Genomic DNA, 144,179 nt, shown 5'->3' with positions numbered 1-144,179 from the left:
CCTCATTTTACTTGGTCAAGACTGGTACCCTAGAGTCCCATACCTGTCCATGGTGCCAGAAATAAGGGGTGCCTTTTGGAGTCTGCTCAACTGGCCCCTGAGTTCCCGTGAGTATTTCCGGGACTTCTGAGAGCATTCCTCAGATAGCCACCTGTGGGAGATAACCATTTCCAGGCTCCCGGCCAGCCACAGAACGGGGAGAGTGGGAGGCTCCTCTGCTGGGGTCTTGTGTCTGTGTGTCTGTGCACCTCCCGGGAAACAGCTAGTCCGAGGCCACCTGGTGAGCAGGCTAGGGGAGCTGAAAGGGTCTAGGACCTTTGGACTCCAGCTAAGATTCTACCCTGAGAGGAACTTCGGGCACCGAGCCTGTGCCTCACTTTCACCAGGACGCCAGAGAAGCTGGGGGTGGGGGGGAGAGACAACCAGCATCAGATGACAGGGTGGGGCCAGCACAGCCTGACAAACCTGTGTCTAGAAGTTTGGCTTAGCGAGACAGCTGCTTTTAGGCACTCGTTAAGGCTGAGGGCAGTGCCTGTAAGAACACAACACATCCCTCCTCAGGATCCCAGTCTCTCCCTGTCTAGGAGAGCGGCTGGACAGGTTGATGTCTGGTGTCCGATAAGTGAGCCAGAGGAATTCATGGGAATGGAGCCTTGGGGCAGGGGTGAGGGTGTCTGAAGGTACCAAAAGGCTAGGAACAAATACACTAAGTCTCTAGGTTTACACAGATTATGGGTCCTTTTCTTAACCATTTGATCTCCACACACTCCCGTCATTGCTACCTCTGAGGCCCACAGTGTTGGAGACCGTGGACCACCAGACCCTGAATTTCTTGTAAACAACTTGCTTTCTTGTGCTCAGAGTTGTGCTCAGAGCAGCTGCTCTGAGCATGAGACCCTGGCGAGACCCTGACGGCAGGCTGGTGGGTCTGCAGCTGAAAGATCCCGAGAGCTGGGGCGTGGCCAAGCCCTCTATAAGCTGCCCCTGAGCACAATAAAGGGGGCATTCTTGGCATTCTTGTCTCAAGGATGTCCCCCGTGCACCCACCCCCATCTCCATCTGTCTCTCTGTCTGTGTGTTTTTAAATTTTCAGCCTAGTTCCCATCGCGCCTAGCAAGTAGAGTGTGTGTAGTCTGACACACATGCCCCCAGATCCAATCCCCACCAGGCAGGGGTGGCAGCCTCAGCCTCGGCTCGGGCCACATCCCCGGCCAGCTCCATCCTGAGAAGCACTTGTCTAGTTCCAGAGTTACTCATAGGAACAGCCAGGACACCCTAGGTAGGGGGACCTTCTCACGCCAAAGGCACCCCCAAAACTCATTTGGGGGACCAAAGTCCCTCAAAATGTGAGTTTCTTTGAAAAAGGGACCTTTGCGGGTGGGTGAGATCCTGCCAAGGTTTTTCATACTGGAACTTCTGGCATCAAAAGTCTAAGGACAAGTTCTTAGAAGAAAAGGCAGAGAGAGGCAAAGACTCAGGGAGGACCTGGAGCTCGGTCGCTGTGATGCCTTACGCAGCCCCATGTCCCTTTATGGCCATCAAGTCAGTAGGAAGGGCCAGAAAGGACAGGGGGCAGCTTGCCTTCTCGGTGGACTGCAGGACAAGATTTTCCCAGTCTTTGGGTCCTGGTGTGAGGTGGGACAGCAGCGTGGAAGCAGAGGGCACAGCAGTGGGGTACAGCAAACCCCAGCAGCTCAGACCCGCAGCCCAAGTTCACGCCATGCACAACCTGTCTCCTCCCTGCTGGCTGCAGCGAACGCCAGTCCCCGGCATCCGTCTCCCCATTTGTGTACCTGTCTAACCACTTTCTCTCCCAGTGCTTGCCCTGTCCCTTTCTTGGCAGTGACCGTTCAGTCCTTAGCAGTGGGTCACCACTTTCCGGAATGTGTTTGTCCATCTAGGCTTCCTGCCCCATGCGGGGTTGTTTTGACTTGCATGGGGCTTTCCGCCTTTGCCCTGGTTATATAAGGAGCTTTATGTAACCGCCAGATTAGCAGAGCCAGGGAGGGTATGGTAGGGGAAGCCAGGGCTGGCCACAGCCACACCACCTTTCCAGGTGTTGTTTAAAGCCTCCAGTGCTTGGCTGACTGGGTGCCAGGAGGACAGACCCCCTACCATGCACCACCTCCCCTGCTGTATGCCCATAGTCTTTGAAAGACTCCAAAGTGGCCAGTCCAAGAAGCAGGTTGTCCCTCTCCTCTCTGAATGACAACGGCCACAGGTGCCCAGAGACTCATGGGTAAAGGGACAGCTGACAGACAGTTGGAGCACAGACAGCACTTAATTGCTAGGGTAGATCCCTTACCCCCTGAACAGACCTGGGGTGGGGTTCAAGATTATGCAAAGATCCCTGTCCCTGCCCCTGCCCCACAGAAAGGAAGTAGGGAAGGACAGAACCAGGTTCCCATCAGAGCCTCAGAGACACTAAATAGACACACTTCAGGTTTGATCCATGTGGGGAGAGGAGAGAAATTGGGCCACTTCTCCAGTCGCCATCTGTCAGAAGCTCCAAGGGATGCTCACAAGCAGTGTGTCTGCCTTACCCGAGAGGCCCACGTGTATGTCCCCAGTGGTGAAAACCAAGGGGCCCATAGTGCCTGCCCTCAGGTAGGGGACAGAGGCTAAGGCTGCTGCTCATGCCCCATGCCCAAGGCTAGGGTCAGCTGCTAAAGACGGGGAAACGTGGCAGGAGGCAGGGTGAGAGAACCATGCGCAGCTTCTCCAGACTCCTCCCTATGGTAGTCATTGCAGAGTGGTCCTGGAAGCCGCAGAACCCACCGAGAAGGGCAGAGAATGCTGTGGCTCACAGTCCTCACAGCAAGCAGACTCTGCCGGGCACAGCAGCCTAGGCATCTGGGCTGGAGGGCTGGACCTCAGCTTGATCAAGGCTTCCAAGTGACCCCCAGGAAGAGCCTTAGCTTTTCATATCCCCATGGATTCACTGGCCTGTCTCTGTCTCATAAGGTCGGGACATCGCGAGTACAGCCGCAGGACCAGACCAGCCAAGTGTCCGTGTCCCAGGCGGCCAGGCTCTGACGTGTTCCTCTGGGTTTGGAGTCAAGGCCCGTGTTTGTTCCCTCTCACCAGGAAGCCAGGGCTTTCCTTCCTGAAGCTAAGGAGGCCACGTTCCTTTTCACTCCCTAAAGAGGAAACCTTCCCTGTCCTCCGGTCAGATATGCCGAGCGCTGACTTCACGGCCCGAGATGAATGCACGGGAAACGTTCTTCCCTAAGAACCCCAGGAGCCGATAAGAGGCAGGAGGAAGCCTCCACAGGCCCCACAGGCCCCTCAGGAAGCACAGCCACGTCACCCTCTCCAGCAGGGAGGCCAGCCCCTGCCTAGCGTCAGCCCACCTGACCTGGCATCTGCCCAGTCCTCAGGCCCTTAGAAGTTTCTCTGTTGGCCTCCTCAGACTCCTGAGCACACTTGTGAATTTATAAGGGTCCGAGAGTCCCCAGAGATCCGAACCACTGTTCCCCCCCACAAGTGCACACTTATGTAGTCTCTCAGTGTGATCCCCGAGGCCCTGATACGTGGCCTTTGGTCCCAGGTTGGACAGAATCCCAACAATAATGACACTGGTGTCAAGGACACTAGGAGCTGGTGGACATGAACTCACCAGCAAGCAGAAGGATCGGGAGGAAGGGGCACAGGCCAGAACACAACGTGGGAAGGCTGCGGGGCATCCTGAGGACAAAAGTCCCGTGGGGCAGGCGTCACTGGGTTCAGGATGGCAGCCACTGAGGCAACAGTGACGCCATACAGAGTTAAGGGAGGTGGAGGAACAGCGGTAGACATTCTTACAGGGGACTGAGCCACGTACACTGCTCATATTCCCCTTCTGAAAGGGGTCTCCCAACAGCTCACCATCGTGTCCACAGTGGGGACAGTTCTAAAACAAAGTAGGCGGGGGTGGGGGAGCAGGGATGGGACTGGCTTGGTGGATAAAGTCATGTTCTGTAGGTATGAGAACCAGAGTCCATAGCTCTAGAACCCATGTAAAAGCTGGACATGTATGTGCGGTGGCCACCTGTAAATCCTAGCACTCAGGATGCGGCGGGGATGGGGTATCCAGAGCAAGAGAGGTAGAGCAGCTGATGGGCGGGGGAGCTCTGGGTTCAATGAGAGTTTCTGCCTCTGTAGAGAAAGTGGAGAGACTGAGGAAGATACCCACTGACGTTATCTTTGGACTCCATCCCCACATACATACACCCATATATTCAAACATACATGCAACACCTCTAATGTGGTATGCCCCTCTGTATGCTGTGAATATGTTTTATTATCATTATTATTTTAAAAAAAGCTTATTTTCCCAATAGCTAAGCAGAATAGAGTCAGGAAGGAAGAAGGCAGAATCGGGGAGATGCCAGGAACCACTGGAGAAACAAGACATGAGGTAACAAAGCCATGAGCCTTGTGGTAAAATATGGAATAATAGAAATGGGTTAATTTAGTTGTAAGCACTAGTTAATAATAAGCTTGAGCTAACAGGCCAAACAGTTTGTAATTAATATTAAATCTCAGAGTGGTTATTCGGGAACTGGCGGGCAGAAGAGAAACCTCCAGTTACATACAACATACACACATTCCCCCCGAAGCTCTTAGATAAAAATCTTATAATGCACCTAAAAAGGCTAGCTTCAGTGATCACGGCACTGTGGTGGCATTGAAGGGGACAATAATTTGTCACCTGTATCTGGGATTCTAGATATCTGGCCCTGCAGTGGGGAGAGGAGAAGCAGTCACAGCTCCGCATCTACCCACAATGGGCTCTCCTCTGCTCAGGAGAGGTCTATAGTGTCCTTACCGGGTCTAGGGCCCTTGCGCTCAGAGAGAGCCAGGCAAGCTGATCTACACAGAGCTGAGAACACAGGTTTGCTGTTGAAAACCATCTTCACAGCAACCCTTGCCACTTGGTCGCAGACTCCCAAAGCCGGTGTCTGCACACCAAGGAACCCCAGGTCAGGGACCTCACTGCAGCCTCTTTCAGCACCCATGATATCACAGCCCTCAAAGCAGAGTCAAGAAACATAAACTCTGAAGCCAGATGCCACTAGAAATAAGCACAGACACCACGGGGGCCTGGGAGACACAAAGGCTTCTCCAGCCAACAGGCCAATTCTACGTGGATGTGGAAGTGCGGCGCGGCGGGGGGGTGTCTTCCTAGTGGTCCCTCATTTATGGAAGAACTGGGAACCTCTAGCAAGGGCCGTCTCTCTGTCTGAGCACCGGTCCCTCTCTCTGTCAGAACACCAGCCTCTAGGCGCTGATTCACGATACCTGTGTCAAGGAGATCATGGCTAGGGACAACCTGGTGAGGGCAGCTGTCACCAGGAAAGGAGCACACAGGACCAGGACAGAGTCACGAGGCCTCTTCAGGCACAGCCAGTCTGGAGGAGGTGAGGCCTGAGCTGTCTTCTCTGGATGCAGATGGGGTGGTATCCACCTGGGATGGGGCTACCCTCTGAGAGGGCAGAGGAGAGGGCACGGGTACACAGAGAGACCCCGTGACTCAGAAAGAGCACCCAGTGAGCAGTGAGAATGGGGGCTCCTGAGGGTGGGGTTTATTTGGGATGACGGGAAACTGACTCTTCAGCAGTGTTCCTGAAGGATGCAGACAAGCTCGTGGCCCTGTTCCTTCCCCATGCAGACAAGGAGTTTGCTTGGGACCCAGGAGAGCCAGCTTGGACCCGAGTCAGAGTACCCACTGTTGTGGGAATTCATTCTGCCAATAGCTTAGGGGCACCGGCTTTAAGGCATGGCTTCTTGTCTGCGGATGTAATCTCTTAAAAGGAGAGAGACAGAGGGCCCGAGCTTTCTTGGGTTGTGAAGACTAGGTAAGGCACCATGAAACTGTGTGGCTGGTTCCTAGCTCCTTGGTACCAGCTTCGTGAGTCTGTTCTCCCCATAGCACCCCTTAATAAATAAATAGATAAATAAAATATAAAAAATTATATATAATATATAAAAAGCATATATATATATATATATATATATATATATATATATATTTGCATTATAACCCTTGGTTAAGTAAAGATCCCTGTTGAAGGTCTGCTTCCAAGCCAGTGTCACAATCCCAAAGTCTGTCCCGGTGGCATTACCTACCAAGAATCTACCATAGCGCTCCTTCCAGAGCAGTTTTCCTCTCATGAAGGACACCACAGGAACAAGGAAGGGCCGGCAGATTGGTATCAGCGTGGCCCAGACCAGAGATGACATGAGGACTCGCAGAGGGGCATGGACGGGCCAGCGTGGTGGGGGCCATAGGTGACGTTTACACTGACAGCAGAAGGAGCAGCTGAGGCAAGGTAGTTCTCCAAGTCTCTTGCCCGGTCTTCAGGGCTCCAGAGTAGGAGCTGTTAAGGGGAGGTAAACTGAGGGGCAGATGGAGTAGAAAGGAGGCTGAGGCCAAAGGGCTCAAAGTGGCAGCTGACCAACCACCCCTCCCTGTCCGAACAGGCTCAGGCACCCAGGAGGACCTGCCTTGTACAGTAGATGGCTCCTTCCGTGTCCCCACGTGGTGCTGAGCTATGGGTGCTCTAACCCCACGCATGTGGGCTCCATCCTCACGATCTTGACATGCCCCATCTTCCACCACCCTCAACTTGGGGTGAGGTATTATTTAAATAAATGAATTTGGTGAACAGGTCGTAGCTCTGCTCCTACCGATGCCCGCAGCAAACCGCGTGTCCCCAGCCTGATGACTCACAGGGACGGAATAGGATTTAGACCCTGGAAGGAAGCTCAGTTCACAAGTCCAGCTTAGCTCTTCAAATCCCATAGGCCAACTGGGAGCAGGTGCTGTTCACTAAAACAGCCAGCGGCAACAGGTGCCCCCAGTAAACCCGAAACCCAACATAACTCAGGGCCTGTCTGGCATTCGGTGCCCTTGGCTGAATCCATCTCTGCACCTGCCCCTGGCACATGCGGAGCCCTTTCTGGTCCTGTCCTCTGGGGTGGCTGCCCTACTCCCCTCCAGGCAGCCTCTTCCTGGACATGCCCCCAGACCTGGGCATGGACCTTGGAATTGGCAAGACTGACGTGGCTTTTCAGAGAGCCCTGACATTATCCAGGCTAAGCACTGCCAAGCTGGTCCTGGCTCCTGCAGCTTCTGCCGGATGAACCCTTTCACCCCTGGGCCACTGCATTCCACAGGCAATACCAATGCCACACAAGGTGCATCCCTCTGCCTCTTCTTTCTTTTCTCCTGTTCTCCTCCCATCTGCTCCTCACCTCCTCGAAACCTTGTGCACCTGGATGAGCCATCTGGCTCACCAGCCTGGGAAAGCATCACCAGGGCCGCACACCAAAGCCACAGGGGGTGGGGTGGGGGTCACACTCAAGTGTGGTACACGGCAGACTTGAGGGCAGAACTGTTCTCTGCCGGCCTTCCCAGTCTCTGTGGGCTTCAGACCCTCCCCTGTATACAGGAGTGCTCACAGGGGCTCCTGTGCACGGAACCCATGTGGTGGGGAGGGCTGAGTTTCGTCACTGAGGACACCTTGATGTACACTAAATTAAGGAGCTTACACCTAGCAAAAGCACAGCCAGGGAGGGCAGGTGTGGCTTCTAGAAAGGGCCCAGGGCTCAGCCATCAGAACTAGATGTCCCATGGGCTCATTGGCCCAGAGGCTCTTCTTCAGGGAATGCAGTCCAGGTTCCGCAAGCACAACCTATCCTGAAGTCTGAACATCTCCTCTGTAGGACCTCTGTCACTGGATTCCTTTCAGGTGGGACTGAGAGCTTCTCCACCCTTACCTGTCCAGGGTGAAGCTGACAGACACCATGCCCCACTGTGTCCTGGCTTACAGCTTTCACGTTACATGATGACATTCCTTTCTGTTGGTGACAGGTGACTGGGCTCAGCACTTCCTCCATAGGATACCCAGAATGAGACCAGAGTGTCCTCTTTAAACACTGGCACCTAGTCATTCAGGACAGCATTCTACCCACATTTTACTTTCAAAATTCTTCGTGTGTGTAGCAATGATAAACAATTACTCAATATATACCCACTCCTGAGATATACCACTCAGTTCATTCATCACGTGTCTACCCACAACTCCATCCATCCATCTACCCACCCATCATCTACCCATCCATCCGTGTATCCCCCATCCATCCATTCATCCATCTACCCACCCATACCTCTACCTACCCATCCTCTACCCATCCATCCGTGTATCCCCCATCCATCCATCCATCCATCCATCCATTCATCTCTCTTCTCATCCAACCAGCCAACCTGATACATTCCAAAGTAAATGACTGCAGTGTTACTAAGAGATAAGCAGAACAGCGATGTCCCCTGGTAGGAGATGGGATTAACTACCGCGTGCTCTTGCTTAGGACATCATGATCCTACCTCCAAAACACACTTTCCACTAAAGTCACCAGGTCCCGATATCTACCTAAGAGAGAGGAAAGCAGAGCCACTTAAAGACTAGCTCAAGAATGTCCCAGAAAGGTGCAGCGGCCTCATTTACAATGGCCAGAAAGCATGAGAACCTGACCGGCCACTGACTGCTGAATGGAGAAACACCATTGGCTCGCTCGCACAATGGTGTTACTAATCACACAGGACTGAAGCAGTGATCCCTGCACAGGGCGGACAAGCACCCAGGATGCACCACTCCATGGAGGTGACAGTCCCATGAATATTCAGAGCAGAGTCTTAGGAGTCGGAAGCAGCTCTGATGGTTGCCAGGGGCAGGGCAGGAACGGGGATTAACTGCAGACAGCACAGGGGATCACTCGACTGTCCTAAAGTAGGTTAGGTGGGGCTTTCGTGACTCAAGTCTGTTTATAAAACTCACCAAGCAATCCACTGAAAACAGGTGACTTTTATGGCATATAAATTCTAGCTCAGTAAAGTCACTTAAAGACAAAGCCAAGGCCCGAGGAGATGGCTTGGTGGGTAAGGTGCTTGCATGCAGACCTGAGTTCAGATTCCCAACACCTACAAAAAAGCCTGGCACGGCAGCCAAAGCCACAAGCTGCAGGCCTAGGTGCAGACCCTGTAAACACATGTGCACATAAGCACACACACACACGCACACACACACACACACACACAAGTGAATAGTACACCAAGAGGAATCCAGATGGAAGGGCAAACAGGCTCCAAAGTATTTACCTAGGCTGTGGTTGGCAGCCACAGACACTCCTTCCTCAATATCACTTCTGTACTCAAAGAAGAAAAACTTAAACAAATAAATAAACAAAAAGGCAGCCAAGCAGGGCAGCCGCACCCAGCGTCCTGGCTGTGGTGGGAACATTCTGTCTCGGAGCCCCCGTGGGTCTCTGTTTGTGCAGGGAGAGCTGTCTGATGCCATTGTCCATAGCTGGCATCTCTGCCCTGGGGCCTCAGCACTATGGGCCCAGCCCTCCCTCTGTGGGCTGTGACCTTGGGGGCATATCTGAGGGCATTGTGCTGGTAAGCTGGCAGAAGCACAGTACCAGGCTAGGCTGCATCCTTCATCCTCATAAAGATGTCACTGTGCCCCAGCCCCAGAGTAGCAAGGACCTGGGAGAATCCCCCACCCCGCAACACCCGGCTTCCTATCCACAAGGCTTCCTCATCTTGCCTGCTGCCTGCTCTCCCTTCAGTAGAGAGAGACAAAGTCCCTACCACATGCCACAGGGTCCAATGGAGACTTGAATGGGAAGATTAATGGATTGATAACACCGTGGGGAAAGTTAGGATAAATGGGGATGTTGGGAACATCCTTTGTCTTTCTGGTGCTTGGTTTACTGGGCTTCATGCAGAAATAAAGGGGGGTGTGAACACAGCTGCCTGGGCTGGTTACTGGCTTGATTATCACTAAATCCTCTCAGCTATGATCACTGCGGGGTGAGCGGCTCTTCTGAACCTCTCCAGCGTCTGGAACAGCCTGGACCAGCAGAAACACCCACAAACGTAATTAGCTCAGGAAGCCGCGCTGCGTCACCCTCACATGGTTCTGAAGCTCCGGCGTTTGCTGTGCCTCCTTCAGTCCCACGCTTCTTCTTAAGCCTTCCTGCCTGGCTGCCTGTCTTGAGGCGTCCCTGGGGCTCAGGTGATATGCACTAGCACTCTCTTGAAGTCCCAGTAGTCCTTAATGATTCAAATTGAAAATATCTTTTCAGACAGAGAGACGGCTGGCATTTGAGTGATCTGCTTATGGACTGAACTGACTCAAATTAAATTTGACCTAAGGAGGCCTCCATAGGGGCACCTGGGTCAGAATATGCAGCCTAGTGTGGTCAACTAAGCCCCGTGGCTGGCTCTACAACAAAAGCTCACCCCAGCCCAGGCCTGGTGGCTGCTGACCCAATCAATCACAGGCGGAGGCTGGGCTCAAGCCAGCTCTAGAGCTCCTGCAGGCCCTGCACCGCCCCCATCCCTGTGCCTCCAGCCTGCTGTATTCCCACAGCATGTTGCCTGCCAGAGCAGAAAACCTTTCTAGCCTGAAAGCTACCTGGGCTAGAATCAGAGGAGCCAAACCCACCAGCTCTCCTTTTGTCTTTGGGAACTGATTTGTAACTTTCTTTCTTTTCTTTTCTTTCTTTCTTTTTTGTTTGGTTTTGTTTTGTTTTTGGAGAGAGGGTTACACTGGAGCTTTGGAGCCTGTTCTGGACTAGCTCTTGTAGATCAGGCTGGCCTTGAACTCACAGAGATCCACCTGCTTCTGCCTCCCAAGTGCTGGGATTAAAGGCATGCACCACCACCACCCAGCTCTCTTTCTTTTTTGTACCTGTGTGTGGTGTGTGCATACATATGTGTTCAAGTGCAAGAAGCCAGAGGAAGCCCTTGGACATCCTGCACTGTAATTCTCTGCCTTATTCCTTTGAGACAGGCTTTCTTACAGACCCTGGAACTAGGCCAGAAAACAACTCAGCAATCCCCATCTCTGCCCCACCCCCAGTACTGGGGTTACAGCGTGCATGGCTTTTAGCTTGGGTGCTGGGGTCCAGGTTCAACTCTTCACTCTTTCATGGTGAAGGGCTCTACGGACTGAGCCATCATCTCTCCAGCCCTGATCTTTAACTTATTAGGAAACTGTCTTACATTATCATAAACAAGCATATCACAACAGCACTGTACCTGCCTCCCCAGCAACCTTCAACACTGGCCAAGGACCAACAGCCTCTCCTCTATAACCCTATGGCACCCCGCCCCCCTCTACACCCACATTTCCTTCATTTCCACGGTCGCTGGGCAGAAGCATCTTTGACGGCAATTCCTTCTAAAATAATCCCAATACCGTGATCACTTCCAGAAAGGGGGCTGATAATTCTCTAGATAATTCTCTAGAACTTGACACATACACCCAGGCTGTCACCATTGTGGCTTCTGTCTATTAGCTGACTGGCTTCACTAGAAGCTTGGGGTCCAGGCTGTGCCCAGGGCCGCACATGGCCACCAGGTTTCCTTCATCTGTTTTGCTTTGTTTTTTCACATGTGTTTGTTGAGGAAGATGGAGTACTAGCCTCACCCCAGGTCTGCCCACGGCTTGTGGTACTGTTCAACATGGCCTTCCATCCTCTGAAACCCAGACCTATGTGCTGAATGCTTGGACCTCGGTTGGTGCAAACTTCAGAAGGTAGGGCCTAGCTGGAGGAAGAAGCTGATTGGGACACATCCTTGGGGGTCTGTCTCTTGTCCCTGATCCCCTTCTGTCACATCCGTGAGTGTGTGTGTGTGTGTGTGTGTGTGTGTGTGTGTGTGTGTTCTATGTACTTAGTGTAGGTGTACACACATTGCATGCATGTGGAGGCCACAGGTGATACTGGATGTCTTCCCTTGCTTGCTCCCCACCTTATGTTTTGAGACAGGCTCATTCATTGAACCTGAAACTCATCTATTTGGCTAGGCTGACTGGCCAATGAGCTTCAGGGATCTGCCTGTCTCCACCCCCATCTCTAGGGCTACAGGCTGGTGCCACCATGCCAGCTTTTTCCATGGGTTCTGGGTATCTAAGCTGGGTCCCTGTGCGCATACAGTAGATGCTTCATCTACCAGGCCATTTCTCCGGGCGGGAGGCAGGATTGCAAGGGTGAGTCAGACAGGTGGGGTGTGACTGGATGAAGACAGCCCCTGGTCTGTGTGAACTTCTTCCCTCCGCCCCTGAGAAAACATGAGGCACACTCTGGCTGGAGAACAAATGGAAAACAGTTTGATTCAGCCTGAGGAGACCAAGAACCAAATATTTCCTTCCTGAAAGGGATCCTGGGTGGGTGGGGGTGAGGACCTGGGGGAACACCTGAGGGGATTAGACTAAGGCACAGGCTTCAGAGAATAGCAAAGCATTATGGGTCCAGTCTTTTAATAGTCGCCAGCGTCGACACAGGTATAACAACAGGGACACTGGTAGGGGTCTAAGGAAATTCTCGGAGTCCTCCCAGTAATTTTGTAAACTGGAAACTCAAAATCAAAGTATTTAAAAGCATCCTGAACAGCCAGGGCCACACGGAGCAACCCTGTCTTGTCCCACCCCACCCCCCACAAACGTACCTGAAGCAAAGATCAGCTGGCAGTGTGGCTCTGTGGCAAAGCCTGCTTAGATACAGGAGGCCTGGCTCGCTCTCCAGCACGGACACATCAAGACAAAACACAGCACAAGCAGCATAGCCGAGGTGGTTATTGAGGGCGACGTCAGGGCCAGGGTGCCAGCAGCGGCTCAGGACACTCTGAGTAGGGCTACTGGCTTGGGATGGGGAAAGAGCTGGAAAGAAACTAGCCTGTGAGAACCAGGACCCCTCGGCTCCCCAGACAGATAGGAGGTCTGGTGGTTAGACTCTGAACTTGAAAGCCATGTTTCTGAAGGGATGCTATCTTAGCTAGGATTTCTATTGCTGCAAAGAGATAGTGACCACGGCAACTCTTGCAAAGGAAAATATTTAACTGAAGTGGTGGCTTACAGTTTCAGTTCATTGTCATCATGGCGGGGAGCATGGTGCTGGCTCCACCTTGATCAGAAGGCAACAGAAAGTTGACTGTGACACTGGGTGGTATCTTGAGCAAAGGAAATCTCAAAGACCACCCCCACGGTGACATACTTCCTCCAACAAGGCCACACCTACTCCAATAAAGCCACACCTCCTAATAGTGCCACTCCCTGAGTTTATGGGAGCCAATTACATTCAAACTACTATAGATGCCCAGAGGTAAAAAGCAGAAGGTCAATTCTGGATACAAAGTGTTCGTTCGTTCCACTTATGAAACTGGGTAGGAAGGTATGCTGGGACAGCCAGGAACAGGCATGTGGATGTCCCCGGAGAAGAGTCCACCCCCCACCCCCCACCCCGCCTGATAGACTTGGACTCTCTGGACCAGAGGGGTTCGGAATGAGTGGAGGAGGAACACAGGAGGCTGCAATGCAGACTGCTTGGCCAGGTGCAGAGAGCAGGTCAAAACTGGGGAAGCATGGAACTGATGGCCCTGGGGAGGGGGGAGGGCCCAAGAATGGCCATCAGGAGGGACTGATGGAAAGCATGGGGCAGCAGGCTTCAGTTTCATGGCCCAAAAGCGGTAGAGCTGCTTTCCGTGAGGTGGCCAGCCTGTTTCCCTAGGGTGGTCCATGGTGGCCTCCCCTGGCCCTTTTGGAAGCCAGAATTTAAGAACAACTTTTGCATTTAACTGGAACATCCTTGAGTTGACCCCTAAACAGATAGTAGCAATTGTCGTGAGCCTCTTGCCATCCTCTGGGGTCCTCATGAGACTCCTCCGGCCTTGGGATCCTGGCCCACTGTTGGCCAGAGGCTGGCTGAGGGAGGCCTGGCTTGTGGACTGGCCCAGAGAGGGAAGGATTTTGAGACCAGGAGAAACCATGAGCAAAGCTGGCCCCTCAAGCACTTGGTGGCACTGGCTGGTTGGCTGTGTCAGAGCTTGGATGTCGTTCCGTCTCTCTTTGCAAAATGGAGAGAGAACGGTTTGTTTCCTAGTCTCTGAGCGTGCTGAGGGACAGGTGTGTGTTTCACCTCAGTGATTCGGCCGCCTATGGCCACTGGGTGGCTGGTTGGGTTCGTGCTGAGCTGTCTGGGGGGACTGGCGCAGAGGATAAAGGCATGACTGCCCAGCTATTTGAGGGATGTCCGGCGTGGGCGACTCCACCCAGATGTCAACACTGCGCCCTGAGCTGCCCTGACAGGTGCCTGAAGTGGAAACATGTGGGTGCGAAGAGCCTCTCAGAGCTGAGCTGCCTTTAAAGGTGGGGGAGGGGTGAAGGGCATAGGCCACTGGGGTCCATGGAGACGGGCAGGAAGGGCAGGGGATGCTGTGAATCTTAGGCTCTGGAATCCTTTAACACATTCCAGACTCAAAATGAGAACCAGGAGCGGGGCACGCTGACAAGACATGGTCTCATCAGGTCTGAGTCCTTAGGCATCGAATAATTGGTGTTCCTGAAAGTTCCCCAAAGTGTTATGGACACACTTTATATCCAGAGGCTTGAGCAGTTACCCCTGCCATCCACAACCTGCCCTTGGTTATACAGGAGGAGAGGCCAATGAGACTGGGTTCTCTGCGGGATAAGGGAGGTCAGACGCTGAGAAGCAGGGAAATCACCCAGCAGTTTAAATATGTCCCCAGTTTTGTTGGCTGCTGAACACAAGAAACACATCTACAAATACCCTTGCTATGAGGTTAGTGGCTCCAAGTCCAGCTAATTCCTGTCTTGTGTATGTATAGCAGGTACTTGCAGTGGCTATGTTGCCCAGTGGGCAGTCAGGACCCTGCCTTTCCCCACAGAAGCCCCAAGGCAGTCATTATACACATTCATGTACCTGAATGTGTACTCACTGCACAAATGTGTCACACATGTACATGTGTTTCCTGCAGTCAGGGGTCACACATACTCATGCATGTGTACCCACCCAGCACATCAGCGTCCGTGTACGTTAATCACACACCACATCACTGCCATACACTCCACGCAAACACATCGGCTGTGAAGTAAAGCAGCATATTCCATGCGGGAGACTCCAGGACCCCAGTGAATGGAATGATGCTTCAGGACACAGCATACAAACACCAGCTGCATGTCTATACATCCGCAGTGAGCAAGCTGAAAGCGGGCTAAGGAATAATTACATATGTGATTGTATCAAAATGAGTAAAATACTTAGGAATTCAGGAGGAGGTGGAAGATTTACACTAAAAACTACAAAATGTTGATTAAGGAAATTCAAGATGTGGAAAAAGACATCACTCTACATTCATGCCTTGGAAGATTTTCAAGACAGCATCTTGCTATGTAGCCCAGGCTGGCCTCAAACCTGTAATCCCCCTGCCTCAGCCTCCAAACACTGGGATTATAGGCATTAATTAGAAGTCTTAACACTGTCCAGGCATTAATGCTATCCAGAGCAATACTTACTAAAAAGTTCAATGGCACTGTTTAAAGAATGAAGAAACCATCCTAAAATTCATATGGAATTTTACAAAATGGGCCATGGACTTGAATAAAAAAAGCCCCCCAAAACCCACAAAAGACATATGACTGACCAATAGACACAGGAAAATATCGTTAATCGGCAACGAAGTGAAAACCAAGGTCATGAGAAACCACCTCACCTCCACAGGGTAGATGCTATCAAAGACACAGAAGGCAAGAAGCACTGGTAGGGGTGTAAACGCCTTCTGCGGTGGAAAACACAGATCACACGAAGCCTGGCAATTCTACTTCTGGGTCTGTACCCTAAATGCATTCATTCTTCCAAACTCAGAATGTGTTACTCACAACAGCCAAAAGGTGGAGGCAACCCAAGGGGTCAGCATCACATGAACAAGAAACCCTGGTGTGGCAGATCCACAGATCGGAGTCTTAATCAGCCTTAGGAAGGAACCAAGTGCTGCCACCCAGGCAGGAACAATGGGCCCTGAAGACACTGTGCTAAGTGAAGTGAGCCAATTCTAATAGGACAAGGCTGCGTGGACCTACTCAGATGAGTGAGGGAGAGCTGTGGAATTGAGGTGCTGGGGGCTGGGCAGTAGCTGGGAGGTAGTGGCTAATGGCTTTGACAGTTGTGGCGGTGGATGGTGGTGGAGGCTGTCCAGTGTAGACGGTGTAACTGAGCTGCGCAAACTCGGAAAGATGGTGACCTTTATGTCATGCCATTTCACCGTGATTTTAAAAGGACATCCCACAGAGGCACAAAGTAAAGAAGGATGGACACTGTGGCGCACACAGTGGAGGGGCGTGCGCACCGGTATGTGTGAACAAACGGGATAGTTACCTCTCGGGGATGCAGACCCTTGGAGCACGTGCCATGGAGACTCCACCTCAGCCAGGCTTCTCCAGCAGGGGAGACACTTCCTGAGTTCCTGACTCACAGGTGCTTCTGGGACCTCTTGGGGCCTCAGTCCCTGGCATCAGAGAAGTGTGAAAAGTCACCCAGGCAGAGCAGCCAGGAACCGTGGAACCTTCTGGAACATGGTGTGAACAGCTCCTGCTCAGGCTGACCTCTACATACCACTAGTTCCTCAGGCACCAGAACAGGAGTCAGTGGAAACCAGCTCAGAACTCCCTGCGCGGGGAATTTCGCAGTCCTCCCAGGAGCTGCTGGGGTCTGAGAGACCACTGTTGGGGAGTCAACATGAAGTTAGTGGGTTCGACACTGTGCGTCAGAGGGTAAAGTTACCACAAATGCAGAGACACCAATTTTAAAATTAATGTAGTATAAGGACATGCATGACTGTGACAGAGGAGAGTTCTACACATTTCACAGGGCTGAAGAAGCAGGAATGGTGGAAAGATGGGATTTGAGGTACAGGGTACCTTAGGTTGCTTTTCCTGGTCACGACTCGACCAGGGGAAACTTCTCTGGCAAGCTAGTGACACCGGCCTGCTGGGGAAATGTGGCTGTCCCCTCCGCTTCCTGATTACTCAGGTAAGGCAGCAGCCTAGATTCCGTCTGGTGAGGTAGAACTTGAGTGTGGGGCTCTGTCTTCAGTTTTAGCCTGGTCTTCTAAAGCCCTGTGCAGGAGACTAGAACAAACCCTGCCTTCCGAAACGCTTTATCTGACAGACAAAAAGCCTTCTGGGAATGCGAATACTTTCCATCAAGAGGGACACGACCAAAAGGCCTCTGGACTGGAAAACAAAGTCCTTTGGGTCAGGGTGAGTGTTAGGTTCAAATCTGCAACCGAAGAGAAGGACTGAAGCCCCTCCCAAGAGCCAAAAGCCAAAAGCAAAACAAACAAACAAACAAACAAACAAAAACAAAACAAAACAAAACCCAAAATACCTGTGACAAGCATCCAAACCGTCGTTGAGGGCCGGGAAGGACGGCGTTGAGTTCAGAAGTCTATTCTTGGCAGCCACTTGCTCCTGATGATTGCTGGGCTTGAGGACATCACTGGACATGGCCAGGTGGGGCAGAGGAGGTGAGGTGTGTCCACAGCAGCTGTGGCAGACGTAGGGACAGCATGTGGGACAGGTGGCTGTACCTCCTGCCCACCCACTGAGCCACAGGAACGTTCTGCTGACCCAGGGCACTGGCAGAATTACCAGCCTCCCCTGACTCTCAGCAGCCTGCTGCAGGCATGGTCCAAAGGCAGGAGGGGGTGTCTCATACTGCCTCCCTGCCCTCCTCACTTTCTAAGGACTCCAGAGTTCATGAAGCATCCTGCAGTCTCACCCAAAAGTGGTTCTTCCCCAAATGGGCAGTTCTTAAGACGGAAGGTTGAGTGGGACTAGAAAGGGAACTGGATGCATGAGCTCCTCAGCAATAGCTTTCCAAACTTCTCTAAATAAAATAAAAATAAGAGGAAGACATGTTGGGAATAACGAATGCTTCCGGGAACCCAGGAAGAGTATGGGAGTGGGCTGGGCTGAGAGTTCTGATGGTGATGGTGTTGGGAGTGACCAGGGTGAGGGTTCTGATGGTGATGGTGTTGGGAGTGACCAGGCTGAGGGTTCTGATGGTGATGGTGCTAGGAGTGGGCTGGGCTGAGGGCTCTGATGGTGTGGAGCCATTGTGAAGGGCTCAGTAGAGCATGAACTTACTAGGAACCTGCAAGGGTACACCAGCATTTTCACATGCAATCAAGGAAAGTGAGACACACAAGGCTCTCCGCATGGAGCAAACAGGATACTGGAAACATGCAGCTATTTGCATGCATATGTGCTGTGCCCGGCACATAGAAGGCTCTGTCTGGGTGAGAACACCCACTACAGTAAACAAATCTAAGCTCTCTGACATACAGTTGCCCATTTTCCCACTAACCAAACCCAGTTCTGGTGGAGATCGATGTCAGTCTCAGCCAGCCATGTTATCTGCTCCCCGTAGTGGGGAGGGCCTCCTGTGCTTTCTCGTTATTCAGCAGCACACTGGGGAACAGCGTGGCTGTCCCTGGCACTAGATCAGAGCTTTCAAGAGTGAGCTGGATCACCCACCCCAGCTCATTAACTCACATTCTTCACCCTTCCCTTAGTGTCCCAGACCTTTCAGGCATGGAACTTGGGACCAAGATACTTTCAAAGAGCAGGAAATTCTTAGCCTAAGGTGGAGCTTCCCTGCTGTTCCCAAAGCCATGGCCAGCCTGACATTTGCATCATGGAGGAGGGCAGAGTCAGCTCACCCCTATGGTTTGCACACAGCCAGACAGAAGTGAGCATTCTTTATTTAATTGATTTTATTGTGTTATACATTTTTCTCTGTTCTCCTTTCTTCCTCTCCCTTGCCCTTCAACCCTCTCCCATAGTCCCCATGCTCCCAATTTACTCAGATCTTGTCTTTTTCTACTTCCCATGTAGATTAGATCTATGTATGTCTCTCTTAGGGTCCTCATTGTTGTCTAGGTTCTCTGGGATTGTGATTTGTAGGCTGGTTTTCTTTGCTTTATGTCCAAAAGCCACTATGAGTGAGTACATGTGATAATTGTCTTTCTGGGTCTCACTCAATATGATGCTTTCTAGCTCCATCCCATTTGTCTGAAAATTTCATGACATCATTAATTTTTTCTGCTGTGTAGTACTCCATTGTGTAAATGTACCACATTTTCCTTTTCCATTCTTCAGTCAAGGGGCATTTAGGTTGTTTCCAGGTTCTGGCTATGACAAACAATGCTGCTATGAACATAGTTGAGCACACATCCTTGTGATATGATTGAGCATCCTTTGGATATATACCCAAAAGTGGTATTACTGGGTCTTGAGGAAGGTTGTTTCCTAATTTTCTGAGAAATCGCCACACTGACATCCAAAGGGACTGTACCAGCTTGCATTCCCACCCACAATGCAGAAGTGTTCCTTTTACCCCACAACCTCTCCAGCATAAGTTGTCATCAGTGTTTTTGATCTTGGCCATTCTTACAGGTGTAAGATGGAATCTCAGAGTTGTTTTGATTTGTATTTCTCTGATGGTTAAGGATGTTGGGCATTTCCTTAAGTGTCTTTCAGCCATTTTAGATTCCTCTGTTGAGAGTTCTCTGTTTAGGTCTGTACTCCATTTTTTTCATTGGATTATTTGTTCTTTTGATGACCAATTTATTGAGTTCTTCATATATTTTGGAGACTGGCCCTCTGTCCGATGTGGGGTTGGTGAAGAACTTTTCTCATTCTGCAACCTGCCGTTTTGTCTTGCTGACGGTGTCCTTTGCTTTACAGAAGCTTCTCAGTTTCAGGAGGTCCCACTTATTGTTTCTCTCAGTGTCTGTGCTGCTGGGGTTCTATTTAGGAAGTGATCTCCTGTGCCAATGCGTTCAAGTGTACTTCCCACTTTCTCTTCTGTGAGGTTCAGTGTGGCTGGCTTTATGTTGAGGTCTTTGATCCCTTTGGACTTGAGTTTTTGTGCATGGTGATAGATATGGATCTATTTTCATTCTAGAAGTGAGCATTCTGCTGAAGCCAATGACTGCTCCTGACCTGGGGCCTGTGTAGATGCCAAGCAACTGTGGATATACAGAACAATTCAGAGGATGCTGGGCACAGATCTGTAAAAGTCCTCAGGTGGCATCTGGCCCCAGGACTGTCTACCTGTGGCTTCCAGGATATGCACCCAGCTGATCTGTCTGCCATGCTAGTCCTGAGACTTCACACCCGCCTTTAGTCAATGGCAGACTGTTTGTCTGATATTCCCACCAGGCAAAGTCCCTGGACTTCTGTGCCGCCCAGAAGGTGCCCTCAGAGATGCCCTTGCCACAGAGTCGAACTCAATTTGCTCACAGCAGGCCCTCTTTCCGAAGGGCAAAGCCTCAGAAACAATGAAAAGTCCTTAGACATACCACAGCCAAGTGGCAGCCAATCCCAGTTCCCACTCATGGCTGCACAGACAAACGAAGATGTCTCCAACAGGTTAGGGGAGCCTCCCTTCCTTAAGGCCTCGTTGGCCCAGAGGATGAAGATGTGAGGAGGAGGGAAGGAAGAGAGGAGAGGCTGCGGAGAATGACTATCCACACTTCTTTATTAAATGTTGGACCATGCTTATGTTGGAGCAGGTTTTCCACATACATGTAATATTTCCAGACACAGTGAGCCAGGGCCTCTGCATACTGGTGGAGGAAGGAGGTTCTGTTCTTTCCTGTGAACCCCTCAGGAGCAGAAGCCTCCCTAGATCCTCACCTAAGGGGGCCTTGCTGCTCCATCCTCCATTGTGGGCTATTGAGTCAAGTGTATAAGCTCCCCTGAGAGCTGCCAGAGACTCCGGAAGGAAACCACCCATCTTGAAAACCACCACCACTTCTGCAGCCCAGCACTCAACTACTTGTGTGCCCACAAAAGTGAAATGCCACTCAAGCTGGCCCGTGGCCCTGACCTGAAGGTAATAGATGGGGGTTCTCTACCCTTGACTGGTGATATCTGCCAGCTTGAGGGATTCTGCATTTGGTTCAACCACACTAGTAAAAGATCCAGCTCAGCAGCTGCAGCAATGGAGACTCCAGGCATAGCTGACTCCCAATTGCTCCAGAGATGGAAGTCTACCTCACCAAGACCATGGGTGATGCAGTGTGCTGAGAACACACGGAAGGTCCTTAGTACACTCAGTCTGCACACTTGTAGCCTCCTAGGCTCACTTGGGCAGGGGATGAAAGGGTCCAGATGACAAAGAGATATGCTGCTTGCTGCCTGTGCACACAGCCAGCTGCACGATAAAGTACAGACAAACTGTCTTACAGAGCTGGAGGCTAAAGTCTGGGCAAGCAGGCTGGCTGGCTCCTCCTGGGGCTCAGGGAGTCTGCCCCAGGCCTTTGCCCAGATGCTGGGGATTTGATGTTGACCTCACGCAATCAGGTGGCTCGTAGGGGAGTTTCTCAGTTCTCCACCTTTGTCTTCATTTGACCATGGTCTCCACGTGTATAAGTCTGTGTCCAAATCTCCAGCCCTTGCTCTCTGCTTCTCTCTCTGTCTCTCTCTCTCTGTCTCTGTCTCTCTGCCTCTGTCTCTGTCTCTGTCTCTCTCTCTCTCTGTGTGTGTGTGTGTGCATTGTTCATGTACGCAAAGGGTTTGTGTACCACAGCATGTGTGGAAGCCAGAGGAGGCCTTTGATGTTGGGTCTCCCTTCCATCTGATTTGGGACAGGGTCTCTGTGCTGTGTTAACCAGGCTAGCTGACGCCAAGCTTCTGAAGTCTCTACCTCGCATTCCTGGCAGGTATATTGGGATTACAGATGCTATCACACTGTGTCCCAGTTTGCATGGGTTCTGAGGATACAAACTACTCAGACAACAAGTACTTTACCAACTGAGTCATCTCCTCAACTCCCCCTAGCTTCCCTCTTGAAAAGCACACTGGTCATGCTGGCTTCAGACCCATTCCACTGTAGTTGAATTTCATCTTAACTACATCTGCCAAGTGCCTCTTTCTGAATACGGTCCTTCTGAAGTCTGAGGGGTTCTCACTTAACATCTTTGAGAAGAGGACATGATTCAACTCATGCCAAATTCCCAAGTGACTACATAACTTTATGTTGTAACAGGTGCTCAGAGAAAGCCTGGGGGTCACCACGGCAACCTATTCAGGTTGCAAATATTAGGAGTGTGCTATTTCCAGAAGACTGCATTCTGCCCCACCCAGGCTAGCTTTTGTCCCTTGACATATCTTGTTGGGACATGACATTTCATTCCTGTGGCCTATGCATAGCTGCAGGGGCCATCTGTCCTGCTTCTGGGTCTTGCCTGGATTGTGAGGGAGCACAGTCCCAGCAAGCCAGATGGCAGAAGTCCCACCTCCCTAGCAACCAGTCATCCTCAGGCTGCTGCCTCCCTCCACCTGCCTGGAGTGACTCAGTGGGTGCAGCCGAGGCTTGTTATTCACCCTGGCAGCCAGGCTGGCTCATTCAGACAGAGGAAAGCACAGATGACAGAGCTGCCTTTTCCTGGTCACTTCTAGCCCAGCCACATGCCACTTGGGAGAGCCCATTGCATTCTGTCTGTGCTCAGCATATTCAGAAATTTGAGGGTTTTGGTGCAGAGCAGGGGGGGACCTCTGCCCTGTTCCCTTCTGCCTAGATCCCCCTTGATCACAGGTCTGGCCCCCAAGACTGCAGGGCCCTGGGCTACTGGGAGCCCTGATCCTCTTCTCAGGGTCAGGCTTTGGTCATCCCATCTCTACCTCAGCTCCTTCTATGACCCATTTCTTTTTCTTTTTTTTTCTTTTTTCTTCTTTTCTTGTTTGTTTTTGTTTTTTCGAGACAGGGTTTCTCTGTAGTTTTGGAGCCGGTCAAGGAACTAGCTCTTATAGACCAGGTTGGCCTTGAACTCACAGAGATTCACCTGCCTCTGCCTCCTGAGTGCTGGGATTAAAGGAGTGCACCACCACTCCCCCGATCTATGACCCATTTCTAGCAACTGTTGAAAAGGAACCTTCTCTGGGACACATGGCTGTCTCTTTTGTGTGTGGTGGAAGAGGGAGAAGTTGGAGGAAGGGAGGGAAAGAGATAGGGAGAGACAGAGAAAGACAGAGATAGAGACACAGAGTGAGACAGGGAGAGTCTACCTACAGACCTCGCTAGTCTCAAACTCACTATGCAGTTGAAGGCAGCCTTGAACTATTGCAGCGCACAACACCTGTCTGAGCTCTATGCGCTACTATACAGTTAGCGAGCTTCAGACAAGGGGCTGGAGGCTGAAACACACAAACACACACAGACAGAGAGACAAGGACCTCTAGTCACTGGTAAGAAGCCCTTTATTCAATAGCACCATGGAGGCTTATATGCCCAACAGTCAGGTGAAAACCTTATCCTCTGATCCTCAAGGCCGAGACAACACGTGCTCGTGAAGCAGAGCTGGTAAACAACTTTGACACAGCTTTCAGTAACTCAAATCAGAAGGAAAGTAAAGCTCTCTAGCAGGGAAGAGCAGCTGGAGGCCAGGATTCCAAATGGTCCCAATAAACTCTTGCCTTCTCTCAAAAATTGGGATCGCAGATGTGCACCACCGTGCCCAGGTTCATGTGGTGCTGGGGACAAACCCTGGGCCTCATGTGTACTAGACGGGCGTTCTGTAAACTGAATTACATTCCTAGTACACTTTTTCTTTTCTTTTAAAGACCAGGATAGCCTAGAATGCAAAGGGAGTTCCAAGTGCTAGCCACGAGGCAAGGAAGCATCCTGCCTCCTCTAGACCAGAGGAAAGGAAGGTGGTGTGGCAGGTCCCAGTCAGTGTTGAGTGAGTAGCTCTGCTCTCAGTAGAGCCGGGTGGGTGACCATTTCCAGGGGAGAGGTCTTTGGCTAGAGGAAGCTTTAGTTTGTTTGTGTGGGCTCTTGCTGTGAAGCATGAGTTGGCCTGAAACAATCATTCTTCTACCTTAATTCTAGGAGTTCTGCAACCTCAGGCTAGACAGGGAACTGAATACACCTAGTCAACCACACGTGAGTTGCAGAGTGTATCCTCTACAAATCCACGCACTAAAGGAGAAGGGACATTTCTAGAAAACTCTGTAGACATAAAAAACCACCATGCCTTCATATGCATACACACAGGAGCATTCTTTGGGAAAGTTTTCTATCTGGGGTTTTCCTCACCTGGAGGTTTAGTCATTACGTGACATTTAAATGACCTTACTGAGCCATAATTGACATACAGCAATTTGCCCATATTTAGAGTGATGTTTGATGCATTGTGACATAGATGTATGGAGAGACTAGCCAAAAAAAAAATGAAGTTTGATTCGTTTTGCTATAAACCTAGGGGGAAACTCTTGGCAACAATAAGAAAATGAACTTGCCCATCATATCCAAGGATCCTGGGATCTCCTGCTTCTCCTCAGGCTCCATCCCACCACTGGTCCTACTCTCCTTCCCTGCCTCCCTTCCAAGCAAAGCTGACAGCCACAGCTGAGCTTCTGGCCACTAGAAGCCAGCTGGAACATTCCAGAATGACCAAAGGGACACACATAGGCACTTTCCTGGCTCCTCTTGCTTAGCAGCTACACAAGCAGCTATGCTGGATGCTGACCTAGGGGCCCATTACCTTATCAGGAATAGCATCTTATCCACACACTTATTCGCGGGTGTGCTTCTAGGCAGCTACGGTCAAACACAGAAAAGTCTCTATAACCTGGCATGTTCATTTCTCTAGCACTAGCCTGGCTAGTTCTCTTGCATATTTTCTCTTGCCGTGTCAAATACCTGAGAGAAAGAAGCTAAATGTGTGACGAACTATTTTGGCTCACAGTTTCGGAGGTTTCAGGGATTCCCATCTGGGACTGGCTGGCTGTGCTCTCACTCGGCTATAAATGAGGCAGGTGTGGCCACAGATGTGGAAGTAAGCAGTTTACCTCGCTACAGCCAGGAGGTATTCAGAAAGGAAGGGGCTGGGGACTCCGTGCATTTCTGGGGATGTTTCCAGTGACTGGTTTCCTCCAGCTGGTCCCACTTCCTAGATGCCACCACCTTCCTATGCTGGCATCCTTTCATGGATGCGCCAGGGATTAACCTCCGGATCCACTCTCTTCCCCAAAGTGCCACCTCTGAACACCAATGGACTAGAACCAAGCCAACATGAGCCTTCCAGAAGTCACTTCATATCCATACTCAAACAGCACACACTTAGCTTCCAAAAAACTTCCAGACCATTTGTGTGTGTGTGTGGGGGGGGGTAGATATGTGTTTCTGTGCATACTGATGTGACCAGTCAGTCTTCCTCAACCACTTGCCACCGTATTTTCGCACAGGTCTCTCACTGAACCTGGAGCTCACTGATTCAGCTAGGCTGTGTAGCCAGCCTCTTGTCCCCATGTCTCCTGTGCTGGATCACAAGTACATGTCACTATACCTGGAGGTTTATGTGGGTGCTAGGGATCAAAAGCCAGACCCTCATGTGTCTGCAGCAGGTACTCTGCTGACAGAGCCATTCCCCCAGTTTCTCCCTCCTACCCTGAGACGGCTCTCTGGAGCGGCTTTACCACGCTTCAGCCGCGCTAGCACGGTATGACTCTCAGCTTCCCACAGCTCAACGGCTGACACAGAGCTTACTTGGAACACTCGTCTGGGTGGGGCTCTCATCCGAATCTTCCTGATTATTGACGGTGCTGATGTATTCTGATGCAAACTTGTGGGGGAAACTCTTGACAACAATAAGAAAGTGAGCCTGCCCATCACATCCAAGGATCCTGGGATCTCCTGCTCCCCCTCAGGCTCCACCCCACCACTGGTCCTGTTCTCCTTCTCGGCCTCCTTTCCAAGCTAAGCAGACAGCCACAGCTGAGTAAATGTCACTCAGTACCCATTTTCATGTTGGGCAGTTTCAGTGTTGTGGGATTGAGGAATTCTAGATGTAAGTGTTATTTTTTTTCTTTGCAAAATCTCCCTATCTGGGGTTGTCTTTTTAGTTCCTCTTCCTCTCCTTTTTTCTTTTGGTTTTTCTTTGTTTTTGAGACACAGTCTCACTACAAAACCTTAGCTGGCCTTGAACTCACAGAGATATGCCTGAGCTGGGATTAAAGTTGTGCACCACCACACCTGGTCCAATGTCAGATTTAAAGTCTTCTCCCCTGAATAGCCTTTGCACCATTGCCAGAAACTGCCTGTACATTTGTACATCAGTTCTGTTCCAGTAATAGATTGCCTGCCCTCCTGCCAATGTCATGCCTTCACCATTGTGGTAAATTACATACTAAGTTTCAAAGTCAGATCGTATGTGTCCTCCAAAATTGAATTTTGTCTATTTTTCCCCTTTCAGCAGTGGGGATTGAACCCTTGACCTCGAGTCAGCTAGGCAGGCCCTCCTGTCTCTCACCACCTTTTTTTTTTTTTTAACTTTTGAGACAAACTCCCACTCAGCTGCTCAGGCCTTGAACTTCCAATCTTCTGACTTCAGCCTTCAGAGTAGATATGGTCACAGGCCTACACCACCAGACCTGGCTACTTTGCACTTGATTTTATTTGGTCATTCTAGTTAGTCCCTTTCTATTCCCCTATGGAGTTGAGAGCTATTGCTCTCACCACCGAAGACCCTTAGAATCTTGGGTGGACTGCTTCAGATGGCAGCTTAACCCAGAGACTAGATACTTCAACACTTACTCGGCATTTCTCTCCATCTGTTCTCTCATTTACTGATCCATCTATCTACCTGTCTATCTGGAGTAGCTGAGTCATCTATCTATCATCTGTCAGTCGTCTGTCTATCTGTCTATCCATCTATCTGTCTATCTATCTATCTGTCTGTCTGTCTATCTATCTATCTATCTATCTATCTATCTGTCTATCATCTCTCTATGTATCTACCTATCTACCTGTCTATCTGGAGTGGCCGAGTCTATCTATCTATCTGAAGTGGCTGAGTGTGTCGCAGTGCATGTGTGGAGGTCAGAGGACAGCCTGCTCGACTCAGGTCTCTCTTGCCACTTTGTGGGTCTTGGGAATTGAGCTCTTGGCAGCAAGAGCCTTGACCTGAGGAGCCATCTCACTGGCCTGCATCTCCATTTAACTTTTATTTCCTTCACAAGGGTTCATACTTTTCAGTCAATCTGCATAATTTCTGTAATATTCAGCTCTAGATACTTTACATTTGCTAGTGGCTTTGCTTTAATTTTGACTTATTTGCTGCTAGTGAACAGAATATGATTAATTTCTATACATTAATCTTGTATTAGCTTAACTAAACAGTTTACTGAGCCAAGGAGGGTTTCTTTGTATATTTGCATCTGATTTTCTCTGCAACCAATGATGTCACCTGAGCATTGCAGCTGGCATCCACTCTTCCAGCAAAATGTCTCCTCTTCCACTTTCCTGCCTTGTGACTCACAACAGGATCCGGAGTGGAGGACCAAGTGGAGAACCAGGTATCTTTGTGTTGTTCCTTCTCTTAGAGGGTGTTATGGGTTGACTTGTGGTCCTTTTAATTTTGTTGTAGATCTGCCCATTTGGAGATGAAGCCATTGCAGATGCAATTGGCACAGATGGAGCCATATTGAGCAAATCAGGCCCCAGTCTGATATACATGGTATCTTTATAGAAAGGAGATGCTTGGACACAGATGCACATGGAGATCATGTGAAAGTGGAGGCAGAAGTCAGTGCGGTGCTTCTGCAAGCTAAAGAGTGCCGAAGACTGCCAGCAATGGTCTCCCTCAAACTGAAAGCCAGCCTGCCTCAATTTCAGACAGCTCCAGACTGGGAGAAATTCCTGTGCTTGAAAGCACTCAGCCTGATCCTTGTTGGGCATCCATAGCAAATGGAGGGAGGGACAAGAATCTGCCCTTCAACTTGACACTGTCATCAGATACCTGACAAGCAACAAGGAGGAAGGGGTTCTTTTGACTCAGAGTTTGAAGGTACAGTCTACTGTGGAGGGGGTGGCATGGAGACAGGGGATATAGCCACAGTCAGGAAGCACAGAGTAATGGGTTCTGGTGCTCAGCTCACAGGCATGGCATCAGGGGATAAGGCCACACAGGAAGCACAGAGTGATGGGTGCTGGCGCTCAGCTCACTTTCTTTTGATTTTTTTCTTCTTTCCCTTTGCTTCTTTAATTCCCTAGCGCATGGGATGGTACAACCCCAAAGCAGGGCAGGTCTTCTTCCTTCAGCAAGTCCTGTCCAGAAACATGCTCACAGACACATCCGACGTGTGTCCCACTGATGTCCTAGACCTTTGTTAATCCATTCCAAGTTTACTGGGAAGATTAACCAACACAGCATAGGGCATCAGCTATGACTGCCTCTTGGCCACCCTAAACATGCTGAGATCATTCTTTGTTGCAATGAGAACATTGCAAACAATGAAACAAAGACAGCACTCGGTGCCCCAGGCCCTGGCCAGATGTGCTTGGCCACTGCATTTGCTCCCGTGGCTCCTATTCTTCCCTATCCTGGCTTACTGCAGGAGCCCACCCTTCCCTCTGAGCTCCTTATCTTGGGCAGTTTGCTGACTCTGCCATGTCTCCTGGCCAAGGGATGCAGGGAGAGGGTCTTAGACTAGCATGAGTCCACCTGCAGCCCAGCTGGGGCAGACAACAGGACAGCCACGGGCCCTGATACATAGTCAGCTCCTCCGGCAGCACTCAGTGTGGCTCCTCTGTGTACCAGGCGGACAACTGAGATGTGGGCAATGGCTGTATGGAGGAGCCATGTCCACAAGCCCCACTCTTACCCTAGCTCTGGTAGGGTCTGGCACCCAGTGGAGTTTGGCTGGGGTGGGAGTTGAACAGTGCTCGTCCTGGGCCTCCTAAAGCCTTTCTCTTCCCATAACTTCATTCTTATTGTATCTCTGTCAACACTAACCTGGTGCAGTGCCATGAAACACTGGTGATGTGGCAGGGCAGCCTTTGCTATAGCCTCCTACCAGGCCCCCACAAACCTTCCTTCAGCCTCAGGGCCTCCTGCAAAGATAAGTACTCATGGATTTCCAGTCATCGGGGTGTCCTGAATCTGGCAAGAAATGCACACAGAGTCATGGGGCATGTGTTGGATCCCAACCTGGGGCTCCACCCTCCCCAGAGCTCAGTGCCTCTGACGCCAGCATCGCTATGGCCCGCACAGCGTCTGCCACCTCTCCAAATGCTCGAGAAACAGGTCTGGGGCAGCGCCCTCTGAGTTGTTGGTCTCCCGCTCCCAAATCGGCGTTTCATGCTGAGTAGCAGGCAATGCAGTGCAGCCAGGAAGAGCTTCCTTCTAGAATAGGAGAGTCTTGGCTCCTGCCAGGATCTCATTGCAGCCGAAGCCACAGCAATGGAGGGGCTGGCCAGAGATGTCCTTAAAAGGGCAAGGGCCAGTCAGTCTCCAGCTCCCAGGAGGGCAGGTGGGGCCATGGGGCTTTTGGCTTTGTCACTCTGGATGCTGTGGCAGCAGCTGCTCTGGTCCCTTTATAACTCCCAGATCTCTGAGACCCTGGACAGCAAGCAAACAGTCCCACCCCACTCCCTTCCCATGCTTGGAACTGCCGAGGGGCGGTGTCTCTGTTCCTGGAACAGTTTCCTAGAGACCACCTCTACCTACCATTGGTCACTGACTAGGGCCACCAGTCTCCTGCCAATCACATGCCTCACCGAGGGACTGGGTCGGTCAGTCCACACTACGCTGGAGCGGGAGGTCACTGACCCAGCCCGCTGCTGACCACCTGTCAACTAAGCAATGAGGACAGCCGTGGGCTCCAAACCCCACAAGGCAGCCTGAACCCTCCCTACCACTTTGGCACAGTCCCCCAAGGCACCTGGCTTCCCAGGGCCTCCAAGCCTTTGCAGGTGGTATCCCTAGCCTGCCCCTCTTCCTGTCATAGCTCTCACCTGGCAGTCAAGTACTACCGAGGGACTCATTCCGTTGTCATCTCCATCCCAGCTGGACTCTGCCTGTCTTTCTCTGTCCCCTGGGTCTATGTGGGTGCCTGGCACAACTAAGAATGAGAGGTGGCTAGGGGAGGCAGATCCCTACACGCTGCATGGCAGGCAGCGATCTGGCACAGCTGCCCATATGCAAGTTGCCTTTGAAGTACAGGCACTTTGAGGCCAGCTGCTTTGGTCCTCACAGGTCTAGCTGGGTGGGGCTTGCTTCTAGGAGTTCTCAGTCCCCCTTTCCTTCCTAGGTGACCTGTGCTTTGCATGATGTCTCCCAGGCTCTCTCTCCTCTCTCTTCCTCAGTCTCAGAACCTATAGCTGGCGGATGCCCCTTGGTCAGGCCTCGCCAGCACAGCCTCTCCAACACCGACCACAGAGCAGCATCCACTAGCAGACAGCAGAACCAGCACCACGAAGTCAAAGCTCTGGGTTATCTGATTAGGGCTCTCCTGCCTGGCACAGATGCCCAGGTGGCCACCAGAACCCAGGTGGGGCACACTTTTGGGCAGGGACCCAGCTTCCCATCCCTCTCTACGGAAACCTCATGGGAAAAGGGACAGTCTCATCTCAGACCGGGATCAAAGCCTAGAGGAGACAGGAATCTATCTATCGGCATACCCACCTCCTCCTACACACATGCTCTTCCTGTGGGGAATTGATCTGTGTAGTTGATTCTGGCTGGCGAGCCCCACACAGAAACAGCCCATCCCCTGTCCTGCCAGAGCCAGAATTTCATCTTTCCTTTGGAGGTCAGGGTTTTACCAAACCTTGGTACTTGGAATTTTCTGGAAGACTCAGCATCTCTCCTGGGGACCAATAGGGCCCCTCCGCCCATAACCTCAGTTTAACCCCAGGCCCCGAATGAACACCTCTCCTTGGACTAGTTCTCCTTGGACTAGCCTGGCCATTGTCCCGAGTGCTGAGGGAAGCTGCTCCAGGCAGTGGCTCTCTGGGGTGACTCAGCTGGTCACTCTGCTCCTCAGGCTGCCTGCCCCCCATTCCACAAGGTCATCTCCAGCCCAGGAGAGCAGTTCAGGCTGCCCCCGCTTTACTTCTGGCATGGGTCAGCATTTCCTGAACACAGGATACCTCCCTAGAGGACTAAGGGCCTCCCATCATTGTTCCTGAACCACAGGAACACAGGCTGGAGATAGGAAAAGCGCCTTGGAAGTGGCTTCAGCCTCAGGCAGAGCCCAGGCTCAGCCTGCTGTGCACACTTGAGTTTTCCCAACCACAGGCAGGGACGAGCCTTGTCTTCCCGGATCTTGCTCTCTCCCAGACTGGAAAGCCAGGTTCCCAGCCTCCTGCTCTTGGACACAAACTTCTAAGAAAGGCGGGCCAACAGCTCGTGGACTGAGTCAGCTGAGATCCTCCACTAGCTGCATTTGAGGCCTGATTGTTCCTTGTGGGCTACATCTGAGTGCTTTCCAGAATTCTAACCCAACCTCGCACTGAGTCCCACCCCGCCCACCCCAGAGGCAGACTCTCCTGTTCCCAGGTTCCACCACACCAGTGCAGAAGGAACCAAGCCCAAAGCGTAGGGTACCTCCCTTGTTACAGATTGTTGTGCCTGGGTGGGTACATTCCCAGGGACCAGGCACACCTGGTGTTGTGGGGGCAGCCAGACCTCAAGGAAGGTCCTGGCACGATCAGCCCAGCCCAGCCCCCAGCCATACAAACAGCCACAGAGTGTCCCTCTCTGCCAGGCTCATGGGGCTGTGTCTCAAGCAGCTTGCCACACAATCCATCTGCCATGAGGCCATATAGGTGTGGAGGTGAAGGTGAGTGAAGGGGGACCCGTGAAGTCCCTCTGACCCCACTGGCTAGGCAGTGGGTGGGGCTGAGCACCCAATTCCGGCCCTGTGAGCTCCCTATGTTTAGAGGTCAGCTGGCCTCCGGAGGGTCACACTAGCTGCCCCTCGGGTACAGAAGACTATACTTCAGCCTTTGATGCAGAAGGTTGATAGTGGCTTAGCAGATAAGGGACAGGAGCTGAAGATCAAGGCTGCCCCCAGATCGAGACCTGTAAATCCAGGCCTCTGTTGGGCCTTGGTTGTTAGGGGCAGGCAGCTGCAGCAAGGTGCCAGTCTCTCCCCTGAGAGGACTGTGCCTTGGAATTGCCACTGAGCTGCGCACCAAAAACCCTCACTTAGGAGTCCCCAGCTGCCAGTGTCAAGCTGAAGTCTAGCAGTGTCCGTGCCTTGGTGGCCCCTGACTATGGGCAATCTACCCCAGCCAGGGCCCTCACTCAGTGCCCATTGTCGAAAGCTCTGGCTGTGAGGTGTGGCCTCTTCTGTGTTGGCCCCAGGGCACTTCCTCTTGTTTTCTGGCCCCGGCTATAGGCTCAGTTGTCTGTGTTTCTGTGGAGAATTATAAAGACTGTGATGGCATGGTGCCCATCTGATGTGGGATTCCCCTCTGTATGCTGTGAATACCATTGGTTAATAAAGAAACTGGCTTGGCCTGTGATGGGGCAAAAGAATAGAACTGGGGCAAGGGACTAAACTGAACACTGGGAGAAGGAAGGTGGAGTTTAGGGAAGCCATGTAGCCCTACCAGAGACAGATGCCGGATGGAACTTTATCAGATAAGCCACAGTCACGTGGCAATACACAGATTAATAGAAATGGGTTAAATTAAGATGTAAAAGTTAGCCAATAAGAAGCTAGAGCTAATGGGCCAAGCAGTGATTCAATTAATACAGTTTCTATGTGGTTATTTCGGGTCTGAGCTGCTGGGCGGTTGGGAAACAAACAAGCGGCCTCCTACAACACCCATCTAAGTACTAGGAGGGAGTACTAGGAGGGAAGCCAGAGCTACCTCTATGGAGTGGCCAGGGCCATCTGTCCAACGTACCTGAAATAGCAAAGGGTCTTGTGTGCCCAGCTCCAAGCATTAAACACTGTGCTGGTTGGGTTTTGTCAACGTGACACAGATGTGGCACATCTAGGAAGAGACCCTTGAGAAAAAACGCCTCTGTAAGATCAGCCTATAGGCAATTGATGGGGGAGAGTCCAGCCCACGGTGGGTAGGGGGTGGTCCTATATCTGGGCAGGTGTTCCTGCGTTCTATAAGAAAGAAGGTTGAAGCTGAGTGATGGTGGTGCATGCCTTTAATCCCAGCACTTGGGAGGCAAAGGCAGGTTGATCTCTGAGTTCCAGTGCAGAAAAAAAAAAGAAAGAAAAAGGAAGGCTGAACAAGCCATGGAGAGCAAGCCAATAAGCAGCACCCATTCATGGCCTTAGTTTCAGTTCCTCCCTTGACTTCCTTCAATGATGGAATGTGACCTGAAAGTTGAAAAAATAACCCTCCCCCCCTTTTGGCCATGGTGTTTCATCCCAGCAACAGAAACCCTAAGACAAAGGCCATGTGCTTTCATCTTTGGCTGTGCTAACTAACAGCTGTACCTCAAACAAAATCCACCTGCTTTCCAAGCAAACCTGAGGAGGAGGAGCTACTGCTCAATGGGGAGGACAGAGTTTCAATCCTGTAAGGCGAGACGCATTTGGAGGTCTATGGGTGACAGCTGCACAATAATGTGAGCGTGCTTGACGCACGGTTCGTAGTCATTTTACCAAAGGAAAACCCAACACAAGCAACTGCAACACCCACAATACCTAGATGACTTTGCTGCTTCTGAACACCCTGTGCTGCAGAGAATCCAGGAAGCTGGGCTTACATTCCTGGCGCAGGAGGAAATGGACGGAGGCAACAACTCCCCCCATCCCTCCCCGCCCCAGTGAGTAGCCTTATCACCATTTATCACCTGGCAGTCACAGCAGCCTCGCTGGGGTGCTTTGGAGAGCAATGGGCCTCCTAGGCTCCCACTGTGTCAGGGCAGAGCCCTTCATAGGGAGATGGACAGAAGCCCAGTGGACAGGCTCCAGCCAGCCAGTGTTCACTCTGGTGGGGGCAGAGGGCAGATGCTAGGCTTTCCAATGGCTAGAGTGCTCTTGGTGTCCGGGCACAGGGCACTGGGCAGGCAGCCCCTCACTCTAGCCCATAATTTGGTTAAAATAGAAGCCGCAGAGTACAGCTCTTTTCAGGGATTCTCCCTCACCACAGACCCAAAGGCACAAAAGGGACAGCCTTGGCTAAGTCAGTGGGCGGGGCGGTGGGGGTGGGACTCACTCACTTTTCACGCTGCAGCTGTTCATGAATCTAACCCAGCCGTGATCCTCCCGGCAGCAGAGGGGCTGGCTGCCTTTCCCCACCCTCCTTCCCCAGCCCAGCCAACTGGCAGGCTCTGGGCTCTTCCTCTCCACTACCCATCAACCACATGCATTAGTGAGTGAGTTCTGCTTAGTTTTTGAGTTTCACAGGACGTGGGCCACAGTGGACATCTTTGGGCACTTGTTCTACCACTCGGCCTTCCATTATGAAGCGGTCAGTGTCCTTGTGAATGTTGCCGTCACATTCAAAGCCATGTCTTTGCACTGAGCTGCTCGCTCTCTCTTCCCTCCCTTCAAACCATCCTAGATACCTTTCCTTGCTTGCTTCCAAATTCATTGCCTTTTTTTACAAAATTATTACATACATATGTGTGTGTGTGTGTTCCTAATATATAAGTATTACCTGCTCAGTCTGTATAATGTTCCTCACATGTATGGTTTCAGGACTGACCATGTGGTACTAGATAACCAATTGGGGTACTCTTCCCTGGGGAAGACTATTTCTCCCACTCCCATTCCTTAGCTGCCTGCAGTTCTCTGTTTAGGGCTGAAGTCTCCTGGGCTTTCCCCCATCCACATTAGCACATCTACTGTAGTTGTCCTTGTGTACTTCATCTTTAAACAGTCTTATCCATGAGACTTTGTGGGTGTGGCTTCTGACCTTCCTAGGAGCCACAATCTTGCAGCAAACTTTTGCTTTTATAATCTTTCTGCCCGTTGTTACACAATGATCCCTGAAACTTAGGTAAGGGAAGTGCCAACTTTTTGACACAGGATCTCATTCTATAGCTTAGACTGACCTGGAAATCACTGCGAAGGGTAGGCTTGCTCATGGTGATCCTCCCACAATGCCCAGTTTCTTGCGGTGATTTTGATAACCTGTTGTCTGTCAGCAAACCCTGGGCTCCAGTAATCCTTTCCCCTGTAGCTCTTCTAGGCTCTGAGAGGTGCGGTGGGTAGGAAAGCGCCCCTCCTCACTGGCCACAAAGGCCATCCCACCCCCTTTACTAGCGGAGTGTACTTGAGAATGTTTCCATCACTAGTGGCTTCAAGTAAAACTCCGAGGGCCCCTCTTGCCCCATGACATTTAGAATACAAAAGGACACTGACTTCTTGAAGGGTAGAGGGGTCTCAAGGTACTCCCTTCAAATGAAACATGTGAGCTGGGCCTCATTAGCTAGGAATACTCAGACTAGGAGGCCCCTGTATGGCTGGAAACACAGAGTGTGCCCGACAGGGCTGGCTGAGTCAGCAAGATGTATGGCCCTGAGGACATAGGCCTGAAACGTCCTGAGAGGTAAGAGCTGAGAGAGCTAGGAAGATCCAGTCTATCTTCAAACGTGTGGCCAGCAGGCCCAGAGACTTGGGAGTCCCCAGACACCCAGAACAGCCCCCATGGAGGGCCCAGGCAGCAGTTGCATGCGGTAGCTTCCTGGGTAACTGACAGGACACGGTGGCAGCTGCAGCCTGGCCAGGATTCCGCCCACCCTTCAGAGCGACCCTGTGCAACACTGCAGGGAGAGAATGTGTCAGCAACAGGGAGCCATCAGGAAACAGCAGCCAAGAGCACAGGTCCAGGCTCCCTGGGGCTGCAGCTTCCTACAGAAGCCCAGCCCACTAGATGGGCACAGAGACAACCCCAGAGCTGCATCATGACTCGAGGCCGCCCTGCCTCACCTATGGCCTAGAAGACTGAGCTCACCCAGCTGCAACCCTTCATCACTCTGCTGGGGGAAAGGGCAGCGGGGCCTGTCTGCACGGAGCACACATCTGGGCGAAGATCAGTGAACTGTGTGTGTGCTCATGTGGCCAGGGTTCAGCCCCAGCACCTCTGGGCAGACCATGCCAGCTGTGTCCTGTGTGCCGAGTTCGGGCACGGTGGCAGTGCTGTCAGTTCATGGCTCTACTCCTCTGGTAGACATTCCATGGTCTCCCCACCACAAAGCTGGGTACTCCCCATTGTCCTTCTACACCCCTGCAGCATCCTAAGCACCAGGGTTTGCCTGCCTGCCCTACCTCCTCCCACCAGCTGAGCCATGCAGGCTTCTTAATGAAGGGTAAATGTCATTCTTTCAACTGTGCTGCATTCCTTGGCAGGACTTTGGGTTGTGCCCAGAACCTCAGGCAGGGATACTCAGCCCTGGTCCAGGTGGTCCTGAGACTCAGAAGGAACTGCTTTAAGAAGCCACCTGCGCCTGTGCACTGCCGTCTGTTCCTGGCCACATCTGGAATCCAGCCAACTGCTCAGAGCCTCCAAAGGCACCATCCCACGGCTGGGGAGAGAGTCGAGGCAGGTCAGGAGCAGGAAGGAGGACATGGTTCTTTTCCATCCTGCTGAGTGACTGCTGCAGCAACTGCTCAGACTGACTCACTTCCTCCTTCACAGCCCGAGAGCTGAGTGATCCATGCTCTGGCTCTCTCTGCAGCATCGAAGCACTTACTGTTCAAATGACTTGGCCATCTTAGGAAAACATCACGGCCCAGACATAGCCTGTAAGTAAGGGAGAAGAAGGAAAGGAGGCCTCTCCTCAGTCTCCCTTCTGTCCTTCTCACCCCATGAAAAATGCCCTGGATGCAGGGTCTCTACTCCGCCCCATCCTGCCCAGGGGACTGGCCCCACAAAATGAAGAGCTCGACTTGGGGAAGCTGAAGCAGGAGGATCATGAGTTCGAGGTATAGCTGAACTATAGAACTGGTTTACGATCTAGGAAACATAGCAAGATGTCTTAATACAAAATATAAATGGTGCAATGGTAGAGCAGTTGCCTAGCATTCATAAGGCCATAGGCTTGATACTTGGTTTCACACACAAGCCAAGAGGGAAGCACCTAACCACGTGATGCCTGGGAGGTGTAGCAGGCACAGCAGGAAAGTGCTCCTCCTGGTGCCCAGGGCAGCCTCAGAAGATATCACGTGAGAATCAGGCAACGAAGTGAGACCACACTGGCAGGAAGGGACATTGCAGCAGAAAGGTTCAGGGCTTCCTTGGCTTCTATACTGGGGTCCAGTCAAGAAAACAGTTCAGAAGAGGGGTAAGGGACAGGACTGTTCAAAGGCAGAGAGACTCTACCAGGTATAAAAGGTTCTGAAAGGTTCACAGAGCAAGTAAAAGACCCAAGGGTAAAAACTGTGAGGCGCAGACCCAAGGGGCTGTGGCCTGGCACATCTGGGGTCAACAGAACCAAGAATTCTCCAGCAGTCAACAAAATTCCCATCTGGGACCCAGATAGGTTCAGACTGGGGATCGAGGAGGGGTTAGGGTCTTTGATAATCAAGGAGTCATGGTTATGGGTACAGTATTCACGGTCCTCCAGCCATCTGTTAACACTGTCCATTGACCTATGCCAAACATTGCTGCAAATGGAGACAAGGAAGGTCAAACCAGATAATCAGCAGGGATTGTGCTGGCTAGCATTGCTGGTCAGCCTAGGAGAGGGAGGGGTCTAGGACTTGAGCTGTGTAACATGAGGGCCTGCTTATTGGGGTTTCTGTCCTGCCCAGTTCCCATAGCTGGTAAGCCCCAAAGAAAATCACATAGAGGTCTACATAAGTTATAAAACTGATTGGCCCATTAGCTCAGGCTTCTTACTAGCTCTTATAACTTACATTAACCCATTATTCTTATCTATGTTAGCCATATGGCTCGGTACCTTTTTCGGCGGGGAAGGTCACATCTTCCTTCTTCAGTGTCTGGACAGGACTGGGGACGAAATGGGCTTCCTCCTTCCCAGAATTCTCCTGTTCTCATTGACCCGCCTCTACTTTCTGTCTGGTTGTCACGCCTCTACTTCCTGCCTGGCTACTGGCCAATCAGCATTTATTTAAAACATAATTGACAGAATACAGAATTGTCCCGCACCAGAGCTGCAGGCTTTGCACTCCTTTCCTGTAGGAAGGTTCCAGGGAATCTTAAGCAATGGAATGTGAGGTGATCTGATTGCCACCTTTCAAGAACCAGATGACCTCCCAGGAGAGAATGATGACTTGTGGGGGAGGGGCAAGTGTGGGAAGAGAGGCTCCATGGGGGGCGGAGGGAAGTCACATGGCTCTCTGACAGTTATGACAGATGTCTTTATGGTGGTTAAAGAAGCTGGTTACTCAGCCTCCACCTCCAAAGGCACATAACAAATGGTTCACGTAGACATCACACAGTTTCAAATGAAAGGTCCTCAAAAATCTGCAGAGGCCCTGAGCACCTCCAGGCTTTCCTGAGGAAGGAGGTAACCCCTCACACCAGGCTTCTGCCTCTGCCTTGCTCCCCAGGTCCCCAGTTGTTCTATCTACTACAGTCTGAAATCCTTCCCTAGCCAGCGTCACATCGGCAGAGGTTAGTGCCTAGGGCGTACGAACTAGCCCCACTTAGCATACTAGGATGCTGGAAAAAGTCTCAGCTCCAGAGGGCTTTTTGCATAGAGATGGTTTGGGGATTCTGAAGACAGACCTAGCCCAGGAACAGTGTCTATACTGAGACAACCAGGGATGGGATAGGGTCCTCAAAGCACAGGGAGATATGGCTGGTTAGTGTGGGGAAAAGAGCACTCAGAGAATGTGAGGGGAAGAGAGGTGGGAGCCAGGGCTCTGGGAGGAGTCCCTCATCATATCTGCTTCTATCAAGGCTCGGTGGAGGGTGTCGGGAAAGATGCTGGTATGTGGGAAGGAGCGGAGTGACAGGGTGCATGTGCTGGGTTGGCCATTTTCCACATTCCAGCAGCTGTCCCCAGCTGCAGCCCAGCTGCTTGGAGCACACCAGAGTTACGGGGCTAGGTTACACTAGGACCTGGTGTTGCTAGACAAAGTTGACATCTGGCTTTCTGGAGAAGGCTCTAAAGCCAGTGAGAAGATAGGAAATGACCTGTAGTGTGATCCTCAGGAGGTCTTCCAAAGGGACAACAGGCCCACGAGTTGGCAAAGCTGGAAGGGCTACCAGTAGTCTGGAGCTCCTAAACACTACCACCAAATAGCTGAAGCCACAGAGACAGAGATCAAGAAGGGCAGTGGGCATTTCCTCTTTGAGCACTTCCACCCAAATGAAAGCACAGGGTCACTGGGCAAGTAACCTAGGACCACTGTACCTCAATTATGTGCCTGCAAAACCTCTCTTCAGACCACACCTCAGTGTGTATGAAAAGCAAGCTCCCGGGGAAGGGACTCTTTCCGGTCAAAAGACTGCCTCCCTGTGAATTCTACACAGGACAGTGGACATGTGTACATACACATTCTACTGTGCACATATGCACACCTTTCTATATGTACAAGGGCATGTGTGTGACAACAAACACATGCACACATTTCAGAGGCTCCTGGAGGTGGCTCCAACTTTATACCATGTCCCTCTAACCTCTCTCCAGGATGTCTCGGTGTGACTCTAGTGTGGCCCCTCAGAGGCTTCCACTAGGTTTTCCCATCTTCCATCAACTCAGGGCACACTGAGCTAGCGGGTATAATTTTTAAAAACTGGGGGAGGGGTGTCAGAGGAATGAGAGGAGGCAAGTGTCTTATTAAGTCATCAACTGGGATCAGCCACTGATCCTGGAGCTGGAGATGTACTTCAGCCCAAGACGGAGGAACTCAGCCCTCTTGCTTCTACAGGAAAGACCTAGATTTCCAGAAAATTCTAATGGCAAGTTTTCTAGCAAGAGTGGGAATTGGATACTGGAAGTGGAGGGCCAGCCGCTGGGAAGGACCTGTCCAAGGACAGTGAGAAAGACCAGTAGGGCAATGTTCGAGTATTCTAATGCCTCCAGAGACAAGATGCTACCCCTCCCACATAGCTGCTGATAGACCTGGTCACATTAAGATAGCTAGCTCTGCCCACTTTTCCTCATATGGGGCCAGGGTCAGATACCAGTCAGCTGACCCTTCACCCAGGGTCAGGGTCACACACTAGTCAGCTGGCACCCTCACACAGGGCCAGGGTCAGATACCCCCCTACACTCAGCTTTGTTGATAGAAAAGATATATACACTAAAGCAATTTTTGCCAAGAGAGGCTTACTTATAGCCTGCCTACCTTGCAAGCCCTGTCAAAGTGTACCGTCCCAGTTTCCCAGAGGAAGGAGCTGGGAAGTGGGTCCAGGGAACCCTGAGCTTGTGGTAAGAGAGTTCTGTAACCTCTCCCTGTTCTGACCGGATGATCTGAAAATCCACAACCCTTTCACAGGGTAAGTCCTCTGCATTGGGTGTAGGCATGGATTCCAAGTATGATAGAGTCCAAAACTGCAACCTCAGCAGAGCCTTCTGTCTTCCCACTTGTCATAAAATATAGCCCACACTATACAAGACAGATGGGTTGGGGAGATGGCTCAGCAAGTAAAGCACTTACCATGCAAGTGTGAGGGCCTGAGTTTGAATCCCCAGACCAGTATAAAGTTGGGCATAGTAGCTCACACCTCATAATTTCAGGGCTCTGATGGATGGATGGTAGGAAGTAACAAGAGAATCCCCAGAAATCAACAGGCCAGAGAGCCTGGTATGCACAGCACAGTGGCAGAAATCCATTAGAACCAAGTCTCAATCAAACAAGGTGGGAAGAGAGAACTGATACCCAAAGCTGTCTTCGGACCTCTACCCATATGCCTTCACTTGACTTCAGCAATATCTGATAGCAGGGCACTTAGTCCATCCAGACCCCACTGGGTAGCAAAGCCAATAGTGAGAAGAGACAGGAACTGCCAGGCCCACCCTATGACACCATGGTGGTACATATCCTATTACTTCCCAGGATGTCCTTCCCACCAACCCCATTCTCTAGGTCCCTGAAGGAACACTGTGTGTCCTTCAGTATACAAATCAAGACATCACACAGCACAACCTAGCTTCTAAACCCTTTCCCTGTAAACCCCGTCTCTGTACCTTGCAAAAACCTAAAGCATTCCCTGATGACAAGGATTGTATTGCTATGGTGCAAACTCCAGTCCACTCTTTGTAGAACTTGATCATGAACCTTCAGCTTCCTCCCCAATTACAATTAATCCTGTATTTGCCAGGCGGTTGGGGAGGTTTGCCTGAGATCAGCCCAGAGTTCCAGCAAGCTTGGTCTGTCCGTATGCTGGGCTCTTAGGAAACTGTCTGCACTGGGCCTGCCCCTCGGGTTCCTGAGTCACTCACTTTTCAGTCTAGCCGACACACCTGCTCACTGGGCTGTGTGCATCCCTCACTCTCAACTACTGACTCACTGGTGCTTTATCCTGCCTCGGGGAGATATTGCACAGCAAAGGTTGGATGGCCAGGAACACACAGTGACCTGCACCAGGCAGGAATGTAACTGAACTTTCTCTCGGACGACCTGGCTTTCCCCAGAGCACATAGCCAGGGGCAGGACTCCTGTACAGACAGTGCTGCAGCACCTAGGAAATCCTAGAGAATGAATGAGCCAGGAAACTAGAGAGAAGGGGAGGGCAGCCTCCCAGGTCAGTTCTTCAGCTGTCCATGTCCAGGGAACCTCCTGTGCCTGCACCCAAGATGGGCCTCCTTTGTGAGGCTGCTGTCGGGGGGGGGGGGTACTCCCTCTACTCTGGTCGTTGGAGATACCTAGGAGAGGATTGAGAGAGCCGCAAGTCCACCTGGGCACAGAAGCGGCTGTAGATGTGAGCAGACACCGCAGTGACACAAGACACAGATGCCTGCAGTCCTGTGGGGGAAGTCCTGGAGCACAGAGTCTCTGCAGAGCTGTACTCTCCGGGGGACTGAAGGTAGATGGCAGAGCCACCCTAGGGACAGCCCGGGAGATACTGAAAATGATGGGAATCAGGTCAGCTCCCAGGTGTGCCCACATGCCAGGCACACGGCAGCGCCCCGATCCATGACTGCACAGGGAGGTGGACCACATTCCTTCCCTGTGCTGTCCCAGGCTGGAAACCCACTCCTATCTTCTCGTGCTTATGATACCAAGGACATGCAGATAGATTTAACTGGAACCCAAACAGTGCAACTAGGGAAAAACCAATTGTTGAAAACACAACTTTTCAAGGGGACGAGGCAAAGTCAATGTGAGCACTGTACTGCCTTTTCGATTCTACTGCTCTGAGAGCTGCCAGGCTCTCTTATGACAAAACACTCTCCCACCTGGAAGGTAAGAGGCCCGAAGTAACTGGAGGCACTGACTGGCCAGGGGCAAGGTTCCCTCTCGGATGAGGGACATACACCTACTCCCCCATTTTCAGAATCTGCTCTAGATAAGGCTTCCAGACATCACCAGCATGACCCGAGATTGCTGGGTGCTGCCCACAAGAAGACCATGCCTCCCATGTGCTTGCCACTCATGACTCAGGTGATAAGGGCAGACGAACGCTCAGTGAGAACATGAGAGCTTGCCATAGCCTCGACACCACCTCCTGGAGGATCTCTAAAGGATACTGACTTTTCTAATCTGTCTTATTGGGGGTGGAGGACACTCAGACAGCTGAGGTACAGGAGCTGGTGGTTGTGGGCAGAAGGCAGGTCTATGGGGTGTTAGGAAGCCAGTGATTAAGGACAAGATGGTAGGTTTGGGAGCCTCAGGAAATGCTCTGCTTTTCTGCGAGGCTGGTAAGACGGGTAGCTCGCTGAAGCCCTGCAGTATATCACGTGCCAGTTTGTACGGAGTCAAGGTGACCTCAAGTTTTGTTTGCTGTTCTTGGTGCCCATATTCCTTAGCCCCTGGACACCCCAAAGCATGTATGCTGCCTACTCTCCTTGTTTTCACTGGTGATGCGGCCACTTCATGTAGCAGGAGCTGGGCATATATGACCCAGCATTACCTGTTCTACTCAAGGTCAGAGTTCATTCCCAGTCACACTCAAAAAGGAGACAGGCTCTCCAAGCCAGCACAACAGTGCCTGGGAAGGACACTGAGCCCTGCCAGTACAGGAGCTCTTATCTTTTCTGAAGTGAAGGCTATATTTCCACAGTCCAGGGAAGGCATGGCCCAGATCAGAATGTTCTGAAAGAACTAGGGAAACGAAATATGTGCTAAGTAAGGGTAGGGGTTACAAATTACAGGGAAGAGAAGCCACATTGTAATCTGTAGCATGGGTTATGCAAGCCACACAGACTACAGTATGCCTTCCAGGGCAGGGATTAATGCCAAAGTGGACTGCTTTGCCCAGAGTCAAGTGTGACAAACAGGAAGGCTTTTCACCTGCCGGGACCTTGGTCAGGGCTTCCTGAGACAAAGATGATAACATCAAGAGCCCAAGAGTACAGGCAGCTTTGTTCCTTGCTGGGGGTCTCCTGTGCTAATGACGCCAACAGGATAGACAGGGTCCCTGGAGCGCATACCTCAGACACTGCTCTTACCCCAAAGCCCAGGCTTTACTTGCTTTTATTAAATTCTAGTATAACCCGAATAAAGCTTTCCTCCTGGCAGTTCCAAGAAATGGGATTCTTTCTAACACATAAGAGAAAACAAGATACAAAGGGAGAGTGTAGGTGGCAAGAAAGCCAGACACAGATAGCAGCAGAATATGGTGCTCTACTTTAGCCCAGCCTTCTGCTCAGAGCCTTGGTCAATGAATCACTGGTAATCTGACTAGCACTTGTCTGGACTCTTGTGAGTCAGGGAGTTTAGGTAGGTCCTGCAGGACAATGATAACTTGTCACCACCTTGGCAGACCTGAACAAGTGTCTATCTGGCAGGTACATGTGGTGATAGTAAAGGCCTTGTCTGCAGAATACACAGCATTTTAAACCCTATCTGGACCCACAGACTCTTACAGCCACAATGTCCCACAGCATCACCAGATGCAAGGGGCGTAACTGAAGGGAGATGAGAGGAGACATGCATAGTATTCCTGAACTCTATCGAGCCTATGCACATGCCCCAAAAAAGTTGGGTATGGGTTCCCTAGTGCCACGGTGAATGCTGACTGGACTGTAACATCACCGTGGAACAATCCTTCAAGTCTGTGCCACTCACAGCTCAGGTAAGAAGGGCAGACTTCATGCACCAAATGAGTGCTCAGTGGCCCCGTTCTTACTCAAGACCACACGAACATGCCATATTCTCAACTCTGGGGTTTCTCTCTGAGGGGAAAGCCCTGAGGGTATTGATTCTTCTAAACTGTTACTCTTTTTAAAACGCATTCTCTGAGAATTTCATATATGTATATGTCATTATACATTGTATTCGTATCATTATCCTTCTCACTCTTACATTCCCCTCCAAGTCCTCCTGAATTCCAACATTCCCTTCCAGATTCATAGCCTTTTTTTTTTAATGACCCGCTGAATCCTATTAGTGCTGCCCATATGTGCACGACTGTGGGCACATCACCAGAGTGTGGGTGTCCTGCTGGTGGCCAAACCCCCAAAGGATGCCTCCCCTTACGCTATGAATGGTCCCTCTTCTGCGTGTTTCTCTTCTATTCCTGAAGAAAAGCTTTGTGGGCTTGAACAGATATGAGGGTAACCTGGCTAGACACAGTATGTTTAACATGTATGACACATCACTTACTCAACCTGCACACAAGCACATGGAGGCATATATACACATAGAGTGAGATAGGCAAACAGACATACACATGTACACATACAGAAAGACTTCCAGGCATATGTGACATTACACGCAGATATATAAAGACAGGCATGGAGACACATGCGACATCTGTGACTGGCTTGGCTGATTTGTCAGAGACACCAGAGAGTCCTGAACTATGTCCACATTTAATTCAGGAAAAACAAAAACAAAAAAGCCGACCTATTTGGAGTCAGGGTTAGAGACTGTAGGGAGATCCAACAAGGGTCAGGGGACGGATGGGGGTAGCTCAGCAATCACAGAGATCTTAAAGGTAGGACACAGCCCCAGAAAGACCTCTTTTCTTTCTCCTTGGTTCCCAGGGAGCCAGGGCCCTGATGAATGTGGCTGGACTAGGCAGTGAGGGCAGCCCCCAAGAGGGTGCAGCAAGGGTGGGAAGGCTTGAGCCAGCTTGGGCATGGGTGGTTCTTTCCAAGGTGAATCACAACCACATGATAGGGTTCTCCGTGGAGCAGCCATCACAAATAAAGGCCACAAGCTCGTGAGCTGCTTTAAAGGAGTCTTCTATAGACCTTGAAGGCCTCTGGGAGAGCCAGGAAGGGACGATCTCTACTCTTGTGAGTTGGGGTGTCTCCTCTATATACAAGGATGCTTATTCCCTCTCTCCAGTGGTAGAAGGCAGGTCACTGATGAACAAAAAGAGGAAATGTCCTGAGCATACTGCATTGTGTGAAGAAGTTTCTCTGTGTCCTGTGTGTCTTATCCAAAAAGCAGCTATGCTACTTCTGGGGTGTGTGCCCCATCTGCCCTCACTCTCTTCTGGCCCATCCGTCTCTTCATTCTTCCTCCTCTGGCAGCATTTGGTTGTAAAACAAAAAGGCAAGAAACCTCAGAAGCATAGTAGTTGTAGAAGTTTCCACTCTGTCCCTCAGGTGAGCTCTTATCTCCTGGGTTGGGTTTTCTATGCTGGCAGAGGGGCAACTCCAAGGGTCAAACAGCTGTTATCTCCAGGGCAACAAGCCTGTTGCACTTTATGGCTTAGGTTAGAGCCAGTGTTGGCGGGGGGCTGGGGGAATGACTGGATTTGTCTTGATCCAGGCAATGATTTATTTCAGTTACATAGAATTGCAAAGAAACACTGAGAAAAAGGCATATTTGGTTATTCCAAGCAAGGGCAAAACAGGATGTAGTCATCAGAGGGCAAGAGGGTGGGAATAAACATTAATTTTACAAGATCATCTGCAGGTACTGAATAGATCTTTTAACAATCTGGGTTTAGTATTAGTAAGTCCACGTCTCTCTTTCTTTCTAGATTGGCACATCAGGCAGCCACAGGAGCCTGTTACAAGTCTGCACATGCCTGAGCACCAGCCTGAGCAGCAGAAAGCTAAAGCGGATAGGGCTCGCTGTCCAGTTCTTATTTCCTTTCTCTCATGTTGATAGCCTGCTGGGAACAACAAAGCAAGCAATGCTGGCCAGAGGCTGTAGATCTTCTGTCTGAGGGTCTTAGCTCTTAACCACCAGAACCACAGATAGTGTTCTGGAATTTACAGGGGTCTAGATGTGGACACTGGCCCAGGAAGGGGCAGATGACACCAGTTGTGGCCTAGGGCCAAACAGACAAGTGCAGATATAAACTAAAGTGCTGCCACTGGGGCTCTGTAGTCCCCTTAAGTAGAATGTGGCTTACAATGCCTCCTCATAGAATGGTGCTGAGCAGTAAACTAAAGCAAATTAAGTACAGAAAGCCAACATTCTGTACAAAGCTTCTGGGCTAACTATGAGAGGGAAAGCTTCAATTTCACTGAAACAGTGACATCATTAACATGTCACATGATGTGCCTAACCCTGCACTGTGCTCCAGAGTCAACTAAGGTGATTCTTATAAGCAGAGCAAAGGGCTCTTCCTTTCTGGCTAGTGTTCTTGGGATCCCACACAGAAACTGGACACAGTTCATAATGCAAAAGAGAGGAGAGAGTCATGAGGCTCACCCTCTCGTGTAACTAGAGCAGCAGGCCTGAGCAGGCAGCAGGGCTACAATCCCCACTCTGGCGGGAATATGTTGCCTCAGTATTGGCCCATGCTATCCATGTTATATGGCACATGTGCATGCATAGTAGCCAGGCAAAAGCAGTATCCAATAGCAATCCACAGAGTGGGCCTTGGATGTAGTCTGCAGGGAGGACAGGAAGAGGAAATGTCCTAAGCACAAGCATAAAGCAGTGGGGATACAATACATCATATGAGAGGAGCCCACACACTTGGCTGCACAGGAGCATGCGGCGTTTATTTGTGATGCCTGCTTCTTGTGGCTGTGATTCACCTTGAAAAGAAGAGCCACCATGCCCAGGCTGGCTCAAGTCTTTGCATCCATGCTGCACCTTCTTGGGGGGCTGCCCTCATTGCCTAGTTCAGCAGGGCCTGGCTCCCTGGGAATCAAGGGGGAAGTCTTTTATCCTGGGGAGGTGTTTACAGATACCACAGCTCACTGCTCATCTTGACATCATGGTCTCTGATCATGTATAAAGGTAGGAAAGGGCAGCATGATTAAAGACAGATATTGTGCCCATTTGATGCTCAAAACATAACCCTCCTTTAATATGTAAATGTAATAGAGTTGTCCCTGCCCTACCTTCCAACACCCAGCTATCATACAACATGCATCACAAAGATTCCCACAGCTGCACTCAAGTCACCCTACCTGTGAGCCCTGGATGAGTATTCTCTGGCCTTCTGCCTCTTCCTGCTGCCTGAAATGTTCTTCATGGACACATGCAGAAATATTCTGCATAAAGATGAAGCTATAAAAATGCCTTCAATAAAAATCCATGTTAGACTATGTGAGCAGGCATCACATATCCAACTGCCAGTCACTGTGCCAGGTGTGTTCTAGGAACTTTAGACTCATCTTTGTGGAGAACAAGGCAAGTCAGGGAGCCCCTCTGGGCATAATCCTTAGAACAAGAACTACTCGTGAAGTCGAATTAAAAAACAGAAAGTAAAACATACATCACTTTCTAAGTTCTGAAAATGACATTTGTGATGACATGTTAAAATGACAACCACAAAATTCAACAGATGATATTTGAAAAGTGGATATCCATGCACCCAGACCTTTGCCTTGTACTATATGTAAAAATGCATGAGCTGGAAGTGGTGGCAGGTTCCTCAGCTACTCAAGAGGTTGAGGTAGGAAGACTGCTTAAGTCTAACCAAAAGCAACACTGGACAACACAATGAGACCCTCATCTCAGAACAAAACAAAACAAAACAAAACAGGACAAAAACCAACGTGGATGGAAGATCTAAACCAAATAGAGAAAACCACAGGAGTCAAATAAAAGCAGAGGCCGCCTTCATGAGTGCAGGCTTGCTGATTTCTTAGTTATGACACTGAATGTAAACCAAGAAAAGAACTGAAAGCTACATGCTATCAAAATGAACCACTCCTTCGTGTTAGAGGACGCCACAAACAGTGAAGACACCCCACGAAGTGACGGTGAGCACTTGCAATTCTGAGTCTGATGAGGGATCCTAAACACGAAAACGTCTTCAGTTCTGCAACAAAAAAAGCCCCAAAACCATCTCATGGACCTCAACAGATCTCTCTCCCCAGCAGCCACGTCAATGGCCACTAGAGGCAGCACTCGCCATCAGAGATGAAAACCAATGTGGTCACCGTGGGATGGGGCTCACAGCTACTAGCTATCACCAGTGATCTCTCAGGAAGACAGAAAAGGGAAGGTGTTGACAAAGGGGGATAGACGAGGACTCCCTGCATTGCTGCTGTGAGAACGGAGATTGGTGCAGTTGCTCTGTGGACAACAGTTTGGCAATTCATCAAAAAGTTGACCATGAAGTGGACTGGGAAGATGGCTCCGGGCATAAAAATTTGCCATGAAAATGTGAGGACCAAAACCTGGATCCTTATAACCCATAAAAAAGACAGGTAGTGTGGCAGCTGCTGTAATCCTTATCACTCAGCAAGAAAAGCCAGGGGATCCCCAGGGCAAGCTGGCTAGTTAGACTAGCTGGAATCAGCAAACTCCAGGTTTGGTGATTTTATATATATATATATATATATATATATATATATATATATATATATATATATATCACCTCATATATAGTGAAGACTGAGGGAAACATCGATATCAACTTTAGGCCTCTAAAGTCACACATGCACCTGAACACACATATACATGCATGTGTGACTACGTATACATATGCAAGCAAAAACAATTAAACATAGTGTTACCACATGGTCCAACAATTTCACTACTAAAAATACACCCAAAGAGCTGGGCAGTGGTGGCGCATGCCTTTAATCCCAGCACTCTGGAGGCAGGGGCAGGCGGGTCTCTGTGAGTTCGAGGCCAGCCTGGTCTACAGGAGCTAGTTCCAGGACCACCAAGGCTACACAGAGAAACCCTGCCCCAAAACACATTAATTAATTAGTTAGTTGATTAATTAATTAATAGAAAAAGAATACACCCAAAGAATCAAAAGCAGAAACTCAAGCAGCCCTTTGTACACATACATTGCGGTCATATAAAAATGGCTGTATCGCCATTGCAAGAGTGAGGTTCTGACAAATGCTAGACAAACATGAACCCCAACGTTATGTAGAGGAAATAAGCCAGACCAAATGGGACAAATGTTTCAGTTAAACCCACAGACACAACAATAGAACAGGAACACCAAGGGCTAGGAGAGAGAGGCTTGGGGAGTGGGAGTTAGTTACTGGATCTTTCTACCTAAGATAAGAACAAAGTCGTGCAAACAGAGGGTAGTGATGGATATACTGCTGAATTCTATACTTACAATGGTAAGCTTTTATGTTAAATTTATTTTGTGACTTTAAAAACTTTGTAAAAAAATCACAAAGACAGTTTTTACTGTATAGCACACTCTAACTTTTTATCCTAAATCCCCAGATAAGTCCAAAAGTGAACATGTTTGGAACAGAGCCAGCCGAGTCTCAGACATGGGGCAGTTGTGACATTTGTGGGGCTGGCTATACCAACTGTTTTTTGCCCACCCCACTCCCCCAGCTTGCACTGAGAAAAGTATCCAAAGACCATTCAGTGGATCCCCACCATCTTTAGAGCTGTCTTGGTAGGATGCTGAGTCTGGCACTACATCCCATGCTACCCTAGGATTTTACTTGGGATCATCATGGGTCAAATAAGCCCTTCTGGGACACTCTAAGCAGCTATGCCATGGGAAGATATAAAACAATGACTCCTTAAGATACTTGCCAATCCTTCCCCATTCCATATAATGTCACAGTAGCACACAGCAGGCCTGGAAGAACAGGTATAGCAGGCACTCTACAACCTTTTTCACATTGCTCCTTGGTCATGGACTGACTTGCAGCCTTGGTGTGATTGTTTCCTTCTGGCCACAAACTTGTTATTCCATGCTTTAGCTTCTGGTACATGGGCTGCATATCTCTGTCACTAGAATCTCTCACACCAGGCCTATTTCAGTCATATCCCATGAAGAGAAGAGACAGGTCTCTAAAGCCGTCTCCAGAGACTTCGCATGGCTCTGTGCATTACCCAGGATCAACTTTCAGACCTGAAGAGCAGATGCCTAGGCTGGTGCTATTAACAGAGCCAGAGAGGTTCAGCGGGGAGGACTGGTACAGCCTGGCTCTTACTCTGCCAGGTTTCTCACCTTCTCATAAAAGTTGATGGTGCCAAGGAAGAAGAGCTCTGGATTTTAAATGCACAAGGGTTCAGTCCCTGCAACGGATATGCTTCAAAGTATATTTTTAATTTTTTAGTTAAGTGAGTTTTCTACAATTTACTAGATACAGAAAAAAAAAATTAAGGAAGCCATGCTTTCCTGCTGGCCTTGCCTAGGCCCTTTGGCACAGCCTGTGGTACTCACAAAGGAAACACGTCATAGTAATTCTAGGAGAATCTGCCTGGAACACTTGCCTAGAATCTACCTCAGAAGAGAAGAAATGATCAAGTCCTTACCCTCATGACCATCTAATAACTCCCAACCCACATGGTATTCATAGGGCTGGCAGTTTCTTCTTATCTACAGAAAGCTAGACTTTTTTTGGTAGAGCAATCTCAGCAATCGCGAAAGAAGCACAACAGCTTCCCCCTGCTAGGATGAGTAGCAAGTAGAAACAAGGGAATGCCATTTTGAAGTGTGCATTCATTTTTTACTTTTTGGCTTTGTTTTTGTTATTGTTTGTTTTTTCCAGACAGGGTTTCTCTGTGTAGCTTGGGAGCTTATCCTGGAACTCACTCTGTAGACCAGGCTGATCTCTAACTCACAGAGATGCGCCTGCCTCTGCCTCCTGAGTTCTGGAATTAAGGGCGTGTGCCACCACCACCCTGCTGTACTCATTCATTTTTAATTGGAACCAGACCTACCAAGCAACCAAGCAACCAAGCACAGAAAGACCCACATCTCCCTCCATGAATCTTAAGCTGCTTTGTATCTCCCTGGCTCTGCTGAGTTAGTGCTCCACAAAAGGCTGCCTTGTGAGATCCAAGCAGCCATACCTTTCTCTGAGTTCTTTGTTCAACATAAAAAACATATTCTCTTAAAAGACAATGAAGTCATTCTACAACACCACACACAGAGAAACAGCTCAACGTGTGCTGAGGCTGCCACTGCATGGGGACACAGAGATTCACATCTTCCCTTACAGGGGGCCAAGCTCAATGTCCTGCAGTAACTTGCCCTGTCTTCAAGGAAGCAACCCAGAGAAAGAATGACATGCTGACTTAAATGGAATTCTCTCGCACACTTCTCCGTCTGTGACAGGTACAGCATGTTTTTTTATGTTCTCTGCCAGTGTCTCAGAACATAAGCTAGTGTGATGGCTGCACACACACACACACACACACACACACACACACATACCACAGGAGTGCAAAGGCAGGTAGATGGCTTAATGGAATTTACTTTTCATCTTTCTTATCTTGAGGTCATTTTCCTATACTTGTTTTAAGTTCACAAAGGGCCAGAACAAAGTAAGGAAAGTGTGTTTTGCTATACAAATGACATTGTTAATATACAAAGGACACCAACTTCTAAATGCAAGATTGTATTTTACAATGTAATAGCTAATATTGACTCAACTTTATTCAAAAATAAAAGCAGCACCAAAACAGAGTTCAAATGTCCAGTGTCATGTAAAATAACAGGTTCATCCAAAGGTTACAAAAGTAAGCCTGTGTAGTAGGGGCTACGGTGACTAGAAAAAGAGGATGAGCTATTACTGAAATGCTTCTGGGAAACACTGATCACATGGTCCCATCTTTAGAGTGACCCTATTGGTGTGGGCAGCCTCTAGGACAGCAAGAAGCTACTCTGAGAAAGCTCTGGAAGAGTTTCCATGTGTTCAGAGAGGACTTCTTACTGGAGAATACAACCTTTTTTGGTTACTGCTCTGGCAAGATTAACCATAACCAAGTATCTAACAAGTGTGGCCTCCTAGGATGGAAATGCACGATGCTTACCTTACCCATCATGTGCATCTAAGTCAGTCAAGGCCTTCGATGGCTAACACATGACACAGTGCCATCTAGTTGTGAACACAACGGTAAAGGGCCTGGGGAGGGAAAGGGCCACTGGCATTTTCACCAAGCCCTTGTTGGTCAAGTGCATTTAAACACTGCAGTCCAGGGCACGGAGGTCTTCCAGGAGCTCCCGGGCAGCAGTCTGCAGGTGGGAGTTGCGGCTCTTGGACATGGCCAGGATGCGCTGTAGGGGTAAGGAGCTTCGGAGTTCCAGAGCCAACTTGGAGAAGACCTCTGGTTCTAGAACCACAGACTGGATAAGTCGCAAGGCATGAAGGCACACTTCTGCATCTGGATCTGGGGAGAGAAGATGCTGCTGGTTAAAAGCAAAGTCTCTTCAGGAAGTCACCCCAAAGGGGGTCTTTCTGAATGACAGGTCTGACAGAGGAGCTGTGAGCTAGTCCAGAAACAGAAAGCCTAGCTTTCTATGTTCATGACTGAACACAATCACCGCCTTTAATAAGCAGCCATCTTTAAATGTCATGACTATATCATTTAAAACACTAAAGCATAGAGAGATTGCTCAGTAGTTAAGAGCACTTTAATTTTCAGAGGACCTGGGTTCAATTCCCAGAACCCACATGGTATTTCAAACCATCCATAACTCCAATTCCAAGGGATCCAATACTTTCCTCTGACCTCCACAGGTACCAGGCACATATCTGGTGCACATACATACAGACAGACAAAACACTCATACACATAAAATAAATCTTAAAACCCACTGAACTAGAAATCTCAGGGCTCCTAAGAGGTTTGCTGTGTCCCCTAAAGCTCCCATGTGAAATATTTGGCTGTTAGCCTGGGGTGTTCTTGGGCGGTGGTGAAAACTTTAGGGAGTAGCACTTAATGGGAGGAAGTTAGATCATAAGGAACACGCTCTTGAAGGGGATATTGGGACACAAATCCCTTTATCTCTTTGCTTCTTAGCTGCTACGTGGTAAACAGACATATCCTGCTGTCACAACCTAAAGCAACAAGGCCAACTGACCAAAGACTGAAGCATCTCACAGAAGGAGACAAAATAAGACTTTCTTCCCTTTAAGACAATAATCACATTATGCAGAGCAGACTAACATGGGCTTCCCATGTTTGCTAGACTGCCTACTATAATGATCTGTCCTGTCTCTTTAAGAGACAAGCCATGCCCACCCCACCCCCACCCCGCCCACCGAGGCAGGCTGATCTTCAGCTTCCAGACTGGGTCTCTTTTCTGTCTCCCTCTCCTCTCCAAGAGGCAGCTTCTCCCTCTCTCCCACTTCTTCCCTTGCCCTCTCCCCCTCCTCTCTCTCCTCCCCTTCCCTCTCCTCCTCTTCTTCCTTCCCCCTAAATATCCAACCTCATTCTGCATGGCGTGCCTATCCATGTCTCTTCTCTCACTCACTGCGTGACCTGCCCGGGACCAGTTGCTTTGTCTGTCTGTCTCTCCTCATGGCCTGCTGCAGCCACTCCGGGAACTGTGCTGTCCCTGCCTGAGACTGGTTGCTCTCAGGACCCGCTGCCTGCTGCCACTCGGGGAACTGCAGTTTTTCTGCCACTGCAGCTACTCCGGGATCCGCAGCATTTTTTATTAATCCATTACATCTACTTCTACAATTGTTTCAGGAGGCAGTACCTCTCAAGTTCACTCCAACTGTGGCAAATCCCTCAGCCACAACATAGAGTCTACTCAGGGTCTTTGAGGTGGACAATATCACAGTGTCTTTGCTACTATTCTATTGCTGCGAAGAGACACCATGACCAAGGCTGCTTACAAAAGAAAGCATTTAACTTGCTTACAGTTTCAGAGGTTATTCCAGGACCATCACGGCAGGAAACTTGGCAGGCAGACAGGCATAGTGCTGTTGCAATAGCTGAGAGCTCACATCCTATTCACAAGGTGGAAGCAGAGCCTGGCGTGGGTTTTAGAAACCTCAAAAAAACACCAAGGAGAGGCTCCCCCAACAGGTCACACCTGCTAATCCTTCCCAGTCCACCACCTGGAAATCAAATGTGGGAGCCCGTGGGGGCCTTTCTCATTCAAACCACCGCACACAGGCTACAAGCGCCACACGGCATTCCTTTGCTTTCCATCTGAATGCTGCACAGGAGTTACAGAACCTGGCCCTGTTTATGGTAGAACAACCTCTGAAAAATATACCAAAATAATAGCCCAAGTCAAAAAATTCTTTAACCAGGATAAATTCTAACAGTTTCTCTCTGGTGGATACCCCGTGGGTTGAGGACTGTATCAGGAGCCATGCTTACAATCAGCACCTCTTTCTTATCAGTACAAGCCTTCCAAAGGACCTTCCTTCCTTCCTTCCTTCCTTCCTTTCTTTCTTTAACTCTTCTTTCATTCATCTGTTCACGTATTTGTTTATTTTATTAAGTATGCAGTGGAAGAGGGCCTGTGGGTCAAGAGGAAGGGACATGGACTACATGGTGACCATTGCTGTTTGACAACATTCTAGCATTTTTACATTGCAGACCATACTTCTCCAGCACCTTTTTATTTTCATTTCTAGTGATTCTCAGTATTAATACATTTCCCTCTGGAAAATTTTATGGGGGTGGGCTTTTGGTAGAGGATAAAAGTGTGTATAATGGTAGCCTCCCTTAACAAAATACTTCTTTGGGGGAAAAATCCGTGACACCACAGAACCAGAAATTTCACTGTGTAATTCCTCCTAATTACACCAAGAACGGAAATGTTAGAAGGAATGTCAGGAATTGACTAGACACAGGGATGAAATGCCTGAGGTCATTAAAGGCAAGAGTTCTATTAATCCGTACAGAATGGTCAGAAGGGTAAGGTGTCATGGGAAAAGGGTAAGAAGTCATGACCTTCCCTTTTGGGAGCATTCTGAGGAGAACAGGTCCACCTAGTAAGACTAAGAAACCTGAAGAGTCAGTATCTGCTTCCCACAAGTCCTTTTCCCAAGGTCAGGCATTTAGATAAGCAAGGGCCTCCACCGGTTCCCTCCTGAGGAACTTACCAAAACCCAAAGAATTCTTGTGAGTTCCAGGGAGCCAAACTGAAGGATCCACCTTAAACAGGTCAGATACACCCCTCTCAATTCCCTGGTGCTGAAAATTTTTTTTTATCTTCCTAAACTTAACTTTGTCCTCTGTTCTGCCAACACCTTGCCAGGTCCAAGAAGAGACACTGGACAGTTCCAAACCCTGGACAGGAGTAAAGCAACCAGCTAACCCAGGATGTGACCAGCACCCACCTTTCTCAGGTTCTCCCGGGAAGATAACACCCACAAATAAGCAGGAAGCAGTCTTGAGAATCAGCCATCCTAATTCTTTTAACCTGTTATGCCTAACTTCCCATCTTTTTATTGTAAGAAAGAGATGGGAATGTTATGATCTGCTGGCCTGGTCTGTCACCTGGGTATCCTGTCCCTTTAAGAGACAAGCCCCTCCCTCTCCCAACCCCTCTCCTTCCACGGAGGGAAGCAGCCTGCCTCCTCCAGCCTATGCTCTCTTTCTTTCCTTCTCTTTCCTGAAGAGGTAACTTCTGCTTGTTCTCTCTCCCCTTCTTTATTCTCTCCCCACTCTTTCCTCTCTCCCTTTTTTCTCTCTCTCCTTTCCCCTCCATAACTCACTAAATAAACTTGCCTCTCTGCATGCTGTATGTCTGTCTTTCACCTGCCAAGGTGACCCACTGAGGCCTCAGGTTACCCGCCTCTACCACTCGTGGGAGTGGGACTGGCCTTGGGACCGCCCTTCCCCCAGTCCACCCTTATGTCTTTAAAAAAGAATATCTTTAAAAAAGCAATATGGGGCTACCCAGGGGAACGTGGTAACTTCTCAGGGGCTACATCTGAAGAACACTGACGTTTCTGCTCCAGAAGTCATCAGTTACCCATGGTTCCTCCTTTCTGTACTTCAGTGGTTACCTTAAAGATTTTATTTTTACTTATATGTATTTGTATGCCATGTGTGTGCAGCTGCCCATACAGGCCAGAAAAAGGTGTCAGATCCCCTGGAACAGCAGTTAAAGGTTGTTATGAGTCACCTGATATATAAGTAATGGAACTGACCTCAGGCTTTTTGCAAGAACAGTAAGTATTCTTAATTGTTAAGCTATCTAATAGTAACATTAAAAGAAACTAGGCGCCCTCTATGGCCTCCACAGGCACTACATACAGACAAGCAAGCACACATATACACAGTAAAAAGATAAATTTTAAAGTGTTTTTAGAAATCACATAAACACAAGAGACAGAGCACACTCTGGATATGGAAGAAAGTCTCTAGATGCTTTCTAGAGATGAACATAAGAATCAAAAGAACTGGAGTCTCACCTGTAACAACAGCTGTGAGAAGACCAAGGCAGGACGGAAACAAGTCCCAGTCCAGCTTGGGCACACGATGAGACAGCCTGTCTCAAAAACCAATATACAATGTTTAAGTAACAAAATTGTGTCTTACAAACACTAGCTGCAAGAAAGGTATGGTGTTTATGTTAGTATCATAGTCTTCATTTGCTACTTCAGTCGGGGAGACCAGCCTCCAGGCTGCATAGGGCTCGAAGGGAAAATCCACAGCGTTGGCACAACTGAAAAGCTGAGACTTTGTTAGGGGAAAAAGACATTCACACACTTTCTTGATGGTTCCTTTTTTAGTTCTCCATTCTCTCTTTCCCCACAGCTTATACAGCTCACAGAAATCTTCCAGGCAGTGCAGGAGTCACACGTGAATGACTGTAGATGAGAAGGACTAGCCTGACGACTCACACGCACTACAGGTGAGCGTCACAGAGCAAGAAAGAAGCATTTTTTCTTTTATTGGCAGACTGCACATTGTGGTTGTAAAGAATCAGTCACTTTATTATCTATCCTGAGAGGTAATCTTAAATTTTAAAAGAGTCATTAACCTAAACTAGTGAAAATGCTAAAACTGTGCACTGATACCCTATATAAACATAACTAACACCTTGTATTCAGGAGTCGTAAATTCTGGATTTTCTCAGACCCCAAAGTGTCCAGAAAGTGCTAAGTTTCAGACACAGGAGACACTGGCATGTCATAAATCCTCTAATTCAGGCTCAAATCAACATTCCTGAGATACGGTAAATCTCTTAGCTTCAGCTCGAATTGACACTCCCAAGACACTGTGACATTATAGCGCTTTAAATCTGCCCTATGTGTAACCCTTGACCACAAAAAGAAATTTCTGGTCCTTTCATGGGGCTATAGAGTCAAATTATGCTCTGTAGCCCTGACCAGTTAGAATCTGTTTCCCTGAAGTGTTTCTGAACAAAAGCTGTTTCTGTTTCTAGACCTCGGTTCTCTACTATAAAAAGTGAGTTGGCTGAACTTTCAGTCTTCAGGGTACACACCCATATCAAAAAATTGAGGTCAGGAATCTGTGCAGAATTAATCATTGCCCTAGGTTATCAACCAGACCTAGTAAGGAAAGTACATCCAGCAATCGGGTTGCTTTGCTCTTTCAATCCTGGCCAACAAATCAGACAGCTCAGCTATACGTCTTTATAAATTTTAAGATTGTTCTTCTGGGACGGATTTTCTTACAAACCATTAACAAATCCTCTGGTCTAACTTAAAGTTATTTTAAAGCTTTGTTTCTGTTAATGGTGCACACTGAAATCTGTGACTGAGTCTTTTCAGCATTAAGAAAATTAGAGCCAGCCTGGCTCCTGGGGAAATTCAAATGTTTGCCTTGATTGTTAACCAGAGCCCTGATCTAAAACAGCTCCTTAAGTGGAAATCATAGGCCTTAGCTGTGAAACATATTCTTGAATATATTTTTATTCATCAAAACTCTGTATAAGCTACCATTATAATTGTCAATTAGACAGTACTGCTTAGAAATGGGTCATCTTCTTGACAGTCCACAGATTAAAAATGCCCTCTCTCCACATCACTCACACCATGCCAGATAGCAGGGAAAGATTGTAGCAACAACAAATAAAGGCACAACAGAAGCAAAAGGCATTCAGGAGGCTGTAGCTTGGCAACCTTGCTTAATGAGGATCACTGATCAGAGAATTTTCCTCCTGGTGGGCTGACACCATGAACTTAAATTGCCACTTGCTGTTCTTATGACATGGCCATCAGTATCTAGTATTTCAGAACAAGAAGTATCAAGAATAAAGAGAGGACTGGACAGTGGTGGCACACGCCTTTAATCCCAGCACTTGGGAGGCAGAGGCAGGTGGATCTCTGTATGTTCAAGACCAACCTGTTCTACAAGAGCCAGTTCCAGGACAGGCACCAAAGCTATAGAGAAACCTGTCTTGAAAAACAAAAACAAAAAAGAATGAAGTGGTATTGAATAATTATGAGTTCAATGCATTCAGATATTTAACACTCTTGAATATGTATGTACTTAACAACAGAGTGTCCAGAGATAAGGCACATAGGGCAGAGTGCCCAGGGAAAATCAACAGTCACAACCAAATCTGGGAACTTTAACACTATCCTATCATTGGCTTCTTCGTTTGTTTTTAAGATGAAACAAAATGAATAAGGAGATAGAAAGCCCTGGCTGTCCTGAAACTCACTTTGTAGACCAGGCTGGCCTCGAACTCACAGAGATTAGCTAGGATTAAGGGTCATCACACATGGATAGAATTTCTAAACAATGCAACCATCCTACTTTCTCTGCCATTTAGATGACACTACACCCAAAATTAGCATAAGAGATTCCTCCCTAGGACCTATGGGACAGCACCAATAGAAACACCTATTCAGGGTCACAGAGCAAATCTCAAAATAATTTAATGACTCCAAAGTATGTATTGTGATCACAGGGATTAAGCTGGAAATATACAGAGTTCTATAACCAAGACCATAAAGACATCTTTAAAAATCTTCAAACACCATACTTCTAAGTATAGATATTAAAGATAGAATCATTTCTAGATATCTTTGCTTTAATCTTTAAAACTGAGGGGAAAAAATAAACCAAAACACATAAAGGTAAAAATAATACAGATATGTGTGGAAATACAGTTGAGAATAAAGATGCTGGGCATGGTGGCTCAATGCCCGCAACTTCACAGCTAAGGCAAGAGAACCACTGTGAGTTTAAGGCAAAACTGAACTTTAAATCTCAGGATATCCAAGGAGACACAGTGAGTTTCTTGTCTCAAAGACCACCAAATGAAAAACAAAAAGATAAATAAATAAAATTAATTCAAGAGGAAAAAAATCAGTAAAAGCAAAAGCTTGTCATTTAAAAAGTAATTTCTAAAATTAGTCAAACTCTAGTCAGACTAGTGGAAAGGGGGAGAAGTCAGAAATAAGTATCAAGAATAAGGCAATGGCTTTAACTACAAATTCAACATATAGTAAAGAAATCAGAAGGGATATAAACAATTTTCTATCCATAATTTTAAAAATTAGATGAATGAATAAATTGTCTATAAGAAAAAACTCTCAAAGTACACTGATTTTTTTCTTTAGATTGAATAACCTAAATTAATCCTACATCTACTAAGAAAATTGAATTTGTAGCTAAAGATGATTAAATAATGAATAAGAATCCAGACACAGACAGCTTCATTTATAAGTCCTATCACACATTTTTAAAGAAGAAATTCTATATAGGCCTTCTAGAAAATAGATGGAACTAGAGAGATTGGCTCAGCAGTTAAGAGTGTTCATTGCTTTTCCAGGACTCAAGTTTGGTTCTCAGCACCCATTAACTGGCTCACAACCATCTGTAACTCCAATTCCAGAGGATCCAACACCCTTTGGGCTTTGTAGACACTGCACTCAGGTGCACAAACCCCCCACCAGCCGCCACCGCCACACACACTTTTTTTAAAAAGATTTACAGAAGAAAGAAAAAAGGGACAAATCTCAACTTTTTAAACAAGGATATTTATGAGTAAATAGCAGACCCACATCTTTTGTGAAAATTCTGAACAAAATATTAGCAAATCAGATCCAGGAAAATATAGAGACAATACTTCAAAACTAATATATATTAGCATTCTGGGAATGCTAAATGGGCTCAGCATTTAATTATGCCAATATATCTTATAACTTAGAGTAAAGAATACTTATTTTTCAACCAAAGGCTGACAAGCCCTTTGGTAAATTTAATATTTATTTTATTATAAAAATGTTCATCAAATCAAGAACAGAGTAAAATATTTTGAACCATATTGAGGGCAGCTACAAAAACCAGGTGGACAATATCACACATAATAGTAGACCAAATGCTTCTCTAAGAAGCAAGGCCACCATCCTTACAACGTCCATCGAAATCACATTAGAGATTTTAACCTCTGTGACAGAGACAAGCAGACTGAAAAGGAAGAACTGAAACTGTCTCTATTTCTACATGATGTGACTCCTGTATAGAACATCTCAAAAGATGCAAAAGCCACTGGAACTGAGTTTTATGAAGTTTCAGGATTACAAGGTCAGCACATAAAGATTATTAATTTTATCCACACATTGACAATAAAAAGCACTGGAAATCAAATTTTTAAAGGAAGACACTAAAGATGACAAAAGGTTATAAAATTTGGGCCAAAAGTCACATAGACTGTTTGGAAGCTTCCAAAGATAAAACCCGCATGACACCAAAGGACCGGAGGCAATGAAATGAAGACATGTCCTATGTTGAGACTAGTTTTCTGCTCAGCAGAAACTCACACGAGGCTCACTGGCAGTCTGGACTGGTTGTTTCGGGGCCTATGATGAGGTAACACTTCATAGTGAAAGTACATGGTAAGAGAAGCAGCTCACCTCACTCTTGATAGGAAATGAAGGGAGGAAAAGGAAGGGGCCAAAGTTCCACAGTCTCCTTCGAAAGCAAGCTCCCTGAAGTGACCTACTTCTTTCAACTTGGCCCCATCTCCTAAGTTTCCTTCATCTCCAGGTAGTGCCACCCACTGAGGACCAAGTCAACCAGCACATAGTAACATTTATGGATAAGACGCTTACAATGTCAGACCTCTTCAACTTTACCAACATACTCAATGTGATTCCAACCAAAGTCCCAGTAAACATTTTTGTAAAAATCAACAAACCACAGCTAGAGAGATGGTTTAGCAGTTAAGAACACTGGTTGCTCTTACAGAGGACCTAGGTTCAATTCCCAGCACCCATATGGTGGTTGGCAATGTCTGTAACTACAGTTCCAGGGACTCCAGTGTACCCTACTAGCCTCCGCAGGCATCAGGCAGACACATGGTACGCAGATACACATAAACCCATATACATAAAACAAATACATAAAGTTTTAAAATCAACAACCTGCTCTTGAGCTTATTTGGAAAGGCAAAAGACTGGGATAGCTGAGCTAATTTAAAAAGAAGTCAAGGTCTTGTGACTTGACTAACAGAGCCTGTAGTAGATCTGTAGACCAGGTTGGTATCGAACTTATAGCTGGTGAGAGTGTAAACTTGTACAGCCACTTTGGAAATCAAATGGTGGTTTCTCAGAAAACTGGGAAACAATCTACCTTAGCTGCTATAACTACTCTTGGGTATATACCCAAAGGATGGCCCATCATACCACAAGGACATTTGTTTAAATATGTTCATAGCAGTTTTACTTGAAACAGCCTGGAACTGGAAACAACCTAGATGTCCTTCAACTAAAGAATGGATAAAGAAAATGTGGCACATTTACACAATGGAGTATTACTTAGCTGTTTTAAAAAATGACATTGCCAGTTATGGTGGCCCATGCCTTCAATCCCAGCACTCGGGAAGGCAGAGACAGGAGGATCTCTGTGAATTCAAGGCCAGCTAGGTCTATAAAGTGAGAGTTCCAGGACAGCCAGGGCTGTTATATAGAGAAACCCTCTCTCGAAAAACCAAAAACCAACCAACCAAACAAACAAACAAATAATACATCATGAAATTTACAGGCAATTGGATGGCACTAGAAACAATTGGATGGTAATTCAGGCCCAAAAAGATAAACACGGTATGTACTCACTTATAAGTGGATATTAGTCATAAAGTAAAGGATAATTATGCTACAAAGCATGGATAACCATGCTGCTTCTCTGCAGACCCAGAGAAGCTAAGTAACAAGGAGAGTTAAGGGGAGGACAGTTGGATCTTCCCGGGAAAGGAAAAATAGATTTTAACGGTAGACTGGGGATGGGTGGAAATGGGAACAGAAGGGGTAGGTGGAGGGGGTTATGGAGGGGCAGAGTACTGGAAGAGACAACTGGAAAAGGAAGCCATTTTAGGGTGAGGTAGAAACCTAGTGCAATGGACACTCCCAGGAATCTACAAGAATGACTTCAGCTAAGATTCCTAGCAACAGGTCATATGTAGCTTGAACTGGCCATCTCCTGTAACCAGGCAAAATTTCCAGTGGAGGGACTGGGTCACCAACCCAGACATATAACTTTTGACCTACAATTTGTCCTGCCTACAAGATGTGCTGGGGTAAATTAGGTGGCACAGAAATCGTGGGAGTGGCCAACCAATAACTGGTCCAGCCTGAGACCCATTCCATAAGAGGGATCCCATCCCTGACACTGCCTGGTACACCAGGACCCAGAGGCAGGATAGCCTAGGAGAGAACCAAATATGACTGGCAAAAAAAAAGAAAGGCAATGTAATGATGCCTAATGATATTCTGCTATACTCATAGATAGATTGGAGCCTAGTCAATTGTTATCAGAGAAGCTTCATCCAGCAACTGATGCAAACAAATGTAGAGACCCACAGACAAACATCAGGAGGAGCTTAGGGAATCCTGCAAAAGATGGGGAGGAAGGATTGTAGGAGTCGGGGGGGGGGGGGAATCAAAGACACAAGAAAACCCACAGAATCAACTAACCTAGTTCACTGGAGCTCACAGAGCCTGCATGGGATTGATCTAGGCCCTATACATACATGTATGACAGCTGTGTAGCTTGGTCTTCTTGAGGGACTCCTAACAATAGAAGTAGGGGCTGTTTCTGACTCTGTTACTTGCTTTTCAGACTCTTTCTTCCTACTGGGTTGCCTTATCCAGCCTTAATATGAGGGGAGGTGCCTAGTTTTACTTCAACTTGGTATGCCATGTTTGGTTGATAACCATGGGAGGCTTTCCCTTCTCTGAATAGAAATGGAAGAGGAGTGGATGGGGGTGGAAAGAGGGGAGGTGCAGTGGAGGGACTGGGAGGAGAGACGGGAGAGGAAACTGAGGTCTGGATATTAAAAAAATAACAATAATAAATCATTTAAAAATTTTAATAGAATTTAAAACCACATAATAATAATAAAGAAAATTATAGAAAAATGAAAAAAAATATTAGCTAATATAAGAACCTGGAAGACAAGGAAATAATGTAAGACTAGGGCTGAATAACTGCAACCATAATATGCAAAAGAAAAACGTTAATCTGACTCAAGCTATGACTGTTCTGGGATAGTGGGATGACAGAAGACTGTCTTTCTTTGTTACTAGGAGTCAACAAGCAATGTTAAGAAGTTTCTCAGGAAGGCTGTTACAGGAAAAGCCTGAGAATCCTACCCCCAGTGCCCAGTAAGAGGCAAGCAGCAGCGTGCCCAGGGCATATGAGAGGGACCAGCAGGACTCTAATATGGAAATAATAAATGAATCTGCACAAATCTTTTAAATAAAATATGAATTAATTTAATGAGAATACCATTTCTATGCACATATTCTATATATTAGATTTCATATTCCAAATCACAAGTAAATTAACTTGAGAATATACACTGAATGTATAATAAAAATTCTTCACAATCACCAAAAAAAATCATCTCTGTCCACATATTAGTAATAATTTATGATTTTTTTTAACCATTCAATGTATTTAATACTTAAAACTATCTTGAAGGAATCCAGCAGGCCTTCTCCTTCACCTGAGACAAGGTCATGTGTTTGAACTGCAACCACACTTGTTCCTACCAGGACTTCCAGGCAACAGCCGAGCTCTCAGAGTACACCTGTACATCATCCTCCTCTGGGATCACTGGCTACTTCCAAGACACCACAGACACCCAAGAGTCTAGCCCAGCAGCAGCTTGAGCCTTGTGCTTCCAAACTTTGAGAAAACAGGGAAAAGGTGAAAAGCCATCCTCCAGAGCCCCAATTCATGCCCAGATCCTGCCTGCCTTTTGCTTCTTTCTAGAATACTCTAGGGATTGGCTGTTGTTGCCACATTCCTGCTCCGCCTCACACTGCTCCTTTACCTGCCAGTCACACTGCTGTCTCTTCACTCCCTGACGTGGTACCTCTCAGGGTCACCACTGATCTCCACACTGTTATTGCTCAGTTCTTACTTAGTTCTCTGATACAGCTAACCCCCACTTCCCATCCTTAGAAGATGATCGGGAAGACCTGTTCCATGGCTTCTGCAGCATGTCCTCCTCCCTAGTCCTCTTCCACGCACTTGCCTCTGTCCCGGTGTCCTTCTCTTCCCTTTTCTCCTTAGGTGACCGCCTCACCCATGGCAAGTCTTCAAATCCCACATGCTTTCCAGTGATGCTCAACTTTGTTTCTCTAACACTCCTCTCTCTCTGAATTCTGGGTTTCCTATTGACAAACCTTCTAGAAAGCTCACCTTGGGAACCTGATACCATATCTGCTTGCACAACATCAAATTCCAATTCACAGTTCTCCATGTTCCTCACCAGACAGCTACAGAAAGAGATGTGGGTACTGACTCTCTTATTCATCAGAAATCTTGCCTGCTTTTCCTCCCAGCATAACCTAAAGCCCACAAGGACCACACCCCAGACAGAGCTCCCTTGCCCACTGAGCTACAAAGGCCTCCTCAGTTAGCACTCAGCTCCTGCATCTTCCTGTGGCAAGAATGACACTTTCTAAATGGAACTCAAAGGACTCCTCTCTGCTTCGCATTGGAGATAAAAGCACAGCGCTATGTATGGCAGAAGAAGCCTTACCCAACCAGCTCGACTGCTTCCCCACAGTTCCCCCTCATGTTGTGCGGTGTCCTTTCTAAACACTAGGAACACTGGCTTGCCTTTGCTTTCCCCAGTAAGCCTCTGTCCTTTCACCCAGTACACCTTTCCCTATTTCAAATGCCCTTCTTCCTCAGTTCAGCTGAGCAGGTTCATCAGTGACATGCACAGCACCTAGAAACGATCCCTCCATCCTCACAACAAAATCAGTGACCTTTTGACTCATCAGAGGGCTGGAGTCCAACCTAACCATCACTGTGAAATCTGGAGTCGGTGAGATCTACTTCCCTGGAAAAGAAACAGCTAGAGCCATGGGGACCGGGTTGCATAGGACTCTCACCAGGTTCTCATGGTGATCTGGCAGCTGTGACAGGGAAAGGAAGACCCCTTATCTTGCACCATGCCCTGGATACTCTACATAGTAAAGCTGGTCCTCAGGAAAAGATTCCAGGGCCTAGTCAACCTGAAGAAAACCCTGACTCAACTAGAGCAGAAATATTGGTGACAGCCACAACCCAGAGATACATGCCACTACGACTGAGATTTTGTCTTTTGACAACATTTCTGATCCCCTCCCACACTATACTTCACACCAACTGCAACTACAAGGTACAGTAACATGGGGTCTACAGCCGAGAGAACTGCCAGGCACAGATCCCATTTCAGGGAGAAGTCCCAGGAAACCAGAAAGGCAATGGGAGAAGAAACAAGAGCATCAACATCAGACCCAGCCTAAATCCCAGCTAGATTAATAGAAAATCTCAATGTAAAGGCCTATTTCCCTCAGTTCCTGTTACCCAATAAAACATGCTCCCTATAAAAGCTGTCAAAATCAAAACAGAGTACTGTATTGAGCTGTCAAGTTCAAACCAAATTAATCAATAATGCTTGGATGGTATGAAGGTGGTCTCACAATTAAGAAGGGGGGGTCTTACGATGGCATGCCTAATGGCAAGCGCCATTCACAACAGACTATTGGGACCAGTTTGCACTGAGGCCACTGTAGACTTGCCCAGAAGGTATTTCTACAAGGACAGCCTGCCGCCTTGAACTGTCGTCACTGTATTGATCCTTGTAGCCAAGGAGTATTGTTTCACAAGATCTTATGCAATCTTCACTTTATTTTTGAAAACTTCCCCTTGCCTTAGCCCTTTATCATGCCATAGTTTATTAGGACACACCTGTTCCCATTGCAGTCCTTGGCTGGTCTCAAATAAATGTCATTATTCAGGAGCATTGCCCTGTTGATTATTAACCAGATTTTAACAAAAACTTTACATGGCATAATAAGAAGAAAAAGAAGGGGCTCAGCCAGTAAGAGCACTCACTGATCTTGCAGAGGACCTGGGTCCAGGTCCAATCAACCACATGGCACCTCACAACATGCAGTTTCAGTTCCAGAGAATCAGATGCCCTTTTCTGTGTGCAGGAGGTGCACAGACATCCATATAGGCAAAATCCCATAGGATAAAATAAAACAAATAGTAACAAATAAAATAACATAAATCTTTAAAAAGAAGAGGTGTGAGGAGAGACTGAGCATCAGATACAGATGCAGACACAACATAGGGAATTTACACAGATGACTAATATGCTCAGGGCACCTCCAGCTGTCAGAGCAACACCACAGAGAAGAGTATAAACAAAAGAAAGTTGTTCATCACAGTCCTGGAGGCTGAAGTCAGAGTGTCTGGTGCCAGCAGCTGGCTCCTCCTTAGGCCTCTCCTTAGTATGCAGTCAGCATCTTTTTCCTGTGTTCTCATAAGGCAGGCAGGCCCTCTGTTTTGTCTGTGTCTGTCCTCTCATCGGGACCACAGTCAGACTGGACAGGGGACTACCATAGTGAACTAATTAACTTAATTACCTCTGAAAGACCCAGCCTCCAAGTACGTGACCTCCTCCAATCAGGGCTTCAGCTTATAAACTTTGTAGGACACAATTCAGACCATGGCAGCTTCTAATAGAAAAAGTTGAGAGCCAGGTGTGGTAGTCCACACTTTTAATCCCAGCACCTGAGTTCGAGGTCAGCCTGGCCTATAGAGTGAGTTCCAGGACAGCCAGGACTGTTACACCAGAGAAACCCTTTCTCAAGAAACAAAACATAACAAAATGAAAGTAGATGGATTTAAACAGGGATGGAAACTCTGAGAATGTATCAAATATCATATCACTTTACTCACTCACTAGTCAATCAGTCTTCATTCCCTAAAGCTTATATGACTTTTCTCTGTGACAAAATATCTAGCAGAAACAAACTGAAGAAAGATTGCTTTTGATTTGCAGTTTTGGAAAGTCTAGCCCATGGTTGCACGGCTTGGTGTGCTTGGGCAGAGCATCATGTTGATGGGAACAAGTGGTAGAATGGCTTTTTTTACCTCGTGGTAGACAGGGAGCAGAGTGTGTGGGGGGGGGGGAGGCCAAGGACAAGACACTCCCAAGAAACCTTTGTGACCTACTTTACTTCTACCAGCTAGGCCTCTCCACCAAAATTCCCAGACCCTCTCAAAACTGCACCAGCAGCCGGGGACCATGGGACATTCATATTCAGTGCACACCACTTCTGCTACAAAGGCGTCTCTCTTTTCCCACCAGATGAAAGCTTCTGGTGGATGAAGAGCAGGATTTAGAGTATCCTTGGCGTGTGGAATAGTCAGAGTAAGGCTCATTTACCCTCTAAGTAGAGAAACTTGTTTATGTGGATAAGGCTACTGCGACAGAAATATAAAGAAATTACAGGTGTTCCAAAGCAGGCCCTCAAATAGCAGTGCTGCTGACCACGTCCTGAAAGAAAGTCTGGGCTCAGCTCAGGCTGGACTCTGACCAGGTAAACAGAGGATTGTTATCAGGTAAACAAAGCCTAAACTCAGCATTCCTCAGAAACCTTGTAAAGCGGGTTTCTGTTTGTCAGGAAAAGCCATCACTTCCCTTATCCTTATCCGCCCCTTCTAGCCAACTGCCTCTGGCAGGGGCATCTAGTTCCTGATTAGCTTAAACAAGTCTGCAACAGATTAAAGTCCCCAAGCTAGTTCCCAGGCTGTTCAGACCCACGCCACACCTCCCTTTACTCTAACTCCCAGGCTGTTCTGGTTCACAATCATCCATGACTGCTACCTGTACCCTTAAAACTGTCAAGGTTTCTTCCACCTTTTTGCTGTTCTCCCCTGATCCTGCTATAGCCCTGGCAGTTTGGCTCCCCAATAAGCCTTTCTTTCTGCCTATGGAATGGTCTAAATTTTGGTTTTACTGCATCCTTGCTTACACTAGGCATGCTAAAGAGAGAGTGTGTGGACCCAACAAAAGATAAAACAGACCACTTAAGTAATGTGGCAAATGCAGCCAACAGTGCAGCCAACAGGAATGACCTCACGATAGCACCATAAGGGCTCAGTCACTGTGACAATATTTGAGGGGAGACAGATCATGGAGGGAAAATATCATAAACCATGTAGACAGAAGAGTAATACAGAGCTCAGTTCCAGTCACAAAAACCTAGGGCTTAGAGACAGGTAAGGCATGCGAATGATAAAGGATCGCCACCTGTCTGCACACAGAGAGGACACTGAAGATAGGATTATTTCACAAGGGTCTAAACAGACCTTGCCCTTCTCCCAGAACTCATACGAGAGTTTAAACACCAGTCAGAAGTTAATGGGGTTAAAGTGTAGATAATCTATCGATAGCTTTTAGAGGTAAGGTCTTTGGGAAGTAATTCAGTCATTAGGATAGAGTCCAGTGACTGAAGAAGAGATAAAGACAGACATAGACCTGAGTGTATCCACCACAGCATGGTTTAGCTCAGGGTCCCTCCCTCACTAGAAACTGTACAGAGCTATTAGGATGTTGAATCTCAAACCCATGAACCAAAATAAGCCTGCTTTGGATATGCAAGTATAGCACAGACAAATACAATGCTTTTAAAGCAGACACCATAAAGGTTCCTCAGTGAACAAAGGGGTAAAGTTTTAAAATCATCTCAGCAAATAAACAGAAGGTGTACAGAGTAACAAATGGAGAAGATGAAACTGAAAACACAATTACTGAAACTAAGGTGTTAGTGGAGAGAGAATGAAAGGGACAGAACAAGAAAAGCAGTGAGGGCCAGGGAGATGACTCAGTGTATGAAAGAACTAGACAGACAATCCAAGTTTGATCCCCAAAACCCACATAAAAAGCTGGAGGTGGTAGTGCACACACGCATAGAAAAAAGAAATGAAAACGATCAGTACAAAGGGGACAACAAGAAAATGGAACCGAGCCAATGTGAGTTAGCAAAAGAAAGGTGGTATTAAAACATGAAGGGAACTGGTGAATCAAAATGCTCACGTCACTGTAGTCTAAGAGAAAAACTAGGAGGGCTGCAAACAGCTGAGAAACACTGACAGAATGTGAACTTGATCAGGCAGAAGACAGGCTGCCAGAGAGCCTAACAGAACACAGTATGATACACAGCATATCCAAACTCCGGGCAGTTATGTTGAATACAACAAGAGAAATGACCCCTCCCTAAACCATGACAACTGGCTTCTCAGAGGAAGTGATGCTGCACTTCCCACGCATTGAACAAAAGAGAACTGTCAGTTCTAGAACACTGTCTCCAGGGGAACAGCCTTTTAATACGAAAAGGAGCTATAGTCATACTCAGGTGAGGGAAAATTGGGTTCACTGCCTGAAGCCCCACTCTAAAAGAACGACTAGATGGCACAAATGTGTGCAGGCTGGCTTGCTCCAACAGCATGACTCACAGCAAATGAATGAATGTGGACATCCATACTGTAGACATTCTGTAGCCATAAAAAGGAAGAAAGCACTGACCCGGATCATAACATGGATAAATGTTGAAAATGCGAGTGGAAGGACATGAGGGAAAAGGTAGAATACTCTGATGAGGGCACACAAAAGAGGCAGTAAATCCCACCAGAGCTAACCATCCCACTACCGTGTCACTCACTAACACTCGTATGACTGCCAATCTAGGCTGTCAGTTTGACTACGTCTGGAATCAACTAAAACTCAAATCTCAAGAGCATTCCTGTGAGGGATTTTCTTAATCAAACTGTTTAAAGTGGGAAGACCCAGCCTAAATCTGGGTCACACCTTGTATTGGCAGCCCACATAAAAGGACATGGAAGAATAAGCTTTTGCTTTTGTCTACTTGTCCCCATTCTTAATGACAAATTTATCTAGCTTGTTGTAGCATCTGGTATTAAATTCAACTTATTGCTGGGGTGGTAGTGATGCACACCTTTAATCCCATCAATTGGGAAGCAGAGGCAGGCAGATCTCTGAATTTGAGGCCAGACATCTACAGAGTGAGTTCCAAGACAGCCAGGGCAACACAGAGCAACCCTGCCTCAACATAAACAAACAAACCAATCAATCCAACTTCTTTAGAAGTCCAGAATAGACTGAAAATGAGCATCTGTCCAGATATTCTCCCATATCCAGCAAGACTGGAATTGTAGAGACATACAGTCTCTTGGACTAAACAACTTCCAGATTCTTGGCCTTCCTCTCCATCATAAAGCAGCCATTGTTGGACTATCCAGACCTCACTTCTGGTGTGGGAGAATTGTCTGTATTCTGTCAATCATATTTTAATAAAACGCTGATTGGCCAGGCAGGCAGTATAGGCGGGAAAGCCAGACAGGAATTAGAGGTGATGCAATGAGAATAGGAGAATTCTGGGAAGCTAGAAGCTCCCTCCGCCATTCCTGCCCAGATCACCGAAGAGGCAACATGTGAGCTGTCACACTAAGAAAGATACTGAGCCGTGTGGCTAACATAGATAATGATAATGGATTAATATAAGTTACAAGGACTAATAAGAAGCCTGACCTAATGGGCCAATCAGCTTTACTGGTTGGGGTGCCGGGCGGGAACAGATACCCCAACAATCCTGCCCTACATGTTACATATGGTGTCCACGTGGATAACCGAATTCACAGAAAGCTTGAGAAAGCTTGGGAAAGAATAGAGTAAAGCATGTTTTCTTGGTAGCAGCAATTTCTTGGGTCTACTTTGCTTGCCAGAGGCAAGCAAGGCTCTCATCTAAGAGAGGCTTCCTGACTCAGCTTTAGCTGTAAAACCTTGTAGCTCTTTTAAAAGGTCCTGCCACAAAACACCTAAACGATGTTGATGAAAAGCTGAACGCATGCTTTTCGACTTTCAGCCATAGCAGGAAAAAAGCTGCGCTATTTTAAAACGCCGACTTTCTGGGGTGTCCTGCCAGGGCAAATTCTGACTCTTTTAGGCAGGCAGTCCAACTGAATGTGGTCTGTGAGCAGAATGCTGCAGCTTGCTTGCTGACAGGGCCCTTGAAACGCCACAGAGTTGTGGCAATAAAAATGGCTCTGGCGGTACCTCTGCCATGAGGCTGGAAAGCTAAGGAATGGGCTGGATCTAGCCGTCAAAGCCACGGCTTTCATCCTCTTCTTAAAAGACTCATGTGGTCAGAAAAAGAGACATACAGTAAAGAGAGATTCAAAGACAAAGAAAACCTCTTAATGGTTTACAGTGTGTTAAAAATATGTGCAGGATAAAAGTTAAAGTTCTTAAAGTAAAAAGAAAGAAAGAGAGTAGTTGGGTGTGGTAGTACACATCTTTAATCCCAACACTTGAGAGGCAGAGGTAGACTGACCTCTGTGACTTCAAGGGGCAGAGGTAGGTTGACCTCTGTGACTTCAAGGTGTGGTAGCACACACTTTTAATCCCAATGCCTGGAGGCAGAGACGGACAGATCTCTGTGAGTTCAAGGTGTTGTAGCACACACCTTTAATCCCTGCACTGGGGAGGCAGAGACAGAGCTCTGTGAGTTCAAGGACAGCCTGGTCTACAGAGTTATTCCAGGACAAAGATATACAGACAACCTGTCTCAAAAAGTAAAAGTAAAAATAAAAGAAATAGAGGTTAAAATAAAGATGGAAAATATACAGAGAATCTTGATACTGTATGCTATTATGCTCTCTTTGAATTGTTTGATTGCTGAGGAAGGAGCAACAGTTGCTAAAAGACTTTTGTTTATAAATGCTGCTAAACTAACCCAAGATAGGTATTTTGAAAATACCTTAGCTTCAAAATTGAAGTCAAAAGGTATGTTACTTTGGAGAAGAGATTTTGCTTTTGTTTCCACAGAAAATGAGAGACTGTGGATTCATTCTGAGTTAAGAAAAATCAGGTTCGAAAAAGGAAGACCACCTGAGAAATCTCCGATAGGAACAGATGGCCCAGATTTCTGAGTTCTACATCCAGAACAGATTCAAGACTGCTGCCTGAGATAATCGAGACTCACAGGATACTCCAGTCAGGACTTGATTATAACTCTAAATTTTCTTTAGGTCCCCATAAGATCATCAGCGCCCCCAACCAGCAGGAAGTAGCCTGAAATACGACGCCCACATTCCCAACAAATGGACTATGGGTATTTTCCTTTGTTGTTGTTTTTTTTTAAAGAGGGAAATGGTGTGGGAGAATTGTCTGTATTCTGTCAATCATATTTTAATAAAACGCTGATTGGCCAGGCAGGCAGTATAGGTGGGAAAGCTAGACAGGAATTAGAGGTGATGCAATGAGAACAGTGTCCTAAGGACTGGGGGAGGATTTATATATACACTGTCTATATCATTCCAGACATGTATTCATTTATCCTTCTATAGGAATGTTTACATATACAAGTTTGTTGCTGCTCTCTTCCCATAAAGCAGAGAAATGGAATCAGCTACGTCTAACAACTGCTGAATAGATGATGAAAATATGGTATGTATGAGGCCAACAAGACGGCTCAGTGAGTAAAGTCACTTCCCTTGAAGCCTGAAGACCTGAGTATGATCCCTGTGAGCCACATAATAAAAGGAAAGAAACAACTCACATAAATTGTCCTGTGACCTCCTCATATGTACCATGTCCATGTGAATTAATAAATAAAAAAACAACTATGTGCATTAATAAATAAATGCAATAAAAGTTTTCTTGTAGTTGTTTTTTGAGACAGGGTTTCATTATAGCTTTGGAGCCTATCCTGGAACTAGCTCTTGTAAACCAGGCTGGCCTCACACTCACAGAGATCCACCTGCCTTTGTCTCCCGAGTACTGGGATTAAAGGCGTCTGCTACCACGTCTGGCACAATAAAAACTTTAAAAGAAAAATAGAGATAAAAATGTGGTATACATATACAATGAAATTGTATTACTTGTATAAGGTAGAGGGCTGAGGTACAAACTATGTAGGTTCTGAGAGAAAAAAAGGATAATAATAGTGAGTAATAAGAGTGAATACTTGTGAGCTACTATTTATGGGTAATTTACAATGGTATACTTTTTGTATATTGATATAAATTAAAAATATATTTGTTATTTCCATTTACAATATTTGTACACCTATGCAATGTTATTCTGTCAGACTGTATATATGCATGTTTCCACCTCTGTTTAGGACACTTTGCATATTGATACAACTTTTAGGATATATTTTCATATTGCATTATATATTACTCTTACCTCTGATCAAGATAGTTATACATTGTTTACATTTTGAGGTCATTGTCCTGATTTGCTGCACATTTGTTTACAGATTATTTTATATTCTGACATGAAGTTTTAGTCTTTAAGTTACACAGGTATTAAATATTATAGGCCAATAGTTGTTCATGTTTCTTATACATACAGTCAGATCAATTAGGTTCTTTAGATACATAGAGATTGTATTCTGCCTAGATAGCTAATCTTCAACCACTCCAAGGATCTGTAGAACATGGCATTTAAATAACTTAAGGTTCTGTTGACATGAGACATGATTGTTCCTGACAGCACCAATCTACTCCTGAGAGAATGTTGAGCACCAAAGACACTCCACTTGTAGTTTGTTTTCTTCTTGGCACAACTGGCGTTTGGGCAAGGAACTGCCCATGCCTCAACTACTGACAAGTACATGGTATCCAGACTGGATAAGCAGGACACAAGGAAAAGGATTGTCAAGGCAGGGTAGAACAGTTCTGAAAAATTCCCTGCCTCTGAAAATGGTCTGTCAGTTACGCTAACCTTACCCAAAGTTGGTTGCTTCAACATTGCAAATGAGACTTTGGGTGATTGCTCAGGTAGCTCAGTATATTGTCTTCGTAATATACTGTTCGCTTTGGAAGCTGCTTGACTGCACTTCCTGCCTACTCAAGTAATATTACGTCCCTTCTCGGCCTTCGGTGGGGTTGAAGATTAGATAGTCGTAGCTACCTTCCTCTTATGATTTAGTCAAGCTTATTTCTGATGCAAGACTTAGACTCTTTGGAATAGAATTTTTATTAAAGCATTTGTCATATTTTCCTTGCTTAATATTGTTTATGTTGGTTGTAATTTTATACTTGATATCTGTTTCCATTGTATATAGTTTGTATTTGGTTTGGATCACTCTTATTTAGACAAAAGGGAAAGGTGATAGGAAGCTTTGTTAACCAATTATCTTTAAGAGGTGGGAGCAAGTTAGGGTGTGGCTTTCAGGGACCTGGAGAAAATATGGGCACATGGCCCAGGTGCTCTCTGTCTCTGTGGTTCCCTCACAGCACAGCTGAGCTTGGACTTCTCATTCCTGTTTCTTGAGTTTTCCCATTACACTAAATAAAAATATAATTGTTTTATCTTTTAGCTAGCCTGGTTATTTCCCTTCTACATACCCACAGAAGGCTCACCGCAGTGCTGGTAAAGCAATGAAGACTATCACTGTATTCTGTAAACCAAGGAAACACAACTCAGAAGCCATCAACTTCCAAGGTAGCAACACAGGTATCAACATATGACAGATCAACCACAAAACAGTGCCATTCCCCAAGAAATAAAAAACAAGGGAATGTGGAAAAGCTTCCTAGTGAGTGGTTTCAAGAAGGACTGTGAAGGTCTGGGAAGATAACAAAGCAAATCACTCAGATACTTAGGAGACATGCTGATAAAACCAAAGCACCAGCTACTTTATATTTTTAATGTTTTCTTTTCCAAATCCAAAACACACTGTTCTTCACACTTTAGAGTAAATTAAACCATCTTATGACGGAATGCAGTCTCCTGACTTACTCCACAAGCAGTGCTGATGCTTTGAAATCACACTCCAGCAACAGATTCCTCATTTCTGTCTCACAAATCCCTACTTTTCTAGTGATACTGCAGTTAGCAGATCACATGGAAGGCAGCAGATAGGGGCTGCTTAGCCAACTAGGCAGAGAGACAAGGCTGCTCTTCCAAACACACTGGTGTGGCAGGTGGCTCTACTCTGATGCACGTGCAGAGCCTGAGTCCTACTCCAATACATTAAAGTGGGCAGAAATGCCATAGGAACAGAATTCTCAGAATGGTGTGTCACCTATTAAAGTGGCAGCAGCATGTAATTTTCACATTCACAATAGAAACAGGTTTAACTAATGAATTCAGCCTGGCACAGACAAATACACAAGCTCAGGCAGAGGGACCTGAACAAGAATGATGCCTCCTGGGTGGGCAGGGAAAGCAGTGTTCCTGTTTTGAGTTGGCTTCCTAGTAGGAAAAAAGGAAAAGTTTCTTTCAGAGCTTCACATAGCTTGATGGGTCATGATAGGCAGAGGCTTTCAGGCACCAGTAGGGTTCTGTGGGGAGAGGCCTTTGGCAGCACACTTCTGGCTACTGTGATCCTTCTGGTCCTGGACCTTATAAAATGGGAAGCTATCTGAGCTCTAGCAATCAAGTTTTCATTGCTGCCTGCTTCTTGACAGTGGATAGAATGAGCCACTTCAAGCTCCTGATGCTTTCATCTCTGCCATAATGGACTACTTCAACTGGAGACAGAAAAAACTTTTGCCATGAAGGTTGCTTTCTTCACAGTATTGCCAAAGCAAAAGGAAAAAAAGCTAAGACAGGACGAAGACAACAGCAGAAGGCTAGAAGACCACATCTGTACTTATATGGTTGTAACAGCATCAGAATGTAGCTAGAATACATTAAAAAGACAGACTTTATTTTCTAAACCACCAAAAGAAAAACACAAAGCTAATAAGCCAATAATGGAGAGACAAAGAATTACTACTACTAACTACTACTAAATTAATCCAGAAGAGAACAGTAATGTAATGGAACAAGGAACAAAAAAAAAGACAAGTAGAAAATAAGATAGGTCCACTGACACAAGCCTATATCCCAGAGTTAGAAGGCTGAGGCAGGAAGATCACAAATTCAAAGCCAATTAGATAATTTAGTGAGCTGCTGATTCAAATTATTAAATTTTTTTGGTTTTTCTAGACAGGGTTTCTCTGTGTTACAGTCCTAGCTACCATGGCCCTAGCATTTATAGATCAGGCTGGCCTTGAACTCACAGATATCTCCCTGCCTCTGTCTCCTGAGTGCTGGGATTAAAGGCATGCATCACCACTGCCCGGTCAAATTATAAAATGTTTTAAAAATTTGGAGAACTGGGCAGTGGTGGCAAATACCTTTAATCCCATCACTGGATTGTGGAACAATCTCTGTACACTGTAAATATGTATTATTCTCATTGAAAATAATAAAGTCCTTAAAAGGGGAGTAAAATAATATAAAAGAAAAAAAAGGCATGTAAAGATGAGAAATACCAAAGAGTCTGGATCCTGTATGTTACTGTGTTGTATTTAATTTTTTTGGCTGTTAAGAGACACTGGATTATGGAAGGTACTAGATTAAACCAACCTATATATTTTAAAAATATCTTAATTTCAAAATCAAAAGATATGTTACTTTGGGGAAAAGGTTATGCTTTTGTTTCCACAGGAAATGAGAGGCTGTGATTCATTCCAGGTTGATATGGATCAGGTTTAATTGGGGAAGATCCCCTGAAAATCCTGACTACTAATATAAATAAATAAATCTAGAAAAACTACAAAGCATGTAACATACATTTTATTTGCTCAAACATAAAACAAAAATCATCTTTGCTAACTTGTGCACATCACACATTCCGTACTTGTATTAATACAAACATATATGCTACCTTTAAAAGTTTATGTACTTTTAGAACAAGGAGATCAGATACCAATGAAAATGAATTGTGCAGGTAATCCAACATCTTAGAATGTTGTAGAATATATTTTAAGGTGTTTTACATTTGTTTATTCTCTGGAACATTTGCTTAATGTTGTAAAGATGTATTGCATTTGTTTATGCTGCATTTGTTTAACTCTGTAAAGCTGTAATTCTTTGCCTGTCTAAAATACCTATTGGTCTAATAAAAAGCTGAACAGCTAATAGTAAGACAGGAGAAAGGATATGTGGGGCAGGCAGGCAGAGTATAAATAGGAGGAGAAATGAGGAGGAGAAAAAAAAGAAGGAGCAAGAGAACAAGGAAAGGAGGATGTCAGGGACCAGTTACCCAGCCAGCCAGCCATGGAATAAAAATGAAAGATATATAGAAGTAAAAAAAGGGAAAAGCCCAGAGGGAAAAAGGTAACAGGGATAATTTAAGATAAGAAAAGCTGAAAGAAACAAGCCAAGCTAAGGCCAGACATGTATAAGAAATAATAAGCCACTATGTGTTTTATTTAGGAGTTGGGTGGCAGCCTACCCCAAAAGCCAAAAGATTAAAAAGAGTAAAACAAACAACATCTAGGCATTTCAATATGGGGCTAAAGTAAAAGAAAATTCAACTACATTTTGTCATACTAATGTGGGCCTGTATTTCCATATAGGGCATGAGAAAAGCTAAAGAAAAAGTAGACGGCTCCTTTAAGAGTTTCTGTCTGCTGGTGAGCCCTTGAGCAGCCAGAACGTTATGTAGGAATAAAAATATAAAGTAAAAATGCTTGCCACATCACAAGCATTAGCATTCTAGAGATCTAGGAAGGTTGAATGCAGTTCCTGGCCACCTCTCCTACTACACTACAGGCAAGCTTTAGATTTGGCTTTCATGACCCAACCCAAGAGTGGGTGGACCCAGCCTATGGGGGATGCAGAGGATCCAGATGTAGCTCAACAGTTTAAAGTTTTCTTGTGTGGTCAAAAAAGGCTAAAAGATATGCCGTAAAAAGAGGTCCAGACTGAAAAAAAAAAACAAACCTGTAAATAGGTTCTAGTGTGTTTTACAATGTACATAAGCTTAAGAAAAAAGACAAAGGGTATGAACAATCATAGAAAGAAAGAAATAGTTTAAAAACAACAAAGTTTTTAAAGAGGGTAAAAGTAAAATGAAAGAAAAAAGGAACGTAGGATCGGAAATACACAGGGAGTCTGGATCCTGTATGCTGCTGTACTGATTCTGAATTTTTTGAATGCTGATGAGCAAAAGATAGTTAAGAGACATGGGATTGAAAGAGGGACAGTTGAAATAAACCAGCCTTGATATTTTAAGAATGCCCTTAACTTTAAAAAGAAATCTATTTGTCAAATGGAAATCAAAAATGCTTTGGAGAGCAGTTTTGCTTTTGTTACCACAGGAAACCAAAGGCTGTGGATTCGTTCCAGGTTGATAGGGATCTGGTTTGATCAAAGGAGACAACCTGAAACTTGACAGGTGGTATCTATCAACAACAAAAAGCCCTAGTCTTCCCAGGGCTTGGTCACTATCTCAAATTTTCTCAGGGAACCTAAAAGTGCCTCCCCCCATATTCAATAGCCGGAAGCATTCTAGAGAACACAACATCCACATTCCCAAGAGCTGAGTTGTGGGAGGCTTTTGGTTATTTTGTGGGTCATGGATGTTTGATATATTTAGGGGAATATAGGAATATAGAATAAAAAGACAACTATTAATCTTAGATATTTTGCATTGGCATGTAGTAAGGAGGCTGCTTGTTCATTTCCCGGCCACCCAGACTTCCAAAATAACCACACAGAAACTGTATTAATTAAATTACTGCTTGACCTATTAGCTCTAACTTCTTATTGGCTAGTTTTTACATCTTAATTTAACCATTTCCATTATTTTATATTTTACCAAGAGGCTTGTGGCCTACCGGCAAGGTTCTGGAATGTCTGTCTCCAGTGGCTGCTCCATGGTTTCTCTCTGACTCCTTTCTCCCAGTATTCAGTTTAGTTTTTCCCCACCTAGCTCTACTCTATCCTATCAGGCCAAGCCAATTTCTTTATTAACCAATGATATTCACAGAATACAGAAAGGAATCTCACGTCATTGGCATGAATTTTGGAATACTGATACAAATTCAAAGTCAATTTTGTTACACTGTATATATATTTCTACTCTTGTTTAAAGAATTTTTGTATATTGATAAAAATTTAAGGTTATTTTTGTTACAACATCACATATATAAATACAGACTAAAGACTAAATAGACAAAGTTTTCCATAGTTATGATAAAAATGTAAATTAGATATGAAACTTTAGACTCACAAAGGTAAGATAGACAATAGGATAGTTACTAGATACTGTAATTCTTATTTGATACCTGTTTTGTTGTATAATTTTACTATGTTAAAGTTAAACCTTAATTTTTTTATTGAGACAAAAAGGGAGAAATGTTGTGGAATAATCCTTCTGTATGCTGTGTAAATTATGTTGTGTTTGGCTTAATAAAGAAGCTGACTGGCCAATTGCTAGACAGGATAAGGTTAGGTGGGGAAACCAGATAAGGGCACTGGGAAAAAGAAGGTCAGAGTCAGACAAGCTGCCATTGAGGTGTGGATAGGAAACAGGAGGTTCAAGATGAAAGAGAGGTAATGCCACATGGCAAAATGTAGTTTAATATAAATTTGTTTATTTAAGTTGTAAGACTTAGTAATAAGCCTAAGCTATTGACCAAGAATTTATAATTAATATTGAGTCTCCATGTTGGTTATTTGGGAACTGGTAGGTGGGAAAGAAAAGTCTATCTACAATACTCAGGAGGCAGAGGCAGCTAGATCTCTGTAAGCATAGTGTAGTGATTTAAATGAGAATAATTTTCATAGAATCATGTATTTGAATAGTCATCAGCTGGTAGAACTGTTTGGGAAAGATTGCAGATCAGGATGTAAGCTCTTAATCACTGCTCCAGTGCCATGCCTACCTACCTGCTTCCATGCTCCCTTGTCATGGTATCATAGACTCTAAGCCTCCAGAACTGTGAATCCCATTTTTTTTTTGAGACAAGCTTTCTCTGTGGCTTTGGAGCCTGTCCTGGAACTAGCTCTTGTAGACCAGGCTGGCCTTGAACTCACAGAGATCTGCCTGCCTCTGTCTCCCGAGTACTGGGATTAAAGGCTTGTGCCACCACCACCCAGCTGAATCCCCAAATTAAATGTTTCTTTTATAAGATGCCTTGGTCATAGGGTTTTGTCATGGTAATAGAAAAGTGGTATGCTGGAAGTACATATATGGAAAGCAGTTATGATATTCAGCAATAAACCTGATATCAATGCAGTCTTCAGGGAAAGAGTTACCATTAGTGACAAGGAAGGTCATTCAGAAAAGGTCACATCAAGAGGATACAATAATAGGAAGGAGGGGTTTTAGCAGCCAAGCTTCAGAAGAATAAGGCAACACAGGACAGAAATAATGGTCAAATGATTTCAACACTCCTCTCAACCATCAGTAGAGCAAGTGGAGAGAAAACCATCCAGGACATACAAAAGAAATGTACAATCACCATCAGCTAACAAGAAAGCACTAACATGTACAAAACCCTTACCCAACAACACCAGAGCATACCCTCTCCAACAAGTGTACTCAGGACAGTTACAGAATGGGCCATTCTTTGAACTATAAAACAAGTATTGACAAATTTAGAAGGACTAGAATCATGTTATCTGGCACAGTGGTCTTATATTACTAGAAATCAGTAACAGAAAGCTAGCAGGAAAACCTTCAAACATTTGGAAATTAAAGATGCCAATTTAGCGTATATGCCCCCAAAAGCCAAAAACAAATAAATGGTGCCCTAATTCTGCTGACGCTGAGAAATACACAAATTTCTACTATGTTGTGGTATGCTAATAGAGCACACTATAACAAACACATTCACACATGCTGACAAATGTGTAACAAATGATTCACAGCATCAGCCTCACTGCAGATCAAGGCTCCTTCAGGGACTGTTCAGATGCAAATGGTGACCTAAGAAGACCACAGACTCTCACAGGTCACAAGCCTCTCGTACTCAAGCATGATTTGAGTGGTCTCTTCCACACTCTACCCTGTGGCTGATGATGGGCTAGAGTGCATGGTGGAGCTGTGCCTCCTGGGGACTGGAGTACCCCCAAGAACATGTGAGCAGAGCTGCCTTATCAGTGTGAAGCCTGTAGAGCACACATGAGAAGAGACCTCAGAAGATAGAGCCTGGGCTACCCCAAACTCCAATTGAAGCAGCCTTGATATAACTCCAAAGACTGAGAAGTTCATTTGTTTCATAGCAATAATGGAACCTTGATATGGGGACATAGCTGAGTAGGGAGCAGGGAACATAGAAAGACAGACTGTGAAGGAGGCACTGTGTTAGGGGAAGATCACGCGGGAAGGGTATTGAGGGCCATGTTATAGTGTGTGCTGAGGATGAATGTAGCACATATGCTAACTGTTCTTAATAAAAACCTGGAGTCAGATATAGGGGTGAAAGCTGAAAGATCAGAGAAGCAGAGCAGTCAACCACTAGAGTTCTTACCTCTCCCAATGCTCAGACCAAAAGAGCGCTCTTGTCCTCATACTGCCTCCTCACACTGCCTCCTCAGACTGCCTAGACTGCCCTGAGTTCCTGTCTCCTCCCACCTTATATTCCTCTCTCTGCCCAGCCTTAGCACTTCTGTCTCCACCTCCCTAGTGCTGGGATTAAAGGAGTGTGATCCCAAGTACTGGGATCACCTTTATGTGAGCTCTGTTTCTCTTTTAGACTGGATCAATTTCATGTGGCCCAGGATGGCCTTAAACTAACAGACATCCATCTGCTTCTGTCTCCTGAGTGCTGGGATTAAAGGTGTGAGTCACCATTGCCTGACCTCTAGTGGCTTAGTTCTGCACTCTTCAGGCAAGCTTTATTTGTTAAAACACAAACAAAATATCACTACAATGACAACCCATACTTTTGGGCTCCTCTGCCTCTAACTCCAAATGCTTTCCTCTCAGAACAACCTTGAGGAAATGGGTGGTCTGATTTCCTCAGGACTAATATATTCTAGATGGTGGTAGTCCAGTTGCTAGCAGCCTTGATAATCTCAAAGGCTAAGGTGGTACTTAGCTCCTTGCTCTACAAACCATTTCTGGCAGCGAACAGGACTCCAGGCAGCCTCTCATTATTGAGATCATTAAGATACATAGGAGAGGGGCAATGAGAGGGCTCAGCAGTCTAGCCTAGAGACCTGAGTTTGATCCTTGTAACCTAGAGAAAGCTAGACAGCGAGAACCAATTCCCGCCATTATCCTCTGACCTCCAAATGTGCTGTGGCACTCACCTTAGCCTCCCCCAGCACCACATACACACATACATCATACATATACATAATTTTAATGAGAAAATAGCGATTGCTCTCAGGTTCTATGTTCCTAACTTCTCTTGCTGTGGTCTAACACCTGACATGAGCAGTGTGCTGAGGAAGGTTTACTCTGGTTCACAGTGTGTGGGGACAGAGTTCACCCCAGGGAAGATCAGGCTGCTGGACACATCACCTCCAGCGTTAGGAGAATAAAGATGTGGATAATGGTGCTCTCTATTTCCTTCTTGTTATTAGTCAGAGACTCAGCCCACATGCATCATGCTTCTTTGAGAGACAACTATCAGTCTGTGATATTTCTTTTAAGGTTTTTATCTTTTATCCACCTGCTTCAAAGGTTAATATATTTAGTGGTAGTTTACGTTTTTAAAGAATTATTTTTATTTTATGAGTATGCATATCTGCATACAGTGTGTGCACCACATGTATGCAGTGCCTGCAGATATAAAAAGATTTTGGAGATTCTAAGTGCCAGAAGACCAGGGAGTTTGCTGTGATATTGTCTCTCCTAGAAATGTCAAAAACTACACCACCCATAAAGTCTCACCAACATGACCGGCTAAAAATGAGCTGAACAAGGACAGCAACAGAATTGACAGACATGTCAAAGTGGATACGGGAAAGTCAAAGAGGATTCAATACTACACAAACAACTGCAAGTAGCCAAGAAACGCTGATTGGAGAAAGCAGTCTTCCCCAGGAAAAGGACACTAATTGCTTATCCAGCACCAAATCTAGTCTTGAAAACAAGTTCACATTTTACAGACAGGGCAGGTTGTACTTGTGTATTTCAAAATATGTATGTATACAACAATTAGCAAAAAAGAGACCATGAATTTGAAAGAAAGCAAGGAGCGATAAATGTGAGGGGTTAGATGGAGGAAAGGGAGAGGGAAATGATGTAATTATAATATAAGAAATAAAAGAAATATGATTTTAAGCCTGGAATCCTACTTTAATGAATTCATTAAGAAGTCGGCTGAAATCAAAAGTTCCTCAAGAAACTTTTTTCTAAATGGTTCACCTGAAAAATGCACCCAAAAGATGTGAAGATGGATGAATGGACAGATTGGCAGATGGATAGGGAGATAATTAACTCTAAAGATGGCAAACAGGGAGAAACAGGGTACTAGGGAAATTCCCAGGAATCCGCAAGGATAACCCCAGCTAAGACTCCTAGCAATAGTGGAGAGGGTGCCTGACCTGGCCTTCTGTAATCAGATTAGTGATTATAATCTGTGACTACCCTAATTGTCATCATAGAACCTACATCCAGTAACTGATGGAAGCAGATGCAGTGATCTATACAGCCAAGCACTGGGCTGAGCTCCTGGAGTTTAGTTGAAGACAGGGGGGAGGGATCAATCATATGAACAAGAGGGATTAAGATCATGATGGGGAAAACCACAGAGACAGCTGATCCAAGCTAGTGGGAGCACAAGGACTCTGGATTGACAGTTGGGAAACCTGCATAGGACCAAACTAGGACCTCTGAATGCGTGTGACAGTTATGTGGGTTGATCTGCTGGGGGGCGCTGGCAATAGGACCAGGACTTATCCTGGGTTCCTGAACTAGCTTTTTGGAGCCCATTCCCTACAGTAAGATACCTTGCCTCAACCTTGATACAGAGGGGAGGGGCTTGGTCCTGCCTCAACTTAGTACGCCAGACTTAGCTGACTCCACAAGAGAGGCCTTACCCACTCTGAGGAACAGATGCAGGGAGGGGTTGGATGGCGGAGAATGGAGTTGGTATGTAAAATGAAAAAAATGTTTTTTTTAAAAAAGATTGGCACACAGTAAAGGCAGGAAATGGAGAATGAAGAAAAACAACACACAGTTCCAGTCCAAAAGTGGTTAGACTCACAACCTAGTGCTATCATTTCTGGTGAGACAGAAAAGGGCCACACTCCAGCTCAAGCAGCAAGCCTGTGTATCCTACTCAGGCCTCCATCTGACTGGACAAAGTTTACTGCACCAGCTAGGGCCCTCTGTTTTACTCAAGTCTACCAATTTCAAAGTTAATCTCATCTCAAAACATCTTTGCAAGTATGTGAGAATGTCTAACTAAATGTGTAGATACAGTGGCCTAGCCAAGTTGATTGGAAGCAAGCCTTCAACCCAGCATGAAAATCAGCCTGGCTATTCATTCTGCAAAGAGACTTTCCCCCTACCACACTCAAAGGTCAAAGAAACATATTATCCTAAAGATCAGAGTTGGAGGAGTATAGTGAGTATTTTGTTTATAATCTAACAAATAAAGTTTGTCTGAAGATCAGAGTACAGAACTAAGCCACTAGTTAGCCAGAGGCCAGGCAGTAGTGGCACACACCTTTAATCCCAGCACTCAAGAGAGGGAGAAGGATCTCTGTGAATTCAAGGCCACCCTGGGCTACACAAGATTCAATCTGTATAAAAGAGAAACAGAGCTCACACAAAGGTGATCCCAGCACTTGGGATCGCACGCCTTTAATCCCAGATCTAGGGAGGTGGAGACAGGAGTGAAACGGATGGGTGGAGAGGAGAAAATAAGGCGGGAGGAGACAGGAGCTTAGATGCAGTCTGAGGATTAATAGAGACAGATGCAGCATGAGGTTTTGTAGAGACAGCAGAAGTCTGAGGATTCATAGACAGGATAGCCCCTTTGGTCTGAGCATTGGTAGAGGTAAGAACTCTCTAGTGGTTGGTTGCTGTTTCTCTGATCTATCAGCTTTGACCCCGATAGCTGACTTCAGGCTTTTATTATTAAGGCCTATATAAATTCACACTACAGAGGAACATGTCTAGTAAGGACCTTTGGAGTTTTCTATTAGGCTATTACCTAGAAGTGAACTTAGGCTTTATTTCCTGTCGTCCAATCCCTGAGCCATAAAATCTGAATTTCAAGTTTGAGTAAGAAGTTCAGTTATACTGACACACCTCTAATCCCAGAACACAGTAAGCTGAGACAGGAGGATCATAATTTAGAAGCTAAACTAGACTACAAAACAAGTAGTTTTCAGTTAATATAGTTAATGTCCTCCTTGAGTTTTGTTCTTTAGGTACAGTTTACTATTCTAGCTAAAAGCATTTTTAACAATATTTTTCTCTCTCAGCTCTTGGTTCAATGAAGAAAGCTGGTTGGTGGTCTGTTCCCTCCTATTCCTGGCTCCTAACATGAGTTGGACTACAACATGGAACCCTGTTGCCCTGCAGAAGGTTCTCATCTGAGATGATGGTGGCTTGGGACAAGGAGGACACTTCCTGCTATTCTAATCCCAGGTACAATTTAAAAGCACAGTCTCAGGACTTCCAAACAGACTAGATCTTGATGTGACAGACTAAAAAGAAATCAAGAGTTGCTGGGAGGGCTTAAACAGCTGGATAAGTTGAGAAGGAGAGCTGAAATTCATTGAGACTGGACAGACTGTGGACAGGGTTTGTATGGAAAAGGTTGGAATTTGGTATAAACATTGGACGTGAATGTCCATTTGATGTGCATGTGGACTCATCAAACAGAGCAGGCTCTGAGACTGGCTCTCTAGAGGAAGGTCTGAGGTCAAGTTTGTAAAGTCTGTAAAGCATGCCAGGTTTCAGGTCACTCAGAGAAGTGGATGTGAGATGGGGTGTGAATGCTGTGTGCCCATTCAGCACTGGATCTTCAGGCAGGGAAGGCAGCACCACAGCTGCCAGGGGGATTCTGACACTAGTCTGCATTAGCAGTTACATAACTTGTGGTCACCACCCAAATACACACTGTCCTCATCAGCTATTTGTTAGAGTTCTGTGCCAGTTCTGTGGTTTAAGAGGAATGTGAAGAATTTGAACCCAGCCTGGGAAAGAGGCAGCCACGTAGATGAACAAATGAAAGAAAAATGAAATCCAGCAAAGGTTAGAGGGAATGAGATGAGCTTCCCAGAGATAAGCACAGCAGCAACTAATCTCTGAAGCAGAGGGTCTGAAAACTCAGAAGTAACTTGCTTAGGTTAAGCAAAGGAAAAGGACACAAATTTCCATGGGATACTTAGATCAGAAATAAAAGGGAGAGCCGACACCTGCTGGATTATGGTAAGACCCTGAGGTGAACGCCCACTGTACAGATCAGACAAGTGAAGTTCTAACTAATTAGATCAGTTTACCAGCATGAAAGTTTCAATTCACATCTGTGTAATGAGTCTAAAGCTATTCTCTTTAAACACATCAAGCTCCGTGATGGGGTTATATGATAACACAGAAATTGATTTCTGAGAGTTAGCAATCTCTTTGCTTCAGACCTTTGAAAAATTATTGATCCTGAGCAAAATCAAGTACATTTTCACAAATTCAATCTACTTAATGGTATAAGATTATAGACAGCCAGTCTTCAAATTCTTTCCTGGTCAGAAGTGATAGGGTCAGGTCCTGAGAGCAACAGTGCAGTCACCAAGCACAAGCAGCACAGTTTCTCAGGAAGCCAGTGTGCTCCTGTTTCCTACTTCACAATAAAATACACTCAACTTTCTAAACTGCAGGGCAGGGCTGGGGAAGGAACTCAGTAGCAGACATGCTAAGCACCGCCTGCAGTTCCAGGTTGCAGTACTGACAACAACAAAAGCACACTTAAACACACATTAAATTAACATTTAAAGTTAAAACATTTAAAATTAAAGTGACATAAAATAGAAAATACACAACTCAGTGGTTAAGCATCTGGGATTTGAGTCCATCATGTTTTGTTTGACTTTACAAGGAATGCTGTTAAAGGCATCAAGTGAGATGACTTGCAATGGATATCAGGGTTTGGATGTGCTTGCTGTGTTCAAAGAACAAGGAACTGTCTTCAAGATCAAGAAAGTCAAACAGCCCCAGTAGCACAGTGGGTAAGAAACCTTAGGAACCACTCCATTGTGTCAAGGCAGGTAGTCTACGGGCATAAAGAACACCCAGGAGAGAAGCATAAACTCAGCTGAGATTCTCACACGCCCCATAGACACTTCTGGACCAGCACAGTTATGGCATCAGAGAATACTCAGTCTCAGATCTTCCGTCATAAACAAGCAAACAACTCACAAAGGCTGCTGGAGGGTCACTGATGCAAGCAGAGCCAGGCATACTGTTTGAGAACAAAAGTTTCTGCAAAACCAAGCAATGCCAGTTCCAATGGCTGCTAAAGTAGACCATCTCCAGAATGGAGGTTTACAGCCCTGCCAGTGACTGCAGAGCAGCTAGGGTAAGGTCATGGAGCAGGCAGTCACGGTTCAAACCCAACTCCACTGCCACACAGCTGCTAACCTCCAGCAAGCCACTTGGCCTCCTCGTCTGAGAAGCAGGCAATAATGCCTTGCCTTACAGGAGGCAAAACAGATCAGAGTATATATGTGGTCCATGTGGAGTGGCAGCAGCTCTGGCTTAGTTGGGACTTCCTCTTCAATTATCTTCTCCCTAATCATCTCCCCTAGTCCTACAGGCTAGTACTGTGGATCTCACACAGACACTAAGTTCAGGAATTACCTAGTTCCGTGATGCATTCTCAAGAGACAAAAGCTGTTTAGTTGAGTATCCAGGCTTGGGGCACATGGGATCTAAAGCCTACTTAACCAGCCTTTAAACTATAGAACCCTAGGGTTTCACCCTACTTGTAGGTTTACAAGATATATGTACATTTTGAAGGATCTTGACAATGCACTGCTGTCTAAGACAGAACTTCTTAGTCATAGCTACAGCCAGAATCTCCATGTTTGTGCTGGCTCAAGATCCAATGAATGTGACAGACTTTGCACATGACACAGACTGCATTTCAGCAAAGGGACCCCAGGCTTAGAGAATCCACATCTCTTCACATGAATAGTAGTGTGCCTGATCTGTCCCCTAGAGTTATATATCGTCACGACAAAGGTGATAAACACATTCTGCTCTGGTAGGAGAGAATACCTCTACACTCACTGCAAGGATGTCCACTCTACATACATCCCTCAGATGTTCCTAGGACATACAGACACAGGAGAATTACCTATACACCTGGGCTCCTGGCTTAGAAGATTCAATATTGCTAATATGTCAATACTCCCCTAAATAAACTACTGATTCAACAGACACCCAATAAAATTTCTAAAAAGGTTTCTTGTTTGTACTAAGTGACACATTTATTCTCAAATTCATGGCAAAAGTCTTAGAAACAGCCAAAACAACTTGGGAAAAAACATAGTTAGAGAATTTATGCTTCTCCTCTTTCTCTTCTTTTTTTGAGACAGGGTTTCCTTGTGTAACAGTCCTAGCTGTCCTGGAATAGTTCTGTAGACCAGGCTGTCCTCAAACTCATAGTTCCTCCTGCCTCTGCATCCCAAGTGCTGGGATTAAAGGAATGCACCACTACCACCTGGCTATTCTTCTTTTAAAAAATTTTAATGATTTATTTATTTTTATTTTATATGCATTGGTGTTTTGCTTTCCTGCCTGTTTGAGAGTATCAGTTATCCAGGAACTGGAACTACAGACAGTTACGAGCTAGTTGTGAGTGCTGGGAAGTGAATCTGGGTCCTCTGGAAGAGCAGTCAGTGCTCTGAACCATTGAGCCATGTCTCCAGCCCCTTGAGGATTTATGCTTCTTAAGATTACAACACCATCACGATTGATTCGGAATACATGGAAACATGTTCAACACCTAGTATCAATCTTGAGACAAATGGCTGAGGTGCCTATTTAACACATCAAAGTGGACCGAGGCCACCAGGTTTTCCTATCATCCCTTAGTCCCTATCTATTACAGGGTCCTGGCTGATATGCCCTGGACACTACCCTAATCTTCAGTCTAAGAACTAGGATGGGTTACCCTTCCCCCAGTGGCTCTTCCCCATTTTGGCTATGCCAGTTCTTTTTTTTTCCCCACTCATTTGCCCTTTGGTCTCCTGGTCTCCTAGCTCTCCCTTCCCACCTCTCCTCATATGACCCAGCTGAGGATCATGTGCATTATTGGCTATCCCTTTGGAGATGCTCTTCCTCATATCTACAACAAACCTTCACCTCTACCATGCCCAGGAGCAGTCATGTCCTCCTTTTTAATCTCTTACTTTGATGCAAACACTATTAGTAATAATGCAACAATGTGGTACCAAGACATCTCTATAGGAATATCTAAACCTAAATGGTACAAGTGGACCAAGAACCGTGAGGACAAGCAGTTGGTACTGTATCCTCTGGTGGGAATGTGAATGGCAGAGCAGTTAACAGTTTAAAAAAGTGAATATACTTCTTCCATATGACCCAGTCATTCTGTGCCTAGGATCTACCCAAAAGAAATACCAGCACATCTCCATGCATATGAAAGACTCTGTATCTGTAACATGTCAAAGCTGTATAAACAATCCAAAAGGTTCATCTGCATAACTGACCAATGTGTAACAGGAATCAGTGAACTAGTAGATATAATAATCACTGTAGAAAATAGAAACTAAACTACAATGTAGAAAAGAGGTGAGTGGCCTTCTGAAAAGTGAGAGGCAGGTGGGAAGGGGAAATGGCCTTGTGGGATGATGCTTTCATTACCTTGACACTATGTTAATGATTTTAAAGGTAGATATTTGGACTCAAATGATCAATTTTTTTCATTTAAGATATATGCAACTATTGGACCTCAATAAAACTATTAGAAAAAAGTATTCATATCAAGCATAACAAAAGTTCAAAACAGATTAATTTGAATTTTAAAAAACGAAAATTTCATTTTTGTCACTTGAATATTTGAATGACATGTATACATTTTAAGCTTTACAATTATGGTGAAATTGGGACAAAACTTTAGGCTAAATTAGTGGTGAAGGTAAGCAAGAAAGGAAGCAGTAAGGTAAGATTCATTTTATTTACAATTGAAGACACATCCATATGCAACTTCATGGGTCTCCTATTTCATTCTGCCTAGACGTCTGGATTTTTTCTTCCATGTCCACCACATATCTACTATTCTGAAGGAGAATATTTATGCTGTTTTATAAAATGATTTGTGGCAAAGGTCACAACTAAAACTAAAATCTATAGTTGAGAAATATAACTAGGAACTACTAGTATATCAGTTGGTTTCTAGAGTAGAAAGTTATTTGGGGAGGAGCAGGGTTTTGAGAACCCAGTGTCTGAGGGTACCAAGGTTTGAAAATTGACACCACAAAAGAATATTCTTTCTCTTCCATCCCCAGAAGTCACTCCAACAAAAAAGAAGTCATTTTTAAAGAGTAAACATTGTATGAAAATGGTTCCTGATTTCTAATACACCAATACCTCCTCCAGCTGGGTTAGCATATGACTGACTATACAAGAACATAGTAGAACACTGCTTACCATTCAAAAGCCACTGCAGCAAAGAGATAAATCCAGGACTCTCACTGATGTATTTCAAGCCTTTTGAATTGATACTCACATTGTACAGGGACATCAGCATTAGACTGAAATGCAAAAGAATACAGTGCTGACTTTATGTGTTATCCACATTGTATTTCATCTTGAATCATTCCCTAAAGGATCTAAACGTATTTATATCTCACATGTCCAACTATAACATATGGGTAAAACAATTACAAAGCATAAACCATGTTTAATGATTTTAATCTGCAGAAGGCTATTACATAAGAGGAAGTTTTAGCAATAACATTGTGACATTACATTCTGTGTATAAAACCACAGGCAGAAAATCTTACAGGAAACCCAACAATCCTGCTTACCAATGTCTTTGCCCTTGTAGTACCAAGTCTATATTTATATCTAGCCTACTCTCAGTTTATAAGTGTACTACTGTGTTCTTAAGGTTTAATGAAGTCATCTAAACTCTAGTTATAGCTCTTATCCAAAGAATGTATGGTGGTCTGAATGGGAATGGTTCATAGGCTCATATGTTTGAATACCTGGTCCCCAGTTAACAGAACTATCTGGGAAGGATTGGGAGGGATGGCCTTGTTGTGTCACTGGGAGCAGATCTTGAGGTTTCAAGACTTGCGCCATTCCCAGTGTGCTCTCTAATTCCTATTTGTGGGGTGAGAAGTGAACTCTCAGTTGGGGCTCCATTGCCATGCCTGCCTACCTGCTGTCATGCTCCCCACCTTGACTCTGATGGACTCTTACCCCTCCTGGACCATAAGATCCAAATTCCTCTTATTAGTTACCTTGCTCACGGGTCTTTGTCACAGCAAGAGAAAACTAACTAAGACAGAGTTGGTACCAGGGAGTGGACTATGTGCACCGACAGATCTGACCATCTGGGTTCGGAGGATATGGAAGGCTTTGAAACTTTGGGCTAGAAAAATGGTTAAACATCATTAGCAGAACTGAATGAGTCATTCTAATAGGAGCTTGGAAGACAGTGCTGAGTACAACAAGGACTATGGAGGCCAAGTTCAAGATGTTTCATAGAGGAACAATATTAGCAACTAGGTTAGAGAATGATCTTATGATATTTTGGGCAACAGTGTGGCTGCTTTCTGCTCTCATCCTAAGAACTTGGCTGAGGCTAAACTGAAAATGGACTAATTTCTTTTCTTTTATTTTTTTGTTTGTTTTCCGAGACAGGGTTTCTCTGTAGTTTTGGAGCCTGTCCTGGAACTAGCTCTTGTAGACCAGGCTGGCCTCGAACTCACAAATCCGCCTGTCTCTGCCTCCTGAGTACTGGGATTAAAGGCATGTGCCACCACCGCCCGGCTAATTTCTTTAGTAGAGGGGATTTCAAGGCAACCTATTATCAACTCTGTCCCAAATTTATTATATACTCACTTTTATGCAGCTCTACAATGGGAAAGAACAAGCAAGGCAAAAAGAAATACAAATGCACAGTTTGAAGAGAAAAAGAGCAACTAGGAAATTTAATGTTGGAGCCAATGCTTGTGCTGAAAGAGATAAGAAGAATTGGAATCATGCTGGAATAAAGGGAAGGGTATCTTCAGGGCTTCACTCCACTCAGATAAACTTCCAACTTGTGAAAGAAAAAGGCCTAGGAAATTTTCTGCTCCTAGAAAGTAATAGCAAATCAAGGCCACTGCAAAAGTGATCCTAGAGGGACAAAGCTCACCCCAAATTGGTAGTCAAACATGGTAGTGTCATCCATGTGGTACTAGCTTTCATGTCACAAAGGATCCCAGTAAAAGGATCATGGAATTTCCTCTGTGGTTACAGAGAGCTGTTGAGGTCAGGTATGTAACAGCAGACGCCCTGCATGGAGGCTCTAAGAGGCCATTATGTGAAACTATGAAAAGTAAATCCTGGACTGAACTGGAAGTCCCAAAATACTGAAAATGACAGAGCCATGAAACATCTGTCAAGAAGAGCTTCAGACAGGGAATGGGGCCAGCCCAAGAGCAAGAAATGTGTTACAGGCAGCAAAGCAGGAAGGAAGAGCCGTCTAAGCTCTTTTGACATCAGACTGAAGCTACAGTATCTGGAGTTGTACTCCTGGGTTTCAGCCTTCCTTTGGTCCAGCATTTCCTGACTATGATCTTGACACACAGATATTGGGGTTCAACCTGAAGACAAGAAAAGCAAAGCAGCCAGCCATAGGCTCTTACCTCAACTTCAGTCCATAAATGGTGATTCTGCTCCAGGAAAGCTCAGAATGAGACTGAGAGCTGTCTTCTCCTGTTTTATAATCCTCTTTAGTTCTGGGGTTAAGGACGTGTACCACTACAGCCTGGTGTCTATGGCAAGTTAGTGTGGCTACTGGAATTAACAGTGTGTGTCATCACTGTCTGATCTGTAAGGCTGGCCAGTGTCGCTGTTTTATTTTTCTGATCTTTAGGCAAGCTTAATTCATTAAAATACAAATGAAATACCACTACACGCCTCTATTCCTCCATTCTGGAATGGCAATATATATTCTATGCCATTGCATGTTACTATAAGTGTATAATTTGCTTTTTGATTTTTACAATGGGTTACAGTTAAGACATTGCCTTGAATCTCAGAAGAGATTTTTAACTTGTACTAAGACATTAAGGGACTTCTAAAGTTGGACTAAATGCATTTTACATTACAATATGGCCTTGGGCCTATGAGAGCCAGACAGTGGAATATATTTATTTGAATAAGAATGTCTCATAGGCTAGCATGTTTACTTGGACCCCAGTACTGGATGAAACTGTTTGGGAAGGATTAGAAAGTGTGACCTTACTGAAGGAGGTGTGTCACTGGTGGTGGGTGTTAAGGTTTCAAATTACTCCATACCGTTCCCAGTGTGTTGTTTCCCATTTGTGGGTTAAGATGTGAGCTCTCAGATTAGGCTCCAACATCATGCTTACTTGCTTGTTTCCATACTCCCTGAAGTGATAAACTCTTAACCCTCTAGAACCATAAGCCCAAATAGACCCCTCGTTTTATAAGTTGTTTGGTCATGGTGTTTTATTACCACAATAGGAAAGAAACTACAACAGTATGTAGCATGCAACATCAGCCAGGCCAGGACAGGCAGCTTAACCCACCTTATCACAACCCCATCATCTGAACCAATCAGGCAGTGACCCCAGTAAAACAGGATTTTACACACTGTTCTGAACAACTGCCAATTCAAGTGTCCAATAGAAGCTAGAAACGATAGCCCTTTAGTTTCTGGAGGTGCTGTTATATGATATGGAAATTCCTAGATCCTTCATACTTCTAAGAAATAAAACAGACTAGACCAGGTTTGAGAAATGGCTTCCTGTTTAAAAGTATTTGCCACACAAGCATCAAGAACTGGGTTCAAATCCCCAAAACCTGCATAAAAGTAAATATAGTGGAGCACATTTACAATCTCAGTGCTCCTACAACACAATGGGAAGTGAAGACAAGAGACTCCCTGGAGGCTCACAGGCCAGCTAACCTGGAAATCACAGCAGCAAACCAGAGACCCTGTCTAAAAAAGATAGAAGCTGAAGTCTGACACCTGAAGTTATCCATGGCCTCTACATGTGTGTCATGGCATGTACATGCTCACAATCGCATACATACATGTGCTCTGTGACATGTCATGTGAATACATGACAGGCCTGTACTCCACAGAAACCATATACAACACACAAAAAGAAGAAAGGCAAGAGAACAGCTGTGGGTGTAATTCAGTGGCGGAGCTCTACTTATCATGCCAACGCCTTAGGTCTCATCCCAGCACTGGGGGGAAGGGCTAGACAAATTGTATGTATAACATTTGACACAGGCACTAGCATCCATATGAACTTGAAAGCTGCTGTGCCTCTCCTATTTCCTTTTGCCCAAATTTTTTAATGACAAGACTTCATTTTAAAATTGCCAGTGAGCTTGCAAGAAATGAAAGGAGCAACTCTTTGATCAAGTCCAAAGTGGGAGGTGAGTACAGATCATGACAGGTTCCAGAAGCTGAGAGCTTCCATTACAGTGCCTTCCTTCATGTAGACAGACTGAAAGAAAAGCCCCAGGCAGTCACAGAGCCTGCTGAGAACCAGAAAAGAACAAACTTTCAAGCCTGACATGAACTCATGCTGTCAGCAAGCCTGAAACATTTACAAGTCAATAACTTAATGTACAGTAGGCCCAGAATGGGAGATTCCTCAGTTTTCTACCAGGTCTTCCAAGAAGCACAAAAACACTCCTAACAAATGTGGGTTCGTATCACAGATCACTGCATGAAAAATATCAAGACTGCACCAATAATAGTCAGCATAAGAACAGTGGCAGAGCCAGAACCAAATAATTTTCAGGCATTATAGGTATCAACCACAGAATAGACGACACATATGCTAAATAAAATACTTTGTTGCTATTTTGGGGGTTTGCTGGGTTTTGTTTATTAAAACAGGTTCTCACTATATCCTGAGTGGCTTGGAACTAGAAACTCAGATCAGGATGGCCTTGAATTCACAGGGACCAGCCTGCTTCTGTATCCTAAGTGCTAAGATTAAAAGCATGCGCCTCTATGCCCAGCAGTAAAAAGTAAGAGAAACTAAATCATGACCAAGAAGCTAGGGTTACTGTTATAAAACACCAGGCAAAATAAACAAACAAACAAAAAACAGAACCTAGGTTGGGGAGCTGACTCAGTCTGTAAAGAGCTTGCTGTGCGTGCATGTACGAGGACCTGAGTTCAATGTTAAGTCTGTGAAGAGCTTGCTATGCATGTATGAGGACCGGAGTTCAATGTGAAGCACCCACATAGCAATAAAGAACAATTGAGGAAGACATTCAACAGCAACTTCTGGTCTCCACACATTCATGAATACACATATACACAAACAGGGACATACACGTGTACATGCAAAACTTTTTAACAAAATTTATAAAAATGAAAACTATGAAGGTTGGAGAGAGTTCAGCAGTTAAGAACACTGGCTGCTCTTGCAGAGGACCTAGTTCAGTTCCCAGCACTCATGCAGAATGGTTCACCATTACATACGGCTCCAAGAGATCCAATACATTTTCTGAACTCCACAGACACCTGTACTCACGTGCACATGCCCACCACAGACACATAGGTTTTTAATGAAAAATTCATTTTAAAAATAAGCAAACTATAAGTTCTAAAAGTTCCTGAACACGTGAGAAAAGGAAAACACTAAACAAAAACAAAGCAAAGGAAAAATAAATAAACGAGAGTAGCTAGAGAGAAAAATTCCAACTTTCTTCCAATTAGGACTCCATGAAGGAGTTCCAGGAAAATACAGCAGAAAAAGTGTTTCAAAGGTAAGGTTGAGACTTTTCCAAAAATGAGGAAACAGACTTCAGACTAGAATAAACACAGATCTACACACATCACAATCTGACCACAGTATAAAAAACAATGAGTGTTCCAAAGTGTCAGAGTAAAAGACACTGTCTCCAAACAACATCCTATGGAAGCTGTACTCTCAGCATCAAAGACAGAGGTCAGGAATGGGGAGGAGCTCAACTGGAGAAACATTTACTGTGCAAGTCCACAGACCCAAGTCTGGATCTCCATAATCCACATAAAGTGTGACATGGGGACTGTGCAGCAGTTTCCTCGAGTTGGCCTTCCAGCTCGGAGGGCAACCTCTTAAGACATAGGATGTAAAGGTAAAGTGAGACAACAGGATGTTCTAGAATACAATGCTTACCAGGAGGTGAAAAGACATGCTTTTTTGGGATGGTAGGGGGTGAAACAATCCATTTTGCAGAGAAGTCCTTTAAGACAGGAAGCAAACAATTCAAAATAGCTTCAGGAAGTTCCTGAAACTGACCAGACTCACTAGGCCTTTTCTTCCCCAAGAGTATATAAATGTTAAGAATGCTGAGAGTCACTCCTCAGACAAGTCAACTGTAAAAATGACTCTGAAACCAGCCCAGCCACCTGGAAGAAGCAAGAACCACCCAAACTACCTAGAAGAAATAAAGTCTGGCTGGAAGAGGCTCAGCCCAGCTGAACAACTGGAAACAACACTCTCCATCCTGCTGAGCACCTGCAGGCCATATAGTTGCTTCAGCTTTCCAGCTTTGGTGAACTATCACCCATGGTGGAGTGGGCTTTGGTGATACAAATGTCTTTAAGTCATTTCTACTCCTATAAGTAACCCATATTCCTGTAAGTGACCTAAATAAAACTCACTAGTTCATCGAGTTGAACTATGATGGTATCTGCACTTTGTCCACAGTGAACTCCCTTTCTGGAGTGAGTAGATGTGTGTATTGCATCTCCCAAGAAAGATCTGTCATGCAACAGTACATCAGTAATCCCAGCATTCGTACAGGGATGCGAGGCAGATATAAGTGAATCTCTAAAACTGTGGGCCAGACTCACACACATCAGAAAGAAAAAAAGACACCCTGTCTCAAACAAGGTAGAAGATGAAGAATGACACTTAAGGCCTCTACATGTGTACATAGTATGCTTGCCAACATCCACACACATGAACATGCATATGCATGCACTACACACACCGTACACAAAGTTTTTTTAAATGGATACCAGAGGGTAGGCAATATGTGCTTTTCAAGGAAACAGAGGATCCACTGTAACCTAAGAATTAAAAGCTCACCAAAAATATTTTCAACAAAAAATACAAAGGAAATCTCAAGAGATTTTCCCCCAAAACAAACCTAACTACAAAACTTTGAAGGATGAACTTCAGAAAAAAAGAAAATGACCTCTGAAAAATGTTCTGAGTTACAAAGAGAAATGAGAAAGGAACACAAACAAGAAAGGAAACACTGGTGGTAAAGGCAGCAACAACAATGTCTAACGCTGGGACTAACCTTTTCCTAACAAAGCAAGGACACAGCCTACAAACAGACATGGACCAGGATGTAAGAACTAAGTCATTCTGAGGTATTCTTTACTCTCAAGTATACACCAAATATATCCAAACTTGCTTTAAAGGAAGGCTAATGGGGTAGAGAAGTAGAGGTCAACTTTTAATACCCTAGAGAGAAAAATTCGCTCAGAAAAGAAAGGAATCAGTGAAACAGAATGAAGGAACAAGAAAAGAAAAAAAAAGAGGGGATGGAAGTTTGAGAGAAAAAAACCCTGAAATAATTCTAATAAAAACAATACAAGATGAAAGAAATAAAGTCAGGATTTCAATAGTTGAAAATGCTGGCAGGCAGGATTATTTTGCCCAAAGGCAGATTATTAGACTGGACTACATCACTACATAACCATGTAGCACACCTAAAACAAAAATTCACACAAAAGGTGAAAGTGAAAGAATAGCAGAAGATCCACCAAGCAAACACTAAGAGAAAGCAAAGGCTGAGGCAGCAAAGTTAATAAACTAAATACAGAGCATTTTCCAGACAGGGAAGATGACCGCAAAGTCAAACGCCCAGTTCCTCAGGAAACCATCACTCTAACCTGGCATGCATCTAGACTTGCTCCTCAAAAATGTACAACATCTCAACAGGTAGAGGCACTGGCTGTCAAATCTAAAGACCTGAGTTCAATTTCAAGGATACACACTGTAGCAGGAGAAAATGAACTCCCACAAATTGTCCTCTGATCTCTGACTTTCACATGTATGCTGTGGCACATACATATGTGTGTACACCAATACATTAAACATAACTACAATTTTTAAATATATACTAAAAACATATCAACAGAACTACAAAGCAGACAGTGTACAGCAGCAAGCTCTCACAGCACCTAGTACATTACACTGATTCTGATTCACCATGCAATTAGTTTAAAAATTTTTAAATTGCTTTGATAGAATTTGACTACATAGCCGGGGCTGTCATCCTCCTGTTTTGGGCTGATTTTTTTTCAAGTAAGTTTTCAAACTCCAAACAGTATTTGGAAACTATAAATAATGTCTCTGGCCTAGAGAGACCACTCAGCAGTTAAGAGCACTTGTTGCTCTTCCAGAGAAAGAGTTCAGTCCCCAACACCAATCAGGGCCACTCATAACCATGTGGAACTCCAGGGGATTCAACACCACCTAACTCAAGTAAGTATACATAGTCCCACATACATAGTTTTAAAAAATAATTTTCTCCTCTAGCTACAAAGAATGTCTCTACAAAAATAAGTTAAATAACTTACTAGGAGTAAAATCAGGTAACAGTTAAAATTGACCAATAATAAATATATAGCATAAAATTTTTAAAGTAAAGCTAGTAAAACACACATGTGGGGGTGGCACTTTATGAACAGTGGTAATGGTAGTCCAGTGTAGGCAGAGGCTGCTTGTTCGTTCCCAGACACCCAGACACAAAATAATCACACAGAAACTTTATTAATTAGCCAGGAGATGGTGGCTCACATCTTTAATCCCAGCATTCAGGAGGCAGATCTCTGTGAGTTCAAGGCCAGCCTGGTCTACAAGAGCTAGTTCCAGGATAGCCACCAAAGCTACAGAGAAACCCTGTCTCAAAAACCAAGGGAAGAGAGAGAGAGAGAGAGAGAGAGAGAGAGAGAGAGAGAGAGAGAGAGAGACTATACTAAAACACTGCTAGGCTCAGGCTTATTATTAACTAACCCTTACATCTTAAATTAACCCATTTCTATTATTTTATATTTTACCACGAAGCTCATGATAAGGTTTCAGCAGAGGGGCATCTTTCTTCTTCAGTGGCTACATGACATCTCTCTGACTCCACTTTCTCTCTCTCTCCATCTCTGTTTAGATTTCCTGCCTAGCTATATTCTACCTTGCCATAGGCTGAATCAGCTTCTTTTAATTAACCAATGGTAGTAAAACATATTCACAGCATACAGAGGGGAAATCCCACATCATCTCCCCTTTTCTGTCTAAATAAAAAGGAAGGTTTTAACTTTAACATAGTAAAATTACATATAATAAAACAGGTTTAAGCAAGAATTACAGTTACAATATTTAGTTTATTTGTATCTGGCAAAATTGAAGAAAATATACTATTATCTATTTTATCTTTATGAATCTAAAGTTTTATAACTAATTTATTTTTTATCATAACTAAGGGTAACTATAATTATAACTATCTATTTTTCAACTCCATCAAAGACCCCAGAAGGATATAATATTACCTTAGTAGACAGGAAAGAAACTGTATAAGAAACTTACAAAACTCCTAATTGACAGAGACATCTTGCTGCCTAGACAGTCACTCAAAGTCCTTCTGTAACATTGGGGCACCCATCTTCAGCCTAGAGGCCCATAGTATCTTACAGACTTTTCCATGAAGCAGGAAATTTGAAGATCTCTTATGCCTTGCACTAGCAAAGTTTCTCAGTTGTTTTCTACGCTGTCCTGCAGAATGTCTGGTAGACTCTTTCATGAAGCAGGATCCTTGAAGGACTGTCTCACCTTCTTTAGGCAAATTTAGCAATCATTTTTCTGTGGGTCCTACATGTCAATTTCATACAGCATACCATCAAGCAGTCCAGACAAAAGAAGTTTCTTGCCCAAATGACTAACCAACTTAAGGTTAGCTTTTTTGATACCCATCATCCTCTTGAAGTAGATTGGTGCTGCCAGGAGCAGATGTGTCTCATTGTTATAAAAAGTCCTAAGTTTGGGGGCTGGAGAGATGGCTCAACGGTTAAGAGCACTGACTATTCTTCCAGAGGTCCTGAGTTCAATTCCCAGCAACCAGATGGCTCACTACCATCTATAATGAGATCTGGTGCCCTCTCCTGGGGTGTAGGTACACATGCAGACAGAACACTGTACATAATAAATAAATAAAACTTTTTTAAAAAGTCCTAAGTTCTTAAACATTTTAAATGCCATATTCTGTTAGTCTTTAAAAGGCTTAAAAAAATAACTATCCATCTAAAATATGTCTTTGTACATCTAGAAAACCTAAGTAACACGACTACAAGCTTGACTATTATAGACGGCTATTTATTAACCTGTATTTCTAAATTATATACAATTACATTTTTAAATGCAACACAATACCTTAATCAAGAGCAAAAATATACATATAACAAAACTGACCTTAAATTTGTATCACTAAACCAAGATCCATACAAATGCAAAGTATTCATCTCTATATCAGTCCAGGCTACATGGCAACAGTCCTCTCATTTGTAGTAATTATGACAACAATTACTGGACACAATAAAAGAACCCTCTCTTAGGATCTGTGAGCAACAACACCCTTTTCCAAGGAAAAAGTATTGCTTGAGATAAAAAGAAAAGCTTTCAAGCAAGCCCACACAATGCAAGTCAAAAGACAGAGCCTGGGTTTCCCAGAGTGCAGGCAAAGGAGGAGAGCACAGAGGAGGAGGCTCCACGACAGAATTGCCTAGTGCACATGACAAACATCCTGAGTGCTAGGTTGGCAGAATCACTTGAGAGTCTGAGGCAGACACTGAGACACTGAGAAGATTAAGTGTTGCAAACGAAGGATGAGGCGCAGACAGTGACCTGCTTAGACAAACATCAGCTCTCTTCAGGAAAATATAACAGAGCCCAGAGGCCCTACAACATATTCTCAGAAAATGGCCAGTAGACAGACCAGCAGATATTTAGTTAGCAGGGACAGAGAATATGTGGAGAATTAAGTACTTTGGTTCAAATATAAAGAACTGCCAAAATGCTCTATGGCCATAACTTTTTCATATAGCAATTAATATAAAAATTCTATGAGGGTTACAAGTTTATAAATAAAGGTGGAATGGGCAACAGAACCATGTCAGGATGTATTGCAGCCTGGAGAAAGAAGAAATCAGGACACTGACACAGTCTATTTAAAGGGACTAAGAAAATAATGGCACATGCATACACACCACAAACACCTACTACACCTTCTGATGGGAGGCTGGGCTTCCCCAGGACTTCAATGAGAAAGGCATGCTCTTTGGCTTATCTTTACCACATCACAGACTAGCACATGGATACAGAAAGATAGTCACAGCAGTAATTGAGAACTTCAGCAGGGTACAATGCACACAGACAAGGTCTCCCTTCTTCTCATATGTCCAGGGACAATTTTCAAAGCAACAGCAATACCAGGAGTCAGAGAGACAAAAGACACTAGCACTATCCAGAACAGTGTCTTAGTTTGGTTTTCTATTGCTGTCAGAAAACATCAAAGCAAAAAGCAACTTGGGAAGTAAATGGTTTCCAACTCTCAGGTCACACTCTGTTGAAAGTCAGGGCAGGAACTCAAACAAGGCAGGAACCTGCAGGCAAGAGCTGATGCAGAGACCACTGAGAGCTCTGCTTACTGACTTTCTCCTCCTGGTTTGATCAGCTTGTCTTCTTATAGTATCCAGGATCATCAGCATAGAGGGGGCACTGCCCACAGAGAGATGAGCTCTCCCACATCAATCGTCGACCAAAATAATGCACCACAGGATTGCCCACAATCAACCTAGTGAGTGTATTTTTTCATCTGTCTTCCCAAGATGACTCTAGCTTGTGTCAAACTGACAAAAAAAAAAAAAAAAAAAAAAACCCACAAAACACAAAACTACCAGCACAGCAGGGATTCTCAATCCTCCCACCTCCCAACAGGCTGCTGGTCATCTGAGTTTCATTAGCAATCTCATCCTTAATAAACTATGTAGTAGGCCTTTGGTCTGCTTAAATGCAGAGCTTCTGGAGACAGCCCTGAGGTCTCTACTCAGTATCTCAAAAAGGGGAAAGTCTACTTCAGATCACAAACACACAATCACAAGTCCCCCACTGTTACCAACTGCTGCTCTTATAAAGGTCATAAGAGCAGGACTGAGTAATATCAAGAGCTACACTATGACCCACCAAGCTCAAAACATCTTTCAAACACTGTTTTCAAAAACAGAAAGTTGTCATGAAACAGACCAGCCAATTTTCTCTAGACATCAAAAAACAAAGCTACCATAGTCATGAGGATGACTATGGTTCAGGGACACCTGGGGAACTGTGTCTTGCTGATTCATCACTGTCATATAACTTAAAAGTGGCAAAAATCACTCATACATCAGCAAATGTCTTGAATTTTCATATCTGTTCTCAGATCAGTTGTCCTTAAGATGTTAAAATGGAATCAACGCAATTTTGACAGATATGGTGTCACCTTAGCCCTGTGTCTTGCTAAAGACCTCTAGATCATTTAGGAGTTACCACGCCAACCTAGAAAACTCTTGTTTCTTGTGCAAGTGCTTTCTCCATATGAGAATTCCATTTCAACAAAAACTATTTATGAATGCTGTATCAAGTTTTCAATTGTCAAGTGGTCCAGTATCTGCCCCCTGACCCTATTATAAACACAGCTGACATTAAGAACAAAAGGAATAAAGGCAAAACAGAAAACAAACATGTTGCAAGACCTGTGTATTGTTAACTATGTGGCCTTAAAGTACTTAGTTATCAACCTGGATTCCTGAGTAAAACAAAGCTTCCATAACAGAAGTGTTCTAAGAGCTACCTTAATGTTTTAAAGGAGAAAAAAAAATGTTTTAAATGGGAGGGGATGATCTTGGAAAGCCACCCAGGTAATTCTGCTCAAAGAAATGGAAGCTGTCTCCTTTCAAGGGACGAGACCTGAGACAGGACAGAAAGCACTCCCTTGCTCTTCTTCAGCCTGACCTGCTAGGGAGTCACCTGAAAAGAAAGTGATGTAAGGAGACCACCTTTGTCACCCTAAAGCAACACCTGCTCCATGAGCACCCAGTACTAGAGAACAAGCCAGCCAAAGACAGAAAGATACCAGAAACAGACACAGGGTTACTCATCCTCAGCTAAACCCAACAGACAAATCGGCACCACTGACCAAGTCTAAGGTATAGAAACAAGTTTCTCCTCAAAGACTGCATGCACTGTGAGAGAGAACTGGTTAAGATGTTTAATCTCACTGGGTGCTGGAGACAAGACCCAGCACTTACACGCCAGGCAACGTTCTACCAATGCCCTACACACCTGTCCCTGGTCAGATGGCTTGTGACAGAAACCTACAGTTGGAGGTCTACTCATTTTTTAAAAGGAGCACAACAATGAAGTACATCTTTATACTGCACTGGGGCCCAGTTCCAGGACCTTGTGCATACTAAGCAGCCAGATGCTCTCCCACTGAGCCAGTCTCAGTCCTGCTAATTAACTACTTAACATACTTATTTAGATCTGGTGTCCCCACCCCTCCCATGTAAGAATCTAAAACTGTGATTTACAACTGATGGGGTCCTAACATACTATCTGTATGCTAAGGCTCATCCACTGTATAACACAAAGAGAACAAACCAACACCAGCCCCATTGATTACAAATACACACACACACACACACACAGTGCTTTGAGCATTTTTTTTTTTTTTTTGAAAGGCAGTTGTTATAGTCTGGACCATGTGGTAAAAGCCTGGATGCAATACTAGGAGGTAGTGGAATTTCCAGAGGATGGGGCTGAAAGGAAAGGTCATTAGGTTATTCTGGAAAGGAGTGTAAAGTGTTCCTCACCTGTATGGAGGAGATCCCCGACAAGTGTCATGGAATAGGGTTCCAAGAAAGGACTTGTTCCTAAGTGGACACTTGGTTCTCAGCTGAAGGCTCTAGCCCAGGTCCCAGCGGGGTTGCCAGACCAGTAAAGGGAATAAATACCCTTACCCTGTATGGAGTCTAAGTAGTAGATACCGTGTATGGACTAAGAGGGGTTTCAGAACATAATAAACATGCATGGAGGTCAGAAGAGAGCAGGAGGGAGGACAGGGCTCCACAAGGCCATTTCTAGTCAAGAAATGGTGGACTGTAAAAATACGTCACAGAGTTTGAGCTGCACCTAATCCCTGCTCCTTATACTTTCTATTCTCTTTCCCCACCTGACAGTGTCCTCAGTGTTACCACCTGGGTGGAAATCAGTGGAAGTACTGGCCTGGTGAAGTCTCAGGGCCTTCACAGTAAACTTCACGACAACTATGTGTCCTGCAGGAAAACCAGGCCACCTTTGTGAGCAAACCCACTGTATCATATCTCTCAGTCACACATGGACTGCTAAGCGACCTCTTTCTCAAGAAAGTTCTTATTTGCCAAAGACAATCTTTGGGCTAGTCAGAGTGAGGACTGCTATTTTTGTTATCTGTTTGCTTTGAGACCGGGACTCCTGTAGCCTAAGCTGGCCTTGAACTCTCTATGTAGTTGAGAGTGAACTGAACTTGTGTCTGATTCTCCCACCTCTATTTCCAGGGTGTAAACTACAGGTGTGTACCACTGTGCCTGATTTAAATGGTGATGGGGTTGGCCTCCTGTGTACTAGGCAGGTCCTCTAACAATTAGGTCCTAGCCTCAGCCTCAGGACTGTACTTTAAAATGCTTCTAGAAATATTTCCACAAAGTATTTTAAGACACTAGCAGTATCTGAGAAGCAAGCATAAAGACGAAATGACAAAGCCCACTATCCAGGGAGTGTATTGCTTCTCTCCCATGCTTGTCAACTGAATAACACCTTTAAAAGGCTGGAGAGTTCCTCATGTCTAACGTGAAGCAAAAGTTTTGGTTGTCTGTTTTTATAAAGAGTCAAATGGAAATACCAGTGTCACATGAGAGCAGGGGGAGAAAAATTCAGGAAGTAAACAAATTTCTTCTCTTTGGAAAGTTCCTGAAACTTAGGAAAGCTTTTCCTGGGGTTATATAACAACCACTGGAGGATGAGGCGCACTGCCTGCAGCTGTGTGAGGAACTGAAGGAAAACAGCTTCTGTGAGCCATCACTCATGCTGGGCTCAGAATTTGAGTGATGGAGATGCCTTTGAGTCATACACATTTCAGTAGGGAACCTTAATAAATTTTGGTTCACTAAAAGTTAGACTTGGTATAATCATTCATTTGTCTGTTGTCGGTGCCCTATCTGAGCTAAGCAGGCATTTGCTCACATCTCCTCCCCAAAAAAGTAACACAACACAACCATCTGTGTTACATTTTGGCAAAGAATCTAGTTGCATTCTGTCCCAATAATGAGAAATTAAAGAGGCTGGACTCAAAAGCAATGAAATTGTTTGGTGGAGGGAATGAGAAGGTATAATAGCATTCAGGTTGTGACATGATTTCTGACCAATGATCTTATCTACTTCGACAGTTAAAGTGAGTGGCAAGTAGAATAAAAGATGTGATCTGATCCACAAGCATGAGGAAAATAGAAAGCTACCTGGGAATGTTGTGGGTTTTTAAAACCTCAAAATCCAACCCTAGTGACACATCTCAACCAATAAGGCCACATCTACTAATCCTGGCCAAACAGTTCCACTAACTGAGGTCACATATTCAAATATATGAGGCCAATTTCATTCAAACTATCACAACCACTGAGCTATCTCTCCAGTTCAAGATTTTTTTTTAGAAGTTTTTAAAGAAGGTTTTACATGAAAAAACCAGCAGCTGGAAGAAAACTGAACCCATCTCTGGCCCTGAGGCACCAATTCTGAAAGTGAGCAGCTTTTGATGATAAAATGATAAGAGCAAAACCCCAGGGGAGAAGTGAATCACAGATGTACACACACACACACACACACACACACACACACACACACACACAATCAGCACAGCACAGCAAAGGCCCTATTCAAGTGGACTTAGGCTGCTATCAAAAGCAAAGGGACTTCAGCAGAGAAGAGACTAAAAACCCTAGAGAGAAAAAGGCAAGCAAGATACATGAAAGACAGCCAGGCACATGAAGAAGCCACCTGAGGCTAGAACATGCCAGTGTCACACACTGGATTAGAAGCTGGTTGTATACAAACCTAGAAGGCTTCTGGGAAGGGAAGCCAATGTGATGGCTCTGCAGGCAGTTCTGCAGGCAGTTCTTTCACCATTACTGCCATCAACATGTGCTTACCAAGATCCACAAGCACAGATGTCAAGGAAGGGAGGCAGAGAGGCTACCAGAGAACCAGCCTTTACACACAAAGCTTGCTGGGAAGCTGAAGGGGGGATTACCTGGCCCATAAACACTGACCTTCTAGAGGCCACAGAAGGAAAGGAGACAATGGGCCAGCATCTAGAACTCACACAGACACCAGCACATCACTGTGGAAATAGCTTAGCAGGAAATGGATAAAGGGTACAGACAGGTGATTCACAAAGATGGGACAAACCTGCAGAAAAAACACCTACCTTGCTGGTATTCCAAGTCAAGGGAGGAAAGCGGGTGGATGGCCTGATGATACATATATTTTCTATAGGAATAAATAACAAAATGCTGACAAGAAATAGTATACTGGGAGCATCTTACAGGGTGGTATGGGTGCCCCTTCTCAAAGATCCCACTTCTGGAAAAATTCCTGGAGGAACTCACACGTAAGTCCACAGGAGATATTTACCAAGTGTTCACTGTAGCAGCATATATGCAGAGAAACAAAAAATATTCTAAATGTTCCCTTAGGCTGAGAAAGGTGATCCAAATATTAGGATTTCTGCAATTTTTGAGACCCCCCTCAAAGAAATAAATAAGATCCACAGTCAAGTTTTAACACTATCATAAAGAAAACTACATCGCACTACAGCACACATTGTTCATGCACATAGACATGTCAGTATAAAACACCAGTGCAGATCACAGTGTGGTTCACACAGGATGTCACAGTACACATAGCTCTTACGTCCACTGAACACAACTATAGATTCTGAACAGAATGCATGGAGCAGCTACTTAAGATCTACGACAGGTAACCAGCATATGAGCTGAGGCAATGAGAACAGAGCATGAAGTACCACCAAACCATAGCTTCCATTGGCCTGCACTCAGACTACACAGAAGGCTCTAGCTCAGTCTTGAGAAGAAAAGAGGGGAGGTCTAGTGGCAGCCACAATGATAGAAGGAGCTCCAGGCAACACATTGCTGCAGAAGGGAATGCTTCCCCATCTTGAAGATCTCAATAGCTGCAGACAGAGTTAAGTAGAAGGCACAACAATACTTTAGGCCACACCACACTTCAGCATTCTAGATGGGAACTAAAAAAGGAAGCTTTGGGGGAACAAGAGAGCAGCACAGGCATCCTGGAGGGTCAGCCATTCAGGAAAGTAATCCCACAGTACTATCTGTAAATTTCAAGCCTCACCTCAAGCTGGGCGAGTGTGGACCTCATCATATACAGCATTCTTCCCTGGGCCTCCCACAGGTCCCTGGCAGGCACGAGGAAACACACAGGGCAGCTCCACTAGCATGGGAAACAGCAGGTAAAGACATTCTAGATATGGGGCTGATACTGAAACCATACTGCAACCTGTAACTCAAATCCAACTGTACTGCTGCATTTTCCAAAGGTTTTAAACATGAGGCTCCTAACATAATATTCCCAATGCCCAGGATGCATCCAAAATTATTAGAATATAAAGAGAAAAAGAAACTATCAACTACATGGGAAAAGAGACGCGAAGGCCAAGATGACACAGGTGTTGGAAGTATCTGCCATAGACTTTAAAGAGACTAATGAACTAAATAAGATAAATCTGCAACACATAAGATTTCCAACACACTTGGAAGAATGTATCACAGGAAGAACCCTAATACCCTCAAATTTTCCTGAGATGGGGCTATTATGTCAGCACAGGAATGCTTGTCTTGTGAAAAGCACTAGGTTCCATTCCCAGCACTGACCCCAAAAAAAGAAAAAAATATTTCCTGGCCTAATCTCCAAGACTATATTTACATCACACTCTGATAAAGTTAAATTACCTTCCTTGCAAAGGAGTTTCTGCAGATGCAATCAATCACGATTACTAATCAACAGGCTCTGAGCTGATTAAAAATGTTTATCTAATATGCCTAATCTAAACGCATGAGCCCACAGAAAGCAACAGAGGAAGTCTGATACACACTGTGATGGATAATCATTATCAACTCAACTGGATTTATAATCACCATGGAAAAGCGACTCTGAAAATGTTTCCAGGAAGGTTGAATTCAGAGGAGAGACCACTCTGAATACAAATAGTACCATCCTATGGTCTGGGGTTCTGGACTGAATAAAAAGGATAAAGTGGACTGGTGAGATGTTTCTTTGGGTAAGTATTTCCCACTAAGCCTGGCTGTCTTGTATTCAATTCTTGGAGCCCATAGAGGGAACTGATGCCTATTAGATGTCCTCTAAGCTCCACATACATACTATACTGTGCACACAAATTCATGAGGAGCACACATATGCACAAAGATAAATAAGCAAATAGTATAAAATACTTTCCAAAAGGAGAAACAGAGCTGAGTACCAGCATTCTCCCTCTGTTTCCTGACTATGGATGCCATGTGACCAGCTGCCTCACATTCCTGCCACAACACCTTCCCTGCCTTGAGGGGCTACACCCTCAAACTGTGAACATAAACAAAGTTTTCATTCTTTAAACTGCTCTTGTCATAGTAACCAGAAAGGTAACAAATACAGATGTCAAGTATAAAAGGCTGTGGCATGACAGTGGGCCATGTGAGAAAGATGCAGTTAAGCCTGGACAGGATTCAGCTGGCCACCTAAAAGAATAGAACAAGGAAGCATATTCTCCCAGAGCCTTCCCACAGCGTCCTGCTGCACCACCTTGACTTTGACCTTATGAGATACCCAGCAGAGGATCTGGCCAAGCTACCTCAGATCCTGACCTTCAACACTGTGAGATACAAAATAGAAATTTGTTGTGATTCATTAAAATGATTTCATAAAAAAATAGCTACAAAATTTAGTACCTGGGTAGGAAATTACCTCAGAGTTCATTCTGAGGCCACTAGAAACATGACCCTGAAATATTTAGGATCCATTGATCACTCTAAGGGGTAAATGTTCCTTTTCTTGATTCATTTTTTTCCTGAAATACTGTTTAACCCAACACTCAGCAGGCTAAAGCAGGAGGAACATGAGTTCAAGGTGAGCTTAGACTACACATCAACCCTTTCTCAAATAAAATTAGATAAAATATGACCTAAGATATAACACATCCTTTAAATTCTCAGGCAATTTGTTTCCTATTTTTTAGAACTACTACAAGATCAACTGTGTTTACTTAAAGAGAGGTTCCATCAGCATATTCTAGGCACTGCAGGTTGAGAGACTGTGAGTTATTGTCTACATACACTTTGAGTTTGGTGCACTGGCCAGGCTTTAAGTCCCCCAGCAGCTGCAACATGGTGTCCAAGAGCACCCGACTGGAATTCACCAAGAATTCACGACCACATGCAATGGCAGCAACATCTGCAAAAGACAGAACGAAGCATCAAGACCACAGGCGCAGCACAGAGCACATAACAGTGGACAGAGAGAAGTGACTCTACCAGTTTTCCTCTAACTTCCACACACGCGTCATGGCATGAACACACCTGCATTTTCACTCTACCTATCTCTTGTCTTGCTCACACACACACACACACACACACACACACACACACACACACAATAATAGTAAGAGTAATAATTAATGATAAATAATAAATAATAAGCTTTTTTCTAAAAGACCACAGGTGCTTCACAATCTGAAAAATTCCGACTAGCAGATAGTATATTCCCTGACTACAGACTCAAGGAAAGCAGCATTTAACAATGGTGCTATTCAATTGATGCAAAAATACTAAATAAAATACTGGCAAATCTAATTAAAGAACACATCAGAACCATCATCCACCACGATCAAGGGGGCTTCATTCCAGAGATGCAGGGATGGTTCAACATACGAAAATCTGTCAGCGTAATCCACCATAAATACAAACTGAAAAATACAAACCACATGATCATCTAATTCGATGCTGAAAAAGCTTTAGACAAAATACAACATCCTTCATGATAAAGATCTTGGAGACAGCAGGGATACTCGGAGTAACTCTAATCAAACAAGTGGAAGACTTGTATGACAAGAACTTTAAATCTTTGAAGAAAGAAAATGAAGAAGACAGCAGAAAGAGGAAAGATCTTCCATGTTCTTGGATAGGTAGAATTAACACAGTAAAAATGGCAATCTTACCAAGAGCAATCTACAGATTCAACGTAATACCCATCAAAATCCCAGCAAAATTCTTCACAGATCTCGAAAGAACAGTACTCAACTTCATATGGAAAAGCAAAAAATCCAGGATAGCCAAAGCAATCCTGTACAATAAAAGGCATCACAATCCCTGACTTCAAACTCTACTACAGAGCTACAGTACTGAAAACAGTCTGGTATTGGCATAAGAACAGACGGGACCACCAATGGAACCAAACTGAAGACCCAGATATTAATCCACACACCCTTGAACACCTGAGTTTTTACAAAGAAGCAAAAAATATCAAATGAAAAAAGAAAGCATATTTAACAAATGGTTCTGGCATAACTGGATATCAACATGTAGAAGAATGAAAATAGATTCGTATCTATCACCGTGCACAAAACTCAAGTTCAAATGGATCAAAGACCTCAATATAAAGCCAGCCACAATGAACCTCATAGAAGAGAAAGTAGGAAGTACACTTGAACGCATTGGCACAGGAGATCATTTCCAAAGTATAACCCCAGTAGAACAGACACTGAGAGAAACAATTAATAAATGGAACCTCCTGAAACTGAAAAGCTTCTGTAACGCAAAGGATACGGCCAATAAGACAAAACGACAGCCTACAGAATGGGAAAAAATCTTCACCAACCCCACATCAGACAGAGGTCTGAACTCAAAAATATACAATGAACTCAATAAATTGGTCATCAAAAGAACAAATAATCCAATAAAAAATATGGTTACAGACCTAAACAGAGAACTCTCAACAGAGGAATCTAAAATGGCTGAAAGATACTTAAGAAAATGCCCAACATCCTTAACCATCAGAGAAATACAAATCAAAACAACTCTGAGATTCCATCTTACACCTGTAAGAATGGCCAAGATCAAAAACACTGGTGACAAAATATGCTGGAAAGGTTGTGGGGTAAACGGAACACTCCTACATTGCTGGTGGGAGTGCAAGCTGGTACAACCCCTTTGGATATCAGTGTGGCGATTTCTCAGAAAATTAGGAAACAACCTTCCTCAAGACGCAGTAATACCACTTTTGGGTATATATCCAAAGGATGCTCAATCTTGCCACAAGCACATGTGCTCAACTATGTTCATAGCAGCATTGTTCATCAATGCCTCTAGATCGAAGAATGGAAAAGGAAAATGTGGTACATTTACACAATGGAGTACTACACAGCAGAAAATATTATGATATCTTGAATTTTGCAGGCAAATGGATGGATCTAGAAAACATATTGAGTGCGGTAACCCAGACCCAGAAAAAGACAATTATCATATGTACTCACTCAAAAGTGGTTTTTAATCAGAAAGCAAAGAAAACCAGCCTACAAATCACCATCCCAGAGAACTTAGACCACAATGAGGACCCTAAGAGAGACATACATAGATCTAATCTACATGGGAAGTAAAAAAAGACAAGATCTCCTGAGTAAATTGGGAGCATGGGGACCATGGAAGAGGGTTAAAGGGGAGGAAAGAGGCAGAGAGGGGAGCAGAGAAAAACGTAGAGCTCAACAAAAATCAATCTATCAATAAAATATATACATTTATTGATTTTATACACACACACACACAAAGAAACAATGGTGCTGTTTATGGAGCTGACAAGATGCTGAATGAGGACCTGACAACTGTGAGACTTACTACAAATCAGAAAGTGATGTCATAAACCATGGAACAGAGCACTGGAACCTGGGTATCTGCAGCATCCTGCCCCAGAACACCATAGCAATAGATATCTGGTCCAAGCAGGAAGTGGGACTGATGATCAGTCTTAGCTGAGATCAAGCATTGAGAAACCCTTCAAGAATTGACTAATGATTCCTAACTATGACATAAGTGGGAATCATATGTCAAAGGTAGAGCATGAAAACAATCTGAACAGACTTTCCTAAATGTTTTTTCCTATGGTGATCAGCAAATACCTTGTTACATACTTGAAGGTCTGCAAATGGGCGTGGAGACCAGACCAAGTTATTACACTGGCCCATGACTAGCACACCCAGTACTAGCCCTACCAGTCCAGTATCCACACATAACTGCAAGCATTTATCAGCAAATATTTGTATACAATATTTATACAAATAACACTCGTACAAATCCCAGTATACAGTGTGTTCTCTCTATATCTCCTCTCTTCCCTCTCTCCCTCTACCCACACCTGTGCACCCGGATGTAGCTCTTAGCTACTGCTCCAGTGGCATACATGCTGTCAAGCCCCCTGCCATGATAATGAGGGACTAACCCTTTGAAACTGTAAACAAGCCCCTAACTAAATGCTATCTTTTATGAGTTACTGTGGTCATGGGGTCTCTTCACAGAAATAGAACAGTGACTAAGTCAAGTACCTAATCTCAAGACAGCCCTCTCTGCAGCTATCCTGGAGCCAAGTTCTTTACAGAACAGAGAGCACCACATCTAGATTTTCTGAGACTCATCCATAAAGGTGGAAATTCTGACCTGCAAAATCAACACTCAGAAGGGTCTGTCTACCAGGATTGAATGAAATCCCAAGTTACTTCTCCCATGTCTTAAACTGAAACTCACACACTTATGTAAAATCAGATGCAGTCCTGCACCATTACTGTGTGCAGTTTGCATTTGATCCTGCACAGCATACTGACTATGGGACTTCCTCACTGATCCAGCTACAGAGAAACACAAGTTTCCAACAAAAACTCCACTTCACTGTGTAGGGTCAGCTCCACTAACTTAAGTGTTAGCAAGAAAACACTACAAAGCCAAAACACTGCAAGACAATTAGAAGAATCCTATAATAAACTGAATATTGTAAGTGACTAATGCTAATTTTTCCAAGTTAGCAAGACATGTAACATGACTGACTTATTATCAAAGAGGTCAGAATCATGCCCATGGAATACCAAAACCAAAAAACCTTTGGTGATCTCACAATATCAATTAGCAACCACCTCTCTAGCAACAAACCCCAGAACATAAAGTTTTTAATCTTGATGAAAAGTCAGACTGTGCACTAGGGTCATAGGGGATGACTTCATCTCCAGAAACATTTACAAACATTTATTACACTTGTCTGCTATGCCCACATAATAGACTGGCAGGAATATCACAAACCTCCTACAGCATGCAGTACTCCTACAGCACAGCATGCCAGTGCCAAGAGGGAAACGTGCTGTGTGCAAGACTCCTGAAAGAACAGTGCGTGTCAGAGCCTGTCCCTGCTCCAGAAACCTAGGCTCGTCACAGAACAAGTAAGGGAGGCTGCTTAGGGAGAGATGGCAGACAAGACAGAAGAAGGGAGGAGGGTAAAACTACAGTAAGGTATCTGAAAAAGCCACAAAGAATCACACACACACACACACACACACACACACACACAGAGAGAGAGAGAGAGAGAGAGAGAGAGAGAGAGAGAGAGAGAGACCTAAACATATACATACACAGTTTAAAAGAAATAAAGAAATTTTTCCACCTGGGCTGACAATGAATGTCCCCCACCCCACAAGAGCCTTGACTACCTGACAAAAGCCCAACACCAGTCATTAGAAACCCTCTTTGGTCCAAGAGACCCAAAACATTATAGGGTATTGTTGTTTCCCTTGATTGTCCCCCAGAGATAAAAAATAAATCCCTAATGCTGAAGCCACCATGTACTTTGGACACAGAACCCAAAGGAGGACTTGTTTTATGTTATCAGAAGACAACATGCAGCTTTAAAAAAAAGGAAGCAGCCAACAGCCTTACCAAGCTGTGATACCTATGAACCTCAACAATGACAGGCACAGTAAGATATCCCTAAAGGGGTTTAGTGGTACTGATACCTTGGGAGTACCAAGAACTGTCTAAATTGGACTTAAGGTCCACTCAACAAAAGAGAAATCACGCTTGGTACTAAGAACCTAGCCAACTACCTGGGGCTAGTGAAGTCATGGGTCATGGAGAAGAACCTTTTTCACTAAACCTGCTATTCTAACTACAGTCTTAAATGCTTTTCCTTATACTCATACAGAAGTATAACTCTCATCCCTTATCAAAGAAACTTCTCTTTCTAACATGTGGAGACCATTATAGTCAGGTGCAGTTATGGAGTCCAGTTCCAGCTGCTGCATCAACAACAGAACTCATGTATCTAAGGATCAGGGATCATTGTGGAAAGGGGGGCAGAGAATATAAGCGCCAAAGGAACAGGAAGTTTGCTGTGAGATGAAGTCTCCTAGAAATGTCAAAGAAGCTATGCCCATGAGTCTCACCAATGTGGCTGCTTAAACCATACCTGAACAAGAATGACACCCATAGACAAGCTAACAGGAACATGGGGAAGCTCACAAGACCTCAACCCCAAATAAAGAACTACAGGTAACTAAGGAATGCATGAGTAGGAGAAACAGCTTTCCCAGGAAAGAGCACACCAATTAGCTATCCAACTCCAAATGGTCACCCCTGAAAACATACATACAATTAACATTATACAAAATGAGCAGTTAGTATTTATATATTTGGAACAGACACACACACACACACACACACACACACACACACACACACACACACACACACACTGATTAAAGAAAAATAGACCAGGTTGGAGAGATGACTCAGCTGTTAAAGGCTGACTCAAAACCAAAAATATAAGAAAAATAGAACATGAATTTGAGAGAAAGCAAGAAAAGGTAGATGGGAGGGTTGGGAGAGAGAAAAGGGAAGGGGGAAATGAAGTAATTATATTATAATCCCAAAATTTATTTAAAACTGAAAAATGTAATGTTAGAGCTGGGGCTAAGCATGGTGGAGTCTGCTTGGCATTTGCATACATGAGGCCAGTTCCAAGATTCAATCCCTAGCAACATGAAAAAAATTAATATACAGAATTTTTAAAAGCTGGGCATGGTCACATATACTTATAATCATAACATTTGAGATGCTGAGGAAGAAGAATTTGATGTTTGAGAACAGCCTGGGCTAGTGAGTTTGAGGCCAGCTTAGATTACTTAGTAAAACCTTGTCTTAAAAAAAGAAGAGAGAAAAGGTCATGTTGACAGGAAATCATTATCAAATGCTACCTAAAATGCACAGCCAGATTAGGAGGCAGGGTATGCACTTATGATTTATGAGTCTTCCAAAAGCAGGAAGAGCAGGCAAAAAAGCAAGTTTTCTACTTGTGAGTTAGGTGAGTCACTCTTTACAAGATCACCATTCTTTCATTGCTTTATTGCTCGGGCTGCCCTACACTGAACAATCCCTCAGATCACATGTGCTATGACCTGCCACAGTGCAGCAGATGACAGGATGTAAGTCCATCAGAGCAGGTGGGGTCCCCCGTGCAGATGAAGAAGCCCTGTCTAAAGGAGCTAACCTGGGAAGTGGACCATCTTGTCTTAAAATCCAGACTTTCACTGCTGCACCTAACCTGTCACTTCCTAACCTGTCATTAGGAATTGTGGTAATTTGAATAAGAATGATCCCCGTAAGCTCATATGTTTGAATGTTTAATCACTAGAGAGTGGGACCAGTTGAAAAGATTAGAAGAATTAGGAGGTACGGCCTTGGAGGACGTATAAAACACTGGGTTGGGCTTGGGTTTTAGGGTTTCAAAAGTTCATGCCAATCCCAGTACCTTCTCTGTCTGCAGAGGTAGCTCTCAAGTACTTCTCCAGCACCATGCCTGCTGCCATGCTCCCACCATGATGATAAGAGACTAAACCTCTGCAACTGTATGAAAGCACCTAACTAAACGCTTTCTTTTATAAGAGTTTCTGTGGTCATGGTGTCTCTTCACAGCAAAAGAACAATGACTAAGACAGGAACAATGACTGAACAAGTAAGAAACTTCATATCAGTTTTTGCTTAGAATATGGTAAACTAGAACTGAGCCGCTCCATTCTTCCCCAGGGAGGAGAAGGGAAGGAAAATTCTACAAAATCACAGCTTTTCTTAAATACATCAGGGAGCTAAGGCTGGCTAGGAAACACCTAATCAAAGAGGCCAGACTTCCAGGTAGAGATATGGGACAAACATGCTCAACCCGGAGAAGATGCTCAAAGTCACAACAAACCATATCAAATGTTTAACAAGCCACCAGGACAGCTGCTGCATGAGGCTGACTATGGAAGAGGGACAGGGCTCCACTCCCTAGCTGGGTGTTATACTGCCACATGGGTTTATTGAAATTCCCAGAACTTCTAAAAGATAAAAAGGAACTGGGAGAGTGTGTAAGACTGGAAGATCAGCTTGACAAGCAAGAAGAGCTGTAGACTGCTAGCCCACGGTCTCCACAGTGCTGCTGTACCCACTGAATGGCTCCAGGAGCTGAAAAGCACAAACTTCTGCGGCATCCACTTCAGCAATGCACCACCAGAGTTTAAAACCTTTTTCAGGCAAACCTACAAGTCTTCTTTTCACATGTACACTACTGTGATTTTAGCCAAGTGAGCCTGAATGATGGGCAACAGGCCGCTCTACCCTCTAGCTGACTGTCTGCCTCAAAGCTCACCAGCCAGAAATTCATGCAGTTTAAATTCTCAACCAGCAAAATGACAAAATACATGTATAGTAGACTTTTAAGGTCACTTTTAGAACTAATCAAATGTACAAATGCCTTCTTTTAAATATAGCCTTTAAGGCCTTGACACAGGAGGCTGAGACAGGTAGACTGAGAATATAGTTGCTATGAAGAATGATCAGAGAGCGGCCTTGCTTCAGACAAGGTGCCAGTCAAACCAGAATAATGAACTCTCAGCATCCACCCAACAAGAAACACCACTGGAGGCTGGAGACACGGCACAGAAATTGAGAGCACTGGTTGTTCTTCTTGGAGAGCTGGGTTTAATTTCAAGCACCCACATGATAGCTCACTCCAGTTCTAGAGGATCTAACAGTCCCTTCCGGTTTCCACAGGTACCAGGCATACATGACGGTGCATAGGCATATATACAGGCAAAAAAACCTATGCTGTAGGATAAAACAAAAATAAATCTTAGAAAATAAGTAAGTACCACTAACTTTTAAGGGATTTTTTTAAAATGTCAGCCAGGTATAGTAGTATACCTATAAATAATCTCTGCACTCAAGAAGTCGAAGCAGCAGGATTATTTCAAGTTTGAGCACAGTTTGTCTCAAATTTAAAGGAGTAGGAGGAGAAGTAGGAGTAGTCTACACAGGCCTTTCGTCATACCGATCTCAGTAAGAAGGTAACAACACAGGGCTGGAAAGATGACTCGGGACAAAGTACTTGCCACACAAGCATGAGGACTGGAGTTCAGACGCTCAGCACCCATGTAAATTCTGGCCAGGTATGGCAGCTTCCTGTAATCTCAGCACTCGGGATGCAGAGACAAGAGGTCGCTGGTACAAGCTTGCTAGTTAGACTAGCCAGAATCAGTAAGCTCCAGGTTCAAGAAAACCTGCCATGATCAATAAGGTGGGGAGTAAGCAAAGAAGATACCCACCATCAACTCAGGCCTCTATACATACACACACACACACTCTTGCACATGGACCTACACAAACATGTGAACATACATCATCATCATCATAATGCAAGGGGGAAAGGCAGTTTTTTCTCATATTAACAGCAGAAATCATTCTAACAGTACACAGGATACAACAGAGATGAAAGATCACTATTTAAGCACTTTGTCAGCCTCAGGAAAGTAGAGTTTCCATACCCACTGGGGCATCTCACCTACTGTACTAGGAATCACTAGTCTCTGGTCTATCTCTCACAAAAATGTTGAAGGTTTGGAATGTTACTGTTACTTTTTTATTTTTATTTTTTGAGATAGTCTTCCTATATAGTCCAGGTTGACCTCAAACTCTTAATCCTCCTGCCTTAGGGGCTCCTAAATGTTGAAATTGCAGACTTGTGACACCATGCCAGCTCCTTTATAGTTTTGCTATGAAATTCTTTTGTAGCATTTCTTCAGTGATAGGTTCCATTTATTAGCTTCCAGGAAAAGTTCACTGAAAACACAAAGATTTTAGGATCCTTTAAGTGGAATTTAGTTTAAGTTTAGCTCACAGCTTTTGCTTTAGCCAGACATGAGTAAAACAGCAAGAATTCCAAGTGACAAGTATCTAAATGTACAATTTGTGGCTTTTATTCTTTTACTTCTCTGATGTATAAAAATAAGTACCAGCCAGGTGTGGTGGTGCACACCTTTAATCCCAGCACTTGGGAGGCAAAGGCAGGTGGATCTCTGAGTTTGAGGCCAGCCTGGTCTACAGAGTGAATTCTTGGACAGTCAGGGCTACACAGAGAAACCCTGTCTTGAAAAACCAAAAATAAATAAATAAAAATAAATAGCAATCAAATCAATCTGTGTTTCCTTTAGATCAGTTAGTTCTAATAAGTGATGGTGACCACAAGCCCTTGGGGCGCTTTTCCATACTGGAGACACCCAACACCTAGATCAACTACTGAGACAGACTCCAGGGTGAACATGGTGCTCCAGACACTGACACACACAAATCCCTAACTGTAATTAACAACCCTGATATATGGCACTATGTCTGAAAAGTTACCTACTTGTTACAATTCCAGCCAGTGCAAATACAAACTGATTCTCATCAGAATCAACCTCCCTGACGTCCCCATCCAATGACTTCACGAAACTCTCTATTGTCTGACCAGTGATGTTGAAAAACTTCAATGCTTTGTCCTGAAAGTTTAAAAATAAAAGAATACAAGTGTCAGATATTTCCACAGAAGCCAATGTAACATCACAAATGTGCAAACCATATAGAAGAAAGATTACCCCTAATCACAAAATAACATTCCAGTAACAAGTCTTATCTCCCATGCTGCAGTGCATGACCTTCACTCAATCAAGGGACCTTCCCTCCTAATACAAGCCAGACATTGATTTGACTGATTCTGTCTTCTTGAACTGTTCTTATGATTTTCTGCCATTTCTACCTATTCTTCAAGGTCCATTTCAAATTCCTCTCCTCATGAAGTTCCCTAACATACATACGTGTGTGTGTGTGTGTGTATGTGTGTATTAGACACAGATATATGCCAAATTTTTAAATTATATATTACTTATGAGGTAAAACACATATGAGCACTTTGAATGCTGTTAAATTTCTTATATATAAATATTAAAATGGTTAATATATCAAAAACTCCCCTTACGTGCCAGGACAGAAGGATGGTACCTCATTTTACACATCCTCAGAGCATCAGGTGACACAATGAACACAGCAGGCATCTGGCAATCATCTGATGAATGAACTAAAGCAAATTTACATCATGGCAGGACTTAGCAATCAATGTCACAGCAGAAGTGCTGTCTCTTTCAGGTCACAAGACACATTCAACAGTGCCAGACAACTTACTCCTCCCAGAATGGCTTTGACGACTTCCTCACTGCTGGAGACTCCCCAGAGGAGCGTACAGGTAACTGCTCCCATTTGTGTACAGTACTCTGCCTGCTGGAGGAGCTGCTGTTTCGCCTCATTCAGCTGCTGTCGAAGAGCCAACTTCTCCTAAATTCACAACAAAGTAGAACAAGATGACAGAGAGCTAGCATTCAATCTCAATAATCTCTATTACATGATCTTTCACAATGATACTTATTAGAGAGAAAGCATTCAGAATTCTAGAAAAGAGCTTCAAGTAGAATATAGCTCTTACTGAGCCACAATTCACACCTAAACAGTAAAGTTCAAAGTTTAGAGAAGATCACATGGCTGCTTTTCAGCTTATGGATAATTGTGAAGAGCTAAATTCATTCATTCAAGTAAAGAGAAAACTAGAGGTGGCATGTGTGCCAAGCGACCACACCCAGAGCAGCACCACCAGACTCAGAAGCAAAGCAGCAACCTAGCGTGCAGCCTAGACTGCACAGCACTTCTAATCAGGGAGCCTGCCATGGCCAGCATTCACTCTACTGACAGACACAACACTGAGTTTAGCAAAAGAACTGTACAAAGTCTCCTAGGCCAGCGGGTCTCTACCCCTTTTGGGTGAAATGACACTTTCACAGGGGTCACCCAAGACCATTAGAAAACACGGATATTTACACTATTATTTTTAACAGTGTTATGTGAACTTTTACTTTTTTGGCTTTTTTTTTTTTTTGAGGGGGAGGCGCCATCCAGCTCCTAAATAAATCACACGCGGAGGCTTATTCTTAGTTATGAATGTCTGACCTTAGCTTGGCTTGTTTCTTGCCAGCTTTTATTAACTTCTATCATCCCAACTACCTTTTGCCTCTGGGCTTTTATCTTTCTCTATTTCTGTATACCTTTCTTTCCTTCTTTCTCGGTGACTGGCTGGTGGCTGGGTTCTGATGTCATCCTCTCCTTATTCTCTTGTTCCTCCTTCTTTCCCACACTTCTCCTTCTATTTATTCTTTCTGCCTGCAGCTCTGCTCCTGGCTCACTATTGACCATTCATCTCTTTATTAGTACCATCAGATGTTGTAGACAGGCATAGTAACACAGCTTCACAGAATTAAACAAATGCAGTGTAAACAAAAGTCACACATCTGAAAATAATAGTCCCCAACATAAAAGTAGCAAAATTATAGTTATGAAGTAGCAATGAAAATAATTTTATAGTTTGGGGTCACCACAGCATGATAAACTGTATTAAAGAGCTGCAGCATTAGGAAAAGTGAGAGCCACTGCTGTAGGCAAACTATGAAGAAGCCCCCATGACTGTCATCAAAGATGCTGGAAAATATGAAAAGCATGTGTGGCTGTGAAATGACACCAGAATCAAACACCAGACCTAACACCAGGCAAGAAGCTGTGAAGGTGGGTACCCCAGATATGCTCAGGCCCAAAATCATGGATAACAAGGCCATGCATGCCAGGGAAGGTTTCCTACCCTCCCTACAGCAGCTCCTAAGAACACCTAAAGCTAGGCTAGTCTCTGGCAGGACCATTAAGGGAAAAAGGGAACCATTCTCCTGATTACCCTCACATTAATACAGCCTAAGGAGTTCTCTAAGGAGGTCAATACAAGCTTCCCGTCCTCCCCAGTGACCATGTTTCTCTAGTGCTAAAACTCCCTCCAAGGAGATAGCATTTCCTGAGAGACGAACTGGGATGGGGTATCGCTCAGTTGTAGAGCACTTGCCTACCATACAGGAGGCCCTGGGTTCCACCCCCAGCACCACTAAGAAGAGAGTAATAAACTGGAAAATATAAAAACCTAGGCAAATTCATTTCTATCAAGCATAAATAGTAAAACCACAATTTAAACTACGCTAGATAGCTGAGGTGGTTTTTAAATTATTATTTTAAAGAAGTCAATATTCAATAATGAAAAGAAAGGGGCTTTTTGCCTGGTGTTCCAAGAGAATGAGAGGTGGGTGGGGAATTCCCAACATCTACATCATGGTTAACAATGCCGGTACTCCAGTTCCAGCACTCTCTTCTGACCTCCATGAGTACCAGGCTCGCCTGTGGTACACATAAATACATGCAGGCAAATCATCCACGCATATATAATAAAAATAAAATAATTCTTAAAATCAAAATATAAACTATGTTTTTCATGTCTGACTTAATGATACTGCAGTCTGGATTCCTAGACTGTCCTTCACACTATGTAACTGAGCTGACAAAGTAACGGGTATGTTTACATGAATCATTCCACTCTGTTCTCATTTCTTCCTCCATCACATCCACCGTCAATATCAGAGAAAAACAAATATACCATGCTTGCTTGCTTCTTCTCAGCTAGCTTTCTGAACTCTTAGACAATTTTGAATCCAGGCAATGAAATGGTACCATCTACATTCAGGGTGGGTCTTCCAACCCAGCTAAATTAAGGCAACCAGGACAACTCTCCAAAGACCTGAACAGATCTTGACAACTGCCACTCTCTTCCCAGGAAATTCTAGGTGGCAATATTACAACAGCATACTTGTAAACTACCATGCCTTTTAAACTTACTGAAAGCATACTGGCAAAGGGGAGGCCCTCCCTTGTCTCAGACTCCAATACGTTTATATTAAATGTCCTCCAAGACCTCCTGAACTAGGTCTGTTCCCTCTCCAGAACTCTGTTGCGGGGAGAAGGAAAAACAGCAAGTAGTTGTGTCCTGGAGAACAAAGACAAACCCTTTCCAACACAGGTTATTATTGTTGGTCCCACAGTATAACATGCCTGCAGTGGAACTAAACGGAGAGCCTTCCAACCAGTAGCTCCAGCTGCCTGTTTTCTCCCCAGTCCATTTCTGTTAAGTGTTGCCAGATCCACTGGACGACAGTACCTTTGTTTGCTCTCAATCAGGCTACACCAGTCACATTTGATGATGTTATCTGTTACTACTGTTTGCTCTTTTACTTTTGCTTGCTACATACTTAATAAACTCATTTATCTGAAACTGCAGGTACAGAACTTCTAAAACATGTCAAAACAAAACCATGATCCATTTTTTAAATGGATCAGTAAGGTAAATTTTTAAACTCCAACCAGGCATGGTAGTACACACATGTAATCCCAGCACTCAGGAGCCAAAGGGTTCAAAGCCAGACTGGACTACACAGAAATAGTCTATCAAGCGGAGTTGGGGGAGGGAAGCCATAGGCTAAGAAAAACTGTATCATATATTTATTTATATTTATAAAAGGTTCCAGATCCACTGATTGAGCCACTCAAACTCAGTACTATCTCTTGCTCACACTGATGGAGGAGGGTTATCTGTCTATTGTGTTATTTTCATTGGTCAATAAAGAGACTGCCTTGGCCCCTTGATAGGACAGAAAATTAGGTAGGCGGAGAAAACAGAACAGAATGCTGGGAAGAGGACTATGAGGCAGACGCCATGGAGCCAGTCACCAAGTCAGACATGCTGAATCTTTTCCGGTAAGCCACCACCTCGTGGTGCTACACAGATTTTTAGAAATGGGTTAATCAAGATGTGAGAGTTAGCCAGTAACTAACTTTCTAGAGATAATGGGCCAGGCAGTATTTAAATGAATACAATTTGTGTGCTATTATTTCCAGGGCTAAGCTAGCCGTGCGGGAGCCAGGTGGGATGAAAAGCAGGCCTGCCCGCAGCTCCCTCACTACACCACACAGCAAGTACTTTACCAAATAAGCCATCTCCCCAGCCCAAGTATAGTAATAATTTAAATAGCATTTACAATGAATTAGATAGCAAAAATAATCTGACAAATTAAGGCCTGTAAGTGTAGGCTGTATGCAAATGCTACACTTTCTCTTGGAAGGGTCCTGAACACCCTAAGACTACCCACAAGGGGTTCTGGAGCTGATTCCCCTCAGATACTGAGGGACAACTGTATCTGAAAGAAGACAACTACTCCAATCAAACAGGGAAGAAGTGTTTAGGTTCTATGTATGCTACAAGGGGAGAAAAGGCATCATTAGTCTTATTCAAGACTAATGTGACCCCTCCAAGCTAGACCCACTGGTCCAATAGTAGCACAAATATTATGGGGGTAACTTTCTGACTGTATTTCAATTTCACTCCACAAGATGAAATTATTTCCCAGTACTGAGGCCTTAAGGAAGAATAGTATTACTATTCTGTTGAATGGACATAGTAATAAACTGCCCCTAAGTTCTTTTCTTTGTACCTAAACATTAGTGCATCTCTCAACCTGCACTAACAAACTTCTTTTTGGAGAATATGGCAATTGAGACTTACAATTGGTCAGCATGCAGACTGTAGAGTGCTCAACCCTAAACAGGATATCCATATTACACACACATATACACACAGAGAGAGAAGGAGAGGGAGAGGGAGAGAGAGCACTCAGGGACCACTGTGGAAGAGGGAACAGAAAAAATTTTAAGAACCTGAAGAAGTAGAGTTTGTAGAAAACAGTATCTGCTGGACATGACAGTGCAGCTGCACACATGAACTCATGGTAGCTGGGGCTACAAGCACAGGGCTTGCACAAGGTCAAGTCAGACAAGATTCCAACATGGATGAGGAGGAATTCATAAAATCCCACCCCTAACTGAAGAGCTCTTAGCAGCTGGTGGCTGCTGAAGGAAAGAGAATCACTTTTCTCCCGGGATATGCTGCATGAGAGACTACTCTTTGTAGATGGAGACTGCTCTTTCATTTCTCGGCTGCCCATACCCGAATAATCACACAAAACTATGTTAATTACAACACTGGTTGGCCCATTAGCTCAGGCTTCTTATTAACTGACGCTTACATCCTTAATCTGTGTATCAGCACAAGGCTGGGGCTTACTAGTAAGGGTTCAGCATGTCTCCTTTGGCTACATGGTGTCTCCTTGACTCTGCCTACTCTCTCCCTGTATCTTTGCTTAGTTCTCCCACCTAGTTCTTTCTGCCCTGCCATATGTTGAAGCTGATTTATTAACCAATGGCAATAAAACATGTTCATATCATACAGAAGGGAATCCCACAGCCGTTCATGCTCCTATAAATTGTCTCATACCCACGCACAGCCAGACAACATTAAATGAACTCAATGGGTATTAAGAGAAGGGGGGGCATGTGAGAGCAAAAGAGCATGTGCAAGCTCAAGAGTGCAAGAGTGCACATGAAGCTAGGAGCGAAGTGGTGCAAACATGACAGGAGAAGAACTAGAGGGGAAGGAATAGACATGCATGGAGAAATAGTACATAAAATGCTGTTTAAGTTTTTTAAACAATTATCAAAGAACCCTTCTAAAATCTTTCTATAGTTCATTTCAGATTTTAGCTGGATTATACTACCAGCTAATTTTTTCTTTAAGAGGTTTCTTGAAGGGCTAGAAAGGTGGTTCATCAGTTAAGAGTATACACTGCTCTTGCAGAGGATTCAGGTTCCATTCCACATCAGGTAGCTGATAATCACCTATAATTCAAGTTCCAGGAAATCTGACACCCTTTTCTGGTCTTCAAGGGGCACCAGTACACACATGGTGCATATTAACTCACACAGGCACACACCATACACATAAATCTAAAAATAAACCTTTAGTTTCTTGAAGCACTGTATTACTGTTTGCAACAACTTCCTTTTTAGCGTGCTAAAAGCAAGAAACACCTAACAAAGTAAAAAAAATATATAAAAAATAAAAAATTAACAGAAAACTGGCAGTCTCTATCATGGCTAGCTTGTCAATGGGAAAGAGCATGGAGCTGAATATGCTGGTGAATGTCTGTCATTCCAGTGCTTGGGAGGCTGAGACAGGAAGATCAAAAGTTCAATGTCAGCCTAAGCTTCATTGAGTTGAGGGCAGCTCTCCATATCAAGACCCCATCTCAAAAAAATTTAAAAATAAATAATAAATAAATAAAAGAGGAGCTACAGTAAATGAATAGAATGATCAGGGTTTCAAACCCTTCAAGTATTATTGTCCTAGTACTCTGACCTTAGTGGAAATGAGGGAATATTTTAGCTTTGACTATTTTTCTATTTCTATTCAAGTTTCCTGTTGAACAGTGCACTGGTTGAACAGGGATAAGCAAGCTGGCTATAATAAGGCCACTTGTCTCTAGCAGCTGTCTTTTCTGTGGCACTGCCTGTGGTCCGTGCCCAGGCCTGTACAGATCATGAGGCAGGACTGAAAGCTTATTTTAGAGCTGAGGAACCAGGAAAGAATCCAGCAACTAGAAGACTGAATTAGATTACAACCAGTAAGTACTTCAGTACGGGTTGAAAATACTCAGTAAATATTTTGTAATATTTTAAAATATTACAAAAAGACAGAAATGACTGAATCCAGCATGTAAGAAGAGTATGGAACCAAAAACCTGAGTGTGCTGTGGAAGCTGCAATTCCTAAGGGATGGGGAGTCCTGCACAGGGACCTTGCTAAGGCTACAATGAAGTAGTGCACTCTTCTTCAATGCAGCAACTTAGTTGGATCATGGGAAGAGAAGAGTTGGGATTGGATGGCTCTTGGGGTACAGAGGCTGCCTGGGGGAAGGGCCTTGGCAATGGCAAAAGGTCTCAGCACTGTGATATAGGAACAGCTATTAGGAATATAAAACACCTGGGAAGGACTTAGCTGCTGTATTTTTGGGGGAGTTGTTTTTGAAACAGGTCTTATGTAGCCTGGACAGATCTCAAACTCACTATATAACAAAGGATGATTTTGAACTTCTGACCTTCCTGCCTCCAACTTCTAGGTGCAAGGTGTATACCACCATGCCCAGTCTATGCAATACTAGAGATCAAACCCAAGTGTTGGAGGAGGCCGCTTGTTGGTTCCCAGCTGCTCAGCCCCAAAATAATCATACAGAAACTATATTATTTAAATCACTGCTTGGCCCATTAGCTTCTTACTGACTAACTCTTATATATTAATTTAACCCATTTCTAGTAATCTCTATATCGCCATGAGGCTGTGGCTTAACAGGTAAAGTTTCGTAGTCTGTGTCTGGCGGGGCTACATGGCTTCTCTCTGACTCCGCCCTTCTTTCTCCCAGCATTCAGTTTAGTTTTCCCTGCCTACCTAAATTCTGCCCTATTGACAGGCCAAGGCAGTTTCTTTATTCACAGCATACAGAGGGGGAATCCCACATCACCCAAGGCCTCATTCATGCTGGGAACTCCACTAACAAGATACAGTTCCCATCACACTTTAGTTTGATAAGTCTGTTCACAATGTGTCTGCTCCACGACCCTTTTCAATAGTGACTTGGTATGTTATTAACCTTTCATCACTGGCAAGTGCCTGACAGAACAAGGTAAAAGGATAAAAGATTTCTAAGCTGGGTGGTGGTGGTACACTCCTTTAATCCTAGCACTCAGGAAGGCAAAGGCAGGTGGATCTCTGTGAGGCCAGCCTGGTCTACAAAGTGAGTTCCAAGACAGCCAGAGAAACCTGGCTCGAGAAACCCAAAAAAAAAAAAAAAGATTTATTTTCTATTAGGGTTTCAGGTTTCAGTTCATAGTCAATCCATCCCATGGCTGTAGGATGCAGACAGGATAGTAGAGCAGAGCAGAGCATTTAGAGAACAGTTCTGTGCTTACTCCTCCTTCTTGTCTTTCCATCTGGGTTCTCAGACTATTGGATGACATAACAACATTCAGAGCAGCTGCCCACCATCGCCTCTAGCAATATCTTCACAAGTGCATCAGAAATGTACCTTACAAACATCCTCAGTATTTCTCAGTCCAAGAACCTAGATTAACTGTCACAAGTCCACCCTCTGTCAACTTGACACCCAAACACCAAACACCTTTAAGCCACATCTCTTAAAACCAAACCTAATTTCCAAAGGAAGTGACAAGACCATACACATTTCATAAAACCATCCTATGTGTACCCCCTAAATACTTTAGTTCATTTCCCCAAATTCTTGACAGCTCCAGCATTGATCAACAGACAAGTACAAAGTTTCCTCAGACTCAAGGCAAACTCTCACCTGTGAGTCCCTCTAAGGCCAAAAAGAAAAGTTTTACAAGTACAAGGCAGAGTAAAGACTCCTATTCCAAAGACAACACATGGAAAGGTTGGAGGATACCAAAGTAAGATGGGAATCAGCATGGCAATTATAAGTTCCTGTAGCTCCATGGCTGGCATCCCAGACATGTAGTGCCATGATCTGGGTGCCAAAATGCTGGGGCAGTCCAGCCCCTACAGTATGCCACACTGCAGTCACATGACTCTTACAGGCTGATCCTGCTCACTGACTAGAGCTTTCCTTGGCAGACAGTCTCCATTCCTAGCATCTTCAGCTTCTTAAGGTCTCTATTCCATCACAGCTCTCCCAAGGGCTACAGCCAAGTACTCTTACCACTGTCATACATCATCTGGCCTCCCCAACACTCCTTTGAAATCTGAGTAGAAGCCTCTATGACCTGCCTTGCAAAAAAAACAACATCAGACTGAGGATAGAAAGGTCTGCCAGTAGTTTAAGCTATAGCCAGTTCCCAGTGTAGACAAAATCTACTTAATGTTCTCTAGTCTAGTTCCCATTTCAACATCCCTAAGCACAGTATTTATTCTGTGTGTCTATAGTCATTCTGGTCTTCTGAGCCCCTCCAACAGAATCACCCATAAGTATGTTAAGCTGTGCTAGCCTATGAGTATATGGAAAACTGAACAAGGCTGGAGGAATTCAGGTACAGCATGGCTATATTACAGCTTGGTAGATCAATTCTTGCCTAACATGCACAAGGGCATGTTGCAAAAGGGTACCTCTGCAAGTCAATCTTTTAATTCATCTTTTCAGTGTCCTTAAACTTTTATACTTTTTTTTTGGGACAAGGTCTCTCTACATAGCTCCAACTATTCTGGAACTCACTCTGTAGACCAGGCTGGCCTCAAACTCACAGAGATCGGCCTGTCTCTGCCTCCCAAGTACTGGGATTAACACCAGGTTATAAACTTGATTGTAGGATGGGTAGGTTTTTCCTAATCACTGAGCTGCCCTCAAGACACCTTATTTATTGACCTGGTACATACAATGGTGCTAATCTCTAATGATTATCCACTTATTAGTCCCAACTTTAAATGTGACTTTTTTAGACAGTTTTTTTTTCTTTAAATGCTCATTGTAAATCTGGCTAAAAGGCTTTTTTATACAGCAAGACCCCTGTGAAAGACCAAATTGATTTTCTAAGGGATTGTAAAGACTGTAAAAAACCACAGGGCCACAAAAATCTACTGTGAAACTGTGTCTTCTAATTATGACAGAGAAGCTATACCACTGAAATGTCTACAATATGGCTACTTAAACATTATCTGAACAATTCCAGCACCAGCTGACATGCTAGTATGAATGAGGGAAGTTTACAGGGCCAACCCATAGAGGAACTACAAGCAATTTACAACTGCTGAGAGAGGAAGAATTAGTCTTTCCCAGGGAGAGGCCCCTAACTGACTATCCAATACAAGTGGTCAGTCCTAGAATCATATAATACAAGCAACACTAAACAGACTCAGTAAATTGCATTTATGTTTCTCTCTCTCTCTCTCTCTCTCTCTCTCTGTGTGTGTGTGTGTGTGTGTGTGTGTATGTGTGTATAACAATGATAATTAAAGAAAAACAGGACATGAATTTGAGAGGAAGCGGGGGCTAAGGGACATGAAAAAAGTTAAAAAAGAGGAGAAAAAGAAATTATATTTTAATTAAAAATAAAATTCTTTCGGACTACTCAACCTTTGAACTCAGCTCCCACAAAGTCTTAAGAGCACAGACACAAGATGGACAACTTCTTTGCCATAATAGATCATGAATGGAACAGCACTCTAATCTAATCCCCAATAGAACCCTTGATCCCATCTGAAATCTCATGAGCACAATCTCTACTGGGCATTTCTAGTCTTCTGTGCTCCCACCCACCACAATCCTCATTAAGCTCTACACAAAGTATTTAAAGATTTTTTTTCTAGTTTATATGTCCAGTTTTCCAAATTCCTCCTATAAACTAGTTCCAAAGGCTTACAAACCACATGGCCAGGTTTCATCACAGCAATGGCCCTGCTCCAGCACCAATTCTCTGTGTAAAGCCCAGTATTTCCATTGCTATGACAAATACCTGAGAGGAAAAAAAATCAAAAGGAGGGAAACTCCTTTTGACTCACAATTTTACAGACTTCAGTCCATGGTCACCTGGCTCACTGTTTGTGGCTATCTTAGATCTCACTATGCAGAACAGGGTGGCCTTCCAAGGGCTGGGATTAAAGTGTTTTAAATGTACATCAACCCCTTGTTGCCTACGGGTCAACTTCTAGGCCATAAAATGTTTAGTCTAAAACTAACCAGACTGCCTTGCAATTTATCACCTGTTTTTACTAGATTATGGCAAAACTAAAACTTCAACTTAGTGTTGTCCAGTATAATAATCCAGGCTTACAATTAAACTCTTTCCTACCATGTTCTGGTTGCTCAGTATTAAATACAAACCAACTTTCCCAGTTTTCAAAAACAGCCACAGATATTCAGAATCCTTTAACACACATTAGCACACAGGCAATATGACACTGGACCAGTATTCAACCTCTTGTACAATAGTAATACGTGCTGATAGCCCTGGGAAAGGAGAAGCACGTGGGACCCAAACAGCTGTGTGCCTGCTAACAGACAGCAAATATCCAAAAAATACTAGCTATCATTGTTCAGCACTATTACTGCTTTATTATTTTAAAATACAAAGATATGGAAGCCCAAAATTTTATAAGTGACAGAATAGAACTAGTCTTATAGGAGATGAAATAATGTATGCAATCTCAAAATAATATTATAGGGACTAGAGAGGTGACTTGGCAGTTAAAAGCACTTGCTGCTCTTGAGGTTCAGCACCCACAAGACAGTTTACAGTGGTCTGTAACTCTAGTTCCTGGGTGTCCCTCGCTACCGTCTCGCCAGCAAGAATGAAGTGGGACACTTAGGATCCTTCTGCAGAAAAGCTTTAATGCGTCTTGAGAGAGAGAGAGAGCATAAGCTTACATGGCGGAGACCTAGAATGAGGGGAACCCAGACCTTATAAAGGAAACAGTCCTCACTTCGGAAGTGTCACTCTTGGATTGGTCTGCTGCCCATTATCCCAGATGATGCCTCGGGAGTAGGCAGGGACGCAGCAGTAGAAAGTTACCAAGCACCTGCGCTGGGATTAAAGGTGTGTGCTACAACACCTTGAACTCACAGAGATCTGCCTATCTCTGCCTCCCAGGCATTGGGACTAAAGGCGTGTACCACCACACCTTGAGGTCACAGAGGTCAATCTCTACCTCTGTACCTTGAAACAATGGAGAATGTGGTTGCGGCCCTCCACACCTGGGGATCTGGCACCTTCTTCCAGCCTCCGTCCCACACATGCTATGCAGATATACACGCAGACAAAACACTTGTACATAAAAAATAAAATAATCTGTGAGAAAAATATAGTCTCCTTCAATAGTAAATAAAATATAATTAGTTGGGTAAATCATACCCAAACTAATTAGAAATACTTCAACTTCATATCTATCTCCAATTATAAATTATCATATACACAATATTTTCTCCAAGATTCTTACTATGTTATAAGCATATGCATTAAAGCAGACCTTTTGGGTTGTTTTGTTTAAGACAGGGTCTCCCTATGTAGCCCTAGCTGCCCTGGAACAAACTATGTAGACCAGGCAGGCCTCAAACGCAGAGATACACCTGCCTCTGCCTCCCAAGTGCTGAGATTAAAGGCATGAGACATCATGTCCAGCTGAAGCAGACTTTTAAATACAAAATTAAAAGGAAATCAGTGAGATGCTCAATGGGTAAAGGCACTTGCTGCCAAGCCAGAACCCACACGGAGAGAAGAGAACTAACTCCCACAAGTTGCCTCTGACCTCCACACAGAGTGAAGCATACACAAGCCTGAACACATACACATAAACAAGCCCATGCAGATGCTCTCTTATGCATAGACACACTCTAAATGTACAAAAAAATGCTTCATTAAAAGGAAGTGAATAATCTATGTTAAATGCTTATAAACTTGATTAACAGTTCACCTACCTACTAACCTACTTAAAAAACATATTCGGAACTACAACCTCCTGAGGGTTAAGAGAGAAAATGTGAGACTAGTTGCTTCTTATGAGCAAAAGGTAGCAAACCAACAACAGTACCTTCTGGCCCGAGCCCCCTGCAGGAGCCTCACCTAAGTGCCTACCTTCTTCTCCCTTCTGCTGTCTGTCTGGACAGTTTCTAGCTGGGCTTTGAAGTGTTCATAGTCCAATCTCAGCTGTTCTAATTCTTGTTCTCGCCTTTCCAGGTCTAGAAGAGACGGAAAAATACTCAAGTTTTGTCAAATCACAGTCAACATTCCTACAGCCCTGTTTCTAAGCTCTCTTCCATTTTCAAGTCATACTAGAAATCCCTTTTTATTTTGGGGAGCGAGGAGAATAGATGCTGGGGACTGAACCCTGCGCCTGTGTACACTAAGAACACGAACACTATGGTACTGAACTGCTTCCAGTCCTGAAAGAAATTCTGCTGCTACCTTACTTTGTGATTTTAAGACCTCATTTACTGCCAGACATGTACTCAAGGCTTCAAGAAAATGAGTTATTTAAAGGACTGAAGGCAGAGCTGAGAAGCCCGACTATCTCATGGCAGAAACGTGTATCTGTGCCATAAAAAGCAGAAGGCATCTCAGGAGTAGCTGGTGCCAGCAGGAGCTGACTCACAAAGCAATCCCACCAACTGGCAGACTGACTCAATGGGAACAACTGCAGTAGTAGTCAATGGAGGTGGGAAGCCACAGAGAACAAGACAAGAAAACGCTACAGTGTGGGGGCAGTGACTACGTAACACTTCCTCTCCACCATAATCTTTTAGCTTATGAGTCATATTGCCAACAAAAAAACCAAAGATACCCACATCAATAAATCAGTGAAAAATATTATCAACTTTAAATACTGCAGAAATACTGATGCTTAAAAAATTGAACACTTAATTCATGTTTTTAAGAGTTTGGTTTCAAGGCTGAGAAGTTAAACTTTTTTTTTTTTTTTTTTTGCCAACATGTACCAAGATCTGAGAACAAGTACTAAGAGTTAATGGCTAACTAAAGCCTAATGCGCACTAGGATTCCAGGACCTAGTACATAAGTTTGTGGTTCTGTGGGTGTGTCTGGGCCTCAGAACTTACATTTCTTTTCTTTAAAGTAATTTTTTTCTACTAATAATTTCATGAATGTATGTAATATATTTTGCTCATTTCCACTCCCATTATCCATTCTCGTGCCCATCCCACTCCTGATGACGGCCTTAGAGTTAAGAAGTCTCTGCCTGCTCTCATGTCTTTGTAGCTGCTGTTTTGTTTGGGTGTTTTTGTGTGTGATCTTCTGAGTTTAAATGGTATTGCATGAACATGGAACATGGGCAACTCACTAGTGACTACACTACTGAAGAAAATTATTCCCCTTCCCCCTGCAGCCAGGAACTGCCATTAGGGATAAAGAGAATTTACATTTTGTTTTATTTTTGTTTTGTTTGTTTTTGCTTTGTTTTTGAGAGACAGGGTTTCTTTGTGTAACAGCCCTAGCTGTCCTGGAACTAGTTGTTGTATACCAGGTTGGCCTTGAACTCACAGAGATCCACCTGCCTCTACTTCTCCACCCATCCCAAGTGCTGGAATTTCTTTTTTTAAGATTTGTATATGAGAGGATGGAGAAATGGCTCAGAGGTTAAGAGCACTGGTTGTTCTTCTAGAAGTCCTGAGTTCAATTTCCAGAAACCACATGGTGGCCCATGACCATCTGTAATGACATCTGGTACCCTCTCCTGGCCTACGGGGATATGTGCAGGCAGTATATTATATACATAATAGATAAATTTTTTTAAAAAATTATATGTGGGAACTGGAAAGATGGCTCAATGGTTAAGAATACTAGCTGTTCTTGCTGACTTTTGTTTCAAGCACCCACACGGCAGCTTACAACTGCCTGGAACTCTGACTCCCACTTCTGGATGCCTAAGCACCAAGCATGAATGTGGTACACATACATACATTCAGGTACTCGCATATTCACATAAAAGGTAAATAAATCTTTTCTTAAACTGTGTGTTTTGCCTGCATGTGTGTGTATGTGTGTGTGTATGTGTATGTATGTATGTATGTATATATGTATGTATCTGTACCATGTGCACGTCTGAGGCCAATGGAGGTCAGAAGAAGGTGTCAGATCCCCTGGAACTGTGTTACAAACAGTTGTGGGCTACCAGGCATCTAGTTCTCTGCAAAAGCAGCAAATACTCTCAACCACTAAAGCATCTCTACAGTCCAAAGAAGTTACATTTCTAACAAGGTTCCTGGGTGAGACTCTATGGAAATCGCACTTTCAAACCAACTACTTCAAGTCAACAGTCTTAGCTCTCATTACCAGCAATAGGAAAAGAACACAGTGGGCCAGAAAGCTTAGCTACAGCAATGACAGAGTATGAATGGAGGGAAATAGGACTAGGTAATGGAGCACACCTGTAAGAACATGTGGAAGACCATACATTCTCCACCATCAAGCATGCTCAATGAAGTGCAGGCAAAGGAAGGGGCAGGACTTTGTGTTCCTGAGGTCAGAGAAGGCAAGGGGTCACTTACACAAAAAAACCCAGGGACTGTCTAGAGCTGCTTGTCATCCCAACTGTTCTGGAGAAAGGAACAAGGAGAGTGTCTACATTTCCTTGAGACCTTGTCCAAGAAGAAAGACTGGACCCAAAGGTCAAAGACAAGTTGGAGATTGTGAAACTGGCTGGCAAGCTCCCACTCATATTTCCTAGAAGCATGCAAGCTGCACTGGGTTATTTATTCTCCCTATGTCAGAACTTTCTTCTCTGACTTTTCAGATATGTCACACTACATGAACTCTACTTTGTCCAATAATCAAGACCTTCCAAGAAACCAGTGAGCCAGCTTTATGCTTTAAAAATAACATTACTAAATATGTAACTATGCTGAATGATACTTACACATATGTACATTATATGACTACGTACATTCATGTAACTATGAAATACATACCTATGACTATAAAATACATAACTAGATAGAAACTAAAAAATAAATTATCAATAGTTTAGATTTTTTTCTCTTTGCAGCTAATTCTTAAAGTCTGCTTCTATAATTGAACTATACTACTTGAACACACCCAAAAGGAAGGGGTAATTAAATCTCTACAAATCTTGTCACGTAAAAATATATAGGAATTAATTTTAACCACTCAATGCTTTCGTTGTGGTAAAGTCCTCTCTGTGTAGTTTTATGTGAACTTTCTACAGGCTTAACAAGGCCTTTGTGACAATATGGAACCCCAGAAAATTCTAAGCCATTGCTCACAAGACTATAGCACACCAGGGGTATCAGTTGTGTCAGGCCGCCGCCTTGTGGCCAGATGGGAGCATTGCTGGCAACCTACTGCCATGGCATGCAATTGTCAGGCCCCAAGTGCCTGTACTATGAAGACCTAACTTCGACTGTTTTGGTAACAGGAGAATGACTGTTCGGAGAGAGGGAAGAGAGCTGAAAGTGAAAAGCAGGGTTTCTGGAGCATAGATAAAAGAGTTAAGATTTCCCTGGGGTCCCGGCATGTTTATAACAAGTTGTCAGTTGCTTTCCACTCATGTGAAATAGCTGTCTGAAAACAAAAATACTTTAAATAACCATTACTTTTTTCCTTCCTTCACTCTGGGAGGTTCAGAAAAAAAGCGGGTGCAACACTGACATGCTCCATCTTCACTTTGACCTGAGATGTGGGTGGTGTACTCACCAGCACATGGAACAAAGAATGAGTTGGGTAGCTTAGAACAGCTGAAATTTGTCTCCCAAGGCTGAGGACTTCCAGGACAAAAGTCCAGGTTTTGGCAGGGCCAAGTTCCCTGTGAAACCTCGGCATGGAGGATTGCTTGTTCCTTGCCTCTTTCTGCCCAGCATTCCCTGATGGGAGAAGCACTTTTGCAGACCCTTCCTCCACCTCCACAGCGCCTGTTCTTCAGTCTTCCCTTTCTGGCCTCCCTATATTTTCACACAGACCTCACTCCACAACTGTGTTCAAAATTCTCCTGACAAGAATGTCATATTGGACTAGGGCCCAACAGGCCTCATTTTACCTCTGTGAAAACCTTTCTTCAAAGCCCCAGGCTGAGGATTTGGGGCCTGGACTTGAAGGTGTTTCAGGGAAACGCCTGACAGATACTTCTGTAACTTGCCAGGGTCCCATCAATTGTCAGCGTTTTGTAGGCATTCCTACTCACATGGTTTCCCAGATCAAATGACCATCCCCAGAATGACTGATTCTGCTTCCTACAAGGTTCCCAGAAATAAGCAGTTACAGTGGCTCAAGGGCTCCCAAACTAAAGACTCAGATCTGGGTCACTCCCAATCAAAGGGCAGCTGTTAAATATCTCAGGTTCACAGACGAATACAGAGGTCCACAAAAGCTCCACCACGTAACTTGCCTGCTGAACACCGCTTTAGTCTAGCCAATCCACAGCTAAAGAGAGGGCCGACTGCACAAGCCTGACCTGCATTTTCCAACAAGCTAAACTGAAATCCATTTGCCTACCAGGCCAAATGCTGTACAATCCCTCTTTAATAAACTACTTCTAGGATGCCTTTAACTGTCTTCTAAGTCCACTCCTTCATAAGCAGCCTTTGACTTGCCCCACCCTATCCCCCTTGGAAGTCTGGTGGCCTTCTGTGGTTATGTGGCACCTGTGACATACTTCCCCTTACACTGTCATTGTTTATGTTTCTTTTCATTATCCTTGTTCCCTAGGATTACAACCACCTCATGTACTTGTGGATTCCTTCAAGTAACCAGTAGAGGGCCCTCACAAACTGAGAGCCCAAGCTCAAAAGCTGTTCTAGTAGTATTTAAAAACCCCAATCATCTGTCCCATTTCAAATCAATAGACTCTTGGATGTAAGGGCAATGTGGCTTTGGCATTTTGCCCTGCTCTTCATAAGGGGTGTCTGTCTTGTTAGGCAGGAATCTCCTTCCTCAACATTTCATGTGCATCCCTTCCTAAACCTAAACCGAACATCCAGTTGAAGAGGACAACCTTACCTGATTAAGGACCATTCTTCTGTCAAGGACACATAAGTAGCTCCCCTGCTAGAACTGCCAAACAAGCGTCTTATCCTCCTAAGGCTCTGCTCCTTGAAGCTGGTTCTGTCCAGGACCCAAGTGCCAGCAGGCAACACTTTACAGTACTACCCAAAGACAACTGAGGGCACCAGACATAAAACTATAGACTATCGCAGTCATGGACTCTGGCCTATTATCTGGATGATCTGACGTGGTTAGTGAAAGTCCCACAGTGTTCTCATTCCCTATCTCACTCTCAGTTGAGATCAACATGATAAACAGCAGCACAGGACTTTCTATGCAAGAATGTTCCTCCAAGCCAGGTGGTGGTGGCGCACGCCTTTAATCCCAGCACTCGAGAGGCAGAGGCAGGCGGATCTCTGTGAGTTCGAGGCCAACCTGGTCTACAAGAGCTAGTTCCAGGACAGGCTCCAAGACTACAGAGGAACTCTGTCTCAAAAAAACAAAACAAAACAAAAACAAAAAGAATGTTCCTCCAATGCTCGATACTCAAGAGTGCTGATAATGCTTTCATGGGAGTATTTTATATTTATGTGCTTTCCAATTTGGCAAACCCCAAGTCAAGGCTATTCCAAGTTCACCATGTGATAGTGCCTTAGTCATAACTGAAGCTGCTGGACTGAGCATCTGCCAGAATGCATTCTCCATTACACCAGGAGCTCAAGGAGTTTCAAGATTCCTACAATGCAGGTATCATACAAGCCCTTCAGAAGGATTAAGTCATCTCAAATTTGCCACATGCTAGGACAGCAGGTCTCAACCTGTGGATTACAACCCCTTTGGGGGGTTAAACAATCCTTTCATAGGGGTCACCTAAGACCATCAGAAAACACAGATATTTACATTATGACTCACAGCAGTAGAAAAAATACAGTTATGAAGTAGCACTGAAAATAACTTTATGGTTGGGGATCATCACATGAGGAACTGTATTAAAGGGTCGCAGCATTAGGGAGGTTGAGAAGTACTGTCCTAAGAGACTTTCAGGGGTGGGTAGCATAGTCCTAGGGATCTTACTCTGAACCCTGTATGTAACCAGGCAAGTGCTCTATTGTCCTTAGTTGTCCTTAGTGTGTCCTCATAGTCCCAGGACACACAATGAAGTGCTGGTCAGCATGCAGGACACAGATGTCCTGCCCTCCTCATTCCCATCAGTCCTGATCCTAACTCAGAAGGCTCTGCCTTCACTTCATCACCAGAGTCCACCCTGTTTTCTCATGCTCCTCCTATCCCATCCACACAGAGTACAATGGAACCTGGGACTCGCCTCGAAGAACACTCTCAGTTCATCCCTCCACCCAGCCAACCCTTCAAACTCATCTGATACTCTAATTCAAACCATTCTCTCCAAAAGCATCACGTGATCAACATCTTGATATCGGTCCATTTAGAAGCTCCAAGTGCCTCTCACCCCCACCCATCCTCTATAAATACTCCACATTTACCATCTTTACTTCTGTTATACTCAAGTCCTTCAAAGGCAGAAAACCAGCTGCTAAGTCACAACTGATTTTTATTCCCATTTGTGACTTTCACACATCTTTTTTCCCTTCTAAAGAAAAGAACCTGTGCTTTGCGAGAGAGAGGAAGTTGACTCAGAGGTTAAGAACACTAGCTGCTCTTTCAAAGGATCTGGGTTCAATTCCCAATACCCTTATGGCAATTCACAACTGTCTGTAACTCCAGTAACAGAGGATCTGACATCCTCTTCTAAGTTCCTCAGGCATGGCACATACGTTATACATGCATGCAGGCAAAAAACTCATATATATAAATTCACTATTTATTTATTTATTTGGTTTTTTTCGAGACAAGGTTTCTCTGGTGCCTGTTCTGGAACTAGCTCTTGTAGACCAGGCTGGCCTCAAACTCACAGAGATCCTCCTGCCTCTTCCTCCCAAGTGCTGGGATTAAAGGCGTGCGCCACCACTGCCCGGCCATAATTTTTTTTAAAAAAGAAACTGCCTTTTCTTCAGTGTTGACTCTTCAAAGATGCTTAGGCAAGACACTCATCAGTATCTTTTCAAACCACTACTTACCTACCCAGCTCTCAAAGGCAACTGTCCCGACAACTCAGAACCAGGTTCCTCATACTATCTGATATTCATCTCAACTCAGGCACTCAGGAAGGCAGGTGGATCTCTGTGAGTGAAAGACCAGCCTGAACTACATAGAGAATCCCAGGCCAGCCAGGGCTACCCCAAGTGAAACTCTGTCTCAAAAAAAGAAATAAGGGAGGGAGGGAGGGAGGGAGGAAAGAAAAGAGAATTCAAGAGATAAAAGTAGGTAAAGGGTGTTCTAGAAGGCCATCTCATCAACCGCACCTCAGTCAGAAAAGCAAGGTAGTCAGGGTAAGCCTAAAATGAAATTTTATAGTGACCTCCCAGGAGGAAAAGCACAGGGACCATGCCTAACATAGAGCTCATATCTGGGCATTCAGAGCACATAGCCACTCTGGATGAGGCTTACCCAGCAATACAAAGGCTTCACAGCTATTGTAAGATCTGTTTAGGTCCCAGGGTAGCAGCAGTTTGCTAGTTGGTCTTTATCCTAAGGACAAGGAGCAGCTATTTTAAAAGCTTAACCTGAGGAGTAGAGGGATAAAATCAGACCAAAATTACCCACACTGGGAATAGTAGACACTGCCTAGAGGAGGCAAAGTACAAGGATCCCACGCGAGCAGTAGGGATGGAGACAGCCTAATATAGCCACAGCACATCTCCAAGGAAGAACGCACAGAACTGGCGGGAGAGAGGGAGAACTCCAAGGGGTCTGATCTAAGGCTGTTCTCTGAGGAGACCAAGGCAGGCCAGTGAGAAAAAACACAAGGGAAACATATGTCAGACAGAAGAAAGTAGAGATTGTTAAGTGAAAATATGGCCTGCCATTTGTCAGACGAGAACAGCGGGCACAGACAGAGCCAGTTGCCAAGTAAACAGAAAAGTGTCTCCCCCATTAACTGGAAAGTGTCACAGTGCTCCTTTCTTGATGTGACTGCTCACTTCTTATTCACCAAATTTATGTTGAAAACTCCCCCACTTCAGAAAGAAAAAAACATGATCTGCCCTGAAGAGTTACCATGACACACAGAAACAGTCTAACTCCCCACTAGCCTCAGAAGTGTGGGTAAGGTATGGATAAACAGTGTTTTACATTTATTTGAAACTTCATTGTTTACAGGCAAACAAGACCTGGGTCCACTTCACACTCAAACTCTAGTTGGCTCTTTACACACAGTTCCACCTTGCCATGAGCTATCAAAACATTGAACACTTAGACAGAGACAAGAATATCTACAGTTTGAGGCCAGCCTGGGCTCCAAAGAGAATTCAAGGTTAGCCCAGGATATACAGCGAAGCCATCTCTAACAAAAAACACTGCTTCATTTCCAAACCACCAAATTCCAACTCTGCCCCCAAGGCCTGATAGGGGCCTCCCAATTCCTCTGCCATATGGTCATGTGTATCTTGTCAAGTTCAGATCTGTTCCTGACTAGGTCAGGACAGACATTCAGAGTCTGAATGGTAACAGAACAAGTGGGAAAAGATGCCAAGCTGGGGCAAGACAGACACTGGAGACACAGATGCACCCAGCAGTCACCAGCATCCAATGGTAACTAAAGCTATGTGTGAGCATCACACTGCCTTGGAAGCTACAGTGAAAGCGGGCGAGGCTGAGCCTCAAGTGCCTGCTCTGTCTAAAGGCTCTCGAGAAAGGTAAATGGACAAAGGAGACCGAGAGGACATCACCAGAGACAGATGGGAAAGTGACCAACAGCCCGGGGAAGGTCAGGAACACAAGCAAACATCTGTAGTCTAAAAAATTTGATCAAGTTACCAAATGTGATGTGGCAAATTAGCTATGACCACCAAAGACAGATTTAATTGCAATTTAGACCCAGTCGGGAACGTGCTGACTCGATCTCTAAATACCTCCGAGAAATTTAACAGGGTCCTGGACTCGTATTTGATATACTGCTCAAACGCCAAAAGTCTGAATGGACAAGTCCTAGAGATCTGAACTTAGCTTAGCCTCGGAAACTGGCTCCCTTGCCCACATAAAGACAAGCAACATACATGAGGTAAGACTCACTTTTTTCTACACTCTTCAAGCTCTGCAAACTTTCCGTTAATTCCGCGTTTAGTAGTCTGGGTAAGAAGTCCCGCATTTGCATCACTTCAGTCGTCAGCTGTTCCAGGTCCTTCCTTCTAACTTTCACAAATTCTTCTTTGGGTTCTAGGCACTAAAAGAACAAATACATCTTAACATTACAATATCTCTCTTCAGGTGACCAGAACAGGCACCCAAGGCGATTTGCTTCCTTTTCTTTCAAGCCTCTTACCTAATTACCTCACAAGCATGTCTACATATGTACTTTTGTGTATGTGCACATGTTCATTTTTTGGGGGGGCTCATTACATATAGCTGACTGTTCTGGAATTTTGTAGACTATGCTGGCCTTAACTTTGAAACAATGTGCTTGACTCTGCCTCCTCAGTAATGGGGTTACATGCCTATTCCACCATCCACGGCACTTGATGCACCTTCTATTACATGGTCTGGATATAGGGGTGGGGATATAGATGTGTATGTGTGTGTACACACGGGTTTTATATACAAAGAGACAAGGGTGGTGATGTACACCTATATTCCCAGTTTTTCAAGAAACTGGGGCTGAAAGATGACTTCACCCAAGTGTTCGCAGCCAGCCCTGAGCGGCAAGCATATCAACTCTGTTTCAGTAAGAACATAGTGGAAGAGCAAGTGTAAATACTGGAGGGGGAAAAACCGCGTACACGAGCCTAAAAGCTAAAGAAAACGCCTGCAATGTATGTGCCCAAGGCTAAGCCGCCCCGGGGATGGCATCCCTGCGGGCTGCACGCGGTCTCTGTGACCCCTAACATTCACCGCCACCACCCAAGGCCGTCACACAGGAGAAGCGTCGCTGTGGCCCTCTCTTCCCTCTCTTCGCTGAGTCACCAAGGGCAGGGCCCCATAACTAAGTACACAGCCCTGGCTCTCCCAAAAACTCACGGCCTGAGACCCAGACCGCCGCTTCTTAACTAGACTTTAGGCCTTCAGAGGGCTCAGGAAGCGCGCCTCAAGTGGCGCCGCCTGGCCTGGGCCGCCTCACTGCCACAGGGCCCGGCCCTGAGGGGAGCAAGTGTCAGCAGCTCCCACGTGCCGGACCCAGAACCATCCCACTGACCCGGCAGGCTTCATCAATATCGGACGCCTCGCCCCCACTTGTGGCCATGGTCAAGGCCTCTGCTCTTGCGCCTGCGTGAAGCTCTCGGACACGCTAGAAAGCGCGGGAACGAAGAGATGCCGGGACTAGACGGAAAGCCGCGAGGTTCAAATCTCGCCAAGTTCGCCGCTTTCTTGGTTTCCGGTCTCCGGGTTCAGGGATAAGGTTGACCCGACTCTATTGAAGCTCTTCCACTTCCGTCGTGGTTTAAATTTGACACCTGCAAAATGAGGCCTGGGTGTCAAAATATACAGAGTCCGTCCTTTTCCGTTCAGGGAGAGGATGCTACAGCCAAATCCACACCTTCTTGGTAAGAAACAGTGCAGCTGCCAAAAGAACAGCCCCTTGGCCCAAAGCACTTCTGTGTTGAAAGATGTATTTTTGTATTCACTGAAGAATTATTTTGGCCAGGTAGCTGAGGTACAAAATAACCAAAGACTGAAGCGGGATGTAGTGGTACACACCTGTAGTCCCAGCACTTGGGTGGTAGAGGAAGTTCAAGACCAGCCTTGCTACAAAGGCTACAATGCAAGGGAGAGTCTAACCTGTGCTACATTGCGGGGGGGGGGACGGGGGGGGGGGGGGGGGGACGGGACGGGGACGACAGGGGACGACTCAATAACCAAAGTTCGAAAGAATATCCTAATCTACCTAATCTAATAATTCCATAATTCCCTTAAGGTGCTAATGAATCTACAGAATGTGTTTGATGACCTAGGGTTTTGAATGTCCCTAAAGTTAGCACAGCTGTTAAGACTTTTTTTTTTTTCTTGAATAGAGATGGAGGAATGGAGGGGGGGACAGAAGGGAGGGGAGAGGGAATGGAGGGGGGAATAGAAGGGAGGTGGGGGGAGGGAACTGGAGGAGAGGAGGGAGGGGAAACTGTGGTGGGTATGGATATGTAAAATAAATGGAAAAAATTAATTTAAAAAAGAGACTTCTAAGCCAGCAATAGTGGTGCATGCCTTTAATCCCAGCACTCGGAAGGCAGAGGCAGGCGGATCTCTGTGAGTTCAAGACCAGCCTGGTCTACAGAGCTAGTTTCAGGATAGGCTCCAAAGCCGCAATGAAACCCTGGGGGAGGGGCAGTAGGGACGACTTCTTTCTTGTGGGGATTAGTATGTCCCCACTTGTGCTGGTGCCGGGTGGCTTTATGTCAGCTTGACACAAGCTAAAGTCATCTGAGAGGAGGAAACCTCAATAAAGAAAATATCTCTACGGGGCGGTCGCATTTAATCACACAGCACTTGGGAGGCAGATGCAGGTGGACTTCCAGGTTCGAAGCCAGCCTGGTCTAAAGAACGAGTTCCAGGGCCACACAGAGAAACCCTGTCTCGAAAATCCAAAATAAATTAAAAATAAAAATAATAAAAAAGAAATTAAGAAAACGTCTCCATAAGATCAGGTTGTAGGCAGGCATATAAGGTGGGGGTGGGATGCTTATTTTCAAAACTGAGTTTCTCTGTGTAGCCCTGGCTTTTTATCCTCGGTCTGTAGACTAGGTTGGCCTTGAACTCACAGATCCCTCTGACAGAAATCTGCCTGCCTCTGCCACCACCTGGCTATAAGGCATTTTTTTAATTAGTGGTTGATACTTATGGTGGGTGTTGCCATCCAAGGGTTTGTGGTCCAGTGTGCTATAAGAAAGCAGGTTGAGCAAGCCATGAAGAGCGAGTCAGTAAGCAGCTCCCTCATGGCCTCTGCATTAGCTCCTGCCTCCAGGTTCCTGCCCTGCTTAAGTTCCTGTGCTAACTTCCTTCCATGATGAACAGTGATATGGAAGTGTAAGCCAGATCAACCCTTTCCTCCCTAACTTGCTTTTTGGTCAGGACTTACGTTTTGCTTCACGTAGCAGTAGAAGCCCTAAGACACCACGGCTCAGAACTGTGTGTTTTGCACGCAGGACTTAAGAACAGGGCCAAGTTCCCTCCCAGTTAGATACCAAAATCTTCCCCTGCATGCCGCCAGGACAGGTCATCTCCCTCTAATGTGGAGGGACATCCCTTCACCTGACCCAGAGGCTGTGGGTACGGGTCATGTGCTAACTCCACATTCAACAAGCCTACACCTGTCCCAAGACAC

General features: G+C 45.0%; 1 protein-coding gene and 2 long non-coding RNA genes across 6 annotated transcripts; 2 read left to right on the top strand and 1 right to left on the bottom strand.

Moving 5' to 3' along the window:
* Positions 1–51,426: 51,426 nt before the first annotated feature.
* On the bottom strand, positions 51,427–142,294 carry Hsf2bp (heat shock transcription factor 2 binding protein). 2 transcript variants are annotated; one of them, XM_048451313.3, is made up of 8 exons: positions 142,059–142,290; positions 140,942–141,092; positions 131,915–132,018; positions 119,700–119,849; positions 118,888–119,020; positions 109,476–109,593; positions 90,428–90,531; positions 51,427–52,178 (listed from the first exon to the last, which is right to left on the bottom strand). In XM_048451313.3, exons 1-8 carry the CDS (start codon positions 142,104–142,106, stop codon positions 51,970–51,972), a joined length of 1,017 nt encoding a protein of 338 aa, XP_048307270.1. In that variant the 5' UTR covers positions 142,107–142,290; the 3' UTR covers positions 51,427–51,969. The 2 variants fall into 2 exon arrangements, with proteins under 2 accessions (XP_048307270.1, XP_085535952.1); XM_085679826.2 differs by lacking the exon at positions 90,428–90,531 and having other exon boundaries at positions 142,059–142,294.
* Positions 55,818–65,590, top strand: LOC125411333 (uncharacterized). 3 transcript variants are annotated; one of them, XR_014998375.2, is made up of 4 exons: positions 55,818–55,933; positions 56,523–56,619; positions 63,740–63,893; positions 64,535–65,590. It is a non-coding gene; the product is annotated as an uncharacterized LOC125411333 (long non-coding RNA). The 3 variants fall into 3 exon arrangements; XR_007235302.3 differs by having other exon boundaries at positions 63,740–65,590; XR_014998374.2 differs by having other exon boundaries at positions 63,666–65,590.
* Positions 83,698–133,163, top strand: LOC125411332 (uncharacterized). Its single transcript, XR_007235297.3, has 4 exons — positions 83,698–83,893; positions 85,237–85,402; positions 119,664–119,760; positions 132,017–133,163. It is a non-coding gene; the product is annotated as an uncharacterized LOC125411332 (long non-coding RNA).
* Positions 142,295–144,179: the final 1,885 nt, after the last annotated feature.

The sequence above is a fragment of the Myodes glareolus genome, chromosome 18 (assembly GCF_982192425.1).
Source record: "Myodes glareolus chromosome 18, mMyoGla1.1, whole genome shotgun sequence".
Classification (NCBI taxonomy): Eukaryota; Metazoa; Chordata; class Mammalia; order Rodentia; family Cricetidae; genus Myodes; species Myodes glareolus.
Note: the sequence above shows the minus strand (reverse complement) of the source record. Positions and strands in the feature narration are given on the sequence as shown.

Bases quoted from the DNA above. Each gene is read 5' to 3' on its own strand.
- Hsf2bp (XM_048451313.3), bottom strand. From the start codon at position 142,106: ATGGCCACAAGTGGGGGCGAGGCGTCCGATATTGATGAAGCCTGCCGG. The intron at 119,021-119,699 runs GTAAGTTGTCTG...TTAAACTTTCAG, and splicing joins TCAAAGCCATTCTGGGAGGA to GACAAAGCATTGAAGTTTTT. The intron at 52,179-90,427 runs GTAAGCAGTGTT...TTCTCTCCCCAG, and splicing joins GCTGCAGTGGCTTTTGAATG to ATCCAGATGCAGAAGTGTGC.